We start from the raw sequence: 128,750 nt of genomic DNA, 5'->3' as shown, positions 1-128,750 counted from the left end.
AGAGAAGAGCAGAAAGAACAATTACAGAAAAAAAACTTAACACAGCAACTTGTCAAGTGGAGGCTTGCTGCCTCCACTTGATTTAGCAAATACTCTTAAATACCACTCATCAAATGATGACAGATTAGACACATATGCATATCAGATAAAACAAACCAAAACAACAGGGAGAAATCCCACACAGCACGTGTTCAAACTAGAACTACAGAGCGGTTGCTTAACATGTGAACCCATAACTGTGAAAGAAAAGGAGAGCACAAATGTTCAAAAGCTAAACAGTCTGTGGTGAACAGCTGCAGAGCGGTGCTGATGTGGTTCTTCTCACATCTGCACCTCATCTCTGCTGCTGCTCAGAACATTGCTGTGATGAGTCCTTCTGTGGCTTTATGAAGAATATGTGGCCTTTAAATTGGCTCCCCTGTGGCTCCTTTGATAGTAGAAGCCCGCTCTGTTCATAAGTCTTTTGACTCAGGCTCTGTCACCCACAATCCCACAGAGGAAAGTCTTTGTAGCTTTCTGCCGTAGCCCTGGTCATTTACAACCCGGACTGCCTCTGGAGGTACACTGACTGGACCACTAAGATGCAATCAACACTGATACAACATATATTTCAGCCTAGTCTCCAAAAAATGACTTTCCCATACAAAAAACTGCTTTGTCAATTACGTTTTGAGGGAGACATATCTTCCCCCGGATTATCTTTGTCTTACAACAAAACATTCCTAATTATAGTCCTCAGCAGTCCATGGAAGGACGAGGCCAAGGTGGACCGGGGGACCACTGAGAAACTAAAAGGCATTGATGACCCATTTCAATTTGTCTGTAACTTGAATAACATAACCAAGCATTTGAAGACAAACCATGGTGCTTTTACTTCCCCCAACCAAGTACTTTTGTTGCACTTTTGTTTTATTTTGTGACCATATCCCGGGAGGAAACAAGTTCCGCTCTCAACCAAATGAAGATGATTATGATGATGGTGATGATAGTACTTTATTGTCAGATCATGTTTGACAGCAGCTCCATTTGCTTAATCAACAAAAACAAAAATATTGAAGACAAGCAACAAGTGATTGAGAATGGGAACATCCTTCAGTAGGAGACAGGGTTGCATGTATTATCGTGGGAGGAGTCACTGGACAAAGTGCTGCTTGGCAGAGACAGTCCCCACAAAGATGATCAGTCGTTTGATCAAATTCAGAAGAAGGATGTATGAATAGAGACCTCTAATCCCTGTATGAATTACATCTGTTATATGGATGTTTCTCAAGCAAAAATATGCTTCATGAATATGTTTCATGCAGCCTCCCGTCACACAATGCCACGTGATTGGGTTAGGTTTAGGCAACAAAACTACCTGGTAATGTGAGAAAAAAAGATGATGGTTTGTGTTCAATAATAACAAAAATAATCAGACGTAAAAAGCTGCTGGCAACTCTGACAACCCCCAGAAAACTACAACACTGAGGGAACAGTGGCTCCTGCTCTGTGGAACATGGAAGCAGAAGATAATGATGCTACATGGCTCCAGGTCCAGTTAAAAAGGCTGGTTTAGTTTAGTGTGTAGTGGTTTTAGGTCATATCCTTTTGAAGGCTTTTGACTTGTTCTTGGAAGGACTGAAGAAAGAGAGAAACCTCAGTTCTCTATCTTTGTTTCACATTGATGGCAACCTTGAAGACAGTTGTTTTTGGCCGGCTGCTTCATCCCTCAGCACAGGCTCGGTGCTTTAGAGATGTCATAAAACCAAGAAACAGACTGACTCATTTAAACTTGTGCTCTCCATTTCCCCGACTGAAACGAGCTCTGACGAACAGAAGGGCAGCAGATGAAAACATAAAGTGTCTGGCCCGAGAGCAGGGAGACGTAGAGGTTATTTAGTACACATTGGTATCGACAGTAGGCCTACGGCCTAACGGCACACACCTCACACCGTAATGTGACCAGACACAGAGAAAGACATTGCACATAAACAGGAAAAAGCCTTTTCTTGTCATATAAAATGTTGCCGTTGTCTGACCCCGAACCATTGATGATAACTATACAAAAGGAAGAACATTTGTTTCCTTGTTTGACATATATTTTCTTCTTCTGTAGTATAAGAACATATTGTTAATATGAATCTAAATAAGACTAATAAACACTGTGCTATTACAATTCTTTCTATGATACACAAATACTGGCAAATGACTTCCACAACCTGAAGACAGACACATTTTAACATTGTAAAGTGCACGGAGGAGCGATGGATAAAAGAAGACACTAATATTTGTATATATATACTAATATTTTAAAGGTCAAAAGCAGTCAATATCCCATCACCACTGAAAGAATGCATTCTGCTCTATAGAACACATCTTCTGTGTATGAGAGTGCACATCTGTAAAAGCTTCAAATGAAGAATGATCTAAACTTGCTTTGCTGCTCCCATTTAGGCCCTCATCATGTTGTTATATTGTTTTAGTAATGCATATTCCTAAATATTATCAGAAATAATTTGAATTTGTCCAAACCAAAATACTTTCTGACTTCCCTAGCTGCCCCTTTCTGTGGCGCTGCCTTTGATTCCAAAGCAATGTCCTGGAACAGCTGGTCACTGAAGAAACAAAGCATTCCTTTAGGACTATTTTCAGTGGCGGATTAAGGGTTTTTTTTCTCTGGGGAATATTTGAGGCAGCAGGATGGTGCATGCCTGATTGAGTGAAAAATATGTGTATGTGTGTGTTCATAGTGACGAAGGAAAACGTCACTCGGTTGATGCAACAATGTAGCTTCTCAGAGGAAGCAGATATTTTAAGATTGATTCAGTGTTGGTTTTGGTCTTCTAATGGGATCTGGTGAGTAGGAAAAAGATCCTTTCTTTGTAATAGGTCTGCACACCACACTGTTGTGGCAAACGGAACCATAAAGTAGCATTGACTCTAATGCACAGTAGCTTCTACACAATGAGGGGAAACGAAGAGCAGCAAAGTTGTACAGAGTGCAGGGGCTTGTGTTAAGAAGCCGCAGCCATGTTAGATTAAGGCCACATTTTGTCTGTGTAGAGACAAAAACAGAAGACTTGAGGCGAGGCAGCGACTGGGAGATTTGTCCAATCCATATTTACTGCAACAACGGTCTTATCCTGGTTGAAAACAAGAGAATGCTAGAAAAGACAGTCTGCAGACAGACACAACAGTAACAGCAATAGACCAACTAGTGTGTGTGTGTGTGTGTGTGTGTGTGTGTGTGTGTGTGAGTGTGTGTGTGTGTGTGTGTGTGTGTGTGTGTGTGTGTGTGCGTGTGAGTCTAGCCAGTCTGGTATATCTTCAAATGAGATCAGTGCTTATTGACTGAACTCTCTTATCTCTAATCTGTGGGGTAAATTGCCTCGGTTGCTGCTTCTCTTCTCGCTCCCCTTTCTTCCTGCGCTACTGACTCCCCTCTTTACGATCCCATCAGACACAGCAGGCACAGATGCCATTTACTGGTGGGGGAGTTTGTGTGTGTGTGTGTGTGAGTGACTGTATGAGAGCGAGTGAGATTGGTGTGTAACCGCATGCTTGGGTGTATTAGGGAGAGTTGTGCTGCTCTTAGCGTATGTCTCCTCAGCATGTTTGAGTGTGTACACGTTGAGACCATTCATTTGCTCATATATCCGGCTGATATCAGCCTCATGTTAAAGATTCACTTCTGAGTTTTCTAAGTGTCCAATAACACATCAGAATTTCCTCCCGGTAAATTGACATTTTAAAAATGATCATGAAAGATTATAATTATTGATTTATTTTGACCTCGCTGTTCCTGTTTTTTTCAGTCACACTCAGCACATCAACATGACTGACATGTATGTTTGCTGTAGCAACACTGTACAGTAGTGACATTAATAAACTGATCTCTATTCACACTCTTATAAATGTGCCATCTGGATGCTACTTAGTATTTGCTCTTATTTGCAGTTAACAGTCAACTGGGCAAAAAATGTGTTGAGTAATGGAAATATTGTTTGAACTACAACAAAGATAACTCACACTGAGTCACACGTCACATCAACAGCTAGTTCACTAACGATAACGTGAATAAGTGACGGTGTCGATGTGATGCTGTTAATGCCACACTGTGGAGTTTCTGGCCGCTAGCGCTGCTACAGAGCAATGTTTCGATAAGCAGACTCCCGTTCTGTATCCCGTTTAATATATTTCACACCAACTCAGATGGACATAGCTTTCATTGGACAGCTGTGGGCCTGTTTACTGAACTTGCAACACAAGATCATTTCCTCTCGCGCTCATTTTGACCGGTTTTACTTTTCAAAATAACCATCATACTTGCGTTCCATGTAGAGGAATGCACAACTCGCTAACTTATCTGCAATTTGCGACTGACAACCATTTGTGAAACGAGCCACTTGCACTATTTGCGATCACAAGCAATCAGGGCTGGGAAATTATATTGTGAAATATGCCGAGGGCTGGCTATCGGTGAGGTATCGACTGAACACCCTGTACCAAGGAGCAAAAATACTTCTCCAGTCAAATGTAACCTGCATTCGATCTGAGCCGAGAAAAAACTACTATTGACAGTATTATCAGTCGGCATCAGTACTGACAGAGCTAACAGTTTAAATATGGGGAGCGGAGGGTGGTGCTACTTTTCCGTGACAATGCGGTCCTGCTACCACGGGTTGGGGGGGGGGGGCATCGCAACCTTTTCTGGCCCATGATCTCATTTATCAGTTCTTAAAATCCCTGTCATTACAGATTTATCCTCGTGTCATGTGGATTTCAGCGGCACAAGTTGTTCTATTCTACATCTAAGATTATATTGAAAACATGAAATTCATCCATCAAATTACAAAACAAATATCGTAATCTGTCTTCGTCATGCTGGATACTGAGCCAGGGCTGTGGAACCCTTCCCTAGCGGTTACATTACGGTTAGCTGGGGTTTTGATGCAGGTTGGAGGTTATTAGGTTGAGCAGACTTATCAAGCTGCTTCTCTACACCAGCCTGACAACCTCATTAAAACACACTCTACCTGGGAGGAGGGTCACCTTGAGAGTCAATCTCCCGGCAGAGAACGAGAGGAAAACTAGTCCAGACTGCAGCTGATACTAAAGACTTTTAACTACAACGACTGACCTGAGCATCTCTCCTCTGGCTTCACTGCTCTTTCTGTTGCTTCTTTCTCTTTTATTGGTCTTGAATTAGAGGTCTGGGTGACAACTCATCCCACTGAAAACTAATCAAATTGAGAGACCTTGTGTTTGCATTGAGGATCCTATATTTCCTTCTTTTACTTGACATCCAAAAAGATGGTCTGAGGCAGATTTCTTGTGGGTGAAGGGGAACATCACAGATTGTTGTCTGTCAGAGAGAAGATGCATGCCTGGAGACAGGCAGGAACTGATACGAAGCTGCGCTAGAGTTTCCCTTTCAACACTCAGAGTTCTCTGGTGAAACTCCTGCGTTAGATCGCTCTCCGTGCTAACAAAATCAACTAGTGTGCTCACCCGCCAGGTGACCTGCAAAAAAATAAATTAGCGGGTGGTATTTTGATCATATTTAATTTCCGGGTTCTGTTCTGGCTAAACCAAAGAACATGTTGGTTGGATCGCTGGTGTTGGATGATAAATATAGGCTATTAAATAAATAATTTGAAAATAAGCAAAAAATAACCATTTCAATTACATTTCCTCAATTATCTTAGTTTCAAATGTACAAAAAGGCCCAAAATGATCACTTTAAATGTGCAGCCTAAACCAGCCTATACCAGTTATTATCAGTTCGGGGCAAGGATCTCGATGGGTTGGGTCTGGGGGGGGGGGGGGGGGGGGGGGGGGGGGGGGGGGGGGGGGGGGGGGGGGGGGGAGTGGGTCCTGAACACCAGACACGTGCAAGTATCTGAGTAAACATGTCTTTTGTTTTCAGAGGTAATTGATGAGCTGGTCAACATGTGTGGGGAGACAACGCACAGCAATGGCACATTTGTTCAAATTTCATGTGTTGAATCGAATTGCTTTGAATATCTGTGATGGTCACTTAACTTATCTTTAGTGACAGCGCTGTCGGCTGACCATACCGGACAGTATAGAACATGGGTGTCAAACTCATCTCACTCTGGGCCACATCAGCATCACGGTCGCCCTCAAAGGGCCGGTTGTAACTGTAAGACTGTACAACTAACTTCTCCCTAACATATTGTTAAATAACTCTCTCTGCATTTGATTATTGTTTATTCAAGTGTACACATATTGTACATGCAGTTATATAAATGAAAAATTATATTTAAGCACAGTTCTGTTATTGTAACATAAATCATTTTAATTGAGGGTTCAGAAACCCACATGACTATCAAAGATCAAACTATTAAAGAAAATAACAAAGACAAATATCAAACACAAGTTCTGACATTAACTTTGTTCAAAGCTGTTTGTGTCACCTCTCTGCATCACTAATGTTCCTCCCTGTCGTCGTCCTGTGCATGCAGCTACATCCAAGAGCTGCTCACTGAGAGTCAGGTCTGATGAACATGGATAGATGATGTATCCGTGTTGTCTGTGCTTTCATCAACAGTTTATTACAAACACAAGTACCTGCTCGTCTCTTAGCTAGCTGTGTTGTTAGATTGCTGCTAGTTCATCAACTCGGTCTGCGATGGTGTTTCTTCACAAACTGACATTTGTAAAAGTCTGTATCTGGTCGGAGCTCTGCTCACATACCTTCAGCATGCACTGGGCTGTAGCTGTGTAAATATATTCTGCTGTGATTGCAGTCTGCCTTTTAATTCTTGGACAGTTTGATGTTTTTCTTGGAGGCTAAATTTAGCTCCGTGTTTGGTGTCAAAATGCCGACGTGAATAGTATCCTTCATCACCGACACGCCTCATAACACAGAAGACAGACACGTTTTTCTCCTTGAAGCACAAACATGTATTCGCTTTCACATCTTTCATTACATTTTCTTCCCTCTGCATCAATTTCTCTCTTCGTGGACATTTTGGGATTGTTTGTCGACCTTTTTCAATCGTTGGAAAACCTCTTTTCGGGCTGTTGCCTCTCCTGTCCACCTGTTGTGATCGTTTTAATGTCGGTACACAGACAACATGCTATCTCATCATTTCAACTTTCTATCTCATCATTTCGACCATGGGGATACTTTTATTATCAAGTCTAACCTTTGATTATTTTTCCAAAAATAAAAAAAATAAAACAATCTTTTTTTTATTTAAATTATTTTTTTGCTGGCGGATTCGCGGGCCACATAAAATGACGTGGCGGGCCGGATTCGGCCCGCGGGCCTTGAGTTTGACACATGTGGTATAGAAGAAGGGGTGCAAGGGTCTGGTCTGGTTCATGAGAGGTTTAGCCGGTTTCGCTAACATTCAGCCTGCTTTTTAGCGTCATAAGCACCATGCCTGCAAATGAAATGTGTCTGGTGCTAATTGACAGCTGATTCCTGTCGTAACGATTGATCATTCAGAGCCTCGTAGACAAGATTGAGAATGTGGGCCTCGACTTCCCACCTACCTACATCCAAGAGACAAACTGTGACAGAAACGTTTTGACGGACATATGTGTAAAGGTTATTGTAAGTCAACTTACTGAACTATCAAAAAGACAAATGTATTTGATCAATGTGATATAAACGTAACTGATCACAGCCACTGTTATTACAGCTTCCATGTCCACTGAAAGGTAATGCACTTCAGTTTGATCATCAGAATCGTGTCGATCAAACCAGAGCTTTATATATTGGGAGCAAAGTGTTAAAATTAAAAGGAAATATTGAACTTAACCTGCTAAACTATGCTGGCTAAATGCGACAAATGTAGCTTTGAGTTGGTATTAACATGTGTTTGCAAGTATTCAAACTAAATGCAAGAGGATCACACCCTCCCATCTGTTCACTAAGGGGTCAAACATACTTGTCAGTATGCCTCCATATGCATATTGAGCAACTGTGGGATTATTGCTTAGCGTGAGCAGGACGTGACCAGACATGAAACAGAAATAATGTGGTTTTCTCAGCCATTCAGCAGTAATGGGATACCTCCTGCCTCTGGCCCTATGCCAACGATCAATAGGCCCTATTTTTACACTGCGCCCTATTTTAGCAATGGCTGTCATAGCTCTTGCTTCACACCCTGCTAATACATCACTTCCTCCTGCATTCAGATTCAGTAATACATCACGCTCTTCCTCTCACCTTCTGGGTTTTATAATGCATCACTTCCTGGTAGCGATTTGTTGCCGTTTCACCCCCTTTGGGCTGAGCAGCTCTAAGTCCCATTAAGCCGGTCTGAAACTCAGCTCCGGTTAGATTGGAGCCGGTTCTCTGAGGGGGTGGAATGGCCGTATCATTTACTTAATAAATCCAATCTGAAATGTGTTGCTCAAACTGTAATTGCTGAACATTAGTGCTTTTAATGTATAAGGGGAAAATGACTAATTGAAACAATGAAGGTAGAGAAATTAAATGGGATTAAAACTAGCGCAGAAGGCCACCCTGAAACAGCTGAGGAAGAGAGTGAGACGGAGGAGACTAAAAGATTCCCATTTCTACTCTTTCCCTCCTTTGTCTACATTGAATGTTGTCTTTTTTGTTTACCACTGCACACATGGCAATACAAATACATTTAAGTCAACACAGAGTAAGAAAATCTTATTTTCCAAAATAAGTACATTACATCAATAAATGACAGTGTGTACAATAGGGAAGCAACTTCAGAGTGATTCTGGAGTTTCAGGGTCACATGTGTTTTTAGTTTTCCATGAAGAGGGTGAAGATGGTTATTAAGTCATTTCATTTGTTGCTGTTTTTGTGTCTGTTTTGCGGGGAAGGAAAGGGGACGTGCCGCTCTCTTTTCTAGTAGGGAGTGAAGCGACTGCACCCTCCTCTGTAAAGGCTAGCCTGCAACATCAAAGATGAAAAAGCTCCAATCAGTATTCAACGTAGAACCTTTGTATTATTAATATTAAAATGAACTTCTCTCTTTCCTCCAAAGAAACGCTCCTCCCTTTTTCCACTTTCAAATGTTGTGCAGAAGGTAGTTGTGGGAAGAATGGGATTGTGTGTATGTGCTTGTTGCATGTACGTGAGCGTGGATTTCTAAGCTAGTTTTTCATTTTGATTCTTGATAGCATTCAACCCAGCAGTGAACAAAGACAACAAAATGACCACAAGTAAGTGACTGAATCACTAACAGTTGCTGTCATCTGTGGCCAGAAAGTCTATTTGGCCAAACACAGCTGAGGTGAGACGAACATGAGACAACCGTCATTGCTCTTTAACAAGCTGTGAATCCACAACCACATAATAACAAAAGGTGATTGCTCCTTGACAGCCCTGGCTTGTCTTTTACTGTATACACCAGTTCAGCAAATAAAAAGGAATAAAAGTTAAGACATTTTATTCTAGATGTTCCGATCCAATATTTTCCATACGATACCGATCCCATACCTGAACTATCAGACGATACCGATCCAATACCAGACACATTAAAGACATGTTGCCCTTTAACTGGTGGGATTTTCCAGTGTAAAATATTGCCAAATTTCTGACATTTTGCTAGCTCTGGCTAACGTTACACTCTCCACTAGCACCTGCCTAATGGACACTGTACATGCCGTGTTTCACTCTCAACAGAGATGAGAAAGAAGTGAGACGGCTCACTCGTTAGCTGCTTCCATCATCCATTTCAGGCGCAAACATCTTTTTTTCCAGAGCTGATGATGAAAGTAGCTAACGAGTGAGCCATATCTGTTCTCTGTTCAGACCAACCTAATAGCAGACCAGAATGGATATATTACAATTACAATTACAACTTTCCACAATATTTGTGACTACCGGTATGCATGGTTGTCGGATGCAGATCGATGATGATTCTCATCTCAAGAAAAAGTGTTCTCCAACCAATAATTCTGCCTTCATCAGTCACATCATTACTACCTTACCTTGTTTGGGGCTTAAGTTCAGAATGTGAGGCATGAGAAAGTTTAAGATCAATGGAGTGTTATGTCTTTATTTTATTGAGAATTAGGAATAAACATTGGTAGTGAGGGGTTTGGATATGGGAGAGTGGGGGAAGCGGGAGGAGTAATTTGATGACAAGAGAGAAGAACGTGTCGAGTAATAAGGAGGAAAACAGAGGCCACTGTTTTATTTAAGTAAATGAAGAGGACAAAAATGTCGTAATTAATGAAGGCTTTTAGCTAGCAGCTGCACTAGGGAGGAATGGGGCAGTTTGGGGGACACATAGGGGAGGTGGTGGCGCTTTCGATCTCCGTCATCACAAGCACGTCAGCACTCAGCATCAACCCTCATCTCATCTGTCCAAGACGCTGCTCCGGCTGCAGCCCGTTCGCGACCAAGAACTTCAATTCTCCTTCTCCTACTTTTGCTCCTTTTGTGCTCTATCTTTCTCTCCTACTTTAATCTCCCACGGCACGTCGAAGCATTTACTAGATGGTCGTTAATCTTTGGAGGAAGTCCCTGCCCACACCCACGGAAGAAAACAAATGGTGCTCTCAGTTTCTCCCCCATCTTCTTTGGAAAGACTTTTTTTTCATCTTTGATGTTAGCTGCAAAGCTAGCTAAAAACAAACATTAACCATTCAACTCTCCCCCTTGCAAAATTTGAAGAGACTGTCAGTGGGGAGGAATCTGAATCCTCAGTCTCGATTGGATTTCAAGCAAGCAAGGAGCTTTCAGCCAATGAAATTGAATGGGGAGTTTGAGAATAAGGCAATGTCCCTTTTTCATTTACTGAAGTGGCAAAGATGCACATACAGCACTATAATGGGTCTCTCAGAGGGAAACAACTCACAGGAACAAGTCCAAGAGCACACATTGTGCAAAGATCTTTCCAGATTATTAACAAAGCCTGTCAGCAAATTATTTGATTGAGTTATTTATTTACTGTTAGTAATTCAGTTCATATGAATAGTTTTCACTTTTTTTTCTGGTGTGAAAAAGCAGTAAAATAAACATCCATGTGTGCAGGTGTGTCATACAGTGAGGTATCAGAGACACCAGAGTGAGGATGCTGTAGCTGTTCATCATGATAGCACACACATTAAGTCAGCAGCTAGGAAACAGGGAACAGACTCACCATAGTGCCCACACTGTATGTGGCTGCAGGACCAATCGCATGGTGATATGGGTCTGCTGTTGCATAGACTCTGCCATAACTATAGAGGAGAAAACAGGCACACACAGTGTTTACCGTGACAATTGAGTAGAAAAGCATAAGTCTGACAGCTTCTCCAAGATGTTCACCAGACAGATGACGCTAAACACAATCTTTGGATATATTGCAAACATCAGGGCCTGCATTGATCAAGAATGACAGTATCCCTCCAGGACAGCAGCTCTCAATCTTTTCCAGTCGCGAATAATCAGGTTGTGTCTCATAAAATGTCTGCGCTTCCTTAGCCCCACATGTATATACTGGCAAGTGATTTGATGCTTTTTGGTGTCTATGCATTTGGGTATGGGATCACTGTAAGCCCCACAGCTAAGCAAGTGGGCGCTTGTTCTGTGGAATGGGGAAATGAGTCTGGCTTAATGAAGGAGTGCTTGCGTGGGAGCAGTCCGTGGTACCGAAACCGAGCCGATGGGATCAGTAGACAGACAGATGGACAGAACACGTCACGCCGCGGTTTCTTAGCCTGCTTGTTGTAGTAAATAGAACTTTCAGCTATAATTATTTTTCCTCCCACAGACAGACAGAAGGGAGACAACAGGGAAGTGTGAGGAAAATCTAAATATATCACTGTTACAGGCGATGTGATGTAAAGAACCACCACCTGGCAGAAACCTCCAGGGTATCATTCCTAACTCAGATAATGACCTCGAATAGGTGAATCAGCCATGTCGAAAAGATATACAGTATGCTTAAAAGTTGTTTTCATCTGATCAGTAAAACAAACAGAATATCACTTTTCTTCATATTAGATTCAATGTTATAAGCAGCCTACAATTTCCAGAACAATACCAACATTTCGGTTCCCTCCTGTGGCTCAAAGGTTCACTGCGGACATACATCATAAATAAAAGACTGTGGAAGAAATTGTGCAATGTTATTTGGCGGCCCAAATAAAATCTCCAGATAAAATCTCCAGTGTTTGGGAACGGCTATGCTCGAGCACCTTGTGGGATTAGAGCTGTGGGCTCTTTTTGACCTCTGGTTCTCCCACTATCTTTGAACTGTGTGTGTGTGTGTGTGTTCACCTTCACACAGCAGACACCACACCAGCAGACTACTCATGACAGCATTATTAGAATTAGCCCCATAAATACCATTCATCCCTATGCTGTAATAGCATCCACCCCGTGTGATGTGTGTCAAATAGTTTGCGGTAATTCCATCTTTTTATAAAAGGAATATGCATCAGGGAAGCTTAACATTGAATTAAATAATAAAGGCTATAGATCCAAGCTGGTGTCGAGGATCATGCCTCCATGTGGTTATACAGTGCCAGAAACAGTTCTGGTGGAGTGATTACAATCCAAACATTATGAAATTAGTTCTAATGCTACATTTATTTAAACAAGCTCATTGATATTTTTAGAGATTCTATATTTTATTTCCATCTCTTCCCATAGTGTGGACGTATGTAGTCCTGTATTTATCTCCTCACAGTCAGTGTAGGTTAAGCTCGGCATCTCTGGAGGAACTTTCTGTATATGAGGCAGCAGTGGTGGGCCGTCAGGGCCTGCAAGGCCTTCTCTGCTGGCCTAAACAGAATCACAAAGCTATATATATATTTAAAAAATAATAATAATAATTTTATAATTTAATAATTTTTCTTAAATTATCTTATTTCCTCATTGCACAGCTCCTGTCTTCCTCATTTGCTCTGCTTCCAGTGCAGCTTGTTTTAAGTAGAGTTTTTATCCAATCAGATCTCACCTCTGTGTCTCTAGGTAGAACAGAGCCAGAGGCCTGCAGACTCTCACCTGCAGCCAGTGCAGATTCAAGTAAATGGGGACGATATTGTTGATTGTCATAGTGTTCAACCAACCAGATCTTTAGTTTGACATGTTGGGCGTATTCTTTGACGTGTCAGAGCTGCTAGCTGGCCTACAAGTACGTGATTGGTCAGTGGGCTAGCCTGACGTGTTGGGCGGTGACAATCCCAACATCTGCTGCCTCTCTCGAGCGGACATTTTCAGCCCTCAAACGCATTAAAAGGTATTGAAGAAATACAACTGGGGAGGCTCGACTGTCTTCACTGGCGTCCATGAATGGAGAAGGACTTCTTACTGGAACTAAAACGCACGGATGTACTGAACAACCGTGAGATTAAACTCTGTTAACAAAGAAAGGAGGATGCACTTTGTCTTTAAAAAGTGAACAGCAGCTCTGGTAAGTTAAATGCGTTTGTTTTTACATCTGCAGTAGCTTTAATGTGCTTGTTTATATATTATTATTTGTACAACTTGTTTTTATGTTGATTTTTGTTTGGTTTAATATGTGATAGGAACCATTGTTGCATCCAGTGTTGTTCTGGGGACATATTTAGCCGCTGCCAACTTGGCAACTTTCTCGCTAAATCTGCCAACTTTCCAAACCCTCATGGAGACTTTTTTTTGTCAAAAGCTACTAGTGACAAGTCTAGCGACTTGTTCTGGTGTTATTGGAGAATTGTGTGGTGTTTTGACGTTAAAGCACGTACGTTCTGCACTGTCGTGAACAAGCAACGGGAGCTGCCCCTCCGCTGCCCCAAAGCACTCACAGGCGCAGCAGTCCCAGCTGCAGTCAGAGCAGAGAGGAGATGCACTCTCGGCAGAAAGTGTATCTATAGGTGTTCGCTTAATTTTGACACGAAACAAATAATAACCGTAGCTGTGTTTCAGCTGCAGGACAGCAGTGAAGGCCCAGGTATAAAATGCACGGCCGCCACTGTGAGGCAGTAGATTCATTTTGACTTATTCCCCAAACATAAAACCATATGGATTCTTTGAACCAGTACAAATCAAAAGGGAATTTAATCAGTTGGGAAATACTCTGTTAATTGTTTCCTCCTTCCCCAACTCCAACCACCAGGCATAAAGCTTGTGCATGTTGGCTTTGATTGAATAGGTTTGATAATGGATAGGGAGTGCCAACCAACCACAATGAGTATGCATGAGACACATAAGGTATTGGGTCGTCGATTTTAACTGGGGTCCAGAGGAGAGATCTATAATCATTTCCTCCTCTCACTCATGCTAAGAACAGGCCTATGGGATGAAAAAGCAATCGATGTGTCCCTATAAATGTACGTTGTAAAGGTGAGAGTGTGTGATTGCAATGATTTGTTTTACCCGTTTCAATTTATGAGAAAAAGGGGACAAGTGTTTTATCTTCCAGATGATGGGGAGGGATCGCAATAAAAGTAACGTCAGCCAGAGAAGGAAAAAAGAGAGCGAAAGATAAGAAAGGAAATGAGCAGAGTGATAAGAGTAGTAGATGGCTGAAGGGAGGGAGAAATGAGATTATAAATAAAGAGAAACATGAGAAAAATCATCTTTCGTGGTGTGGAAACAGAGACGGACGGCATAGGGGGAGGAAAAGCAAATATAGGAATGTACAGAGAAAACATGTCTAGAAGCAGGAACCTAAACGAAAGAAGGAAATCATTTTTGAGAGAGATATAGCACATTTGGTGTCCCATACCTTCCCCCCTTCTATGCCATCTTCTTCTTCACCTCCTTCACCTCCTTCTCCCCTCTCTGTGTCCCCTGTATCTCTGTCTGTCTCCTGGGGCTTATATTCCAGTCTTTTCACCAGCACTGGCTTGGAACTAATCCCCTCCCTCAACGCTCCTCTCCTCTCTCATCCCCCCTTTCATCCCTCTTTCTCTGATGCCACCAGACCGCTTTATTTATATTCCTCTCTTCCTGTCTAGTTTGTTTATTCTCCTCGAAGAGTAAAGGGAAGCTAACGTAGGTCTGGAGGGCAAAGATAAGAGTGCACTGCTATGTGTGGGACTATGTGTTACAGAGGGAGACCTAAGGAAAGAATAGCAGTGGAGTGTACATGGGAGGAGGAAGGGAGGAAGGGAGGAAGTAGGGGTAGTGTCTAGTGCTGCATTAATGATTAATTAGCTGATTAATCGCTATCAGTGTTTGATCAGTCTCAGTCCAATCTAACAGATTTATGGAATCCCTCTTTCCTGTGAAAGGGTATATGACACATGTTCCTAAATAAACACAAATACATGTCCATGATTTCCATGATTACAGTGCTATTGCAGCATGACGTTTCATGGTATAGATACAAACAGTCAAATAGTACCGTTTTGTTACAGTGAACAGGTGAACCTCTACCGACGCAGAGTCTCCAGGCTGTGGCTGTTAAAGGCTTGTGTCAGTGAGAGCAGATGAAAGATGACGAGAGGAATTTGATGGTCAATCCTGATTGCATTTTGCCTCTTCTTACCTGGTCCAAGTGTAGCCATGGCAGCCTAATGTGTGTGTGTGTGTGTGTGTGTGTGTGTGTGTGTGTGTGTGTGTGTGTGTGTGTGTGTGTGTGTGTGTGTGTGTGTGTGTGTGTGTGTGTGTGTGTGTGTGTGTGTGTGTGCACTAGGGGTGTTCACAAAACGGTTCACAAAATCCACGGTTGGGTTGGGTACGATACAGTGGAGCCACGGTTCGGTACGTTTCGGTTCAGTAGAAAACTATAAATGCCAGAGAAATGTACTTGATTTTAAAATATATTTATTCATTACAACTAACATCATAAAGTTATTCTTTGACTTTGAACAATGATGGAACTATACCTGAGTGACCCATCTTCTGGGGTGTCTTCTTAGCAACACATAAGCATAAAAAACAAAAACTGCTCCTTCATGTTATGTAGTATTGTTACTTACAGCTTGCTTACATCTTGTATTGTTACTTACATCTTGTATTATTACTTACATCTTGTATTGTTACTTACATCTTGTATTGTTACTTACATCTTGTATTGTTACTTACATCTTGCTTACATCTTATATTGTTACTTACATCTTGCTTACATCTTATATTGTTACTTACATCTTGCTTACATCTTGTATTATTACTTACAGCTTGCTTACATCTTGTATTGTTACTTACATCTTGTATTGTTACTTACATCTTGTATTGTTACTTACAGCTTGTATTGTTACTTACATCTTGTATTGTTACTTACATCTTGTATTGTTACTTACATCTTGCTTACATCTTATATTGTTACTTACATCTTGTATTGTTACTTACATCTTGTATTGTTACTTACATCTTGTATTGTTACTTACATCTTGTATTGTTACTTACATCTTGTATTGTTACTTACATCGTGTATTGTTACTTACATCTTGTATTGTTACTTACATCTTGCTTACATCTTGTATTGTTACTTACATCTTGTATTGTTACTTACATCTTGTATTGTTACTTACATCTTGTATTGTTACTTACATCGTGTATTGTTACTTACATCTTGTATTGTTACTTACATCTTGTATTGTTACTTACATCTTGTATTGTTACTTACATATTGTATTGTTACTTACATCTTGTATTGTTACTTACATCTTGCTTACATCTTGTATTGTTACTTACATCTTGTATTGTTACTTACATCTTGTATTGTTACTTACATCTTGCTTACATCTTGTATTGTTACTTACATCTTGTACTGTTACTTACATCTTGTATTGTTACTTACATCGTGTATTGTTACTTACATCTTGTATTGTTACTTACATCTTGTATTGTTACTTACATCTTGTATTGTTACTTACATCTTATATTGTTACTTACATCTTGTATTGTTACTTACATCTTGTATTGTTACTTACATCTTGTATTGTTACTTACATCTTGCTTACATCTTATATTGTTACTTACATCTTATATTGTTACTTACATCTTGTATTGTTACTTACATCTTGTATTGTTACTTACATCTTATATTGTTACTTACATCTTGTATTGTTACTTACATCTTGTATTGTTACTTACATCTTATATTGTTACTTACATCTTGTATTGTTACTTACATCTTGTATTGCTACTTACATCTTATATTGTTACTTACATCTTGTATTGTTACTTACATCTTGTATTGTTACTTACATCTTGCTTACATCTTGTATTGTTACTTACATCTTGCTTACATCTTGTATTGTTACTTACATCTTATATTGTTACTTACATCTTATATTGTTACTTACATCTTATATTGTTACTTACATCTTGTATTGTTACTTACATCTTGTATTGTTACTTACATCTTGTATTGTTACTTACATCTTGTATTGTTACTTACATCTTATATTGTTACTTACATCTTGTATTGTTACTTACATCTTGTATTGTTACTTACATCTTGCTTACATCTTATATTGTTACTTACATCTTGTATTGTTACTTATATCTTGTATTGTTACTTACATCTTATATTGTTACTTACATCTTGTATTGTTACTTACATCTTGTATTGTTACTTACATCTTATATTGTTACTTACATCTTGTATTGTTACTTACATCTTGTATTGTTACTTACATCTTGTATTGTTACTTACATCTTGCTTACATCTTGTATTGTTACTTACATCTTGTATTGTTACTTACATCTTATATTGTTACTTACATCTTGTATTGTTACTTACATCTTGTATTGTTACTTACATCTTGCTTACATCTTGTATTGTTACTTACATCTTATATTGTTACTTACATCTTGTATTGTTACTTACATCTTGTATTGTTACTTACATCTTGTATTGTTACTTACATCTTATATTGTTACTTACATCTTGTATTGTTACTTACATCTTGTATTGTTACTTACATCTTGCTTACATCTTGTATTGTTACTTACATCTTATATTGTTACTTACATCTTGTATTGTTACTTACATCTTGTATTGTTACTTACATCTTGTATTGTTACTTACATCTTATATTGTTACTTACATCTTGTATTGTTACTTACATCTTGTATTGTTACTTACGTCTTGTATTGTTGCTTACATCTTGTATTGTTACTTACATCTTGTATTGTTGCTTACATCTTGTATTGTTACTTACATCTTATATTGTTACTTACATCTTATATTGTTACTTACATCTTGTATTGTTACTTACATCTTGTATTGTTACTTACATCTTGTATTGTTACTTACATCTTATATTGTTACTTACATCTTATATTGTTACTTACATCTTATATTGTTACTTACATCTTGTATTGTTACTTACATCTTGTATTGTTACTTACATCTTGTATTGTTACTTACATCTTGTATTGTTACTTACATCTTGTATTGTTACTTACATCTTATATTGTTACTTACATCTTGTATTGTTACTTACATCTTGTATTGTTACTTACATCTTGCTTACATCTTATATTGTTACTTACATCTTGTATTGTTACTTATATCTTGTATTGTTACTTACATCTTATATTGTTACTTACATCTTGTATTGTTACTTACATCTTGTATTGTTACTTACATCTTATATTGTTACTTACATCTTGTATTGTTACTTACATCTTGTATTGTTACTTACATCTTGCTTACATCTTGTATTGTTACTTACATCTTGTATTGTTACTTACATCTTATATTGTTACTTACATCTTGTATTGTTACTTACATCTTGTATTGTTACTTACATCTTGCTTACATCTTGTATTGTTACTTACATCTTATATTGTTACTTACATCTTATATTGTTACTTACATCTTGTATTGTTACTTACATCTTGTATTGTTACTTACATCTTGTATTGTTACTTACATCTTATATTGTTACTTACATCTTGTATTGTTACTTACATCTTGTATTGTTACTTACATCTTGTATTGTTGCTTACATCTTGTATTGTTACTTACATCTTGTATTGTTGCTTACATCTTGTATTGTTACTTACATCTTATATTGTTACTTACATCTTATATTGTTACTTACATCTTGTATTGTTACTTACATCTTGTATTGTTACTTACATCTTGTATTGTTACTTACATCTTGTATTGTTACTTACATCTTATATTGTTACTTACATCTTATATTGTTACTTATATCTTGTATTGTTACTTACATCTTATATTGTTACTTACATCTTGTATTGTTACTTACATCTTGTATTGTTACTTACATCTTGCTTACATCTTGTATTGTTACTTACATCTTATATTGTTACTTACATCTTATATTGTTACTTACATCTTGTATTGTTACTTACATCTTGTATTGTTACTTACATCTTGTATTGTTACTTACATCTTATATTGTTACTTACATCTTGTATTGTTACTTACATCTTGTATTGTTACTTACATCTTGCTTACATCTTGTATTGTTACTTACATCTTGTATTGTTGCTTACATCTTGTATTGTTACTTACATCTTATATTGTTACTTACATCTTATATTGTTACTTACATCTTGTATTGTTACTTACATCTTGTATTGTTACTTACATCTTGTATTGTTACTTACATCTTGCTTACAGCTTGTATTGTTACTTACATCTTGTATTGTTGCTTACATCTTGTATTGTTACTTACATCTTATATTGTTACTTACATCTTATATTGTTACTTACATCTTGTATTGTTACTTACATCTTGTATTGTTACTTACATCTTGTATTGTTACTTACATCTTGTATTGTTACTTACATCTTGTATTGTTACTTACATCTTGCTTACATCTTGTATTGTTACTTACATCTTATATTGTTACTTACATCTTATATTGTTACTTACATCTTATATTGTTACTTACATCTTGTATTGTTACTTACATCTTGTATTGTTACTTACATCTTGTATTGTTACTTACATCTTATATTGTTACTTACATCTTGTATTGTTACTTACATCTTGTATTGTTACTTACATCTTGCTTACATCTTATATTGTTACTTACATCTTGTATTGTTACTTATATCTTGTATTGTTACTTACATCTTATATTGTTACTTACATCTTGTATTGTTACTTACATCTTGTATTGTTACTTACATCTTATATTGTTACTTACATCTTGTATTGTTACTTACATCTTGTATTGTTACTTACATCTTGCTTACATCTTGTATTGTTACTTACATCTTATATTGTTACTTACATCTTATATTGTTACTTACATCTTGTATTGTTACTTACATCTTGTATTGTTACTTACATCTTGTATTGTTACTTACATCTTGTATTGTTACTTACATCTTATATTGTTACTTACATCTTATATTGTTACTTACATCTTGTATTGTTACTTACATCTTATATTGTTACTTACATCTTGTATTGTTACTTACATCTTGTATTGTTACTTACATCTTGCTTACATCTTGTATTGTTACTTACATCTTATATTGTTACTTACATCTTATATTGTTACTTACATCTTGTATTGTTACTTACATCTTGTATTGTTACTTACATCTTGTATTGTTACTTACATCTTATATTGTTACTTACATCTTGTATTGTTACTTACATCTTGTATTGTTACTTACATCTTGTATTGTTGCTTACATCTTGTATTGTTACTTACATCTTATATTGTTACTTACATCTTATATTGTTACTTACATCTTGTATTGTTACTTACATCTTGTATTGTTACTTACATCTTATATTGTTACTTACATCTTGTATTGTTACTTACATCTTGTATTGTTACTTACATCTTGTATTGTTACTTACATCTTGCTTACAGCTTGTATTGTTACTTACATCTTGTATTGTTGCTTACATCTTGTATTGTTACTTACATCTTATATTGTTACTTACATCTTATATTGTTACTTACATCTTGTATTGTTACTTACATCTTGTATTGTTACTTACATCTTGTATTGTTACTTACATATTGTATTGTTACTTACATCTTGTATTGTTACTTACATCTTATATTGTTACTTACATCTTGTATTGTTGCTTTCATCTTGCAAAAGAGATTTTTAATCTCAATGGGACTACCTGGTTAAATAAAGGCTTTTTTAAATTATTCAAACGTATTCGGTTCGTTATGCGTACCGAACTGTGAGCCTCGTACCGAACGGTTCAATACGAATACGCGTATTGTTACACCCCTAGTGTGCACCCTTTAGAGACTCAGTCCCCGGTCCCGTCTGTAAAAGGCCCCTCTTATCCCACAATGAATATAACTCCTCCACCACCCCCCAGCCTCTGCCCCATCTCCCCTCAACTCTGCCTCACCTCCACCTCAACGCCTGGGCTTCCCTTTAAATCTGGAGAGCTTAAAAAATAGAATGAGGAGGACACAGATCTGAGACGGGGGGGGGGGGATATACTGCAGCCACGGAGAGGGTGAATAACGATGAGAAAGAGGGAATGTGTGAAAGGAGAAAAAGAAAGGGAGTGAAATAAGTCTGGTGAAGAGAGAGACGTGCCCCCTCACCTGCTCCGCTCCTCTCTGCCTTGTTCATAATCCTCCCGAGTGCCCCGCTTGCTCCCTGCCTCTGATAAATCTTACATTATCGGAGGCCTACAGGCTCCTGCTGTGGCTGTTTCTTATCGGCCCTGACATGCTCAATCTCCCTAAGATTAGCTCCCCAAACACCGTCATGCACACACACACACCTACTGTTGACAGCAGTGGAAGCGGGTGCTCACAACACGCACACACACACACACACACACACACACGCACACACACACACACACACACACACACACATGTTTTTCTAAAAACACATCACTTTTGATCTGGAGGAATCACAGCAGCTGAGCAGCAGCTCTGGGCAGGTTCCAGGCTCGGAGTTTCAGGGACAGGCAGCTCCAAGGGGAAAGACAATTGAAAGATGGATTGGATCAAACTGCTCTCTCCTGCCTCACATAGACTGCTCCACAGCCCCGTGGCACCATGTTACATCCTCCTTAGTTCTGCTCATCATCTGTCCAGGTGAGCGTCTGTGGAGTTTGTCAGGCTGCATACAGTGTGAGAGCATCTACTCCTGTGGCCCGCATCACAAGACAACATGAATGGCCCGGTTTCCAGCATGACAAAGCTGGCTCACTGTTAACTGAGGTAGATCACCATGGTAACCTGTGCTGAGCAGGTCAAGTTCAGAGGACCAGATCAAAACTTGTCAACAGCTCGACTACTGACCAATCAGATCGCTAGACAAATTCCCTCATCATTGTGGATCCCAACATGAACAAAGTATTGAGTTTACAACAAAGAGCAACACATTTTCTATAGATCAGTAACATATGTCCATGTTGGGGTTAAAACAGGACTCCAGGAGGTCATATTTAATTGGTTAATCATGACTGGAGAATATTACATACAACAACACTCATTTCTAGCATTTCTGTTATACTATTTCTACAACTTCTTCTATTCTAAAGAACTTTTTGAACCGGAGGCATGAAGAATAAAGGATAATGCAAAGAACTCGTCCAACACAAGGAGTGGATCTGGTCTCAGCTGCGTCAAGGTTGAGAAGCAATAAAGTCGCCGCCTTGGTTCGGACTCTGTGTTGTTGTTTCATAAATATAAGCGCAGCTCAACCCGTTCTGAGATTATAACAGCATATATGTATATATAATTATGTAATACATTACTATTATAACATTTCTTTCAACTTTTTTAGGCCGGTATGATTATTTACAATGCAGTGCAGAGAGAGTAGCTTATCGTGACCCTCAGAAGGAAGACGGCTGCCAACATACCTGTCACTGTATGCAGCTGCAGCAGTACCAGCTGGCTGGGCATATCTGTAAGCTGCATACCCTCCCTGAGGAGAGACAGACGATGTCAGCACCACCTCAAACCAACATCCAGGTACAGTACAACTGAGTGAAGCTGATCACAGTGAAAGACTCCTTGGGTATAAATCAAAATACATATCAATAGATTTTGACTTACATATATTTCCGCTCCATAAAAGCCGTCCTGGTAGACCACACTGTTGATAGAAGATGTCACACATGAGACATTTATTTTAGCATTGAAGTAAACTGAGCTTGGTACGGCATTTTAGTTAAGGATCTCTAAAAGTTACTACAAGGAACTTTCATTTTGACAGTCCCTGTGGCAACAGCAGTAGTGTTTACGAGCACCTGACTCCTGTTAGAAAAGCTCTCATTGTTCAGCATCAGATTCTAACAATCTGCCCCGCTCAGTCCTGGTTCTGGTTCCCCCGTGCCTCCCTTCCCTCCAGCAACACAGCCTCGGCCTCCAGCAGCGTGGCGTCAGTGTTGGCTCCCAGCAGAGCAGTGAGGAGAAGCTCTGCTCCTGGAGGAGGAGGAGACGCTGCTGTCGGACGCTGAGCTCTCCTCCTTGTAGTCTGAGCTGAGGCAGTTTGTGGTGAACCTGCAGGATTATTTCTGATGTTGTGCTGTATCCGACACGGTGGCACCAAATGCAAGCATTAAGAATAACTATGTACAAAAAGACAATCTAATGGTGTCGCTCACACTGAGACTGGTTCATAACCAGTTAAAAGTTCCTTATTGAACTTGAACTAAAGACAAGTACAATATGAATGTTCTGACATGTTGGTGGAATTTCACATCTGCTAAAATGCAATGTGCAGGTAATTCAGTTGGGATCTAGGATCCCTGATGTAGTACGAACAAGGACATAGACAGCGGACACATGCATACTTCAATGGTCAGTGTACATCAGAGTCCTACACGTGTGCATGTTTTTATACAAGTACAACATCTGTGGGAAGAAGATGTGCGTGCTAAACATGGTGTTATTTCACCTCCTGCACAAGAATCAAGAGCTCTGTTTTCCTTTCCTCTTGTAATTGTGCTTCTTTTCCAGAGAGAGAGAGAAGTAGGTCATGGGGTAGAACAATGAAGAATTTATCTTCGCTGTTGGTTTGAATTATTCAGAAGTAAAGCTTCAGTTATTTCCAGTATGTTCTGAGATAGAGAGGAACTACCCAAAGCATTTGTAACTAAGCACAAAGCTAGCTCTTTTTTGGGGAAAGCTGTACTCTTCAGTATGCAAATGACTTCCCAGTTGGTAACAAATGTAGAAACAAGTGTCTCGATGCAGTGTGCAGACGAATGACCTCCGCTCGCGTCCCTTTTCCCCTGCTTCTTGAAACAGACATTGAGGAGTTATTTATGTTTCGTATACTCGCTACGCTTATCACTGCTTCACGTGATATTGTGAAGTGTAAAAGTCCCAGGAGGTCTATGCACCTCATGCACCCTGCAGAGGCCTTTCTGAACGAGCATAAACAGACATTGAATTTTGGGTGTTGTGCGATCCACTGGGACGTCTGGGTGGACAGGAGCAGTTACAGTGATGCAGAAACCATGCAGGTCTCATAACGATCATATACCAGGAACTAATAATTAGCTGTAACCAGACAAGCGCTACATGTCACTCACTTTGAAGCTACTTTACATCCAGCACAATGTATTTCCGTTCATTTTCGATGCTTTCCTTCTTTGTTTTCTCAATAAAACATTAAAAGTAGCTTAAACTGTTAAATTAAAGAAAATGAATTATTGTTCCCACCACACAGTATATGACTAATTCAGTAGTTCCATGTGGTCAAACGGCATCATTCATCCATTATTCTCCTCTCTGCCTGCCGCCTTCACGCTCTCTGTCTCCATCTGCATTTTCTCTTGTTCTCATTTTTTTCCTTTAAACCCAACACACTCTCTCAGACATCTATTCTCTCTCTCCCTCCCTCTCTCCCTCTCTCTCTCCCTCTCTCCATGTCTCCCCTTGACATACACCAGGTCTCTAGAACGGGCCTATTGAAGTGTGCAGGGCAGGTCATTGCAGTCCATTCACAGCCGAATAAAGAATGACACATTGGAAAAAAGAGAGACAAATTCGGCCATTCTGGAATCAAAGAGCAATTTTCCGCTCTATTAGAAGGCAGTCTTTTTGTTTTCCACTCACCATTCTTCTGCTACTGCATGTGTGTATGTGTGAGTATGTATTTATTTGTGTGTCAGTGTGTGAGCGCCCGTGCATGTTAGCGTCTGTGTTTGAGTAACTGGAGCTGTGAATTCCATTTGTGCAGTAGCATGTTTTTAGTCTTGGAGAAGTGTCATACAGTGTTTATTTGATTATGTGTGTTTGTTTCAGTTGAACGTGTGTGTGTGTGTGTGTGTGTGTGTGTGTGTGTGTGTGTGTGTGTGTGAGCAGGCACTCACGCTCCATAGGCAGGGATGGGTGGAGGAGGAGGTGCAGCACGGAATGTGTTGTAGACGGCGCGACCCCTCCCTCTCAAATGTGCCCCTCTGTAGGCCACAGCTGATCCTGTACTGGGGTAAGGAAACCCTGTGACTGAGAGAGAGAGACATCCAGACACAGAGAGAGAGAGAGAGAGAGAGAGAGAGAGAGAGAGAGAGAGAGAGCACAATAAGATACAGAGCGCAGTGGTGCTGTTGTGTCTGAAAGGCCCATCAAGGTCAGATTCACAAAAGATATTGCGCTAAAGATATTACAGCGCAAACATGCCCATACAGTTTTGCGGCTGACCGCAATTTTCTCTTCTCTTTCGCTGATTGTAATTATCTACTGAGACTCATTGACATAGAGAGGAGACAATTTTGCACCAAATGTCTGCATGTGACCTAATTTAAAGACATGCAAATGGCACAGGAGACACTGTTGTCGTGGCAGCACAGTGATGGTGCACTTCGCCCTCTGCGTGTGCTCTTAGACTTCCTTTTTTCTTATTTGTGCAGGTTCAGCGCCAGCAAACAAAACCAAGCGGATATACGGTAGTGCATTTCTATGGGGATGACTTTCAGCTACCTATTATTTGGAACAGTGTGGACACTAATAGCGCTCCATGGCACAGAAAAATAGATGTATCAGGTTTTGGGTACACACACAATACTTGTTAATACACTGGTTCCTAACCTGGGGGTCCTGACCCCCACTAAGGGTTGCCAGAGCTTCATAGGGGTCGTGAGGCCTCCTTGATTTTGATTGGTGTAAGATATACAGAATTTTACTGGTATATCAGCATTTTCATTTATTTCCGTGAAGAAACATGATTGAAATTGTTCTATTTAAAGTTTGGATTATTACTATTATTGAGATACAAACAGCATAAGGGCAGTGAAGACCTGAACACCACCTATCGTGAGCCTTCCCCCTCTGCTGAACAGCCTTGAGTCATAAAGCATGCAGCTAAAACAACCAACCAGCAAATAGAGCACCGGCCAGCATCAGGGAGGAGAAAACTGTGAATTTATCAAAAATGTATTGAATGAAATGATGGTTAAAATGAAATATAAATATATAAAACAAAGAATTATATTAAAAGCTCCATTCTGCAGACATTCAATTGACAATTTAGTTTAATTGTACACTTTATTAGTTCTGTACTGTTATTGTTATATGTATTAAATACAATAAGAAATATGATATGACTTAGCCAGGGGTCATGGCTTTACTCAATGATAGAAACGGGTCTTTTAAGATCACAGGTTCAGAACCACTGATTGGAGATACATTCATTGTCCTTTGAATCTGCTCATGGGATTTGTTGAGAAGAGAACATCACGAGATTGATCCAGAAAAAGAAAGCTTAATGCAAAATATCTGAAATAAGGGTGTGGACGATGTGGATTTAGAAGGTGCTGAGTCACTATGTTACACTAAAATGTATAAAAGAAAAGAAGTCTGCCCCTCACACTCGAATCTTTCTAAAGGGCAACACACTCTCGTGGCTTGACTGTAATCTCTGGAGTTCATATTAATATGAAACACATTCCTCCCTCTGTCTGTATGTGTCTGTCTTCTACGGTGCTCTGAAGCTACAATCCATCTAATAATCCATGGCTTTTAGTGGGTTACCAGTTCTTAAGGCTAAAGTTAAGGTTAAACCAGTAATGCAGGCTTTGATGAGTAAAATTGTCCCAGACCACATTTGGATTATTTCGCCTGGTGAAATCCTCTGTTTTGTAGAAGAAAAGTAATTATCGGCCAAATACATCGGCATGGATCTGCAGACTGATCCAGACTACGTAACTACACTAAACCTGATGTATGGGCTTCAGTTAGACCTTCACACAATCAAATGTCTTTGTCTGGAAAATTGCTGATTGCTGCACACATCAGTATTTGCTCACATTCCACTCTTGTGCTTTGCAGATTTTACTTTTTTTTTAATTATTTTTTTTACATTTGATGGTGAATTTTTGTTTAATAAATACAACAGCTCACAGGCCACTTTACATCAAACATATGGACATGGAACATGGAATAACAAAGTGAGACTTCCTATGCTGAGTCAGACAAAAGCAATGCGTTTTAATCCTGGTCTCGATTAAAAACGATCACATGTGCAACCAAAGCACATTCTAATATGTTCTTCTGACAGGACGGAGCAAAATATCAAAAAGGATGGAGGGGACAACAGGAGGTGTTTCTGTGAGGGAGAGCGGTGAGCTGGCAGAGACAGTCAAAGATGCACTGGGTCCTGCATGGAGGTTCAGCTCAGTGTTTGGCAGCAGGGACACAAACCAGATGGCCTGCATTGTTTAGAGAGGCAGATTCAGCCTCAGGCCATCCTTCATCACGCACACACACACACACACACACACACATACAAGGGTCACCCCTACAGGCACGGGGTGGCATGGTGAGGTGATGTGAGCTGGTTTAGCTGAAGCTGCCTGTTCAACCTTCAGTCAACAGGGGAGCAAGGCCTTCACACACATACACACACACACACACACACACACACACACACGCTAACACGTGCGTGCACACAGACCTTCATATGTACACACAGACAGCGTGGCCTGGCTGATCTCTATTATCCACAGTGGTCTGTGTACATGGGCAGTTCAACCTCCTCTAACATGGTAAAGATTAGCGCTCTGGATTCTGGGCGTACATGTCTTTAGTGTGCAGCAAAAGAAGAAAGACATGCAAATTAAAGTAATACGACACATGCGTGATTTAAAAAAAACGTTGAGGCGACAAGTCACCCCCCCATCCCCCTGAATATTTTGATCAGACACCAAATATAAAGTTTCAGCCTTTCTTTAGATACTAATCATTCTTATTATGTCTACTTATTGAGATAACCCAATTAGATTGTCTTTGAAATATGTGGCATTTCGAATTTGAAATGTGCTGAAGCACAAACACATTGTCTGCTTTACACTAAGTTTGACATTTAAAAAAAACTTTTTATAAAATAACCACACAAAGTTGTCTACGTTAGCAATATCAATAAAAACTAAAAGCCTGTGTGTGTTGTTTGCTACACTGCCATTGAAATACCTACACTCAATTATCATTCACCTGCACCCAGAATGCACCTGTGAGAACACCTGTAATCAATGAGATCACTTGAGAGCCTGAACAGTAAATAGGATTCAGGTCAGCTCTTTGGTGGGTAGTTTACAGTACAATACCGTAATATGTTCATGTCATCTTCAGTTAAAGTGTCTGACACAGGATATAAATATATGAGTATTGAGAATAAGCATATTTCATTTGTGATGGTTCTAATAGTGTTTTATAATCAACACATCAGTTTACAGTTGTTATATGAACGGATGTCTTTATTTAGTGTTTGTGTCTAAAGTTTGTTTTTGGAAGCGATGAACAACATTTTATATTTTGTGCATATGTTTTTGGTTTTTGTGTGTAGAGTTCTGACAAAGAGGGCCCTGGTTTCATAAATTGTATTCGCTCATGTTGAGTTGGAATAAAATGTATTTTATTTGAATTGAATTCACCCAATTATTATAGCGGGGGTGTGATTGTTTCCCTAAGTTATGTTTCTGACTCCAGAGTCTCACCCAATGATTCTTGATTGACTTTCCATGTTGTGCTAACAATGCTGCCTTCTTTATTAAAGCCTGCTCATTGTGAAGGTAGAGAATGTGGAAGAGAAAGGACAACAAGACATACAACTAAGGCCATGGACAGGCCAGTCAGTCTGTTTCAGTGTTTGTATACCTTTCTCAGTCTTGATCTAACTTTCATACCTGTTTATTACTCACGCACCAGTCTGAAGAACACTTCCTTACATTCCTCACATTTGCCACACTAAACACACATTCACATCTCCAGACAAAAGCTGTTACTCGTATGCTGCATCAGTTGTATAAATGATGCTGCAACTTTTACATTATGTATCACATAATTCAACACTCTCACACCACCGTTGATATTCTAACATGGACACAGATACATTGTTGACATCACTCCTGCCTTCCCATGCTGAGTCACATCTCATTTTTCTTTCCTCTTCAAGATGAATGTTCTGAAATAATACATGCTCCTGTATTACTCCTGGTGTTTAAAAGGGCGTTTTTTAAGTAGGTAGCTGTGGATGATTGTGATTTAATCCCCATGTGACGATACAGGCGAGAGCTGGTATCATGCTTTTAATCTGAATGTATTAACACAGCACAGATATTGATTACAATGTTATTTTAGAGAGCGAGGTGCAGATATGCAGGAAGAGAAGCAGAGAATGTAAAGTCTTCTGCATGGAGACATGAATTCCTTTCAAAATAAAATGGCCTGATATTAGTATTCCGTTGCAATTATGCAAAACGTAACTGCTCCTGTTCACAGTGAAGGTGTATAATCCATCACGGTGATGGATCACTAAATCAGAAGTCGTCAGAGTTGTTTTCTGTGCTGTTTGAAACTAGATTACGTGAATGAATGCCCACACTGGTTTTGTAAAAGAGATTAAACATTGGTTTCATGTGGTGCCTCTAACATGATCTGACCTTTGGGTTGGGATGGGTCAAAGAAACACAGCACTCTCACCCAGCAGAGTGCTGTGAAACAAGTCAATGTTGACTTATTTTAATTACGTCTGTAGCTTGAATCATGTGACACACGTACTTAACTTCAGCCAAAGCCTGAATACTTTTTAAGAGACAAGTAGTTTTGTTGCGATTTTGTTTAGTTTCAATTCACATGTTTCATGTGTTTGAAACTGCAAGCATAACCTGGGAAAACAGAGTTCCCTTCAAACAGAAGAATGCAGTTTAGCTGTAGAGGAACGTCATTTTGTAGGAGACCAAGTCCAACATTGAGATGATGTGCATATTTAAGAAGTTGTAAGTCATGGTGACATCATCCATTGGTTTGTGGACTAATGTATTGAAGCCTCGAGTTTGTCGATTTGGCCGTCGTCATCTTAGCTTTTTGCAGCCAGTGAACAGAAGTTACCATATTTGGAATGCCGAGGAGTGGCTCTGGTAGAGACCTGTCAATCACAGTAGCCCCGCCCTAAAGCATCCCCTGCTTTATGGTCTGTTTGACTCTAAATGGACCATAATGTACTAAATGAACATCATGCTGTATTGAAGAAGACTTGAAACTGGAGATTGAGACCATAAACTCATGTTTACAATGTTTACTGAGGGAATAAATCAAGAGAGAAGTAGAGTCATTTTCTCATAGACTTCTATACAACCAGAGGAGTCGCCCCCTGGTGGTCAGGAGAGAGAAGTTTTAAGACTTCTTTATTGGCTTCACTCTTCGGAACTGGAAGTTGCCGCCTGGTTTAAGGTCTAACTGGGTATTTAAGACTGTTGTTTACAATCTGCTAGCATTAGTTGTCTGCTAGAATACGTGACTGATACCTAGCTAGCTGCTATTGCACAGATAGATCATTTCTATTTAGAAAGACTCAAAAGTAGCAAAGCATCTTGCCCATAGACACTTACGTCTACGCAACAGACAATGTACAAGAGGAGAGTATAGAACCTTCTCCATTGATGACCTGTGGGCTGTGAGCTCAAACAGATGCCAGAGAGGCCCTGGATACGGATGACTACACCTACTGTCTGCAGCAGCAGAGAGAAACACACCATGCTCCACTGTAAGTGCTCAGGGACAGAAACACTCGCTCTCGCCCCTCCCCAATCCATCTGTCTCTCTCTCACTGTTGGGTGATGGAGATCCTCTGCCCTCTGCTGTGTCTGCCTCTTCCTACTCTAACTACCCAGACAGCATTAATATGCCACACAGTCAGCACACAGTCCATTGGTGATATATTCTGAGCAAAAGATCAATTTCCCCAAGTTGCCCCTACCTTCCCTCTCTTTCTTAATATCAGGCATCCATATATTCATTCCACTTTGTGTGTGTGTGTGTGTGTGTGTGTGTGTGTGTGTGTGTGTGTGTGTGTGTGTGTGCCAGCAGTTGGCTGCTTGTGTGTATATGCATATGATAGAGCATGAGGACACGTGTATGTGCATGTTGGTGGTGGTGTGACGTATATGAGTGTGATCTGATGATGAGCTATGGCTTGTGTGCGCTACAGCAGTGCTGTAATAACCCATGAATCAGGGCAGGGCCTCCACCTGACAGCCAGCAGGCCCATAAAACAAACAAACAACAACATCCACTGATACACACATGCATGAAATACTACCCGGGCCGCAAACACACATACATGCGTCTGACAAGACCTCTGTTAATGCAGCGTATGACAATTACTGGTGATGCGAGCTGGGGTCAGTTACGATTAGAACAAAAGCATGGTTATTCATTTGTGTTGTTTAAAAAAAGCGACTCTAATATATGTGATTTAGTAATATGTGATGTGTGCATGTGTGTTCTTAAGGGCGCCACAGTGTTTATTGCGTCACATCTCAATACCAGGACAGTGACACAACACACGGCTTTATCCTTGTGGGTCTCGCTAATGGGCTTCATATCAATCCTCTGAGAGATTGAGAGGTTGAGAGATATTAAAGTGAATTACATTCATTTTCAGTGAGTACATACACTAAAATCGGACAATGATGACATCAGCTGGAGTGGCAGAATGAGTGGCAATAAAAGTTGAGGAACTTCATAAATGGATGCAGAGCCTGTTGAGAAGCAGCCGTTACTGTCGATGAGGGAAGCGGAATTAATTGGAGATAAACCGTAGCTGAATTTCAGGAGCAGGGCCACACCTCCACGGGGCCACTTCCGGCCACACCCTACAAATACCCACGGCCACCATAGCTCAGCCTGCTACGCCTTTCGCACCAAACCGTAAGGCTGCTACACCTTCAGAAAAGAGTCAGGCTGCTACGTCGTTTGCACCAAAACGCAAGAACGCCCGCAGCACCGCAAAAACAACGAAGGAAAATAAACCCCTTACCTCGCCAGCATGGACCTGCTACTAACCGGGCCTCCCGATGACAACGAACCGTTTGCCTCCCCAGCCGCCACCCGCACAGCCCGGGGCCGCATTCCACCGAGGCAGGGCTTCCAGACGCCACCGATCGCCTCCGGGAGCGGCCCGGCGGCCCAACGCAGCCGAACCCGCCGACCGGCCACATCCATCGACCGGAATCCCTCCCTCTGGGCAATCCGCCAGTACGGGGACCCAGACCGACCGTCATCGTCCAGCGAACCAAGTCCCACACCGGCACGCCTCCGTGGCAGACGGCGATCCGCTGCCCCCGAACGCGGGCAACAGATGCGGAAGTCCCCCCCTTCCTCCTCCGCTCGCTCCGGACGCAGCGCTCGGGGACAAACCTCCGACAGCCCGGCTTCCGGCGACTCCATCATCCCAGCACGCCGCGCTCGAAGCCACCGGCACGGCGCTCGCGCCCTGACCGCATCTCCCAGCGGAACCGACCCGCCCAGGATCGCCGCTTGGACCGTAGCGCGCCTGTTAACGGAGCGCAGGAGAGGGGGATCCCCCACAAGCGCCGCGACAAGAAAGCGACACTGCTCCAACTCCTCGCAGCCGCCATGACACCTCGCCACGCAGCGACGGACTTTCCATCAACACACGGGCGCGCCGTAAGTGACGCAATCACGCACCACCAAGCCCCGCCCCGCCGGCCTCGACGTTCCAGGTTGCCAGGTTCACTGCGTCCCCCTCCACCACCACAAGGAAAGAGAGAAGAAAGGGAAAAGAGAGTCTACGCAACAAAGCACACCGTGCCAACTCCTCCAAACCTTCCCAAAGTCACGTCAGGCACCAGGTAAGTCCTGGCACCGGGTTGCCAGGTTCCCTCTCCTCCATCCCCCTCTTTGAGTCCGGGCACCGGGTTGCCATGTTCCCTTTCCTCTGTCCCCTAATGCCGCTTTCCTACTTCGCATACTCTTCCCACCGGGCAGATTCCTGGCACCGGGTTGCCAGGTCTTCATGCCCCTGTCCCCCTCTTTTAGTCCTGGCACCGGGCTGCCAGGCTCCCTCTCCCCCCTCCCCCTCCCCTATTCTGCTTTTCCTACTACGCATACTCTTCCCACTAGGCAGATTCCAGGCACCGGGTTGCCAGGTCTTCTTGCCTCTGTCCCCCCCTAAGTCCTGGCACCGGGTTGCCAGGTTCCCTCTCCTCTGTCCCCCTCCCCTATTCCGCTTTTCCTACTAGGCAGATTCCTGGCACCGGGCTGCCAGGTCTTCTTGCCTCTGTCCCCCCCTAAGTCCTGGCACCGGGTTGCCAGGTTCCCTCTCCTCTGTCCCCCTCCCCCATTCCGCTTTTCCACCATGCAGATACCAAGCAACAACGAAATGCAGCAACGCAGCCACGGAGTGCAATGACGCAGCCACTCAACGACTCAGCCATGCTACGCAACGCCGGAATGGAACGGAGCGCAGCAACGCCGGAACAGAATGCAGCAACGGCAGAACGCAGCAGCCACGCATTGCAACGACGGAACACAGCAACGCACCCCAGCAACGTAACGAGGCAGCAACGTAACGCAGCAATGCAACGACGCAGCAAGCAACAACGGGATGCAGCAACACAGTGCAACGGACCGCAGCAACGTAACAACACAGCAAGTAACGACTCAGCAATGCAGCAAGCAACAACGGATCACATCAAGCAACAACGGAACGACGCATGACGCAGCCACGCAACGCAGCAGGCAACGAGACGCAGCAAGCACGGAACGCAAAGCAACAACGGAACGCAGGACGCCAGTGCCCCCGCCGCCTACTTCAGAAAACACAGCAAGTGACCATAACCGGGACATCTGGCACCGGGATGCCAGTGCCCCGACCCCGCCCACTTCCAGCGACGAACTCACACAATTGGCCAACAACGATGTCGCTCCCTCTGCCGTCTTTTGGGGGGTTTTCACGATGGACGACATTGCCGGAGACCAGCCTCGAAGAAAGAGAAGAGAAGAGCGGTCCCCGTACTATATTTCAAATTCAACTCACACCTGAGCCCCTACGAACCCCTCATGCGCTAAATACAAACCAGGAAAACACAGCAAACCGCCCCCCACGAACCACTGTTCACCACAGAGACTGGCCGCATCACCGACCGATCCTGGTTCCTCTTGCACTTCAGGAAAATCCTAACCATCTCCGGGATCAATCCCGGCTCCTTCCCTCGCCACTCCTCCCGCGTAGGAGCCGCCACCACCGCAGCGAGCAGAGGAGTCCCAGACCACCATCAAAGCCTGGGCCGCTGGCCCTCCCATGCCTACCAACTCTACACCCGCCACAGCGCCACCGACATGCGCAACGGGCAGGCGGCACTGCTCCCGTAGGCAGGCTTTTGGGGGTCTGCAAGGCCCGGGAGCCGCAGTGGACCGTCAAACTAGCCTTTCCCCAAACCGCTTCGCTCAGGCTACCCTCCACCAACCATCCCTAAAACTCTCCAGCCGGCCAAATTGCAGAGGTGGGGCCCTAAGCTAGTGAATTGGAGATAAACCTTAGCTGAATTTCAGGAGCAGGGCCACACCTCCACGGGGCCACTTCCGGCCACACCCTACAAATACCCACGGCCACCATAGCTCAGCCTGCTACGCCTTTCGCACCCCACCCTCCCGCCCGCCCCTCTTTAAAACCACTCCCGGAAGGCCACCTGCCTCCACAGCCACTACTGTCCCACATGGACCGGGGGGGTCTGCAAGGCCCGGGAGCCGCAGTGGACCCTCAAACTAGCCTTTCCCTAAACCGCTTCGCTCAGGCTACCCTCCACCAACCATCCCTAAAACTCTCCAACCGGCCAAATCGCCGAGGTGGGGCCCTAAGCTAGTGAAAGGCATTTTTACAGGAATGGTTTTCCATAAAGATCACACTCATCCAGAGTCGAAGGGATTTCAAATGACACATGTGATTCATTCGGATGGGACGAGGCTCGAACATTCTGTAGTATTCAAGCAAAACTAAACAATATAAACTTTAACTGCACTGAGAATCTGCCGCTTTTATAGGATTTACATTCAAGCTGGGGCTGAACTGATCAATGGGGGCATCATCGGCCCTTTGTTTAAAACATACTGCTATCTCATTTGATAGATATTGATTACATATCCATCATAACATTTACAGAATTTCTCAATGCTACTGTGAACGTCTATGCCAGGGATGACAGAATCCATTCAAGTATCAATACCCGTATCAATCCGGTGTCATTTTCCAATACGTCAAACGGATCAGGCACTGCTTGCCGTCTGACGCCGGCTTTCAACAAACTCCAGTGTAAACACACCGGAATCACGACGCCTCGCTCAGAGCACCTGACGTAGTACAAACACAGAATCGGTCCAGAAGGAAGCTGCTTGTTTCACAAGCAAAAAGTAAACGTTGACATTTTGAGTCATTAGTCCTTTAACTCAATGTCAACCACGCTATTTTCCTAAACTTAAGTAAGCGGTTTTGTTACTTAAACCTAACTTCCTGTGAAGAAGGAAGTTTATTTTGAAAATACACTATGCATGTAACAAGCGTATATTGACATGGCACCCTGACAAGAAAACTGAGGCTGGATGGGTTGCTTGCTTTTAAAACACCAGTTTGAAAAGGCAGGGTCTATAGCTGACAGTGATCTCGGCTGGCCTTGGACCAGTGACGGTGTGCCAATATGACAAAGCTGAGAGTTGATCTGATGTCGCCCTTCCAACTTGCAAATTTTTCCGCATATGTTAAAAAGGCCCGAGCTGCTTGCCTTGTTACTTCCTTGCTTGCATTTTGCATTTTAATCTTATTTGTTGTGTTCTAGGGAGAGGTGCTCTGCCAAGCCCTGCACACACACACCACACACACACACACACACACACACACACACACACGCATTTGTCCTGCTTTGCATATACTCAGTCTAGGACACAGTCAATCAATCAGTATTACATTTTCCTCATTGTCCTTCATGCCCATGCAGTATATTTTACTGAGACACACACACACCGTTGCATACCGTGTGTGTGTGTGTGTGTGTGTGTGTGTGTGTGTGTGTGTGTGTGTGTGTGTAGATGTCTGGTTGTGTTGTGCTGGAACACTTATTTATCTGGCCTTTATTACAGGCCTTTATTAAAGCAGAACCCTTAGTAGAGATAGGCTTTTATTTCTGTTATCTTTCATTAATTAATTAATGAATTAATTAATTCATAGTAAGCCTTCTTGTTTTATGTAGTAAGAAAGTCACCAAGTCGTCAACACTGACGGTTAGTCCCTTCAGGCTACCCTCCAAAGCCACTCCCTCCAAAAAATCATGATAAACAACAAGCATGGCTGTTGTTGGTACTCACAGCTGTTCAGGTTGTAGCTTGTGTACGGGCAGAGTGGAATCAGGTAGACAAGTCGACACAGACTGAGGCATGAGAAAACATTTGACTTAAAGAGTAAACAGAAACAATAATCTTTCCCTAACCCCTGTCTGCAGTTACACAGCACTGTGCTGTGCAGTCCTACTGTCCCACATGTTCCACAGGGTAAATATACATCAATAGAAAAACAAAAATGCTGACGTAATCCAGGCGGAATTTACATTTTCAAACATGATGGATTTGGCATTATACATTTTTTCATATATAAATATAATTTCTAGGAGAAATTAACCTTCACAGCAGAAATCAGCTTACAGAGAAATCCGGTTATGGCAGGAAAGCGGAGAATGTGTTGGCATGCACTGTAGTAAACTGGTTACTGTGAAGATAGCGTCTACATGCAGCAGGTGTCACAATTCTAACACCGCTGTTAGGTTGGTAATCTTCAAAACATTCTTTGTTATCTTTGTTGAAATTCTCTTTACATCCCGACAGCAATCAATGAATGAAAGCAAATCAGAGCAGTGACAAAGTCCACCTGAGTGGCCGTTGGGGACGATGGATGGGACAAACAGGACTCTGACCAGTAGAGCGCTATGTGTGTCCTGTGTGAAACCAAAACTCAACATGCTGACTTACCATTTTTTAGTTATGTACATTTACTAGTACTTATCTTTACCAAAACTATGATCTTTTCCTCTGATTAACCTAACAGAGTACTTTTGTTGCCTAAACCTAAAGTTGTTGCGTCTCAATCAACAATAGGTTTGGCCCATCTCAAGCATTACAATGCTCGTGATAACCTCAGAGAACGCACAATTTATAGGCTGATAATCCAAATAGGTGATTTGATAGCTCCGCCTTTTAATTGAGCATCCATAGACTGTGTGTGTTGAAGTCTGAGAGTAGCCATGTGTATACGAGTGTCTGCTTGTTTTGGTGCATACCTGAGCATGAATGCAGCAGACACACTGTACATCTATGCTTACATTCTTGCATGAGAGTGTGTGAGCATGAGCGTGGATGCATGTGGGGGTCATCCGTCATTCTTCTGAATGGGATTTGCGCACAATAAACCTGTAGCCGAGCCCGGCAATGGAGATGGAGTGCACTGTCAGCTGGCCAGGATTTATGGAGGCCGATTCAGCTGATGGGTGCTGGGAAAGCCGTCTGATAAAGGGTGATTAATCGCCCTACATCCCCCTTTACATCCTGCTTCACTCCCTCCCCAAAATTAGATTAAATGCACTCATAATTATTCCAGAAGAAATCACAATCCCACGCACTTTCACTTACAGGTGGGAATCTTTCATTTTTTCATTTTTATTGAGAGAGAGAATGCAGGAAGGCATGCAGGGTGAAGGCGTGGATATTATCTGCACTGTGAATTTATGGGTGAGTGAATGCCAGTAGACCTGAGCCACACAAAATATTCATACAATGAGAAGAAAGTATGAACAAATAGAAAAATGTAGAGGGCAGACTCGATACAGGCATGGCTGATTTTCCTTATTTTCTGTCGTGTAGTTTTCCCGCTTTTCCATCCATCCCTCCCTCCTCCTGGGAGAAAGGGAGGCTGAGGCTAACTTTAAGATCACTCCATGTATTAGCATCCTATGAATTAGCAAGACAGACTGAGCATGTGTTCGTTACAATAAACCTGTTAACATTTGAGTCACTGTGAATGCCTCAAATATTACTTGATGAGAGACAAAAAGATGGGAGCCACATCTACATGTTTGATGAATGGTTAAGGTTTAGTGTAATAATGCAGACCCACTGAACACTGCACATGTTAGTGAGCTTCAGGACACATATTGAGCATGTCTGCATTGGTCTGGAGATGACAAATGAAAGTGTTCTTTTCTGAACTTGGAATATTGTTTAAGAAAAGACAATTTTGGAACCTCAATCAACAGGTCAACAAAAAGTTCAGTGATTTAGTTAAAAAGGCCTCTTGGTGATAAATCATTTGGGGAATTGTTGGTAGTTCTTAAACCATTTGAACACCTTTGGCATGAGCTCCTTTCATGCATCTTTTTATTTGCTGAAATGTTCTTTCCTCTTTACCCCTCTCTGGGCTCCTTTACAGGAATGCCTCAGCTGTGGCTCAGTGGTAGGTAGAGTTGGAACCCCGGCTCTTCTGGTCCATGACAATGCATTTGGTGTATGTATGAATGGTGAGATAGTTCTGATGGGCAGCTGGCACCTGGTAGCGCCTGTCATCAACGTATGAATGTGTGTAAAGGGGTGAATGATGGTACAAGTACAGTCCATTTACCATTTAAAACACATTTAGCTGGAAGTCAAAAACTGAATGTTTTGCTTTGTCATTTTTCCATAATTGTACCAGTGCATAGCATCAGCGCTGACAGTATGGACAAGTGCAAAACTCAACATAAAAGAAACGTTGAAACATGTTAGGTTTGGGCAACAAAACTACTTGGTTAGGTTTAGTAAAACAAACATGGTTTGGTTTATGATGAGTACAAAATGAAAACAAAACACAACAAAAATGCAACAAAAGAACTTGCTTCACACAGGACACAAACAGCAGTCTGCTGCGTGAAAGCCTGTTTTTTGCTTGACCCAGACACCAAACCGACCTCCTCATTTTGCACAATTTCTGTAAATATTGCCTTAGATATGAAGCATTTCTGCCCGATACAGGTTCAAATTAATCCATTAAAATCCATTTCTGTGAAGCCTTCCAAAGAAAGTACACCTGAGAAACTGAAAGTTTAGGTGAGTGACATAATGCCACATAAAGTATACAACTCAATGTGTCCCGGCTCAGGAAGTAGAGCGGGTCGTCCACTTATCAGAAGGCAGGGGCGGACTGGGGGAAAAAAGTGGCCCGGGAGTTACTGTCAGACCGGCCCACTCAATACACGGCGCGCTGCCCACTCAATAGTCTATATCTATTAGATATAGTTTATATCTCAAAGACCTCAGAGTTTCTTTTAATACTGGATTAAAGGAAGCTATAACTGCTTATTTTGCCAACCTAATCTCTTCTTCAAAGAGAAATCCCAAGATTCTGTTTGACACAATTAAGAGAATTGTTTCACGGTCTGTCTCCACTTTACCATGCTATTCTGTTGACGATTGCAACAAATTCCTTATCTATTTTATTGATAAGGTAACAGGTATTAGGTCTGGCATTCAGCCTGGGATCTGTTCATCTACTTGTAGCTCCTCGCAATCTCCTGCTGTTCTGGACTCTTTCCAGCCTATCAGCCTTCAAGACCTGATGGACTTAATTAACAAAACAAAGCCATCAACTTGCCCTCTGGATATAATTCCATCCTCTCTATTTAAGAACGTTCTGCTAACTATTGGCCCTGCAGTAACATCTATTGTCAATTCCTCATTGTCTACAGGAATTGTCCCTTCCTATTTCAAACATGCCACTATCCAGCCCTTATTAAAGAAAACTTAGATCCAGCTTTTCCCATGAACTACAGGCCCATATCAAAACTGCCTTTCTTGTCCAAAATGTTAGAGAAAGTGGTGGCCAAACAACTTACTGCTGCACTGGAGAGGCACAACATGTATGACAAGTTCCAGTCTGGGTTTCGTAAGCAACACTCTACTGAAACCGCTCTCCTGAGGGTTTTGTGTAAAAGTAAACCCATGTCCTAGACCTGCTCTTAAAATATGTTTTACGTTTTTATTTTAGTTTTTATTATTTTTTATTTTCTCTTTTAATTTTTTTATTTTCTCTGTGTAGATAATTTATTGACCCTTGGGTCACATTGTGTTTTTTATGCTTTTAAATGTCTGCTCTGTTAAGCACTTTGTGATACTACTGTCTGTGAAAAGCGCTATAGAAATTCATTCTTTCATTCAATACATGGCATGTATTTCGCCGGTCTACGGCGGCCATTCGCACCTCCGCCGGCCCCGCCCCGACCGGCGCCCGGCACGACCGCACGGCGCAGACCGCGGTTATGGAGAAAAGTTTTTAAAAGCACCGTAGTGTCCAGCCGTGCTATGGCGTCCTCGGATCGCGAGGAGTAGTATAATGTCAGTTTATACTGTTGAAACAGTTTTCACTGATTATTGACTTTCGGTATTAGAGTAAATTGAACGTGTTCTGTGAGGCATATAATATAGTCGGGGCCGGCGATGTCAGAGACCGGCCCAAACCCCGTCGGCCTACCGGGGATTCCCCCGGTATCCCCGATGGCCAGTCCGCCCCTGTCAGAAGGTGTACTGGTTTGATCCCAGTAAAACCCCAAATGACTCACACACCAATGTGACCAACGTTTGTCGCTCGTGAGTGATTTGAATGTTGACAAAACATTCTTCAAAAGTCCGTTCACAATGTATTCAGCTGTTTCACTGACTTTGTTTAGCACTTATAACCGACTTAGGCCTCGGACTCTTTGTGTCTTAATCAAACCTTCTGATAAGAAACAGGCTGCACTATCGAGTCATAATGAACTCACACGAGCGTTGACCATCACAGCCATGACTGGCTAACCTCTGTGACTTCCCCCGGCCAATGTTGTTAATATCGGCGGTGGCAAATATATATGATGCTAATTGATAATGTGTATATTGAAATTTAAAAATGATTTCATGCTCATGTCTCGTGGGACCGCTGGCTATGGCATTAAGGGTATTAAGGTGTCATTAACTGTACAAGTGAGTTTAGGTTTAGGAGGATAGAGAATGAATGTAATAATAAGTTAAACTTGTGCTAAACAGTAGTGGACAGATGGAGCAATTGTTGTTTTGTTTGCACCTTTGAAGACATGCCATATGAACACGTAAATATACACGTCCCTTCCCCACAAAGACACACACACACACACACACAGGATAGACCCAAAGGCAGCGGACCATGGAGAACTGTGATCGAGGGTTTGGAGGTGGTCTGAGGTGGCTGTTTGGTCGGATGGATGGAAGGATAGATGGTGGGATTGAGGTAGAAGCAGGGAAACGGGGAAGGATAAATAAAAGAGATGGATGGCCTCTCTCTGTCAGGGTGGTTATTTAGAGGAGAGCTGTAAAGCTGTCTGGGAACGAACAGATTTCAGACTAATGAGCAAAAAGTAGAGCGGTTAAGGGGAGCGGGCCGTCTCAGCACTTCTACCAAATGAAACCAAGCTGCCACTTCAAACTGCACACACATAACATGTAAATCTGTAATCTGTGCCTTTCACACAACACACGGCAGGAAGACAAAGTGATGGAAATAAAGATGAAAAAAAGAATACTCAGCAGTATAAATAAGGATTATACAGTTCAGTATTTGTTCTGAAATGCATTTTTCTTTTCACAACTGTGTGATTATTTACCTGCATAAAATTCAGGGCCATATACTGCTCCAACCACTGGATTCAGCTTCCAGCCTGCACAGGAGACACACACACACACACACACACACACGCACACACACACACACACACACACACACACACACACACACAGGGTGAATGTTAGTATTGCTGCATGAACTTGTTTCTACAGAATCACTACCCTATCATCTTTATTTTATCTCCTCTTTTGAAATACAAGCTATGACAATATTAGTCTTTACTGCTGCATGTGTCCATCCAACAAGGCATCACATTGTTTGTCTTCAACATGTTGCATCACATCGTTATATCATAAAATATTTCAGTATTGACTGTCGGGTGCACCAGTGTTCAGTCTGTTCGCATTATTCCACGGGTCCATATGTATTTGTATGACCATATTTCTAGTTCACTTCTCACCCTATTTATCTTTAACATTTTAACATGATATATAGATATTAATATCTTAATATGCAAATTCATGTGTGTGTGTGTGTGTGTGTGTGTGTGTGTGTGTGTGTGTGTGTGTGTGTGTGTGTGTGTGTGTGTGTGTGTGTGTGTGTGGAAGAGAGGTGTTGACATGTCTGGCCATTTAATTCCATCCCCTGTTCATCCATCCCCTCCCCCCTCTTTGCTGCTTCTGCTCTCTCCCTCCTCCACTCTTTCATTCCATCCACATGAATGACGCTCTGTGAGAGAGATGGAGGATAGAAACACACCCTAAAGGGCCCTTCTCTCGCTCTTTACCAATGGGCTCCTGGCTCTTTTTATTGGCTCTATTCCTTTAGACGCCCCCACCCCCACGCTTTAAATCCCCCCTCCATCTCCAATCATCCTCCTTCCTCCCTGCTGCCCTTTTCCTTTTATCCCTGCCGAGTAAGAACAGATTTCACTTTGCTATTTGCATGATATTTCAAACCGAATCGACTGCCTCTTTGGCAAATATTGATTCCATTAATCAAATGTGAACAGATCTTTTTGTATGAATCTGAATCTGCTGCCTGGCTTCCGTTTGTAGCTTTTGGTTTCCTCTCCCTTCACAGTCCAAGTTCAATGGGTAAAATTGGATCATAATGATACTCCTTCTACACAAGCATACGATCTGTTGCTCTGTAATGTAGCCAGGCCTGATACTGGCAGTGGAATGCGATGATGGGCAAGAAAACTGGAGAGTGGAGAAAACAGAAAGCACTAAGAGAAGAAGAATGAAATGAAAGCAGCTATCAGAAGATGTACAAAAGAACTGGGAAGGGATGGAAAAAAGGCTGAAATCTTACCGTTGGTATAGGGGTTTGCCACCTTTTTGTTGGTCATTACTCTGGCTGTGGCATTGTTGACCTGTCAGCAGACAGATAGAGGTTAGTGTGAGAGCAGATACACAAACACAGACACACACACACACACACACAGGAAAATAAACGTGCATACTGATAATGCACATCACGACACTCCATGCCATGCTGCTATTTCATCTTTTCAACAAGTGAGGCGAGATGCAATGAGTCAAAGATCTGATGTTGAAAAACATTCAACAACATCAGAGAAGATAATAAAATTCAAACAACATTTAAACACAAGAATGGGTGGGTACATTTTTCACTTTGTAAAAATACTATATTTCAGTTGAAGGTCTTAAAAAATGCTTGATGTCCAGTTTTGGAGGAGTTCTTGTAGTGTCAGTATGTCAGTAGCACAACCTGCATCCATGGTGTCTGCTCTGACACACACAGCTGGAAATCTCCTCCCTGTTTAGCAATGTGCTGCACACGAGTTTCCCAGTGAGCCAGATCTGGATGATCTGCAGGTGAGAAGATGTCTGGGCTTGAGGTGGAAGTCTGGCTACGTTTGGCTGAAATCTGACTTGGTCTTAAAGGTTTATGTGGAGCCACAAAATACTGCAACACTTTGCATTGTTATATGTTTTCCTTTTACCTCATTGTGAGTGCTGTGTTCCCTGGTTCTGGCTTATTAACAAGAGCTGGACATACAACTTGGTCACACTTTATTTTACAGGTTAGTTATTAATAATTTCACAATAAGAGCTCAATGTTACTTTTTTACCACACCTCCTTTGAATTACATGCAGCTCTGCATCTTAGAAATGATGTTAATCTGAATTCAACTAAATATAAATCTATAAATACATACAAATATGTTTGGAGGGAATGCTATGCCGTCCAGATTCAGATTATTCTTAATTTAATGAGGAATCAATATTAATCAACAAATTTGCCAAGTCTTGTTTTCCAACAATATTCCCTCTTGCAATATAATATCACTCAGACCACGACAAAGGCATCAATACATTTTTTAAGGCCCTGTATAGGCCTTAATTTAATGTTAAGGAAGATGGTGGTCTGTTTACTTTGTTAGCATATAACCAAACGATGATTTGTCATTAACCTAAATCAGAGTGCTTTTATTTGCTAACCCAAACCACATTCAGAACCCTGATCGCTAGTGTCAAAGTGCTGTGTTTTCTACACACACCATCCACCCCATCCTCACCAAACAATTCTTTATCGGGAAGCATCAATGTTAACAGGAAAACATAGTGGTAGTAATAAACGTCACGTCTAAGAGATGTGAATAGTTGTCAAGATCAATCTAGTAAAACATATTAATATCGGAAACATCCGTAAGATTCTTCTGATAGATGAACCCTGGTGAGTTCAAATGGAAACAGAATGGGCCGACAGATGGAAAGATGGGGGCGATTTCACTCCCCATGCCAGAGGATGGTGACATCAAAATTGAACGCTAGCTACTAAGGTTTGAGGGCTCACTGGCAGATCATTGATCTCCATCTGGAAAGGGTTTCTTTTCAATAAGTGGGTTTCTAACTCAGATGCAAACCGCTGTGACCCCATGCACATGCCGCAGACGCAAACACACATGACACAATCCATCGTGAGCAAAGTAGAATTCACCATTTGTATAAAAAGACGAGAACAAGGCAACACACTCACACAGCACTGAATAGGTCTGTCTTCCTCTTTGTCACACACACTTACGGATCAGGGCTCAGCATGCAGCGTTCAAGGTGCAGCAGGCAGGAGAGAGGAAAGGGATGGAGGGAGAGAGGGTATTGCAAGAAATTTCAGGCAGGCACAGAAAAGGAAGAAAGAGTCGGGGGAGGATTAAAAAAAGAAGAGGGGGGGACATAGGTAAGGAGAGACAGGAAAAGGAAGGCACCTCTATTTTGCGTCCCTCTACGATTGTACCATTTAGTTTCTCCCGTGCACGGTCAGCATCTGCACTCGTTTCAAATGTTACAAACCCAAAGCCCTGCAGTGGCCGGGAGGTGGGTTTGAAAGACAGAAGCGACAGAGGGAGGAAGTCCAGAAATAAAATAATGAAACAAACAGGGGAAGGAGGAGAGGAGAAAAAGACACAAAGCACAGATGAGAGCGCTGCCGGTCAGGAGGAGGTCTAGATCGAGAAGCAGAGGCCAGAGAGACTTCAGGCTGCTTAGACAAACATGAGTAGGAGAGAGGACAGATGGGGACACAGGACATCAAACCACATACAAGAGCTCTGATTATACTTAAATAACCACCTCGTCATTGTGTGTGTGTGTGTGTGTGTGTGTGTGTGTGTGTGTTTCTACTCTCCGTTCCATCTCGGACTCTGCTGCACATGTATTTACATAAACAACTGGACCTAATTCATTTAGCTGATGGAATGAAAGCCTCCACATACACAATGGAGTTTGGGATGTGCATATGTTTGTGTGAGTGTGTGTGTGTGTGTGTGTGTGAGAGTGTGTGTGTGTGTGTGTGTGTGTGTGTGTGTGTGTGTGTTTGCTGTGCTCTGCTGGTCTGCAGAGGCCCCTGTGGGAGAGCAGATAAGTGCCATACAATTACAATCTCCACGGCATCAGTCAGCCATGACTCTCTGAGCCCCGGGATGCAGCTCGCTCATGAGACCCTGTCTGCGTCCCAGACTGGGCCTGGAGATGCCGCTCAGTCAAACAGCCCATATGTGGTAAAACATGCCTCGGAAGCCTAAACCACAAAAGACTCATCTGTCTATGTCAATGAGGTATAGAGTGAGAGCTGAAGAATCATCTCTGCTCTCACTGATTGCTGCCTGTGTGTTAAATGTTCCATTCTACCCATCAGTGTTGTTGAACTTTATCAGGAACTTGCAAAGAGACATATTAGAGCCGTGAGCACGTGTTTAATCACACTTAGTCCTGTGGACACATAAAGCTAAAATGCTGTTCTCTTCCTTGTATAGCCTACTGACATGTTCATCATTTGTACAGTATAGAGTGCTACAGGGATGACGTATTTCTGCAGGCCAACCAGGAAGTTAGCACCACACTGGTTCCCTCCACAAACAGATAATGGGATTCTTCCATTGGATTATTGCAGAAAATAAGCTCAGTGGTAAACAAACGAACATGATACGTACACGTTCTGTTCAGCATGATAATCTTCACAAATAAACACCACTTTTAGTATTTTTGAATTGTGAATGCAATGATTAGAAGTAAAAAGCTATTTCATGTTGTATACCAAAATGTTAAAATCTCTTAACTAATGTTGACAACAGAAATTATTTCAGACATCGAACCAAAAACCCATTCAAAGAAACCACATTGACTTAGAGACGAGGCGACCGGAAGTGCATATGTTTTAGTAGTTTTGCGATGAGTCCTTCCAACAAAATAGCATTTTTGTCATTTTTTCATTGCCTCCTGGGAAATCCCGTTGCTCTCTCCTGATTCGCCACCACAGTGTTTAGAAGACAACTACTGTTAATTACAATTCAGCTTTTACTTGTTGCTCCAGCCATCGGCTCTAACAGTCACCATAACAATGTACTCACCAGGTTAACTGATGAGATGTCAGAACACAGCGACAGCAGTAACGAGTCAGAAGGTGTCAAGAAACACAAGCGGTAAGATGATCAGAGATGCGACAGAATGAGGTCGTAAAATACCTTAAAGGTTTGGCTTTAGGGACAAAAGGGACTTGGTTAGGAGGGAATGATCATGGTTTGTCTTGAGAGACAGTCCAGTGTTTGTAAGTACAGTAGTTATTTTATTTGGATCACAAATTGATCAATTTAAGAGGTGTATTGAAAGATTGCATGTATGCCAATAATGACAAAGACATTATAATAGGAAGAGTTGTTTTCAGTGTTGCAACTTGCTAAGATACACAAATCTTATTTGCAACCACAGTGCAAATTGTTGAGGAACACAAGCGACAGTTGTCGGCCATCACAGCTCCAGTATGGCCAGTGGGTGTTGTTGGTGGTGCTCAGCCTCGTAGATATGGGTTAGAAGGGGCCTACACCTATCGTAGGTCCAGAAGACCGATAGTATCATTCATCGTCACGCCCATGGTTGATCACCGATATGATCGCTGACCTCTTGTGGCCATAGTAATTATGTGAGGCTAATTATATTTTTTGTTACGGAAGTTACATATTACTGAACTAATACCACGTGCCTAAGTTCCATAACCAACATAGGCTAGTTATTTTAAAACAAACCATGATCTTTTCCCTGACTAACCAAGTGGTGTTGTGGCCTGAATTTAAGGTTGTTTGTTTCAATTCACAAGGTTAAGTTTCACCTTCTCTTTCACAATGTGGCAGGTGCAGTTCGGCCCTTCTGAGGCATTGGAATGGCAGCGATAACGTCTGATAACACGTATTCAATTGGCTGATACCAATAAAAAATAAATCATTGTCTCACTGGGACTGATTCTGGTCATGGAAGTGACTATGCTATTTCCTGCATAGAGGCATCCTTGTTCCAAACCCCCTTCACACCCCTGAAACTCTTTGTGGAACCAGTTGCCAGAGTTCTGGTGTAATGCTTTATCAATGTCATGATGTAACCTGGTCTAAATGTTCTCTCCTAGTCTCGCACTTACTCTCACTGCTGCTGGCCTGCTCTGAGTTACAGTGTGGAGGCACAGAATGAGCTCCAGCTAATATGCCTGGCAGACACACCTGTTGAACAAGCAGCCAGACCTTTCAGCTGACGTATCCTGGGCCAGTCGTTGCCCTGTAATTGCTGCACCAGATAATATGTGCGAAGAGCACGCGACGACTTGATCTCTTATGCATTTACAGGATTCACTGCCTTTCTCTGGGCATAAATAGCAGAGAGAGGGAGCAGATAAAACATATATTTAAAAGTGCGAAGTGGGGGAAAATTGAATCCCTTTGACATTTTGTTTCCATGAATAGATACGTTCGCTGCTTTAATGCGGCGAGTCGGCTTTCTTTTCTTTATCATGTGGTAATAATTAGTGTTGTTCTCTGTGTTACCCTTTAATGGGCATGCTAAATCACAAGTATCCTATGGAACTCGTGTTTATGTATAAAAATGTGTGCTGGGCAACGATTACAGTTTTTAATCGCGATTAATCGCATGATTTTTTTGCGATTAATCGCATTGTTTTGCGCAAAATTCAATAATGAATTAAAAACTAGTGTATTGCGCACTTTTATTTTAAGAGTACTGCTATATGAACAAAAGTGCAATAACATTTGGTTTGCAAACACAAAAACACATCAGGTGCTTGTTAACAGCAGTATTCCCTTTACACAGCAGCAGTTATAACACAGTTATGATTCTGATAATAGATATTCAGCCAGTGTTCACAACTTTATCTTCGTGTGTAAGATATGCAATTTGAAATATACACCTTGACAACTGCAAACCTATCTACGTTATGTTTTTATGTTTGTTAAATTCTCAATAGCGATAACTAAATTATGCTTATTATACATATTACAAACAAAACACAATCTCGAAAAAAATAATCTAAATGAATCATTTCTTTTTTGCTTTTTTTGGTATTTTGGTCAGACACATATGCAACGCTGATTACCGTAATATGTGTGGTATTTGTTATAAATGTGCGTTGGTACGTAGAGGGTGATAAGAAGCTGTACATGGAGATACTAACACGCGATAATATAATTGTCGGCGTTAATTAATTAATGCGTTAATGCAATAATAACGCGTTAACTTGCCCAGCACTAATAAAATTATATCAAAATAACCAATAATTACTGCATTACTTTTGTCTATCATAAATATATTGTTTGTCAATAAATGAAAAACACCAGCATATATAGATGGATCAAAAGGAAACATGGTGAAATTAGATTGCAGCAATAAGTAAAAAAGTTTGCTCAGCGATATCTGTAGCACCATGTAATCAAACAAGCTGCAACATACTTCTTTCTCAAATTTCTCCATGCAACATATGTTTAGAATAAACTCATTTCAAGCAGTTTAGGGTGACAGGGAAGTATCATAACTGACCATAATTTAGTCTATCATTGCTGGTATGACAGTGTCGTTTAGACCAAAGAAGCTCCTAATCATAAATATAACAAATGATACAACAAAAACAAAACATTAAATAATGAAAACAAGTGTGTGTATAAATGAAAGAGTAAATTAATAAATATAAAGCACAAATAAGGACAGTAGGACAAATAGTGTTACTTTTGTGAAATATAGTTTCAAATTCTAAAAGTCAAAGCTTCGTGACATGGCCAGAGGGAGAATCACTGTTGTAATATAAGACCGTTTCTGGTGATATAAATGAGCAATCCAGATATATAGATGTAAACTATCCTGGGAGAGGAATAGGTACAGTTTGTTCCTACTTCTTGGCATCGGTCCAGAAGCTAAACAGGTGAGACAGCCATGGGTTTGCAGACCGTGTGAATTCTACTGTCAGCGTCAAGAGAAGTGTGAGCGATTCATCGTATGTCACAATGCATGGCAGGCCGGTAAGGAGTAAAAGTTCCCTGCAGGCAAGTGTCACTGATTCGGGTTGGTAATTACTATTAGACAGAAGGAGAGAGAGCTGTGGAGACAGTGAGAGGAGCAGAGGACTGCAAGAGAAGAAGGGGACAGGGGACAAACATAGCTGGCTGGAGAACCCTATGTGTGTGAGTGTGTGCATGGATGTGTGGTTGCAGCACACTTACCTTGGAGCCTCGCTCGTTAAAAATAATCTCCACGTCTAAAATCTTGCCAAATTGCTGTGGACGACAGGGAGGGAGAAGGAGGGCAGGGGACGAGGAGAAAAGAAGGAAGAGGGAGGAAATAATTAGAACATGGCGAGCTGCGCTCTTCTCTCTTACTCTAGAATAAAAAACACGATGAAAGGTCAAGCAGTCAATGCTCCGAATTAACAAACTCCTCTTCACCCGACAATGAGATTAATAAAATATCCATTTACTCTTAATGCCGTTTAATACTGTGTTTGCTCTGTGGTGGTAATAAAGTGTGTGTGTGTGGGGTGGGGGGGGGGGGACTAGGGCTACGAGGTGTTAATGAACATTACGGTCGTGGATGCAGGCGCTATAGCAGTGCAACGCCTCGGTACACACCGCTGGTCTTAATGATGGCCATCATCTTGCTTTCCTCTCCCCTCTCTCGAAGAAACAGAGAGCAGAGCTGGAGTGTTTTTAGTGGAGGCAAAGGCCCTCTCAGTTCATACAGGAAATGGTTGATATTTGAGGGGGTGTGGGGGTGGAAGCCAAAGAATTAGCCCATCAAGGCTTATGATGAGCCATGCATTTGTTTATCTGCTCATGATGCAGACCACCATGGTAATTACCTGCCAACGCCCTCTCTCACCAGTCTAACCAGGCATTTGGTGGAGGTTATAATCTATTAATGCTCTTGATTGGCTCCATGCCTCATTTTAATTGGCTAATTACTGTAGAGTGTGACTTGGTGCTAGTGGCCACGCCTCCCAGCACATTGGTGTTGGTGGTGAATGCGTGTTTAAATAAGATGAGACCTGGTCTTATAGCTTTTAAAAATGGCAAACAGTCCAGCAGCTACTGTGAAGACACGTCTCTATTTTAGCCTCACTATTGGATCCAATGTACAGCAGAGATATGGGAAAACAAGCAAATAGCATTAGACTGGACAGTATAGCAGGCTGTTTATGGGCCTCCTATCACAGGCGGCTATAGGAGTGGAACCTTTAGTGGCGTCTGAGGCGCCACCCCCAAATGTTTTCTCTGCTTTAGGTTTTTAAAATACCTTTGTGTCACTTCCCCTCAGTCTCTGTGACTGGACCAGCAGATGAATGGAGCAGAAGTTCGACGAACCACGACCATGATGCTATTCCCTAAATACATCAAATGTAACTCTTTCTATTAATTTTTTTGTTTCTGTATCACTCTTAAATATTGCTATAATATTTGATTTGCTTGCGGTTTTCGATTTTTTTAGTTTTTCTTTTTTTTATTTCTGTATTATTACAATCAAGATTCTCTTTTTTGTTTGAAGAAAATCCCCAAAAGTATGTTTTATGCTAAGTTGGTCCTTTTTATTTTGGAGAGTTTTCTCCTCTCTGTTTCTAAAAGCAGCATGCACCGACACTGCTGCTTCTGCCTCGACAATAATACCCTCAAGAAAATGATGACGTCATTTCTAGTGTATTTGATTTCCAAATGAATTAATATAGCAACTATTTTTAGCTTCAGTATAAATAAAGATGATAAATAAATAAGCCCATCAGTAGAAGCTGAGTTTGAGCAGCTGGGATGAACTCATGGCTACGTTGAGCAGCACTAACCTTGCCAGGCAGTATGATAATGCTCAGCCGTGTGCTCCCCATAACTAGACCTTGAATAAAGTCGTTTATTTCAATAAATAAATAAACATGCAGCAGGCAGCAGAGCAAAGGCAAGGTCACAGCTCTAGCCCTGAAGATGTCCATCAGCAAAACACACATGTTGCATATACATATGTTACACCTTTACATTGCAGAACGATATACACCATCTATTTATGCATTTAAGCTGAATTAATGGACATGGTCTCCTTTCAACAATGTTTTAATATAAAATGTTAACCACGTGTTTACAACTGCAAACAAATCCCCAACAAATGCATTTCCCTCGAAAAATAATTGAGATTGTGGTTCAGTTGTATGACAACCACATTTTGTAGGACACAGAGTTTGATCAGAGTCAAAATATGTGCCCTGAAAAAAGAAAAAAAGGGATCAAAGATTGTTAAATGAATACAAGATTGAATGGATTTTGTCTTTGCCATGTTTTTCTGTTTCGTAGTTCAGGGCAGGACGGATCAGAGCTCGCTCTCTGTCCCGAGTCATTGAGCCCAACCACCTGTTTTCTTCCTGCTGCTCCCCCTCTCAGCAGAGGGCTGTGTGGTTACTGTCTCTGTGTGTGTGTGTGTGTGTGTGTGTGTGTGTGTGTCACAAGATAATGATGAATCAAGAAAAAGAGGTCAGAGTTGTAGTGTGAACAGCAAAAAATCCATTTGAAGAACTCACGGAGATGTTTTCTTTCATGTTTGTGAATGAGGGTGAATGAGTGACTGACCACACTACATATGTAGGCCTACTGCATGTTATGGCAAAGGCTGACACTTCACTGCCGCTATTGTCATTTTCTGTAACAATGGTTCATGTTTCATTCTAAAATGTCTCCTGCTGTAGCAGGTTTAGAGTGTCAGGTCATCAACAGCAGTAAGAGGAAGGTAACTTCTCATCGCCTCATGCTGGAGGCAGCACACTGGCTGATTAACCTTGTGCAACATGCTGATACACCACTTCACATGTCCAAAATAGTTTATAAATGATGATGCATTCTTGTAGAATAAACTGGGTAACTTTTGCTCCAACTCAACCAGCTACAATATCACAATTCATGTGATGTATTCATGCATCAGTGATACTGCTACAGAATGATACTCCCACCATGAATACAAATGGGGAAGACTCCATTTAATAAAAGAATCAGTCGCTTTGAAATGAACGTAAAGTCAACACAGAACTAAACTCAATAGAAAGTGAACATTTAGGATGTAATTCAGGTCTGTAGGTTTAAACTACATAATAAACCTAACAAAACAACCTTGTCTCCTGGACATTCTGGTGGTTTTTGGATATGTATGGCCAGCAATAACCTGTATTGGAGTAGATTGAGCTTGATTTGCTCAGTAAGCACTTTCTGTAAATGTAAATTTCTCCCCCATATGTTTTTTTTTAAATTTTATTTAATTTATTTATGTATTTTTGCCATCTTTCTCAAGTATATATGTGTTTATGCTGGGATGATATTTGGATGTTCATTTCCTGATTTGTTATGTTTTGCTTATTAAAAATCATAACATCTGGACTTCGCCTCTTTTTTAAAGGTTTGTATAAATATTTAACTGATTTTGAAAAAGATATATGAATTTAAATGTCTCCAGCGTGGCCATGTAGGAACATGTGTAGGTGCATCCATGTGTGTGAGGATTCATTCAATCAGTGGGTGTGTCCTTCGGATCAGATCATTAAGAATCGGAGCAAATGAAAGTGCTCCTCCACTCAGCCTAATGAGAGGGATGAAAGCGACCCTTAATTGTTGTCCACAATGGCTGCGTTATTTCATTAGAACTAATTACCCTGTCAGCCATGCCAGCAGTAAGGCAGGCCAACACACACACACACACACACACACACACACACACTGTGGTTAGCATAAATTCAATAGTCTTGATCAATGAGTGGATGAACAAGAAATAAGGAGGTGATATAGTGGTATGGAGTTTGTTCACTGTTTTTTTGTCTTCTATGGTGTGATCACACTAACGTGTGACTGTCTATAAAAAACAGGGCAAAGTTAAAGCAGGAAAGTTACTCTTGTCGTATTTCTAGCTCATTACTTTATAAATGTCTCTTTTCCACCGCATCACATGACTCTAAATGGTAAATGCTCTGTACTTGTATAGCGCTGTTCTAGTCTTCCCGACCACTCAAAGCGCTTTCACACTACTTGTCATCATTCACCCATTCACACACTGATAGACAGGGTCTAAGTTGCCACCAGGCTAACTCATTCAGGCACAGTTACAGGAGCAATTTTAGGGTGCCAGGTATCGAACCGCCGATCCTCTGATTGAAGGACGACCCTGCTCTCCACTTAGCCACGGTCGCCCCACAGACTCTACTCGACTCACTTTTGGTACCAGGTCCTTTTCTCTTTGCTGCGGCAGACAGTATCCCCTCAGTGTAGGCGCTACTCCCATCGATCACTGCAGCGACACCGCGGGGAACGGCCGGAACTGCACTTCATCGATTGTACAGTGTAGTACCACGTAATATACCGTGTACGGATAGTGTAAATTGTGTACATAGTGTATGGTGTAGTGTATGAGTGTACACAGTAGTGTATGTAGTGTATGGTGCAGTGTAGTGTAAGGCATAGTGTATGGTGTAGAAGTGCTGTAGCAGTAATGGATGCAGTGCACAGCATAGTGGCATGCAGTGTATGGCGTAGCATATGTCAATACAACGGATTGTATGATCTTACAAAAAGTTACTCCTCCTTTTATGCGTTTTCCTGCGAAAGCCAGCAACACTTGTCAATGTCCGCTCATTACATAACTACGGTCTTTTCAAAATAAACTTCCATCTTCACAGGGATCTTAGTAAGGATTAGGCAACAAAGTAGATTGCTGTGAAACCGCGGAAGTGCTTCGTGAATTAAGCAAGTTACAGGACAAACAATCACCATTTACTTCTCATTTCACAACGAACAACGGCCTCCTGAAAGACCCGTGTTTGTTTGAACTGCACACCATACACCACCTTCACTACGGTGTACAGTACATCAAGGATTTATTCTGTTTTGCTTGCTTTCTCTCTTCTTTTACTAACACACACACACACACACACACATATAGCGTGAAGCTAATGCAGATAACGCGATCTCTCTATTGTCTATCGCCATTTTGTAGTCTGGCGAGCGTGGTCACGCACAGACTCCATTTTTGAGTGTAGTTCCACGTGACGTAGCAACGTTTAGATTACATCACACGTTGTCTGAGCTGTTGTCTCGCCTCTCCCCCACCCACACACGCATGAATGCACACACACACACACACACACACACACACACACAGTAGTGTAGTGTAGGCAGCAGTGTGTGTACTGTACACGTAGTGTACATCATGTACTCAGTAGTGTATGTATGGCATAGTGTGGTGTACGTATCTTTCTACCAATCACTGTAGCTTTTCTACTATCTTCCTTCTCCTTCATCCATCTCTATTCCAGCAGTTGGTCTGTGAAGTCAGTTGTGTCCATTCGTTCAAATTAGAGCAGTTTTCCAGGGAAGGCAGAGAAGTGTAAATCAGCCTCAGCCAGCTGGAAACACAGTGTGGTGCCCTCACAGATGAAGGGTGCTTCTTTACTCACAGAACACTGGCTTGTTTAGAAAAGCCTGCAATGTCCTACTGTGATGTCTGTGTTTTCCAGAATGAAACCATTAGTGCTGAGAGCATCAAATAAACATATACGCCTAATAATGATAATGGTAAGGTGGTAACTGTCAGAAATCTGATTTATGTGTGTGTTGGCCGGCCACTAGTGATCAAGTGTGATCAAACCATGTTCACAAAGTCCTGATGAAGCAGATTAGCAGGCCCCCCCCCCCCCCCCCGAATGGATGGCAACAAAGCAGGTTTCAAACCTCTAAGTAAACATGGTTGTGTGTTTGTGTGTTTTACGAGGAAAGAATTCACCTCATGTGTTCGATCTCAAGAATACACACATTGGGCCTTGTGCGTTTTCTTGTCTAACTTGATCTGACTTTTTTTTCGGATGGTGGGCCCGTAAGAGTGAGCCTCGTCAGATTCACCAGTCACATGCTGTGCCTTGACTTCATGGTAAACAGGGCAATAACTTCTGTCACTGTCCCGCTCTAGTTCAAACACTAATTGCCTTAATCAACACAAACACACTGGCCCCACTGTGGGACACAACAATGGCGACGCTCACGCTCTCTAACGACCCACTCACTGCAAAATGGCTCCATTGCTATGCTGATATGTTGATGTAAATTAGCAGATTTTAGATTATAATTACACCTCGCCTCCTCGGCGGCAGAGTCGGTTAGAGTGGAGCCTTATGGAATAATTGGGGAGGCAAATGAGAGTGAAGACATGAACAGGAGACATTAAAGAGAATTCCCTTGCTGGGAACACTGGGCTACCTGTGCTGCTGGAAACCTCCAGAACAGGTGATTAGGCAAGAGTAGGTGTCATTAAAACTCCATTAGCACAAAAGCCAACCCCCGGTGCTCACCGCAAACACACACCAACACACACGCATATGCTCTACCTCAGCAGTGTGTCTGTGTGAGACACACTGAGTGCATGTCTATCTGTGCTGAGTATCTAATGACTCATTTAGGACCCCTACCTCTGGGAATGTGACAGTAAGGACCCTCTTGTGGTTGGCTCACTAAGTGCCTGCTTATTAATTAAACACAGCTGAGGCTCAGGGGAGGGCAGCAGTCCTGCATATCAGCTTGTCAAGTTTCACTCTGTGTGGGGCTAAATGAACAGGGCCCTTCTGTGAGTGCAGGCCAGCTGGATCTATGGGAAGACATTTTGGTCCCATGCATCAGAAAAGAAAATATCATTTGCGAAAGGCCAAAACAAACACCACAGACGCAGACACGTGGTCATACTGGGATTCTTCTCTTCTCGTTAAGGGAGAGAGCAATCCAAATAGCCCTGGCTGTGTAGGTAAGTGTGCAGTTATCTGAGGTGCAGTCCTAAATATCTTGAGAATGAGATAATTGAATCATTGAAGTGGTGCTGTGAGTGCCAATTATCATTCTGCCATTAAAACCCTCTTCACCAGCCTAGTAATTTCCCTCCAAATGTGTTGTTCTAATTATGAATTAAACTCAAATAAGCTTGGGTAGTGAACCCAGTTTTATTCCTTTCAGAGGCCGTACCCTGTTCGCCTTGTGTGCCTCCGTTGTTTCAGTCGTACGCTTTATTCCTGATTCCTGAGTTGGACTTGCAGCGGTGTTTGACGGAGTATCGCCGTGTATTATTGTGTAATTCACAGAGATAAACCTCCAGCTTGTGACTGCATCACCTTTGATTGAACCTCTTTATATGGCTTTGTTTAATGCGCCCGTATTGCTTTTCGATTACAGCTTTTGCAGAAATGACACAGAATTCCATTTGCCGTAATGCCCTAGCCATTGCCTTTGTTTGCATTGTGGCGGTAGTCTTGCAGAACCGTAATGGGAGATTGAGCCAGTTGTTCACAAGTACCATTTTAGGTGAATGGAGGACAGTGTCACTGGAGCCTAGATGGAATCTGGACTGCAATGGCAGTGTCCGGCCCGCGATCATTAATCCTTGAAACTGGACCATTAACAGGGAGAAAGGAGAGCAGGTTGTATGTGGCTGTGTGCATGTGATCTATTTAACATCCTGGCAGGAAACACCAAACTCAATGATCTAAACTGCTATACTGCTCTGCTGACGTCACAAAGCCGTTTGAGAAGTCACTTGTGAAGTCAGCATAAGATTCAAAATTTTTCTGGTGAGTTTTGAGCTTTCCACTGTTAGAGTAGTATTGTGCACATTAACTGAGTTGCCACGGTATGGGAGTAAGTCCAATGGAAAAACTTCTAAACGGCTCATTTATAGTTTTTTTGTCATTCATTAAAGATATATTTTTTTCTTTGCACATCACAGATGTTAATCAAGCCATCAACGTATTTCTCTGGTCTCGATATGGTGAACAACATGTGCATTTAATACCGTTCTCTGACCTCATACTTTCATGTTAATGTTTCGATCAGACTTCTAAGTGTTACAGAAATGTTTCAGGTCTGATCTAGTCGGACCGCCATTGTTACTTTATGTGGCTTCTTCAGACATGAGACTGAATTGGCAGCACATCTCTCTTTCGTTCAATCTTTTTATTTTCAGTTTACACAGGAGTGCGACATGCCACTCACAAACAGAACAGCATGTAACATACCTGCCAACCACACAAACAACAAATCCCGGACACAAAAAAACAACAAAAAACAACAACACCACAAAAAATGAATGAATAAATAAATAAAATAAGTAAATAAACATAGATCATCATCCTTCTACTAGATACCAATGAACATTGTGACCCTAGCTCCCTGGGCGTCCCCCGGAACCCGAAGTTACAAAAACCTCCCTCCTACACACGTCCACTTTTCGGCCCATACATTGTACATGCCAAATATTGTCCTCCACATGAGTTACATACAATATGGCGGCCAACCATACAAACAGTCACACACAGTGACAAACACAATATTGTGGACCTTCTTCCTTCAGAGTCACTTGGATTCCACGGTTGCAAAACCTCTTAGTATGATTTCGGCATGTTCCTCTCCAATAAAATCCATAACTGGGTTCTAAACAGAGAAGAACCCATCTATGTCTCCTTGGAGAACATGTGTGAGCCTTTCCAGTGGGAAAGCAGCACATCTGTAACACACTTTAGTCAGTAGAATGTTGCTGTTACTGATAGGAATGATGGTCATTTGTATTTCTTTGTCTGTGAATATCGGTTTCATGTACTTTGTTTTGGCTGTTTTGATAAAGCTTCATTCAATAAGAAATGGTAACTTGTTTTCCTGGCTCCAGTTCTCTGGAGGCCTACTGATTTGGATCTCCAGTCTTTGTGATCGAGCTCTTAACGGGGCTACATCTACCTGATGACGTCACTATTCAAATGGTGTTGTGCTGTTCAGTGACTGGGGACTGTCCGGGGAAAAAACTGTCAGACTTCTTCTCAAGAATACACACGCTTGAACACGAACACACACACACACACGCCTCACACCCAGAACTGGAGCTGTCACCCTGTATACACCTAATGAGGATAAACTCCCCTTTAACCTCACTGAGGAATCCCGTTAATCGTGTCTCCACTGATGGGGAGGTGGGTGGTGGTGTCGGAGGGTGGGGAAAACTCCAGCCTCCAATTATATGAAATGTTAGCGCTAGAGTTGTGTCAGTAAATCTATACTCAGTAATGTACCTGTGTGTGTTACTGTGTGCATGTAAACTTCATCACAGTAAACACTTTACCCGGCCAGTCTCTTAACAAGCTTGGGCTCTGTCTCTCTCACTCTCACTCACACACACACACACACACACACACCTTTGGGAATAGGGTGTCAGTGCTACAGTAGCATGGTACCATGCTGCCTTTATGATTAGGTTCTGGTTAAGTTTAGTCTGTTAACATGGCCATGGTTAAAAGAGACTGCTGGCATGGGAAGGAAAGCCAGTAGTGGTGTCCACTGCCACACACAGTATACCCAACCAAACATCAACATATAGAGGCTTCCATGCAACACGTTACTAGCTGTGTTTTCAGGAAAGTGTCAGGCTAATTTTCAAGGTCACAAAAAAAGAAGTAAGAATTAGACGCATTTCCATCGACTGCTCTGGTGAAGATAAACTCTGAGGTTTGGTCAGAAGTTAAATATGGTCGTAATCAACCAGTGAAGGAGAAGAAGAAGAATTCGAGTTTGTGAAACAAAACAAGTGGCCTTGGGCATCTATCTTACCGGGTATAATGGAAAGATGGAACGAGGTCTTCAGGAATTTGTTTTAATTGGGGAAATTTGAATTGTTCTTTCACGTCAGCTTTTGACCATGTTTCATGCTGCCCATAGACGAGGACAGGCATTTACGCTTATTAGGAATATCCGGGAAGATAGTTCATTATTTGATTAATTAATGAAAACATTGTACATTTCCTGCATAATGCTTTTACACTAAATATTTCCTTTGCACAGGTAAAGAGAGCTGGAGCATGGCTCGGCACCACTGCCCCGCTCTCCAAGGACCACTGCAGGACAGACACTGAAGATGAAACATTAATAAGCTCATCCTAATGTGGGTTAGGGGGCAAACAGAGGTAAAGGCGTGAATTATGGAGTGACTGTGGCTAAGTGGAGAGCAGGGTCATCCTTCAATCAGAGGATCGGCGGTTCGATCCCCGGCTCTGCTTGTCGCATGTCGATGTCCTTGAGCGAGACACTTAACCCCAAATGTGCTCCCGTAGCCTACGGCGTATGAATGTGATAGATTCTGAATTGTGAGTCGCTTTGGATGAAAGCTAAATGACTGTAATGTAATTACTTACAGTGCACAGATAAAGTCTTGCGAGGTTTGCACTACACTCAAAACCCAACATATTCTACTCAATGCAGAACGGTTTGTATGGCAAAGTTCCATTTAAAGTCTCGTGCACTGCTCAGTTGTGCTCTGACATCGCTGTTGCTGCTAAAGCTGCTCATAATATCACTTCACGAGCCCTCCCTCTGAGTTACCCTGATCTGTCCATACTCCCCATCCTCCTTGATGTTTAGGAAGTGATGCGTTCAGGGCCTCAACACCAAACACAAACTCTATAACAGATGCTTTGAAATCACCAGCAAGTATTCAACATCTCATGAGTTGGCTGACTGAAAAATGAAGAGGAGGGAGCTTTTTAAATGGGAGTGCCCCCGGTACCACATGATGTCGCATTCTGCCTCCAACGCAGCTTCTGAAGACAATCACCTGTCATTGTAGCCAGTGTGTCAACAGGTGCATTTCTATTGAGCCTAGTATTCCACTAATAATCACAATAATAACCCAATAGGAATAAAAATTCCTCATGTACCATCTGGCCAGATGTGAAGGAATAGAGTTGAGAAGGGGCTGTAAACCTTTGTTTACACATTCAATAGGAAAATATTAGCGCGTTATATAAGCTTTTGTTTTGCCAATCTTTTTTTCTGTGGAAGGAGTGAAAACATTCTTTCTGCGTGTGTTACATCATCACAATCAACAAAGTCGTGATCTTTCATATTTATTCATCACTCATTATTTGATCTAACTGCATAGCATGAAACAAACGCTCTCCTTTCGCAGACAAGAAGCCTCACAAAAACAAAATTGCCGTCCGACAAAAACGTCGGAGTTGATCAACCATAATCATGGCGATGACTTTAATATAAACTGCTTTAAAGACCGGTAGCTGAAAAGGTTGCTTGAAAACTCTTCAGAATCAATCGTGTTGAAGACATATTGTCCATACAACTGCAGCTAACGCACATAATACACATGAATGTATATTGATGCCTATATTTACTGGCAATTGACAAAAAATCATATTCAATCATGCATTTCCTTTGTTCTTGACTTTACATATACTCTTTATCATTGAACCTAGAAGGCCCTGCCAGTTCCAAATGCTATATTAGAGACAAGAAAGATAAACAGATATGCAATCTGCTCATATTTGTCTTTAACCTTCCTGTTATGATTTAATTCTTTTGCATTATTTTACAACAGTGCATTTCTTTACTTCTCCATTTGACAGCATTTGCTACTTTGTTCTTGAAAAGTACAGGAGCAGGAGTATGGTACAGTACTCTAAGGGTGTGTGTGTGTGTGTGGTGCAGTTGTCATCTCACCCCGAACATTTGTCGGAGGTCAGGGTCACGGAAACGGAAAGGGATGTTGGAGACGTGTAGCCTCTTGGGCTGCTGCTTCTCCGACGAATCGCTGGACTGCAGGTGGAGCTGCTGGGAGCCCTCCGTCTGTACGACCTCCTCTGCCTGCTGCAAGGAAACACACAGCGTGCCAAAGATTAGCTCCTATCATGGATACAAAAAGAGAGGGTCCAGGTGTGAGGCAAGGTTGTTCAGCTGGATGTCTCACGTTAAAACAATTGAGAAGAGATCCTATTAATAGAGGAACTGACAGAACAACTGAAATATTAAGGAAGTAGAGAAGTGTGGAAGGGTGAAGGACGAGTGTGAGGGGGTATCAAAGAGAGCTCTGGATCTTCCTGTGTAGAATTAGATGTCAGGTCATTTTATATTACTGAGATCTCCCCTCTCGCTCTCTGCTCTCATGACATGTGCTCTGGGACATTAAGGAAGCTGTCTGGAAGAGGAATAAGAAACAACATGAACCAACCTGTCATACGTTAACACCAGATCATACGTTATCATGGGCCTCGGAGAAGAAGAGCATGGGTGCAAAGCATAGAGGAAAAAAAGAGAGTAATGCAAAGTACTGGAATGTCGTGGGTCAAGAGGGAGCTGAGCTTGAAGGCAAAGCTCAAGATTTAACAGCGGATCTCCATTCCAGCCCTCTCTTATAGTCATGAACTTTGGGTAATGGCAGAAACAATGAGATGATTGCAGATACAAGCAGTATCCTTCACAGAGTGGCAGTAGAGATAGGGTGAGGAGCGCACACATCCGGAAAGAACTTAAGGTGGAACTGCAACTCTAGCAAGGAGCCCAGTAAGGTGGTCCAGGCATCTGATTGGGCTGCTTCCCTGTGGAGGTATTCTGAGCATGTCCACACCCCTGTGGAGACCCAGAACAGGCTGGAGGGATTACATATCCCATCTGGCCTGGGAGCGCTTTGGGATCCTCCATCAATAGCGGGGAGCTGTCTGCTTTAGGCCATCTGTGCTACATAACCTGTCCGCACCACAACCCATGAGTGGTGGCAAATGGATGGATAGAGGGAAGTGACATCATGTCATATTGCATTCTGGGTATTTCAGCGGTCAATCAACTATAGCTATACAATGCTATAGCTGGGAGCTGTACATTTGGAATAAGCCCCAGGACCAGCACTTGTAGTGATTTGGAGCGGTGGCCTTAGTAGGAACCGCAGGTCGTGAGATGTATTTGTTCCCCTTTTTTAATTTGTTTTACAGAGACAATCAGAAGACACAGCAGTCAATGCATCAAATATCCTAACTGTCAAATACAAGTTGAAATGAATCAGTAACAGTGGTAAAGTTGAGAAGTATTGGAATATTTCAAAGTGAAAGGGAAGTCACACTCATTGCCATGATGCAAAAATAAGAAACCTTTATCCCCTGAGAAAGGGAAACCCTGGAGAAGAATCACAGGCATCGTTAGCCTGGTTTGAGATCGACTTATCCTCTTCATACAGGATTGTAAGCTTGGACAGGTCAGCTCTCATGTCAGCTTTGCTCTGTGAAATGATTTTATTATTCATTACGCTGACTTCAGTAACCCAGTTCCCTTGTAGCCTTTACCATCTAAATACTTTGGTGGTTTGTTTTTTCTAATGGGAAGCCCATGTATCAGTGCATCCCATAGGGCAGAACCCAGCCATGGGCAAAGCAGTGGCCTCTGTGGAAGAGGAGGACCTCCCACTACTACTTCCACTGAAACAAAAGACTGAGCACACTAAGGCTATCAATGGTTTTATGTGTTGAATCTAGTGCTTTAACTCTTAAGGCAGGCAGGAGATACGCTCGTTAGAGCAGCAATCAGCAATACTGGACTCCAATCTGGTGTTTGGCTCTTCTTGTTCTCTTCTTGCTCGTCATGGTGGAAGAAATATGTCATTATTAGTTTGAGCATTTGTCAAGAACTTATTGTGAAGTTTTGAAATTCAAATCTTTATTATCATCAAGAAAATAGTGTCTTCAATTTAAATCGCATGACTCATCACTTACATCACTGTGCTGAGGTTATTAAATAGAATTTCATGATAAAGCGTAGTTTTTTAAAATTCATTTTTATATGTATACTGTGTGTATATACCACCAAAATTCAACATTTTGCCAACATTTCTAACTTCAATATTGGCAAGGTCACATGGTGATTTGTCTTATTGATTGGTTGCCAAATGCCAAGAAGGCGGGTCCCATTTAACATGAGCCTGTTAGAGGCAGTCACCATAGAGGGGAGAGAGAGGAGGGAGGAAGGAAGAAAAGACAAAGCCAAGGAGGTTCATGTCCTTCGTACAGAGAGTGATGGACAATGAATGAATGATGAACTCTCATCCCTGACGTATTGTGGTTTAGCCTGGTTTTAACCGAAATGAACTGACATGAATGCAGAGCTGTGAGCAGTCAGGGTTGTCGACGGGCTCTCGACACGCAGCCCGGGTAAGATGACACTGCAGGTGATGACTAGCTGTGTCTCAATTTGCATACTTCTGTACCTACTCTTGAACCCGTGCATAAGTGCATACACAGCGACAAGTATGGCAAAATGCAGTGCACCGAGTACCCAGATGGTGTACTCATTACGGTCAGAACATTGAGCGTGGACGGCTGGACACTTATCACCCTTCAACGATCGCCATCTTGGCTAAATTGCAGAAAAGGAGGTTTCATCAGCGGTTGCTGTTGCTCCTGTGAACACCTCCCGATACAAACTAAGTAATATTCTGTTGTCGGACAGAAGGCATCAGATCATTTGGTTGATTTCAGTCTGTAATGATTTGTAACTATAACGCTGCAGCTATCCAGCTAGCTATTTCATGTTCGATTCCACACTACCCTGTTGAAATTCATGCACTAATCAAGTAATCACTAGCGTTCAGTCTACTACAGGCAAAGTATCCGAGTTAAGAACTTCCCGCTGAAAAGCCAGTAGATATGCAGGACAGGGGATGTCCTTTATTCTGAACCATCATCTGAAGCTTCCTGCTGGTCATAACGTATGCCTCCATCAATTCATCACACTGTTAATGTGTGTATGTGCTGTAATCCTTCAGGTGAGTCTAGTCTGGTCTCTCTCTCTCTGTTTGTGTTGGCACATTGAATAGTTTGCATGGGTGGCTTCCCTCTTTTGTTAGTTTGTCTGGCCTGGCCTGGCCAGTTATTTTAGTTTGTATGAAGTTTAGTGTCACATTTATATAGAATACATTTTCTTACTGCTACCTCTTGACTCTGTGTATTATGTTATTGAAACTTTCTGTAAGTCGGTTTAAAATATGGTTCAAACTGTGCTTGTGTGTTGTTTGCAATGAGGAGCAAAAAAAGGAGTGAGAGCAGAAAGAGTTGACGTACATAATGAATCAGACCAACACGGGGATGGAGGGATGGAAAGAATGAAAAAGAGAGATGAAGATGGAACGATGATGTCAGCTAAACCTGCCCGATCAATGAGAGAGAAGTGCTGAAGGTAGCAGCAGAGAGAGAGGGAGAGAGGGAGAGAACAGTAAGGGAGGAAGGGTTCAGAGATGCATGCAGGCTAAGTGCTGATTGAAGAGAGAACCGTTAAAATGGAGAGACAGGCAAGTGAGGATAATGGCATGGCATTACATCACACACACACACACACAAAGCTGCATAGGCAAAGAACGCTCTAGTGAATGGGATGCAGTAATCATGTGTGTGAGAAAGTGAGAGACGCACAGAGAGTCGTTTCAGTCCTCGGCCAACGGACACACACACACACACACACACACACACAGCCATGGCTGTGGGCTCGGGTGTTGCAGGTCAGATGAATGGTGTGCACACAAGTGTAATTATCCCGTCAGTCCTCCTGCACCTCCACCTCTTCACTTCAACACCCACTGAACCTCTGTGCCACAAAACACACGGAGGCACAACTATTTTCAATTGATTTCCTTATTTGACTTTGACTGGTAGATTTGTAGATGGACAATCATCAATGTCTACAGGAGGTCCTTCCTGCCATGCCCCTGTACAACCAGTCCCTTCTTAGTCTTCTAAGTCAGGACAGGGAGGTCGGGTGGAGCCTCACACTTCACCCCTAACAGACTAAAGGCGAATACAGACGTTCTCACTCTGAACTCATACACCCTTTATCCTCTTTGAATTATATGATCCATAACAGCACTGCAACTTTACAGTATACATGCCCCCAGCCCGTCTCAGCCTATCTTCTCTGTGACATTCAAACTCTATTGAACCCTCATAGTGAACCTGATGTCTGTGTATTGTTTTGTAAAAGGTATATTTTTGTTCTGCATTGTCACTAGCAATTGATACTTAATTGATTCATCTGAACTTAAAACCACATCACCACAAAACAATGAGAACAGTATGACAACGTTAAACTTCACAGTGATCTCTTGTATACAGTAGTGCAGTGAACAGGTGGTCCCCTGAAGAGCTGTGAAGTGGGAGGAGTGGTTTTGGAAGGATATTGTTCCCTTATTGACTACTCTAATAATACTATTTCTTATTTGATGGCCATCGTTTGAAATATAACAATAAGTTCTAAATTCTATAATACCCATGAGACATTCAGGGGCACCAATCCGAACTGTGAAAAATTGGACTTTAACCTCTGCAACCACAAGGTGTATTTGAATAACGTTAGTGTTATAATAAAGGGAACACTTGTGAGATGTGTTCAGATGTGTAAATACCAGTGTATATGTTACTGGTTCAGAGTAAATGAAGATGGGACACAGCTCAAATTGAAAAGTTTCAGGTTCGCCTCAAAAAAAAAAGAAGCACTTACAGGAATTATTTTAAATGATGCAGCTGCAGGTCTAAACCTCTCCCAAACCACAATATGTGAACAGTCTGTCTGCAAAGTTTGACTTTGTTAAAGTGGCACCATCTGTGCCATTTGAATTTTATCATGTAATATATGTCACTTGTATATCACTAATGGTGTTCAATACATCCAAATACAGCAGCTTTAGCTTGATTTTGAAAGCCAGAATCCTCTCTGAGTCCTCTCTCTGGCTCTCTCTGCTTACTGGAGTTTTTCTCGATGTCAGCCTCCTGTAGGCTGACATCGCAGGGCTCTACCTCAGCAACCCATTGGTTGATTTCAGTGATTGAAACCTCATTCGAAGCGTTAGAGCCAATATAATTTAGCTATACTGACCAAAATGAGATTGACAGCACTGTTAGCCAATCAGAATCAGCAGGGCGCCGTCCTGTGAAACATGCTTGGTTGTGACGCAAGGCAATTCTCAGACTTCCTGCTTCGACTCACAGCAGCGTAGAAACACCCGGAATGATTTTAGTGTAACACAGGACGTAGATCTAATTTATTTCTGTCTTTACCGGGAAAATAGACATATCGATGAAAAACAGCAACGGTAAGAGACATTTTACAACTATCGTTTGAAGCGATTTCTGTTGTTGGTGTTCTTTGGCTCATATCTCGCTCAAAATACCACAGCGGTAGAGCCAGAAATGTGGCGAGTGGGTTGACTAGGTGGCGCTATATGGATTTGATATTTGGTAATTAATTGAGTTGTTTGAGTTGTGTTTGGAGCATGTACAAAAGGCTTACATGTTCTTGTAGCCCAGGTTCTGCTGTTTGATGTGCAACATCATATTAGTTTGTGATAAGTGCATTTTTTACGACGGTGTATGCTAAACTTTCTCTACAGCCCCCAAAAAAGGGGGCGCTCGGACTTAAAACTGCAGTATGTATGCCTAATGTAGATGATGTTATTTGAGTGATAGGAGCAGCTAGAGTGTTAGCATAGCATAGCCCTGATCAATCCGAACGCCATACAGAAAACAAGCATTTAAAAAGCCGTTTGCTGTTTGGAGGACTGAACTGACAAAGCATGAATTCAGACTTTTTACAAATCAGTATCATGATGTAGTTATTTCAGCATTCTTTTGATCCGTTTATTGCAATCAAATCACAGCAAAATCTGTTTATTTTGGCATCATACCACCGGAGTAAACCAGCTATATTCAGCTAATGTGTGACTTAATAGATACAGGGACAACAGCTCGGTGAAACGCCTCTGGAAGATGTTATGGACCCAGAAACGAAGGCGATAAAAACTTCCACAACAGGTAAAGCAGTGATAGCGGTTATTTCTGCCGGGTTTTGACGGTGGAAAGAAACATTGTTGGCATACAAGATGCTCTGAACAGTCTGTTGGTACCTACATGGAGGTAAGGCTGCTCATCCTCTCCGGTAACACGGTGGAGAAAATCCCTTTGCGTTTGGTGTGAACACAGCATTACACAGTATGTGAAATAACCCTGTTCAGAGTAGCCAATGCATCACAAATCCCTACATGAAGTAAGTTTCTCTTGTTGATCCTTGTTCCACTGGAATTTCCCATTCAGCGTGTGTGTTAACACATGAAGCTGTAGTCTTTCGTTAAGCTTAGCATGGTATGGAATGGAACGGCTTTAAGGCGGTAAGCCTTCTTCTGCCACATTCAAAGAGCTCAAATCCGTCTCTGCACTTCTTTCTTCCTCTGTGGTCGCCATGCCTCCACCATCCATGGTGTGTGAGCAGTCAGGCAGGAAGGAGAAATAATTACATGAACATTATCATACACAAGCAGCCTGAGCTTCCTCCGCTGTCACCACGGAGACAGTACTGAGCTGTAGAGTCCGCGTGTGTGTCCGTGTGTGTGAGGGGGGGAAGCTGTAGAACTAATCTCCCCAAACAAGCCTCCCTCATGGCAGCTCCACAGAATCACACACAAGCAGCCCAAAACGCCTCAAACTCCTCCACCTGATTATACACCCACTTAGATCTCCCAAATGTGTCATTGCTGTGTTTTTTGAGTGAACATGTGTGCATATCTGTGTGTGTGTGTGTGACTTGCTGAGCTCAGCAGTGCCCCTTTCCCAGCCTATAATTGAAGCTATCAGATGGGAGTGCTGCCAGACGGGTAGATTACACACGGTTAGGCTGCTACAGAGCGCTCTCGCACCAGGGATTAGACCAAGACACACACACACACACACACACACACGCAGAAACACACAAGCACTTGAAAGGAGACAAGAAAGTAAACTTGGCTCCATCTTTAACCCTGGTCTCTGTTGGAAGGTGGTCTCTGTGGACCCTGGAGACCGAATCAGCAACAGAAACAGATCAAATGTCTGTCAACGCCAGACCAAAACCTCTCCCAGCATCCACGAGGTCAAAGGTCATCGCCATGAGTCAGTGGACGGCTGGAGAAAGATCAGGGAGCACCTTCATATCCGAGACTGAGACAGGGGTAACCATTTTGCCAAATATACGACGACCTGTTCGTACATGCCTGAAGATTCATCCTGATACATCCCTGGTGACAATTGAGATATATCTCCATGACAAGTGATCACATCCATCCGCTGAGGAAGGCCATGAGATGCACAATCACCACTTCTAGTGTGAAGATAACTATTTCATCACTGGATATGTAATACAATCACTTTTCTTTCATTTAAGTTTACAAAATCAGATTTCACAATATGATATATTTAACCAGCTGCAACTGGTATCTTCATAGGAACATTTTCATTGAGCAAAAAGCATATTGTTATAACTAAACAAATAAGGTACAAACATCCAACTACAATATTTGAATACATGTACTTTGTTTCCATCTCTGACGAAAACACAATTGAAATGAAGTTCTGTACCACAGAGGTGAGAAGAGACGCTGATGGTTAATATTAGTCTTTTCGTTAAAAAAACAACACAGCATGAACCTGATATATTGCTCTGACAGCATATTTTATGACAGTAAATGTAGTAAGTGACTTTTAGGCCACAGTCAACGTGCATTCGTAGAGTGTCTGTATCCTTTATCCTGCAGTAACTATGTCTCTTGACAGTAACAGTTACAGCCTGTGACAAACTCTCCACAGCGACTGTAAAACACTCCCAGTAATGCTGACTGTACCGATCCTCCTCCTCTCACTGGACTCCCCCACTCTGCCATCACTGTCTGTACGCTCCCATATCTTCCCAGCGTGCTCCATTCTTATTGGCCCTGACAGCTTGAAGGCTCCTCAACTAGAAACAAGTGGTGGTGCAGTTAACTATGGACATCCTTAGCATTGCCTGCGTGCAGTTCTGTGCTTAAATGCAGCTTCAAATTGAGCTCATTTGTCAGTGTCTGTCCTGCTGCATCTGAGAATGTGCATATATACGTGTGAATGTATACGTCATGGATGCAGTTGGACACTTGCTTGATCTTAAAATAAAAATCTCTTCTCTCCTCATTGTTGGAATGCTGTTTAGCATTCCAACTATTGTTCTTCGACTCTTTATTGTTGGAATGCTGTTAAGCATTCCAACTATTGTTATCCTGTTTCTTTATTCAACTTTTATTTCTTCCGTCGCACCTCTTCTTCTCCTTCATTTTTTAAGCTACAGAAACCGTTCAACTATTAAAATCTTCAGCTCTTTCACCAGAGGGGTGCTATGACTTTTCATATTTCTAACCTTTAAACTTTTGAATTATTAAGCTTTTTATTTTCAATGGGATCTCTATGGAGAATATTTTCAAATGGCTTCAGGCAGACAGGTGTTTGCGATTGAGCCAATTAGTGATGTTGATAAACACACAGACTCACAGACACACGCGCACATACACTCCTCTCCCTCTCTGTGTGTCTCTCTCATACAGTCATTCAGGTCTTAGGGATCTTTAGAGGTCTTTCCCCCGCCTCTCCACCCCCCCCCCCCACACAGACACACACACCATTTTAAAATAAAAGCCGCACACACATGATTTGTTGCAGCTGTTACGTGTTGCAGCTCGGCCAATCAGATATGAGGATTCTGATAAGTTTCCTGATTCGAGTGACATTTACACACACCGCGACACAAGAGGGAGAGGCGAGGAAAGACATGGCAGAGCAGGACAACAGTCATGTAAGCTGTAAAAGATAAAACATCGGACAATCTCCAAATGAGAAAGTTTGCCAGAGATATCAGAGCCTCTCTCTCGCTCTCTCTCTGCCTCTCTCTCTCTCACTATTTCTCTCTCTCTCTCTCTCTCTGTGTCTGTGTCTCTCTCTCATACAGTCATTCAGGACTTAGAGACTTTTAGAGGACCCCCCCCCCCACACACACACACCCCATTTCAAAATAAAAGCCCCAAAGAGTGAATTCTAATTGAAATGCTTGTGATGAAGCCAGGCATTTAATAACCTCTGTTTATGTGTGTCAGACATTATGATTATGTCTCCTCTCCCCCTCACCCAGCACCACCCTTTCAAAATAAAAGCCCCATGGATTAACTGTATTTAAACAAGCTCAAAATTAGGATTTTTTGTTAAAAAAATGAATGATCTTACTAATACTGCGACAACTACTACTGCTGCTGCTGCTAATATAGTATTACTACTACTGCTACTACTACGATAACTTTTGCTGTTGCTACTATTACTACTACTGCTACCATCAATATTATTACCACCACTACTGCTATTACTACCACTACTACTATTACTTATACGACAACTGCTACTACTACTACTGCTATTCATGCTACTAAAAGTAGTAATACGACTACAGCTATTAGTACGACTGCTACTAGTACTACTACTACTGCTACATCTTCTACTGCCATTACTATTACTACTACTACTACTACTGTGATATTAAATACTATGACCAATACTACAGCTATTACTATGACTACTGATACTACATATTCTACTACTAATTACTAATACTTCTACAACTAATAATACTTCTACTACAACTTCTACTACTACTACTACAAATATCACTACTACTACTACTAGTACTTATTCTAATGCTACTAATACTTCTACGAATAATACTTCTACTACAACTTATACGACTACAAATATCACCACTGATGAATTTTTTTAAGCCACAGAAACTGTTCAAATATCAAAATGTTCAGCTCTTTCAGGAGAGGTGTGATATGACTTTTCATATTTGTAATCTTTAAACTCCTTGAATTATTAAGCTTTTTGCAATTTGTTTTTGAATTGGATATCTATTTTCAGCAATGTTTTTGCGATTAATTTCAGTTTTCAGCATTCCAACGCATTTTCAGCAGGAAATGCTTTTTCTAGTTCAACTTCTATTTCTTCCGTCGCACCTCTTCTTCTCCTTAATTTTTTAAGCTACATAAACCATTCAACTATCAAAATGTTCAGCTCTTTCACCAGAGGGGTGCTATGACTTTTCATATTTCTAACCTTTAAACTTTTTGAATTATTAAGCTTTTTATTTTCAATGGGATCTCTATGGAGAATATTTTCAAATGGCTTCAGGCACACAGGTGTTCGCGATTGAGCCAATTAGTGATGTTGATAAACACACAGACTCACGCGCACATACACCTCTCCCTCTCTGTGTCTCTCATACAGTCATTCAGGTCTTAGGGATCTTTAGAGGTCTTTCCCCCCCACACACACACACACAAACACGCCATTTTAAAATAAAAGCCCCACAGAATGAATTCTAACTTAAATGCTTGTGATGAGCCTGTCATTTAATAACCGGTTTGTGTTTATCTAACATTATGATTCTGTCTCCTCTCCCCTTCTCCCCCACACCCCATTTCAAAATAAAAGCCCCAGAGAGTGAATTCTAACTGAACTGCTTGTGATGAAGCCTGTCATTTAATAACCTCTGTTTATGTGTGTCAAACATTATGATTATGTCTCCTCTCCCCCTCCCTCCCCCACCCAGCTCCACCCTTTCAAAATAAAAGCCCCATGGATTAACTGTATGGAAACATTAAGCTCAAAATTAGGCTTTTTTGTTGAAATAATTAATGTTCTTACTAATACTGCGACAACTACTACTGCTGCTAATATTTCTAGTATTACTACTACTACTACTGCTGCTGCTACTACTTCTACTACAACTTTTGCTGTTGCTACTATTACTCGTGCTATTACTGCTACCATCAATATTATTACTACCACTACTGCTATTACTACCACTACTGCTATTACTACCACTACGACTATTACTTATACTACAACTGCTACTACTGCTATTCATGCTACTACCAGTACTAATACTACTACAGCTATTAGTATGACTGCTACTAGTACTACTACTACTGCTACTTCAAATACTGCCATTACTTTTACTACTACTACTACTACTGTTATATTAAATACTATGACCACTACTACAGCTATTACTACTACTACTGATACTAGGCTACTACTTCTTCTAAATACTAATACTTCTTCTAAATACGAATACTTCTACTACTAATGATACTTCTACTACGACTTCTACTACTACTATTACAAATATCACTACTGCTACTACTTATTCTAATGCTACTAATACTTCTACTACTAATAATACTTCTACTTCAACTTCTACTATTACTACAAATATCACTACTTCTGAAATTAGTTTAAGCTACAGAAATTGTTCAAATATCAAAATGTTCAGCTCTTTCAGGAGAGGGGTGCTTTGACTTTTCATATTTGTAATCTTTAAACTTTTTGAATTAAGCTTTTTGCAATTTTCTTTTGAATGGGATCTCTATGGAGAAAATCTTCAAATCCTGTTATACTTCAACTGTCAAAGCCTTCTTCTTCCTCATACTTTCAGCTACAGACACCATAGTTAGACATTTCAACCAGAAGGTTTTTCAGCAGTGCAGTTTAAATGCTTTCGGGCTTCAACATTTTTCAGACAGATAGTCTCCCATTTCTTAATTTTCAGCAAATTTTTCACAATAAATTTCAGCTTTCAGCATTCCAACGCATTTTCAGCAGGAAATGCTTTTTCTAGTTTTCTTTCTTGTTTGATGCATTTTCAATCTAGGTTTCATGTTGTGTGAACTGTGGTGTCAAAGGAACTTCACAAAGATTGTCCTAGAGTCAAGCAGAGAGGTTCCAATCTCGGTTGCCTGCATGCTTCCCAGTGTGCCACCCAGAACTACAGACAACTCTGTCTCAGCTAACTATCTCCAAACCTTCAAAGGAGAAAAGCACACAGGGGATTGGTGGCTAAATTATACATAAGTTCAATCACAAGATAGCGGTGTGAATGTTAGATGTCCTTGTTCTTTATGCCTTCCCTCCAGTGGACCCAGCATTATGGCTTGGGTCTCCAGCAGCATGGTGGCGGTGTTGCCTCCCAGCTGTGAACAATGGAGCAGTGAGGAGAAGCTCTGCTCCTGGCCGGAGGAGGAGACCCTGCTGACCAGCGCTGAGCTCTCCTCCTCCAGCTTGAAGGTGGTGGGCTGCTCGCTGCTGGAGGCCCTGCTGGAATCTGAGCTGAAAGACTTTCTGGTGAACCTGCATGACTACATCTGATTTTGTGTGAAATCTGACCCAGTGGCCACGATGATCAAGAATAATAGTATAGAAATACAAGTCGAATTGACTCCAGTCTAATGTACTTGTTTACTAACATTAACTTTAGGGATGGAGGTTACGTGACAAATGTTGACTTTTCTTTATACAGTGAAGGCGCGGCGGTCTCCTGGTGAATGACCCATTTTGGAATACCTACAAATTATTTATGTATGAAAATACAGGGAAAATGATCACGTCTTTCCACATGGCTAATACAGACAATAAAGAAGAACTGTAGAATCACCGTTACTGTGTTGGCTGTGAGGGCGGGGGTGTTGCTGTCGTTTCCCGGCTGTTCGCTCTGCGTGTGTGTCGCCGCGTACAATGTCAGGGCGTGCTCGGCCACCGTGCTTGGTCCTGTGTAATCTGCAGGCGGGTGGGCGTGGGATGTAGTGTACTCAGCTGGGATGCCATTCTGTGGTGGAGGAGGGTACTGGGCCGGTGGGAAGGGTTGGGCCATGGCTTCAGGGGGAGCTGAGGCCTCTTGGTTACCCTGCATGGATAGAGATAGATGGATAGACAGGACAGACAGAAGGGACAAAGCAAACCAACTGGTTAATAAGGTCCGACTGGTTTAGTTGTCTGAGCCGTGGTGTAGCTTGTCAAATAGATCTATTGTGTAAATATATAATGTAGACTGACCATTGCAGAATGTGGATTTCTGTATGCTGGTTGACAGGCAGACAGTGAGGCTAATGCTTCTCACAATTTGATCTCAGTCTCAAACAGCTGCTAACTATCATGAGACAAAAAGCTGAACTTTCTTCAAACAACATTATGCATTTAGTTACATTTGGTGAAGTGATGTAACGGGTGAGGTAAGCACCCAGAAGCAGTACGACGGACACGTGGAAGAGTTGGAACGGAACTTTATTATAGGCAGAACACACAACAGGTAAACCAGTCTTGGATCTGCACACGTGTAAAAATCCACTCGGTGGAAAGTCAGGGGAGAAGGCAAACAGAAACCAGAGGAGGCAGGATCTCGTGTTCGGGGACAGAAGGGTGAGTGGTTTACCGGGGAAGAGGCAAGGCGGAGAAGTCCAAACAGGCAGGGTCGGCAACGGGAAACCTGTCGGAGGGTAAACGCGGGAAAGTCTGGCATAATGCGGAGACCGATCTGGCAGTGAGTGTGCGTGAGACTGGGGTCTAAATAGTAGGCGCAGCAGAGTGAGCAGGTGAGAGTGATGAGCTGATGAGGTGGGTGTGACTAACAGCTGCACTGAATGAGCTGATGAGGCGAGTGAGAGATAGATTGACAGGAGAGAAGGGGCAGAGCTGTGACAGGTGATGCATGAAGTGAGACATGTTTTTTCCTTTTTTTTCAAATATTCTCAAAATATCTTGAACCATTCTTTTCCCATGAACAACTCAGTGGAACACCACCAGACGGTCTGACAGTGTTTACCGTTCTCTCAATTGTTGCATCAGGCCCCTCTGTATGATGGCAGGATCTTTGCCGCAAATGTGAAGCTGTGACAGGACAGGACTCAAGGGGGCTCAGTTCATCCTTGTATCTCATTGAGTTAGAATAACAGCCGTGGTATGGTCACAAAATCCTGACAGTGACGAGAATGGGAGATAACACCATCAAACTACCTGTCTGTCCGTCAATAAACACCAAAAGAAATAATCAGATCAAATGAGAATACAACATGTGGTATTGTGAGTGTCCTTTGTACGGGACATGAGAAGAATGTTGGCTTCATTTGAAGAACAGAAGTCTGTTTGATCACAACATAAACCACCTCACCCACATGGAAACTTCTCTGTGGAAAGATGTCCACACAAAAACTAACAGCACAGGGACGGACAAACACACAGACCTCAGGAAAGCAATGCATCCCTTACAGAGATGAGAAAGATCAATTAACTGATTGAAATCCATGTTTTTAATCGAAGTTGACATTCTCCCTCTCATCTCTGCTTTCCCTACATTTAGTCCTCACTTGATTCCTCCTCTCTTCCCCGTTAAGGTATGATGCTCTTTCACCGCGGTCCAGTCAGATAATCATTTTGATGATGAATTCATCTGACATATTAGCACCCTGCTTTTCTTCCGCACTGCTCAACATCTTTTTGGAAAGCGGCTTAAAATTTTGAAAAATCAATCACAGCAACGTTTTGAGGTGGGCAGAGAGTCTGACCTTAGCTGTTTCCAATCGCGGTATTGAAGTTGGCTATCCTTATGCATGGAGATTGATGGTGGTGAGTTTGCCGATGCCTCAGCGACTGTAGCCATGTCGTTGCTGGCAGATAGTCATCGTCGACTCCCCAGGCAGAGAAGCGTTATGCTCAATTTAGGGTTTACTGAGGCTCACTTCACATACAAATGAAGAAAAATATAAATCTACAGCAGCAAACGAGTCAAGTCATCAATAATGAAGCAGGACTTTGTTGTGCTTGTTAGATCTGGATGCGAGTAATGCTTTTTTAAACACTGTGATGTCCTAACAGCTGATATGAACACTCTACTTACCCAGTACAAATACACACATATTTACACATGACAGCTCCTTTCAAGCTTTAGTCGCAATTTCAGCCTTTTATTTTGTATTAAATGCCCTTCATCTCAGCTCAGGTTGTGCAAACTGGTATGATCTTTTAAATCACCTTTTACAAACCACTTGCTTTTCAGGTGGCAATATTTGAAGGTTTATCTTCCGAGTTTCGCTCTACTCTTCTCCGGTCTTCTACTTCATATCCCCTTGGTCTTGTTTTCACAGTTTCATTTATATCTGATTACACTAATTTCACCAAATTCATTTCATTACTGACATCAGTGGCACCTGCAAAGCCTTCTCTGCTGGCCTAAACAGAATCACAAAGTTATAGCTATTTTATAATTTTATCATTGTTCTTAAATACACCATATGTATTGTAGTTTATAAAAATATTTTTCCCATTATCTTATTTTCTCATTGCACAGCTCCTGTCTTCCTCAGTTGCTCTGCTTCCAGTGCAGCTTGTTTTAAGTAGAGCTTTTATCCAATCAGATCTCACCTCTGTGTCTCTAGGTAAGAACAGAGGCCCGAGGTCCTCTAGAGCAGCGGTTCCCAAAGTGTGGTGCTGGCACCCCTGGGGGTGTGCGAGCTGCCTCCAGGGGGTGCGCGAGAGGAAAAATGTAATCGTGGTCTAATGGTGTAATAATTGATATTAAATATAATTTTAAAAACTTTAAGTGGGATTTTTCACAAAAACATGAATTATAAAAATTCCCTTTGTAACATTTTAATTAAAAAATGTACAATTTAAAAAATAAATGCACTTCTGCTCCTGCCGCCAGACTGTCTTTTACGTACACACACGTACACGTAGCCTAGCTTGTGCAGCTAATGTCAGCTCCGTCCTCCACTCTGCCCACATTCACCCAGTATGTCAAATGCTACACCAGAGACAATAAAACACTGGACCTTCTTTATGCCAACACCAAGGAGGCATACATATCATCACCTCTCCCTCCCCTGGGCAGATCTGACCACAACCTGGTGCACCTCCTGCCTGTGTACACAACTCTTGCACAGAAGCAGCCAGCTGTGACCCGCACAGTTAGACGACGGACCGATGGAGCCGAGGAGGCTCTGAAGGACTGTTTTGAGACAACTGTGTGGGAGGTATTCAGTGATGCCCATGGGGAAGACATCGACGGTCTCACCGACTGCACCACGGACGATATTAACTTCTGTGTTGAGAACACCGTACCCACCAGGACTGTACGGTGTTTCGCAAATGGCAAACCCTGGATCTCTCCGGAGATGAAGGCCCTCCTCAAGGAGAAGAAGAGGGTTTTTAGATCTGGCAACAAAGAGGAGCTGAGGACTGTGCAGAGGGAGCTGAGGATGAAGATCAGGGAGGGGAAAGATGTCTACAGGATGAAGATGGAGGACCAGCTGCAGCAGAATAACACCGGCGGGGTCGGGAAGGGCCTCAAGGCGATTTCTGGGTTCAAGGGGCCCAACCAACAGCCTGAGGGGGACCAAAAGTGGGTGAATGAGCTGAACTTATTTTTTAACAGATTTGACCAGCCATCCACCCCTCCCCCCACCCAGACCTCCCTGCTGCTGCAACCCCCATCATCTGCATCCCCTGTGGATTATAACCCCCCCTCCCCCTCCACCTCCCCCCTTCCCACAGCACTCGGCTCCCCTCCACACCTCTCATACTCAGCACTCTACGACCAGCAACCCACCCCCACTCCAACACACAGCACCCCACCCCCCACCCCCCGTGCATGGATCCTGGACTACCTCACCAACCGTCCACAGTATGTGCGGATACGGGAGTATGAGTCAGATCGGGTGTCCTGCAGCACAGGGGCCCCACAGGGAACCGTTCTAGCTCCATTCCTCTGCTCCATTTACACCTCGGACTTCAAACATAACTCTGCAAACTGCCACCTGCAAAAGTTCTCTGACGACTCTGCAATCGTCGGCCTCATCTCCGATGATGACAGAGAATACAGGGAACTAAACCAGGACTTTTTAGGATGGTGCCAGCGGAACCGCCTCCACATCAACTCCAGCAAGACCAAGGAGCTGGTGGTGGACTTCCGCCGGGGCAAACGCCCTCCTCCGACACCGGTGAGCATCCAGGGACTGGACATTGAGGTCGTGAAGTCGTATAAGTACCTGGGTGTTCACTTGAACAATAAACTGGACTGGACTGACCACGCTCACGCTCTTTATAAAAAAGGACAGAGCAGACTCTTTCTGCTGAGGAGACTGAGGTCTTTTGGGGTGCAGGGAGCACTCCTGAAGACCTTCTTCAACTCCGTGGTGGCATCAGCCATCTTCTATGGAGTGGTCTTCTGGAGCAGCAGCATCGCGGCAGCTGACAGGAGACTGGACAAACTGGTGAGGAAGGCCAGCAGCGTGCTGGGGTGTCCACTGGATACTGTGGAGGTGGTGGGAAACAGGAGGATGATGGCGAAGCTCTCATCCCTGATGAGCCACGCCTCCCACCCCGTGCAGGACACTCTGGCAGCTCTGCACAGCTCCTTCAGTCACCGGCTGATTCACCCCCGGTGTCTGAGGGAGAGGTACCGCAAGTCCTTTCTCCCCGCTGCTGTCAGGCTGCACAACAAACTGCTCTCGGTGGACCACTAACACGCTGAACACGAACACTTTGAACACGAACACTTTGAACATGAACACTTTGAACACTTCTGATCACTTTAATTCATTCACCTGGTGCAATATCTAATCCGTGCAATATCCAATACGTTTAAGTATTTATCTTATATTTTTATTCCGTCTGTATATTCTGTATATACTGGTATATTTAATATTCTTCTTTACTGTCTTATTTTATTACTATTTTACTGTTTACTGTTTAGTTTATTATATTACTTGATTTTTATCTTTTATTTAATTTACTTGTGAGCAATGCTGCTGTAATCCTGTAATTTCCCCACTGAGGGACCAATAAAGGATTATCTTATCTTATCTTATCTAACAGTTAACTTCATTCATTCAGCAATGTTCATGCAAATATGCTAAATTGGCTGAAATCTGGGAAACTGTCAGGTGGGACATCTGAAGCTATCAGTCATAAAAGAGGAGAAGGACAGAGAGAGAGAGAGAGAGAGGAGTCAGAGGAAGATGAGACGGAGGAGACCGAAAAGGAGGAAGGGATAGCACAGACAAATCGGGAGCACATCGGCCCATCGCGGAGTCATGGTGAAAAAAGAGGAAACAAGAATGAGCATCAGACTGGGAAAAAATAGGAAATATGATGAAAAGTATCTGTGTCTGGGCTTCACTTGGATTGGTAATGCAGATTGCCCAAAGCCACAGTGCGTGGTGTGCAGTGAGGTTCTGGCTAACAGTCTGAAGCTCTTATTTACGTCGCCACCTGAACACCAAGCATGCCAGTGCAAGTCAAAAGCCCCTTACATTGTTTGCGGGCTTCATATCTGGTCAGTTACAGAATAGCAAGAAAGGGGCTACCGCACACAATCGCCGAAGACGTGTGCTTGCCAGCTGCCAGAGAGATGGTGGAATGTATGATTGGAGAGAGTAACTTTATTGTAATTCGATTCAGATTAATGTAACCGCTATGTGTGGTTAATTGTAAATGAAATGTGATGCAATCTGCCTCTGAGCCTGTGCGTGTGTGCTCGCATCCGTATTGCTTTTTAAAAGTGACGCCTTGTGTCACTGAAAGTGATTGAAACTTTGTTGCAGTGTTTCAGGGCGTTTTCACACCTTCAGTTCATTTGCTTTGTTCCGATTCAGGGATTAATATGATACAATGTTGCAGTTTCCTCTTTGGCTCAGCATTAACGTGCACCGTGATTGGTCAGTGGGCCAGCGTGACTGTTCAGCGTGACGCTGAAGCAGCTAGCAGAACATAGTAGTAGTAGTAACAGTTCAAGTTGAAAGATATCTAAGAAGTTATGATATTGACATGACATTTTTAGTGGTTTCCTTTTTTTTAACGTAGCTGTGTTTTTTTAACACTCAATGGCTGAAGGTGGAGAAACGGATTTCTTAAGAAGGACATTTCCAGAAAGACTGGACATCGTAAGAAAGGGTCGGCCAACCCCACAGCTAGCAGCCCTGACCCAGCCAGGAAAAGGATTTCTACGAACGGTATTTCTTTCTACGGTGCTTTTGAAAACTTTTGCTGAGACCCGAGTGGATCTCCAACTCGACTCACACGTTCACAGGAGGACCTCTGGCTGGAACTGAACCGCACCGATGTTCTGTTCAACCGCGTCATTGAACGGAGCATGGACTTTGTCTTTAAGTGAAGGCAGCTTTGGTAAGTGAAGTGCTTTTGTGTTTTTACATCTGCAGTAGCGTTACTACTGTGTTCATTTGTCTGTGGTGTCGTTTTTATGGTACGGTTAATATTGTTCCCTCTGATATGAATAATATTTGAATGGCTCGTGCTTTTCAGTGTGCGGCGGAATACGTGTTAAAACAAGTATATACTGCTTTCCTTGTCTCCTTTTTCAAATCAAACGAACAGATATGGCCTTGCTAAGTCATGGTGTAAATGACTGGAAGCGCTTTTCTGATGATAAAAAAAATGGTTGGAAAATGAAATATTGCAGCTAAGTTTGATGAAGTCTACAGGATAAGTGTCAGAGAGCAACAAATGCATGTTTAGTCATGTTCAGTTCGGTTCAGGATTCAAATGTGTCACCTAAAAAAATATGCAAAACAAATGTTGGAACCAATTAAGGAAAATATGCGATGTTGGGTGAGTGCTCTGTGTACATCGTATTATTCACACACATTTTATATAGCGCTTTTTGGTAGAACAGGTGCTATACATACATGTATGTTGTTTTTATTTCTCAGCATTCAAAAAACTGCAGCTTCCATGAATTCATTCCAGTGCAGCAGTTTCTGAATTATACATCATCGCCATCTCTCTTATCCGTGGCATCCACACAACCGCTCTTCTATCTTTCCAGCTCTGTAGCTTTAATCGCTGCTGTCTGAAAAACGCCTCCATTGTTCAGCCTGTTGTGTCCCATCTCATGGTGTTTGGCAAAGCCAGCTAACAGCAGAAATACTAAGTCAACAATGATATTGTTTTTTTTTTAAATGCCATCCTTATCTCGACAAATGGAGCGAACCACATTTCATGCTGGTATGTTGTAGAGGTTTTCTGACTTTTGGAACTGAATTCAGAAGGTCCGTGTTTACAGCGGCTCTCTATTTTACTGGTCTAGCCCTGATTTCTCTTATTGTTAATCTCAGAGTCCATGCAGGGTGGAGCTGTGGCCCGGGGCGAGTCTTGGTTCACCAAAACAAGGAGCCTCATCGATAAGCCTCCCTGCCTTGCAGCATCGATAAAGACCTGAGCTGATAGATGGCCCCCACCTGGTCAATACACAAACTGGAGACAAGCACACACACTAACACACACCTACCACCAGCGAGCCATGAACACAGACAGTCAAGTTAAATAATGGCAGCTGGGTGTGTGGAGTGGGAGCTGCAGGGAAAGTGCTTTACCTGGAGCTTTTGTTTTAATATGCCTAAATCATGAGCTGATGTGTGATACATCTCCCTGTATGTGAGCACGCACACACACACACACACACACAGCCATGCTCACACGCTAAGCTGGAGACGGCTTTGCCCTGCTGGGGTTTAAGACAGAAAAGAGTGAGGAGGAATAGAGGCTGAGGGAAAAAGAGAGTTAGAGAGAGCCAGAGGCAGAGTGAGAGAGAGAGAGAGAGTGTTAAAGTCAGTGAACTTCCATCATCCATCAAAGTGACTGAAGCGCTGACACACTGAGACATCCCCAGATCCTTGTCGACAAATTGCACTGGTAAATGATTTCTCCTATCAGCTAAATCATACTATCCATCCCTCTCTCCCTCCATCCTTCCATCTATCTCTCTGCATCATCCACCTGCCTCTCTCGCTCTCTCTCTCTCTCTCTCTTTCAATCCTCCATCTATTCCTTATTGAGTTTATTCCCCTTTGGCTCAGTGGAGCACAATGCTTGATGTCTGATGGACTCCAACTCTATATGTACATTAGGTACATGTATGATGCTCTCTCTCTTTCTTTCTCTCTCTCAATTCAATTTTGCTTTATTGGCATGAAAGTTTAGAAACAGTTAATTAATTCTCTCTCTCTCTCTGACACACACACACACACACACACACACACACACACGCAAGCATGGTGGGATGGCATTACTTACCAGTCAAGTCAAGCCACCATTGATGGACATAGAATTTGAAAAATATATGGTTATTGAAATGTTAACTCTTCTGATATCAAAGCATATACAGCATATACAAAACCGATCACTGAAGAAGAGTCAGCTCATACATCCATGATTCAAACTCATAAATTGCATAAAGTGTAATTCAGGCTACTCATACACTCCATAGCTATACCTACAATAGGTAATGCACAATAATTCATATATTACCCACGTAATCAGTTGGTGTGCAATCCACATAATCGTGAGCCAGGACAGTTGTACGTAGTACAACGAGCAAACACTCTGCGTAGGCAGGAGGTCGTGGTGGATGGGTTGGGTCAAAACACCCAGGAGACCAGAAGAGCTGACCAATTTAGTTTTTGTAACCAAAACCACATAGTTTTCCTAAACCTGAAGTGTTTTTCATGCATAAACACTTCAGGGGCTTGCACAGGCACACTGACTGCTTGTGCTGCTGAACATTTGTAGGAAAACGCACAACAAATAACAAAACAACTGTTTGTAAGATGTCACAGGAAGTTAGGTTTTGGAAACAAAACCACTTAGTTCGGGTTAGGAAAAGAGCGAGGTTGACGTTAACTTGACTGACTAGCAACTCATGTGACTCACAGGACTAACTATACTAACGAGTCACCTGACAAAATAGAAGCTATGTGCAGCAGTGGTTGCTTGAAGAATATGTCAATATCTCTGTAAGTCGACTTAGAAGAACCCTAACTGTACAACGGCATCTTTCCATTCTTTATCCGCCCTACACAGCTCTGACTTAGTGCTGGGCGGTATAACCAAAAATGTGTATCACGGGATTTTGTAAGATTATGGCGCTTTCACAGTATATCACCGTATTTTTCTTTTTCGCATTAACGCATTAATTAATTAACGCCGAAAACTAACACAAGAACCGACCGGCCAGCGAGCGGTGAACAGCTGTTTGTGTGGCGTGTCTTCCGTCACTTCTTGATTCCTTCACTTCCTGTTTCGTTCACCTACATTCCCCGGGTCCTAAGTCCCTCCATGTACAGCTTGTTATCACCCTCTATGTACCAACGTACATTTATAACAAATACCACACATATTACACGGTAATCAGCGTTGCATATGTGTCTGACCAAAATACCCCAAAAAGCATCCGAGGACCTTAATCGCATACACTCTTGGTATTCCAACACGTTTCCTGCTGAGGTGATGTAAATTGCTAGTGTTGCCACCAGAGGCAATAACAGCGGCTCGACAATCTTCACAATATATCGTCTTTTTTAAAACCAAAAAACCTCCAACCAGCAGACACAGCTCCTCTCTTGGGCACAAATGGTATCGGTGCATCTCCGGTCTCTCTTTGTTCCTCCTGCATCGCTCTGTTCTGTTCTTTAATGTAGTGAAGGAGCTTCTTCTAGCTGTGAGCAGACTGTTGGGCTAGTGAGCTGTACCCAGCATGCAGTTCGGCGGTGTAATTTTGTAAATGTACAATTATTAGTGTTACTAATTGTTTATGTGTCAGAAACTGTTGTGTCGTGGTGTTTTACTGTTAAAGAGCGTTAGTTGTGGGTTGTTAATTGTTGTTATAAAGTTATGACCATGACTAGGGGTCCCTCTCAATACATATAAGACAACTAGCTCCGACAGTAACGCACCTAGTAGTGAACATTATATTTTACTGCCTGTTGAAGAGCGATAGCAGTTATTTCGGCTGTGCACCGGTGTGTGAAAAATTCATATCATACGAGAAATTAAAACTGCCCAGCACTACTCTGACTGTTACAATTTTTACTCCAATCATGGAATGACTTGAGTTGCATCTTGTTGAAGGTGCATCTGCATGGTTTGCTTGACTGCACCAAACATGAGGAACGGGTTCTTGCAGTTCAAAGAAATCTGCATTTCTGACAAAGGCAGAACACCTCCAACAAGATAATTCAGTGTCGTATGATAAAAGGCAGGAGGCAGGGAATTTTATGGGAAAAGCGGTCTTAATGAATACAATTAAAAACACGGTGTACGCCAATGGTGCGAGACAGAAACCTCCAAACTGCAGTAACATAGATTCATCTTATAATGCTCCATCAGGCACTTTTAACGGCGGTGTCTCCATATTCAGTATCTGATATATGACTCAGATAGAAGGAAAGACATTTTGGATGGTACGACCTGTGATACTTTAAACAGGGCAGAAGAAGCCAACATGTTGAGGGGAACAAAAGGCTAATTTACAGGAGGATGTGAATGTGAGTCAATGTGAGAGAGGATTACAGAGGGTAATTAAAAAGTTCTCTCTCTCTCTCTCTCACACACACATATGCTTGCACAGCAGGAGTGTGTCTAATATTGATTCCCTTCTCTTCAACTATTTTCCAAAGTAGCCTGGGGCTTCTCTCCACCCCTACTAACCATTACCCAAGCTTTCTGCTGGGCAGACGTGCTTCAGAACCCCCTCCGCCTGCACCCCTGGAGCTACACCGTCCTGTGTATATCTGTGTATGTGTGCAGGGTGTGATACATTGTGATGATCTTAGAGTAAGAGGTGGAGTTGGCAGAGATGTGATACAGAATGCACTGGAGTCAAAATGAAGCCGAGAACTCACTTCAGTTGAAGACACACCGTTACTATCACAAATACCACAGACTATTCTGCATTTGTGTGTGTGTGTGTGGGGGGGGTGATACAGCCGGTGTGACACTGGCTGGGTCCTCTACACTCCCATCACCACAGCTTTATTGTTCCAGGTTGACAGAGACAACTAATGAAGATTGGGGCCGAGAGCCACTGAGGCCGATCAGCCAGGGACATTCAAACACACTCAAACACACACACACACACACACACACACACTCAGACACACACACACACACACACACACACACACACACAAACACACACACACACACAGATTTTAAGCCATATCACTACCAGAAACAACGTCTTGTCATACAACATCATACATAGACAGAAAATAAAGACACACAAACATCCACCTACAAACCCTCAGCATCAAAGGCTCCGGGTCTCTTTGGTTGAATGTATAAGAAAGCACATACATTCTCAGGCAGACTGCAGTCTTTTGGCTTATGCAGCTTTTTTGGCCAGACCGTGTAAACATGCCAGAAACCTGCTGCTTTAGGGGGTGATTAATATTGATGTGCACTGCAGACATCAGACAAGAAAGAGGACAGAGGGAAAGAAGTAGATGGAGGGAGAGAAAGAAAGATGGGAGGAAAGGAGAGGGAGCACTCTCCCAGAATACTGCAGAGATGTTGTCAGTAAACAAATGTAACATTGTGGGATGAGCTGGATTTCACTTTCATTAGGTTTAACATGTTGTCTCACCTAAAGTGCAGAAGTTGGAAGGAAGTGAGCCTGCTTATTTCCTTTAGCATGAGACACTTTTTTTATAGAGTCTCTAATTTAAGTCCAACAACTCTTGTTAATCCGTACATCACTGCACGTGGTTCAGTCAGTGTGGTCCACCTCTGACATAATGGATATGATGGACTTTGATTGATTTGGTATCATATGTTTAGGAAAAGACAGGTTAATGCAGGTGCAAATACACACACAACTCATTGCTGTCAGGATGTGATGGGACTAGCATCACATCTGTGGTCACTACACTGATCTGATCTCAGCCAGGTATAAATGCCTGCTGTACAGCATCACATAACTGTCCAAATGCTGTTCCCCTGGTTTTACACATTGACAAGAATGTATTGCTTGGGAAACAAAATAATATACAAACTCAGCAACTTTAGTATAAAAATATCCCTATCGACGATGACACTCCATGTCAGTGTAGCCCCACCAAGTGGGAGGCTGTTCAGTGCGGTGTGAGTTGGACACCCAGGTCACACTCGATACAACAGTCTCATATCAGCCTTCTATAAAGCCTAAAAGCACAATTGTTGGTGGATAACGTTGTGAAATGAGGTTTAGGTAACAACACTTGGATATGGTTAGAAAAAAGCAGGCTGGTGACCAGCATGAGGAGGAGGTGCCAGGCTGTTGTTGCTGTGTATGGTTCTTCCACACGCTACTGAGGCTCCTGTTTGTTCAATTAATAAATTGTTAAATTGCGAATAAGTCTTGTTTCTTCAGACTTCAATCATCCAATCAACCAAACACCACCAAACAAGAGTCAGTGGCAGAATAAGCTGTTTGGCATTGGCAGAGAAGATTTGGCACATTTTTCATGGGCGCAACCCACATACTCAGCTCTGCTGCTCATCCCACAAATGCATGTTCCTGACAAATGTGGCACCGTTTATAAGGGAAATAAACAGGCTTTCCAACGGTATAACATTTATTGCCAAGAAGCATTGTTACAACAGAGAAATAATCTACCAAACACAAATTTCCTTACTTGTTGTGCTATGTTTATATACTACTTCACTCGTTCAAAACGTCGACATTCAACATGTCTCTGATTTTCAGACGAGTACAGTGCCAACGTCTTTTCCTTGTGACTGGGTTTTTTATTCTACTGCTTTGCAGGCGGCCGTGGCTCAGAGGTGAAGTAGGTAGTCCTCTAATCAGAAGATCGGTAGTTAATGTCCGACTCCATGTCCAAGGGTCCTTGGGCAAGATACTGGAGCCCAAATTGCTCCCGAAGGCTGTGGATGAGTGTTTTGTAGATATGGAATGTGTGGCTCTCCGTCATTTGCTTTTGAAATCTTGATTTAAGATCATCTCACTGACTTTTCTTTAGCATTCATCCAAATCCCTCGGTGACATCATCATCAACCAAAATGGGCTCATTTGTCATCATGTGACCTACAGTATAAGTATGAACAGTTGGTCATATGTGTTATTGTACAGAGTTATAATGTGACCACAGTTATGACGAAAACTGATGTTTTCTGTCCAACCATAGAAATTGTTTATTGGCCTCATCTGCTCAGACGGCAGCAGCCATTGAGTTCGCCAGAGCTGCAGCCTCCCTCTCTCTCCTTGTCTTCTTGTGTCTACATTGGACACACAGGAGGCTGCAGAAGTCTGAGAGTACTATAAGAGTTTCACCTCAGAGGTGACAGGGCTTTCCATTTTCCTACTTCTTACCGCTGCTGAAGCTTTATCTGCTCACAGTCAAACATGTCCTTGAGCATCACAAAGTGCAGAAAGCAGGAGATTAGTGTGCTTTTGATTTGCCTTCTACAATATGTATGCTCCAGTTAGCCAAGGACACAGACTCAGTGTGTGGACTGAAACATATGTAGCAATAGGAACACGTGTTTCAGCAGAAAACAATTCAATTAATGCTTAATAACAATTTGTAAAACAGTGCAGTGAGGACTGGACTTCAGGGGCCTGGTGATCTAAATGTTAACTAACAAGACCACCAACAAAACAAACAGAAAACGATACAGGTGAAACTCAGCTCCCTTTCACTTTATTTTCTGCTTTGTCTCATTCATTGTCTTTTCCTTGACAATGGCCTTTTAATAATGTGTATTGAGGAGTGCTGTCCGTTCTCCCATCAGCCTGACTAGTATTTCACTCGGGCACCACTAGATAGGCACCCGGATTTCACAAGACTGGGTCCGTCCCAAGAGAGGACCGTTGCACCAACACCGCTATCTATAAGTCTGACGACCACAATAAATCGGCCTCGAAAGAGCAGCCGGAGGAAAAGTTCCAGTTACCTGTGCACACACACACACACACACACACACCACTCATCTATTACCAAGCTAAGCACGCCTCACTGGTCATATAATCATTAGATAACATTACATTGAACATATACTGTCATAATATATTGTGCAGCGTGGAATAGCCTCCATCTGTTCGCAGCATAATACAGTCATGAAGTTAAACCCTCCCCTGCTAAATATACGCTAATTCTCGATTTGCTTTAATTACGGGGGAAAGTGCACGCTGCCGCAGAGCAGAGAAGAAACAGGGAAGACGCAGCAGCACAGGTCGCTAAGGAGGAAACAAACACAATATGTATTATTCCAGTGTGACTAACTAAATATTAGCCAACACACACGCACCGCTTTAACTCCGCATCATCATCATCATGATCATCATCATCAACATGAGAGCGGACACGGCTCAGCCAACCCGCTGACTTCACCCCGAGAGTACTTTCCTACTATGAATGCCAGTGTGTGTGACAGTGACCCAGTCCCTGTGAGTGAGTTATGCATGAGTGTGAGACGCGCTCACACACACACACACACACACACCACTGACAGAGAAGCAACGGAATCTAATTTAACACTCGGCTGAGCAGAGATTGGCCGACACTCCCAGTCCCTCACCGGCCAAGCAGGGACACTCTACGACCCAACTCCTCTGTGTGTGTGTGTGTGTGTGTGTGTGCGTACGAGGATAGCTGTAGAACAAGAAAGCCAGCAAGTGAGGGAATGAGAAAGAGGGAGTGAGTGAGAGAGAGAAATCATGTTCATGGAGGAGTAGAGCAGGGCGGCTGGTGGAGAGCAGGGACTCCTTAGAATTCAGAGTGTGTCGCAGGTCCGCTGGCTGCCAGCTCCCTCTAGGCCTGCTACATGATATCCACTAACCCCCGTAACAATGGCAAACATATGTAAATCGGCCTGTGTCCCCGATTCAATCAGACCCCGGCACGAAGCCACCAACACCGGCGGCACACCCGACGGAAGAAGACACGTTCAGACTCATACAAATGAAGGGGTAATGCTTGAGTGTGTGTGACTATATTCATACAGGCCCACTCTCTATAAACGTCTGTAGTACAGTGTCTTACAATATTTTTTGAAGTATTTGAAAAATCAAGTAATATGATTGGCAGGTAGTGTCATTTTAAAAACATCCAGGATGAAAGTGTCATGTTCTAAAGCCATTTGCTTTGTACATTATTCCCCCGACAGCATAGTGGTGTAAAGGAATCAAAGGAAGATTTCTTTGGATCATTCTTATGAAGACATATTGCACAGCAGGCTGCTAGCAGAGGCAGATGCTAGGAGTGCCAGTAAACGAACAGCTGGGAGAGAAAGAGCCTTTAATATAAAATATTGTACAACTTAGTGATGCTGCATGTTTGAGCCACAGTATGAAATCCAGACGTAGTATCCGTGACATCAACCACAGGTTTCTGAAGAGCCGCTGTGAAGCTCAACGGGGCTCCGGCCGTTGCCGTCTTGGCAGTGCCGGTCTGCCTCCCAGTTAATCCAAAAATGGCGACCTGAGACAGCACCCACCTGTCACTCAAAACTGCCACGCCCTTAATTATGCCTACCTTTCAGCCTTCATATCATTTAAACGGGTGAGATCCCCGTATCTTAGCTGTAAAGCCCAGAACAGTTTTTTCTCTCACATTTGTAAATACTTTCAGCATCATCGTTGAATAGTTACCCAGAAGACCTCAGGAAGGCCCAGCTAGCAGACATGAAGAAACATATGCATTCATCACTTATGTAACGACTTGTCCAAGTCTGGGACGATGTTACGCGCATGTCGAAGAACAAGGAGTCAATGATATAGCAGATAAACAACTTGTTACAATAGACAGCTTTCACACAGACACACTCACACTGCACGTCTCTGATCTGCTTACGAGGAGGCGGTGGGAATCAGCGAGGCTCTAAGTGTATCGTGATCAGAGATAACGGCAGCTGGATAACTGTTCGCAATCTACAGCTTCCCTTCGGGACTCGAGCAGATATCATCAGCCCTCATGAGCCACCGCTCTCATCTCCGTAATGACTGCCTCGTTCTGTGTGGATCTGTGTGCGTGTGCTCAGGTAAATTGAAATGCTACTGTTATTTGTTTGCATTTGGATTCTATTTTTTTCTCTGTCTGTGCTTTAATAAGTGAAGCAGCCTCAGGGGTATCAGACCACAGGATAGCATCAGCTGAGCTGCCACACGTGCATACATACTGTATTGACTGTCAGCCACGGCCACTGAAAAGCATTAGGCTAAATGACTCGAACCTGGCTGTGGAGAGAGGCTGTGGCCGGCTCAAATGAGAATCAGATGAGAGGGCCTTGGACAGGGGGCTGTATCGATGGGGAACAATGGAGGCAATGCTGATACGGTTGAATAAGAGAGCGAGGGGAGAAATCGAGCCCTCTGAATTGCAAACGTTCAATCGAAGGTGGATAAGGACAAGGAGTAGCTAATCTGTGTTTTCATCTGGAAAGAATGAGTGAGATAAACTGTGCCGCTGGGATCTCTCACACACCACGTTCCCGTAAATGAAAATGATATTTTGGTGCTAAGTGCGTTTCTAACCATGATTGTTTGACTGATCGTGTTTCTTGAACTGTCAGGCTTTTGGTGTTTGTGATTTAGTCACCTGTTCCCATAAAGTGGGACCTTATGAAACTGCTGCTCCCAGCCGGAGGCCCTCTGCAACTAGCTGGGAACATTTCTCCCCGGGCTCTTGGTGCTCAGAGAGAGAGTCTCCCTTTAAACTAAATCATATCACATTTGTGAAAGGCTGTGTAGTTATTTCTTTGTGTTTGTGTAAAAACACATTTGTGTTGCGGTTCCACTGCAGCGGCCCACACACTCGCATTTATTCCATATATATCATTTATTTCCCACCTGTATAGATTTGGACTGTAACCTATACTTTACGTGAGCTCATGCATAAAATATCAGTGTAATATTTTCATGACCTTATAGTAACAGCAAGCGCTTCTTCTCTGTGTCATACACATCGAATACGATCAAAACAGCTGATTCCAGGCTGACTGGGGAACTGAAAATGTGCAGAATTACTGTAAAGCACGTCAGCTACCATAATCACTGCTCCTCCTGGTGGTTAGATGAAGCATCGCAACTAGTTTACACGTATGGCGTTGAGAAGCATTACGAGGCCACGACATCATCGAGGGAGATTTAATTCTAGACAAGCACCCAGCGGAGATCAGCCAAGGATCTGCCTGGGCCTTGTCACAGACCTCATTATTATTATTGGGAATGATAGATAAAACAACATAAATAAGTTCTGGAAATTCTAAATTCCATAAATAAGTTCTCTCCAGAGGTCTTAGCGAAATGAAAAAGTTATTTTGTCACATGTGCTTCTAGTCCAAGAGGATTTGAGGTTGAAGCTGGCCTATAGACCTCTTTAGTAGCCCTGTCCTTTAATGGAGAGAGAAGCCCTGCTAAATGTTTGATGATTTAAGACTGTTTCATTGTAAAAGGAACCGGAGCAGAGTGATAACAACACTACATTATTCATACGGGCCCTCTATCACTGCACGCCTTCTGTGTGAGGCAGAGGAAGAGACAGGACAGAGAGACAGGACAGAGAGACAGGACAGAGAGACAGGACAGAGAGACAGGACAGAGAGACAGGACAGAGAGAGAGTGGGAGAGACAGAGCTTGGGGGGGGGCAGGGAGACTGACAGGGACAGCATTCCACTTCGACTTACAAATGAACAATCGATGCAGGAATCAAAACACATCAATATCACACACCCAAACTAAACTCCTGAAGCACAGATGATCAAAGCACCTGGGTGTGATCTGGAGGACTGTTCGATCATTTGGTTAATAAATATGGAAAAAGTAAACTTCTAATTCTCATACTGTCACCCCAATATGCATCAAGGAGTAAATGAAGGACTTGTGAGTGACTGTACTGCAGTCGCCTGCTGGCAGAGCTTTGTTCCACTTACATTCTGCTTCATCTTATCATCAAATGTTTGTGTTCGAGATGTTAGTCGAGATCTGTGTGTACCTGACCCCAGTGTCCTGAGAAGAGGCCCAATAAAGGGATGTGATTGAAAAACACGTGCACGAATAACCCCATGGGTGTGTGCAGGCTCTTTAGCTGAGGCAAGAAAATGAGTTCAGCTAATGCAGCGGTTCCCAAACTTTTTAGGCCACGCACCCCCTTCTACATCCCGACCGGCTTCACGCACCCCCAACCCCCCCCCCCCCCCCCCCTCACACACACACACCTTAAAAAAAAAAAAGCAACAGAGCCGCATAAAAATCGGACGAATGAGAGAACAGTTTGCTCGCGCGTGGCGTTTGTTTTCGTGCCTTCGAAAAGGTAACGGACGTAACGTTACGAAGGTAACGGACGATTGGCCAGACTGGCCACATCTGTAGGCTCGTCTACTTGCAGAGAGTAAAACTCACTCTTCTTCACGCGACCGACCAATGTAGCCAGGATGTCTTAGGACAAAGCATCGATGCGCGCGACAGTGTTGTTGGACACCGGGATCACGTCCAACTTTTTCGCTTCTCTCTCCAATCATACATTCCACCATCTCTTTAACATTTTTCCCTCTCCACCACCGCCTCTCCTCCCTATTACGCGGTCAGAATACTACCACAACACGCCGCCTGTCTCCGGCAGAAATGCGCTCATCCACGCACGGGAACAACACCGAGTTGTAATATATACCTCCATAACACCCCGCCACTCTCGGCTCATACCTCCCCAGCAACGAGGCACATCACCCGGTCACAATACCTCCAGAATGTCCCCCGGGTGAAATCCGGGACTTGGTTTTATGGTTCCGAGTGGCGGGCGCTCACCCGTTGGCGCTGGGACGCGAGGTCTCCAGCCGCCCCCGCCGTGAGGCACCCGATCGTCAGGTCTTCGGCCCTCGGAACAGGCAATAACTTGTGGGTGGCGGGGCAGAGGCGAGGCAGATCACAGAAACATAATAAAGACTAGAGTATGGCAAAGATATGTTGATGAGAAGCGTATTTGTACGTCAAACACAAACGTAATCAGGGAGAAAATACGTTCGTGGTAAAACGTAATTGAGAATGCATTTTAGTTTTGGGGGAACGTAATTTTTAGGAGACAGGACTGCACCGCCATTACATTTTTCCTCTCGCGCACCCCCTAGAGGCAGCTCGCGCACCCCCAGGGGTGCGCGCACCCCACTTTGGGAATCCCTGAGCTAATGTGTTGACAATCACAAATAACGTCCAACAGTGTCAATCTATAAAATGGAGAATTGTTTTTCTACCACTACAATCATAATGATTTGATGACAATGGGATTTCAATAACCACACTGAGTCAATACCTAAATAGCCATTACCAGCTCAGTGATCTGATAGCTTGGCAGCTAACAGGAGGCTCGGCCCTTTGCACCTGAATGGAGCAGAGGCAAAGGATACCCTCGCTCCCCGATGAGACTTCTATAATTGGATGTACTGGCCCGCATCTCTGTTCCACCCTGTGGTTCCCACCAATCCATGTGCTTGATCAATGGGCCTGCCCCGCTGGGTGCTGCTGGATATGCTAATCAATTAACAATCTTGGCGCAAAGAGAGAGGGGATAGGCATGCAAATGAGGGGATCCAAGTCGAACTGCCACATGGGAACCTGAGACCTGATCAATTTATCAATGGCCAAATTCAGTTTCATTCTTTACTGAAGGCCATGTTGATTGGGCTGGGCTGGGTTGGATTATATTGATTTTAGTTGAGAGCAAGCATAAGAGAGGAAATCATACCTGTACCAAACATAAACCGGGGTTTGCAACAAAAAACGATCTGCGTCCACACGGCCTTTCAGCATTATTTGCAAAATGATTTCCGTCCATACTATCGTCTGAAGACGAATATCACGTGACTCTTCACGTGCACCGGGCATGCGGGTGGGTGCCGGTGTAAACATGAAGTAGATTGGTTGCTTAGTTACAGAAAAATACGACAGAGTATTATTGTAGTCTTTAATTATGAAAGCTAGAGCTTGATACTAAATGTTTTTATTTTTATCTTTCAAAAATAGTTAAAATGCTGCAGGTATTGCTCTCTCTCGCTCTCTCTCTCTTACACACACACACACACACACACACACACACACACACACACACACACACACACACATCACATTTAAAATGAACACTTACAAATCAAAGTCTACGAGATTACGGGTCATACATGTGGTCAACACGTCTCTCACTCGTAGCTGCTGCTGGATGAAGTCTGTCCTACTGGAGAGCATTTACTGCTTTGTTCCTTTACAGTTTCTGTGTGCGTCACAAAACTTGTGCATCTAAATAATTTCTTCATTATTTACTTACATTTTATAAATTATGTTATGAATCATCTACAACTCCTTAATAATTGGTTTGTAATATATATATATATATATATAATACTTCATTTACAAATGGGGAATCCATCATTTATAAAGTATGAAAACACAATCATGAAACACATAATAGACGAGCTTATTAATCAAGAATGAAACATTTATAACTGTTGTTATGAATTGCATACTGAGTGTTAATGTAGGAACAATGCTTTATAAAGGATGAATTAAGTGTTTACTCATACATAACTAATGCTTCATAGCGTGTAGTTATTATAAAGTGTATAAAGTGTATTACAAAGCAACTATGGTAAAAATACAATTATATAAAGATTGTGGTCGCAGCAAAAAAAAAAGCTTCAGCACAAAGCAACGATCTGACCGACTTACTTTCTGCTTCACTATACAAATAGGGCACACCCACACACCCTCACACACATACAGCACACGGTAAAACACTTACAGGGGCACACACACACACACACACACACACAGACACACACACACACAGACATAGTGCAAAAGGTCTCTTACTGCATCACAGAATAGATGACAGGTACCTGGCTCAGTAAATAAAAATACAATTTCCCAAAGTCCTGCAACCCCCCGCACTCCCCTTCCCCACCATACACCCTCACACACACACACACACTCACACTTCACCCCTTCATCTACCCATTGCTCAATTCCTCCAGAATGGCCCTATAGTTTCCTGTAATAAAGGGGGAGTGAGATGCCTATTTCATCTCCATGCCATTCCCTAGTCCGCTCCCCAAAGCCAGCCTGTCACACACACAGTGTTTTATTACACACACCAGAGAACGGGTGGAGAGTGAAGGGAGGAAGACGGGAAATGAAAGAACAGAAGCCACGAAAGTCAAGGACCTTCCTCTGAAGAACGCTCTGCAATAACTTTGTTTTGTGATATATTTATGTTGAAACATAGGATCAAATCAATGAGTTTCCTCCCGGCTATTTTCCCTGATTTATCAAAAAAAAATTGTGTTCTTTCCTTGTCGTTATCAGAACCTGTGTCTGGCACTGCGCAGTGTGTATGAGGCCTATGTGTCTCAAAGTTTGTTTCCACCCGGACAACAACACATTCACGTGATGTGAAAGAGAGCTTGTCTGGCTGCAGAGCATAACTACACGGAGCATTTGGGCCACAGAGAGCAGTGAATGAATGAATGAAAACTGAATGAAAACCGAATTATTCTGTACTCCTCAGAAAAGTGTGCTGCTGCAGTGTACTTGTTGTTTTGTTATTTTCATTCTTCCAAATGCATTGGAGGATCCCTTTGGGGAAGCTCCCTGGGCCGTATGCACAGTTTCACCTCACATGACTCTGGTTCCCTAGAATAAAGATAAGAAGCACTCAAATGTTTGCTATCACCATGAGTATTTGTGCACTTGCTCACTTGTTTAAAGCCCCCATGTGTAGGGTTGGGAACAATGTGACTGTGGATGATTTAAAATGATTCAGATGGTCATATTTGTGATTGCTGAAAAACTGATACAAAGAAAATGAAACAGCTGCACACATATTGTATATGCAGTACTCTCTGCCAGTATCTTCTATCTTCTGCCACTGGAAGGAAGCAGTAAGTAGCCCTGCTCCTCACTAGCACATTAACTTTTATTTTCTTTTACATTCATGTCAAACTCTACTCAGCAAGCACACAGCATGATACAGCAGAATGCGGCATTAGATTACATGTTGAGCATGTTGAGCATGTTTGTTGACGCTGATTTGAAATATAGAAATATCGTTCTCATTCTTCTGATTTCTCTGCTTTTACTGCTAGTGAATTCAATTTGATAAAACTTTTTTGTCATTTTGTTGGGTCTACCTCCGAAGGACCACTTGAGAAGTCAAGCACCTCTGAAAACCCCCTCCGGGAAACCTTGAACCACCTGGTGGGGATTCCCTAAAAAGCCCCTTCAGCCCAGATCACAATTCCAGCACGCAGCTCGCTGCTTGTCTGCAGCATAGTACGCAATATCTCATCCTGCAAATACGTTTCTGTTGCACTGAGGGCCGTAGGTCAAGTGTGTGCACCCAGACGCATTCTGTATGGAACCGAAAAACAAACCACCCAGCCATATTTGCCCACTTCAGCTCTTTCCATCCCCGTTCGTATGCTTTTCGTCACCCTTTAAAAATCCCCAAATATTTCATTGGCGCTTTAACACCTGGGGACCTATTTTTGGCCTCCCTCCATCTCTCTTCCTGTCTGTCTGCTCCCCCATCCGTCGTCCACTTGTTCTTGTGCTCCACTGCTGCCATGTCCCTGTCTGCCTGCCCTGACTAATGGGTACAGAGTGCCCCAAAGTGCCCTGGAGTGCCCTTTTGCATTCCACCCATGGATATTCCCATCACACACACACACACACCGAAATCCTAAAATGCTTGTCTACTCAGGAATTCGTCTGGGTGAAGGTGGCTTCCCACCTGCTGAATGTCTTGCATAATGTGTTTTGAATAATGCAAATGCTTGAGTCGGCAGACGTCGGGTACAGCATGTTTCTCTCTCCAAAAAGAGGAGCATTTCAGGGTCACATGCTTAAGTGGCTAAGTGTACTATTGATGTAGAAGAAGAATGTGGGGTGGAAGTCTCTGATGAGTGTAGACATACTGTACATTCCAGCTAATCTTAAATTACTTTTAATGGCATGAGCATTAATAAAGGGTGACTTTGGTATTTTTGAACCTGGACCATGTTTTTGTGTCTAAGGGTACAACACTATTTGAAATAGATCCAGTATTTAGGGAGCATGGTGCAGCCGGCAGCTGCTAAACGTGCTGTAATGTAATCGCTCAGGGCAACTCCTCACCGTCAATGTACGGCCACTAACAGGGCTTGTTGTTGCCACTGACAGACTCAGAGTCTCCGATGAGTGTCTTTACATTTTGGACCAACCATATGCTTTGCTTTAGCTTCAGGATGAAATGAATGAATTGACTGAAAAGGCAAAATACTGTCATTACCCTTGATCACACACTGGACAAATTCTACTTTGTTCTTCCAAAGCAGCTCACAGTTCAAGTATTAGAGCACAAATATAGTTTTTTTTCTGAGATGAATTATTTTTTAAATCACAGTAAATATGCTATTTCGGTTTACTCCAGATCTCAGTTTTCCAGTGACATATACATGAAACCTAGTGAAACAGAAACTGTTCTTCAAACCCACACTTTGTGGTTGACCCCCATGTCAACATTTGTTTGGCCAATTATCATTCATATTCATAGGAAGGGTAACTCCCATGGCCCCAAACCACAGCCGCATATTCAGAACTGGACAAACACAATGGTGAAACAAATTGGTACATACAACCAAAACTTTGAATTGATTTAACTCCTGCAGTGCTCTGCCCTGTCTTGCTTTACAAACACTGCTCTCCAGTTAAACTGACGGTGGACATTTGTTTCCTGTGACAGTATGTGGCCCAGAATGCAGAGGGAGAAAAACACTGGCAAGATTTTTAATTTTCTGACAGTAAAGTGTCCGTGTACTCTACTACGAATAGTAACAGCATGAGGCAGCAGTGCCAGTAGAATAAGGCTGGCCTTTGTAAAGTGTTTTTTTTCTTAACTGATCTTCTCCAGTCCAGCCGGCCTTATCTGCATGCTCCTCCCCCCCTCAGAGCGGAGATTAGTCCCTAAGCGCCACTTGAAATCTCTCCTCCATCCTCATGGTCTTTGTGATTTCTAGAGAGTGTTATCACACTGAGGGGTGAACAAGACCAGAGGCAGGGTTTCTATTTGCACTCCCCCAAACTCAGTCGTTTCTTATCTGAAGACTTGAAGAAGAGGGGGGGGGGGGTGACTCCTGCTCGTGTCTGCTCGGTCTGAGAGACTGGAAACGAAGGAGGAAAGGAGGGGAAAATAGAGAGGCAGACAGTACTAAAGCGAATTTCAGACATGGACCTTGTTACAGGAATATGATGCCCATTTAACGTTAGTCTGATGTTAAATAAATCCTACCAGAACGGCCCTGTAATGCTCCAAATGTCGTTCCATTTACTTAAAGACTGAGGGATTAAAGCTGGTGAGAGTAATGTGTTTTAGAAACAATTTATTAAATCGGTTGAAATTACATTTGCATCTCAACAGCAATCAATAAATCTAATGCTCAGAAAAAAAGTAATTGTGAGGTGTACAAAGCAATCCTATTTGCTCAGGTTAAACTCAGTGCCTCAAATCTAACTGGACGCCCTTCACACTGCACCAGGACAATGACCCAACTGCCAAAAATAATTTTTCAAGACCAAAGACAGAAATTACAACCATGTATTAAATATGACTTCAATTCACAGTTCATTTGAAATGTGGGGTCTACAACACCCACTGTTGATGTGAAGTGAAGCTGAGAGTCTGCACTTCAAACTTGGTGTACAGATCCAACATAACAAAAACAATGTGTGACTGTCTCAATACTTGTGGAGCTGACTGTCTGTACATGCTGACAGAGAGAAAGACACAGACAGACGCATGCTCACACGATACTGTAGCATAACACACTCCGTCAGTGCCCAGAGAGGGTAGAAGGTCAGACTTTAATTGAGTGTGCAGCCTTTGTGTGTGTATGCGTGTGTGTGTGTGTGTGTGTGTTAGGGAGTGGGAGGGTGGCTGCCGATCACTACAGGGCTAATAGGACTCCAGGCACATGAGTGCTGACATGGGCAGGAAGCGGCTGGAGAGAAGGCTTTTCATTTTCACTCTCACTAATATCACACACTCGTCTCTCTGTATATATTGTACAGCATACTCATATATGCATGAGTTTGTGTGTGTGTGTGTGTGTGTGTGTGTGCGTGTGCTCGTGGGGGTAAGGGAAAAGTCTCTATCTCTTCAAATCACAGCTTTCTAATGAGACCGTCCCCCCTCCTCTCTTTTTTCATCCATCTCTCCGCTTTTTCTTCCCTCACCAGCTCATGATTCATCATGTCAGATGTTAATATCCCTAAAGGTCATACGGAGTCATAAAAGAGGAAATATGCTCTGTTAAACTTTTTTCGCAGCGTTTTGTCCCCCCCCCTAGCCTTATCACATTGGTGTGGTGGTGGTGGGTGGGGGGGGGGGGGGGTGTGGTGACCCGGGCTACTGTTACCACAGCGATCTTTAGAGGATGATTGATAACAACAATAACAGGAGCTGGCGTTTGGCGCAGCTTTCAAAAGGAAGTGATGCATATTTGCTCCATCGCATATACACACACACACACACACACACACACACACACACACACACACATGGGCTAGTGTGAATGAGGGGATGGATGGAGAAACAAAATGAAAAAGCAGAGAAAAGAAGAATAGTTCATCTTCCAATAAGTGCGTGACTGTCCTTCCTGCACTGTGAGATATACAAACGTGGAAACAAAGGTAGTTTTGAGCCGTGCTTCGAAAACAGAGCTTGGTCTACACAACAAGACATGAAAATAATGATGATGCTATTTGGTCAGCGGATGCTGGGATAAAGGGTCACAACACAGACTGAACGGAGGGAAGCCTGTGAGCAGGTGCAGGTCAACAGGTCAAGTGGGGCTGCTGCATTCACACGTGGAACACTTGTAACACGGCACTCAGTGCTCGGCTCACTCTGACAAAATCACCAAACTCAAGGCTTCAAAACAGCAGTCCACAAACCAATGGGTGACATCAACATGACTACATCCACTTCTACAGTCTGTGGCTCTGACTCCTAGTCACTCTGAAGGTGGGCATTGTTGTTGCTGGTTACTCTTCACTTCCCTTTAGGCTGCATTCACACTGATTCAGGCGTTGCAGCGAACATGCCAGTTCTCCCATTCCTTTAAATGTGGGCCATGCTGGGGTAGCCAATCAACAAAAGAAGTTCAGTGTCCTGCAGTGGCTTGGTGTTAACGGGCCCTCCCACACCGCTGCACCAGCCTGCACTCATTTACACTATTTGGTTTTGTATGAATGCAGAGCCTGTCTGAGCGTGAGATGAAAATAATAATAACTTTTCAAAAACAGCAGTTGACGAATTGGGAAGATCGATATGAATTCAACCTGGAGTATATCTGTAAAACAAATGTGTTCGTTGCACTCCCCACCTCCCTTGTAGATTCAGGGAAATGAGGGCTGTCGCTAAACGACGTATATTGGGGCAAGCTGTGTACGCTGCGCACAGCTCTCTCAATAAACACGTTGTTCTTGCCTCTGAGTCCAACCGGATTTCATCCAACATCAAACACGTGAAGAGCCGATAAGTTCGGCTCATTTACTTCATGCAGCAAAGACATGCAGAATCATATTACATGCAACGGGTTATGGCTCTTAAATATGAAGAGAGGGGGGGGGGGTTTGCTTGCTGAATTTGCATGGATGTCCTATCGCCCTTTCATTCCCTATTCCATTTGATCATATATCTATAAGTCCTCCGCTGCACACTGACATGGACTGTGAGGACAGGCTGAGGATGAAGGAGTGAACATGACCATCATGAATAAGAGATTAAATAAAAGCGCAAGTCTGTGAAGCCACTGTGGCACCCGGAGCAAATGAAAGGCACTTTTAATAAAAGCACATTAAGACGTACTTCACAGGGAAAACAGAAGCAAGACAGAGCATAACGTGACACAAAGACGTATCACGGAAAACTACAGTTTACTCTGCTTCTTATCAGAAGACATGAGAGCGGGAGTTTTCGTATTCCTCTTGAGTGTGTGTGAGAGTTTACATCGGCTGGAAGCAGACACACGCACACACAGACACACACACACACGGGCTAATTAGAACTAATTTGACCACTTGTTTCTGAGGTGCTGCATGAGCGAGAAGCGGAGGAGAGGAAATGAACGCAGACACAAATCATCTGTAGTAAATACAGTGACAGCGCAATCCCCATCTCGCGCTACCCCTCACACTTAAACACACACACATGCTTTTTCCCACAAGTGATCGTATTGCTTTTAATTGCATCTAAATCGTACAAATTCAGGCAGTATTGTTTTGACAGCTCTGACATTTATTCCAATTACAAGAACTGTGTTAGGGTTACACTACAGTTAGGGTTAGGTAAGGGTTATCTTAAGGTTTAGGTAAGGGTTAGGGTTACGGTTAGGTTTATGTTAAGGGTTAGGGTGGTAGTGGTTAGTGTTAGGGTTAGGTTTATGTTAAGGTTTAGGTTTAGGGTGGTAGCGGTTAGGGTTAGGGTAAGTCTCCAGGAAATGAATGTAAGTCAATGTTATTTCCTCAAGGGTTATGTAAACACAACCGTGAGCATTTGTCCCCATAAGGAAGGTGACTGTGCAAACACATTAATGTGCCCACAAGACTGGTAAAACATGCCCCCCCCCCACACCCCCACACACACAGACTAATGAGTGAGTGAATGAGGTGTTGGTGAGGGAAGTGTTGATCATACAGTTATAAACATGAGGTGTAAAGGAAAGAAGGATAAAACAACAAAACATTCTCATAATGTGCTAGTAAAACAGGTTAAACATAAAATTACAAATATTAATGTGATCACAACCAGGAGAAAATGACAGAAGAGTCCCTCGTTCCAGACGCAGAAGATGACATGCTCAGTATTCCTCCTCCTCCTGCATTACTTCTTCTTCTCCATAAATCTTAACGGGCTTCGCTGGGCCCTGCCACTAGGATGTACAGTACAGTAGGTGTGTCTGCGTGGTGGAGGGCTCCCCTCCACTGCTAAGCAGAGATAAATCACTTCATCAGCATGTATGAGTGCAAATGAGGGAGTGAGTGCAGGGAGGATGGGGGGCAGGGGGACAATCAATTATTCAGCAGTGAACACGTTTCACTTATTACTGAACTAAATCTCTCAACATCCACACGACCTCTTGTCCAATTCATCATCCTCCATCTGAGGGGCCCTTCCTCAGACTCTCACTTTAGTTGGCTCTACTGGCACAACTCATGATTACTATTATGAAAGACAAAGAATAACTAAAACATTTAAAAATAAAGTCAATCAAATATTAGTTAATAGAATAAAATATGTCCACACACACCTAATTTATTCTTGATGTACATTTCTCAGTAGAAGTGTGCGCTGCAGAGGGAAACATTATCTCAGTGATTGATTTTTGAGTAGATTTATGGATCATCAGAAAAAGAAACAAAAATATCCAAAGGACAACATGTTGAAGTCAGAACACTTATTTCCAACATTGTCCCGAGACATTAAAACACAACAAGACACGTACAAAACTAAACACAAAACAATCCTGAAATTTTCTCCACAGTTTAAGACAAATACAAAATAATCATACATCACAAAACATAAAATACCAATTTCATTGCAAAATTCAGTGTAAATCTGTTAATCTCAAAGAGAAGTTCTTCTTGTTGAAGCAACATGGCGGCAACAACAACAACAAAAAGGACTTTTTCACTTGGCACTCTACATGATCACACACTGGCCTGGTATTATAGATATGCTGAGTGTGGACCATCGTTATCTTACATACATGTTGGGGAGCCTGCCCATTGATCACATTGTATATAAGATGCAGCTTCAGTTGAGCTGAACTGGCAGCTTTTGCTCTCATCACTGCCAGCATGAGTTAGAGGGGATGCATCTAATAAATACAGAGGAACATTATTTTGCATCATGTGCAGTTTCTTCCTAAATTTAGACATCTACCAAGATGAAGATGTAAATTCAGAACAATATATTCTTGATTGATTAATTGACGCATTTTATGAATCAAAATAAGTGTTGCTTTTGGCCGATATGGAAAAAGGCAGAAAGATTCAAATCCACAGCTAATGAAACAGAAGGGTAAGTGATGCCCCCCCCCCCCCCAGGGGCAGCAGTGTGAATGGAGAGGGGGATGTGCACCAGCTGTTTTGATGCTCTTTCAAAACCAGTGACCAAAAAAGTATTTTCACTCCCATCCATCATCTTCAAAATGAGATCCATCACATTGAGAAGGCAATACACAGTCAGCAAGGAATGAACTTGTTGCTTTTTCACTGCATGAGAAATGTTTTTGAAAGCTTTGGGTCTGCAGTATACATGTGATTCAGAGGGTCATGCTGAGCTTGATTAGTGGGGGCATCTCTGTCCCCCTGACCTGCTGCGATGGCTCTTGGATGAATCAGAGCACCACATGATACAATGGCCTTGTATAAAATAAATAAACACAGTTTATACAGTTACGTATGCATTGCTATAAGAAAAAACAAGAACACAGTATTATGACAAGCCCCAGTGAACACAAGTGAAGCACGCACACACCTACACACACACACACACACATTCACTCACACACACCATTGTAACATGTCTTGTCACACGACAAAATAGAGACTTGACATTGGATAACATACATTTCCCAGCAATCATCATTGCATATTGTATACAACAAAAAACCCAAACAAAACAAAAGGTAGTCAATTATTGAAGAGTTGTTTTCAACGTTTATGTAGAATAGGTATATGATTCAGCTATAAATTGTGACTGACTATTCTAACAAAATAGAAACAAACAGTGAAACCCTGATGAGTTTGCCTGTTGAGTGTAAGTGTAAATGAAATGGTATTTCCTTCAAGTAGGCATTAGGCCACCTTTAACGTGTACTAATGTACACCTAATGATTGTTTATCACACCTATTGTGGGATATACAGACGGGCTTGTTCTCTCTATTGGCAAACACATGCTCCAACTGTCCTCACTGTACCAATCAATCTATGCTCCAACTGTCCTCACTGTACCAATCAATCTATGCTCCAACTGTCCTCACTGTACCAATCAATCTATGCTCCAACTGTCCTCACTGTACCAATCAATCTATGCTCCAACTGTCCTCACTGTACCAATCAATCTATGCTCCAACTGTCCTCACTGTACCAATCAATCTATGCTCCAACTGTCCTCACTGTACCAATCAATCTATGATCCAACTGTCCTCACTGTACCAATCAATCTATGCTCCAACTGTACTCACTGTACCAATCAAACACATGCTCAAACTGTCCTCACTGTACCAATCAATCACATGCTCCAACTGTCCTCACTGTACCAATCAATCTATGCTCCAACTGTCCTCACTGTACCAATCAATCTATGCTCCAACTGTCCTCACTGTACCAATCAATCTATGCTCCAACTGTCCTCACTGTACCAATCAATCTATGCTCCAACTGTCCTCACTGTACCAATCAATCTATGCTCCAACTGTACTCACTGTACCAATCAAACACATGCTCCAACTGTCCTCACTGTACCAATCAATCTATGCTCCAACTGTCCTCACTGTACCAATCAATCTATGCTCCAACTGTCCTCACTGTACCAATCAATATATGCTCCAACTGTCCTCACTGTACCAATCAATCTATGCTCCAACTGTCCTCACTGTACCAATCAATCTATGCTCCAACTGTCCTCACTGTACCAATCAATATATGCTCCAACTGTCCTCACTGTACCAATCAATCTATGCTGCAACTGTCCTCACTGTACCAATCAATCTATGATCCAACTGTACTCACTGTACCAATCAATTTATGATCCAACTGTCCTCACTGTACCAATCAATCACATGCTCCAACTGTCCTCACTGTACCAATCAATCTATGATCCAACTGTCCTCACTGTACCAATCAATCTATGATCCAACTGTCCTCACTGTACCAATCAATCACATGCTCCAACTGTCCTCACTGTACCAATCAAACACATGCTCCAACTGTCCTCACTGTACCAATCAAACACATGCTCCAACTGTCCTCACTGTACCAATCAATCTATGATCCAACTGTCCTCACTGTACCAATCAATCTATGCTCCAACTGTACTCACTGTACCAATCAATCACATGCTCCAACTGTTCTCACTGTACCAATCAATCACATGCTCCAACTGTCCTCACTGTACCAATCAATCTATGCTCCAACTGTCCTCACTGTACCAATCAATCTATGATCCAACTGTCCTCACTGTACCAATCAATCTATGCTCCAACTGTACTCACTGTACCAATCAATCACATGCTCCAACTGTTCTCACTGTACCAATCAATCACATGCTCCAACTGTCCTCACTGTACCAATCAATCTATGATCCAACTGTCCTCACTGTACCAATCAATCTATGCTCCAACTGTACTCACTGTACCAATCAATCACATGCTCCAACTGTCCTCACTGTACCAATCAATCTATGATCCAACTGTCCTCACTGTACCAATCAATCACATGCTCCAACTGTCCTCACTGTACCAATCAATCTATGCTCCAACTGTACTCACTGTACCAATCAATCACATGCTCCAACTGTCCTCACTGTACCAATCAATCTATGCTCCAACTGTACTCACTGTACCAATCAATCACATGCTCCAACTGTCCTCACTGTACCAATCAATCTATGATCCAACTGTCCTCACTGTACCAATCAATCACATGCTCCAACTGTCCTCACTGTACCAATCAATCTATGCTCCAACTGTCCTCACTGTACCAATCAATCTATGCTCCAACTGTCCTCACTGTACCAATCAATCTATGATCCAACTGTCCTCACTGTACCAATCAATCTATGCTCCAACTGTACTCACTGTACCAATCAATCACATGCTCCAACTGTCCTCACTGTACCAATCAATCTATGATCCAACTGTCCTCACTGTACCAATCAATCACATGCTCAAACTGTCCTCACTGTACCAATCAATCTATGATCCAACTGTCCTCACTGTACCAATCAATCTATGATCCAACTGTCCTCACTGTACCAATCAATCACATGCTCAAACTGTCCTCACTGTACCAATCAATCACATGCTCCAACTGTCCTCACTGTACCAATCAATCTATGATCCAACTGTCCTCACTGTACCAATCAATCTATGCTCCAACTGTACTCACTGTACCAATCAATCACATGCTCCAACTGTCCTCACTGTACCAATCAATCTATGATCCAACTGTCCTCACTGTACCAATCAATCACATGCTCCAACTGTCCTCACTGTACCAATCAATCTATGCTCCAACTGTACTCACTGTACCAATCAATCACATGCTCCAACTGTCCTCACTGTACCAATCAATCTATGCTCCAACTGTACTCACTGTACCAATCAATCACATGCTCCAACTGTCCTCACTGTACCAATCAATCTATGATCCAACTGTCCTCACTGTACCAATCAATCACATGCTCCAACTGTCCTCACTGTACCAATCAATCTATGCTCCAACTGTCCTCACTGTACCAATCAATCTATGCTCCAACTGTCCTCACTGTACCAATCAATCTATGATCCAACTGTCCTCACTGTACCAATCAATCTATGCTCCAACTGTACTCACTGTACCAATCAATCACATGCTCCAACTGTCCTCACTGTACCAATCAATCTATGATCCAACTGTCCTCACTGTACCAATCAATCTATGATCCAACTGTCCTCACTGTACCAATCAATCACATGCTCAAACTGTCCTCACTGTACCAATCAATCACATGCTCCAACTGTCCTCACTGTACAAATCAAACACATGCTCCAACTGTACTCACTGTACAAATCAAACACATGCTCCAACTGTCCTCACTGTACCAAGCAAACACATGCTCCAACTGTCCTCACTGTACCAATCAATCTATGATCCAACTGTCCTCACTGTACCAATCAATCTATGATCCAACTGTCCTCACTGTACCAATCAAGCTATGATCCAACTGTCACTGAGCACTGTCAGCTGTTCGGACAGACACAGCTTGGAGTCATTGTGTTTGGTAGAAATATTACTCTGATCAACTCTCTGCAGCTTCAGAGGAATTGTTGAGTTTTATGATCTGCTCCTCTCAGGTCAAAGGTCAGGCACCGGTACTGCAAACATCTGCTAGTAAGTAGTACATAACTATATAGAGTACACTAACTGTGCTATACACGCAGACAGTGAGTGGTAAGAGGAAGGGTGAGAGAGAGACGCCTCCGAAACACCAGTACCACCCATCTCTCTCTGTTCCCTTACTGTGGCACTCGATACACACACACACACACACACACACACACACACACACACACACACACACACACACACACACACACCCACACACACACGACCTGGTCTCCTAAAAATGACGCTCTCAGACAACGAAGCTGCATCGTCAGTTGTGTTATAAAGGAAACATACTTTCTCCCGGATAACTTTTGTTTTTGACATATCACAAATCTGTTTCTGTGAGAGTGTGTGGAAGTCTGCGTCGGGAGGAGGAGTCAAACAAACACAGAACTAACATTCATTTATTTTTACTGAAATAACGTGACTAACATACTTATTGTAAGCCAACCAATGATGTGTTACTGAACATATCTAAATTGTTTTTCTCCATTGAAATATCAAAGTAGTTTTGTTTAAATTTTAAACAAAATGATGCTTCCCTTGAAATGTAATTTAGGATGCAGTTCAGTTGTATGGTAATGTAGTTTTGTAGGAGACATGACATGGTTACACACACACACACACACACACATTACTACAAATGCTCTTAAGCAGCAGTTTTCTAGCTTCAGTGGTTTGAATGACAAACTCTCGCATAATATTACAATACTTGTATTGTGCATTGCACTTATACAGTGTAATATATAAGCTTGTTTAAGTCATCCTCGTGCAGCTGGCAATAATCAAGTGTAAAATGTGTTTTGACACATTTCATGCTTTGTTAAATTGAAAGTATTTACTGGATTATTATTGAAAATGTCACTTAACAATCTGAAAAGATAAAAAAAAATACATGAAAAGTAATAACGCAGAACTGATGTAGGATTCTATTTTTTCTCCACTTGCCTGTTATCTTTGAATCATGAGTGTCTATTAAACTATTTTTTATCGACACGTATCTCTTACAAACTAGCATGTGTGAAATTCATGTTTTCACATGCTTATATGTGAATTCACCACCCATGCACAGACAGTCCCCATAATGTACTTGGGTGAGTATTGAGCTGCTCCAGAACAGTTACTGTAAACTGAGATCAAGTTGGATAAAGTCTCGTGGCATAAATACAATCGTAACACACTAATATCATAAGTTACTGTGCGGATATTTTATTTCATTATAGTGACATTAGACCTTATATATTATACCTTATATATTCAAAATCACGGGATATTATAGGAATGTTAAAAAAATAAAATTATAATAAAAAAGTATGCTTAATAATTAAGAATGTCATCTTTAAGCTTTTTATTGTCAATGCATATAGCAGGGGTCACTAATAGGTGGACCACAGTCCGGATCCGGACCCAGACACCACTGTATCCGGACCCTGGACCTAAAACTGAGATAATTGAGAATTTTTAAATTTTGACGGAGCGCTTCTATTTTAAGCGGTGCAGCTTTTCCAGCCTTTACGGCACTCGTTCAGCGGACCAGGAAACACACCAACAAATTACATGAATCACATCACGTGATGCAGCTCAGCCAATCAAATATCTGTATTCCACCAAGTTTCCCGACTAAGGTGAGACGTACACACACGAGGGAGAGACGAGGAAAGAGAACGAAGAGCAGAAGAATTACGTGAGTCAGAAGTTATTTCACATGAAGTTCTCCAAACAAAGAAGTGTTCAGAGAGACCGGAGTCTTTAACCACGACTGGACAGACTCTTACATGTTAATTCTTCCCACAGACAGTTTAAAACCAGTATGTCTCACATGTTCAGAGGCCGTGGTGATTATTAAAAGCGTTGATGTGAAGCGACACTACGAGACAAAGCACAACTCTTTTTAGGAAATGTACCCTCTCACATCTGAAATGAAGACAGATAATAAACAATCTATGAGCCCAATATGATCACAATCAGAACACATGTGATGTTAACAGAGAGGAGCAGAGCAACAGGTGCTTTAATAACCACCGATAAAGTCCCTGCTCACTCATTTCTCTTGTTACAAGATGAGAATAATATAATATTGTGGTATTTTTGGGTGACATCACTTCACACCTGAGTGAACTGAATCTAAAGAGGACAACTCAGTGAAATTCATTTCTCTAAAATTAAGATGCACATTTTTCAAAAGCTTTCCTTTATGTAATCTTTAATGCATCCATTATTTTACTTGAAGTGTTGATTTGTCAGTTGTTGACTACATGCAGACGTTAATACAACTGTTGGCTACTTCAATATATATGGGACTAAATCATAGTGCAAGTTAGATATTAATGTAATGATCCGGACCTTTAATGAGGAAATGGTGAGTTTGAGTTGAATCCCCTGGCATATAGCACCTCATTTCATTTGCTGCTCTATATCAGCATTTAAGTTTGAGCTGCTTTCTGTCAGCAGCTGGAGGTCAGTATGAGTTGGTCTGGAGGCTGATGGAGGTCAGTATGAGTTGGTCTGGAGGCTGATGGAGGAGGTCAGTATGAGTTGGTCTGGAGGCTGATGGAGGTCAGTATGAGTTGGTCTGGAGGCTGATGGAGGAGGTCAGTATGAATTGGTCTGGAGGCTGATGGAGGTCAGTATGAGTTGGTCTGGAGGCTGATGGAGGTCAGTATGAGTTGGTCTGGAGGCTGATGGAGGAGGTCAGTATGAGTTGGTCTGGAGGCTGATGGAGGTCAGTATGAGTTGGTCTGGAGGCTGATGGAGGTCAGTATGAGTTGGTCTGGAGGCTGATGGAGGTCAGTATGAGTTGGTCTGGAGGCTGATGGAGGTCAGTATGAGTTGGTCTGGAGGCTGATGGAGGTCAGTATGAGTTGGTCTGGAGGCTGATGGAGGTCAGTATGAGTTGGTCTGGAGGCTGATGGAGGTCAGTATGAGTTGGTCTGGAGGCTGATGGAGGTCTGTGGTGATGTTGCAGATGAACTTCTGTTTGATTGTGACGAGGTTGACGGCATCATTAGCTGCTGCTACACAGCTCATTCGTTTTATTTAGCTCCACCTTTTCATTCCTGTTACTGCCGGCTCTTACACACCTCCACCCCTCCCCTCCAGTGAATCCCGTGATGACAACTGGTTTCTTACCAAATATTACCTTTGAATCACCTCAGTTTCACTCTGGACATCTCTTTCTATCCATTCCCAATGAAGCACACACAGGTAAAGAAGCACAGCCCAACAAGCCGGCTCACACACTGTGTCCTGAGTCAGCCACAGGCACAATTTGGCCAGAGTGAACTTGGCTGTGTGTTCAAAATGCCATTCTCAAACAGCCTATTGGCTGGGTGACTGTCGAACCTCCAGTGTGTCATGACCATGCCTACTCTTCAGTCAACATCAGCTTCTTTCGTATGAAAGGCTGTAAAATCCATTAAAGCCAATTGGAATACGTTTTTTCTTTTTCTTTTTAGAAAAGAAAATGCTTCTGTTGCAATGATGCAACAGACTCACTTCACAGAAGAACAGAACACAGACACTTCTAGTGGTGTAAGTGTACGTTTGCTTTCCTAAAAGTAAAAGTCGAGGCGCTTTAGTGAGCAAACAACAGCAGACAAAGACACACACACACACACACACACACACACCTTCACTTATTTACACTCTCCTCCTCCCATTCAACCTGTGTGAAACTACTCTAATGGGTACACTGACTGGCTTCAATAGGCGCTGGAGAAAGAGGAGGCCAGGTCTACACCATGAGAACCATTGTGTTCAGAAAGAATCAATCAGCGCTTTCCAGTGTAATTCGATTCATTCACAAAAGGCCGGGAAGCAATTTTAAAATGGAAATGCTACTCGACTTCAAGTGGAGGAGCGAGGATTGAAGCTATTCATTTGAGGCTGCTGTGTGTTACGGTATCTCTCTCTCGGTGATTACACATACTCCTCTTTGAACTGAGCCTGATGAGGCACCAGCAGCCATGTTGTGGATGTGTGTGTGTGTGTGTGTGTGTGTGTGTGTGTGTGTGTGTGTGTGTGTTTGCTTGCTCCTACTACACGATATCGTTTGAAAAGAAATTCCAGTTATATACCTTTGGCGCAAGGGAAATTTTTTCACAAATTCCAATTCCTTGACTAGTGCTGGTTTAGGCTTGGAGCTTCACAGTAAAAGGAGCTGTCCCAGTTCCGACATCAGTTTAAAGGTGCTCACAGTGAACTTCAGAACATATCTATTGCCTCCGCATGGCTGTCAACATGGAGACGGCTGAGCTGGGGGCTAGCAGCTAATAGGGCTAGCAGTGCTAACAGTGCAAACATGCACTCATGTCAACTACAACTGGCTATTAGCAGATTTGATTTAATTCATATCTCAAAATCAGTTGAATTGAAGCAGAATATTTCGTTGGATAAAAACGTGTATTTTGTTGATGATTCCATCTATTTTCCTGAATCAATTTTGTCTTTTGGACTTTACAACGCTTTGGAGTATTGAGAATGTTTGGATCACACGAGTTGGAAACAATCCACAGATGCATTCTGGGTAGGGCAGGGCCATGCTTCAAACTCGTGTGAGCTGCAGGTAACGAGGTGCAATTAGAGCGGGATGGAGCTGGAGATAAGGCGATCCTCTCTGCCCTCCATCCAACATCCTCCCGCTCGTGCTCTCAGCTTGCTAGCTCTCCGCTCACATGCTCTGCTCCACAGCCACACAAGACTTCATACAAAGGTGTTCACAGGCTGTTAAATATGATATTATGACCAATAAAATCCTACCGATTATTGCTGTTCGCCATATAAAAAACGTATTGGTTTAAACATTTCACTGCATCATACTAGACAGCCTCAGGGGAAATTCAAAACACACCAACAGAAGATGTGATATTGTAATGAAAAAATGTTTTCAGCACACTAATTATTCATTAATAATCATGTGCATATGTGCCATATTACAATTAGAGACTGGGATAAAGAGAGTGAAAGAGGATACAGGATACTGTTAAGAAAGTGTCATAATGTACAGAACATGTTTTATATACAGTATATGTAGAGGAATTGCTGGACAAACACATTAGAAAAGAACATTTCCTCCTGACATCAGTACACAGAGGTATTACGGTATGTTGTTCTATTGGTCTCACACTCACACATGAAAGCTCCCTGACTCCAACAGCCTTCTCATCCCACATATATTCATCTCGGTGCCAACACACATGCCAGCCAAGCCTCTGCTACGGCACACCCCACGACACACACACACACACACACAAACACACACACACACACACACACACACCTACACACACTCACACACACACACACTCACACACACACAAACATCATCTCAGTGGCGAGTGGTCCACTGTCCGGGATCAAGCCAAGGTCAGCTGTGTGATTAGCGCTTTGCGCCGGAGGCTAGCACTGGCAGGCAGTTTTCCCTTAATGAAGCCATCACGCATGGAGAGAGCAGGAGAAATACTGTCAGCCCAACTGGACCTGCCTGATTTACAGCTGCAGCAGTCCACACATCCGCCATGCTGAGGGAATATATGGAGACGTGGCTAGAAGAATAGTTAAACTGTCAGCGAGTTCTTTACCAGCTTCTAGTTCATTGTTTGACACTTTCTCCTTATACTCATACTTATTGATTTTTCTCTGAATGTGAATTGTGCACAATAACCGTGAGGTAAACACTTCAAACTGGCCGTCAAATAGTCTGGGTGCCAAAAGTAAAAGGAATCTAAAATGATATTGTATTCAGTAACTATAATTCTTTGTATTCTGCACCATTAGATATCCCCACCATCACCGTATGTACACTTCCCTCAGGCCAACCGCTGCAACAGTGCGCAGCAGGCCCAAATCATTGTGATATGGAATATACCTAATGCACAAGGCAGATGTGATTTAATGCAGCATAATAGACAAAGCAGAGCTGGAGGAGGCTGAGGCTGGAGGGAGAGATGGGCAAACCTGTATCATCAGTGCGGAGCAGATGAGAGCAGGAAGCAGATCCCTAGTAGTCACATAGAGACGTGTTGTTGGCTGAAGCAAAGCTAGCAAACATGTTGACATCAGCAGTCAGTTAGCTTCATTTCATGACACAACAGAATATTCATATCATTACACTCTTATAAAGGTTACAGGTTCAAAATGAATACTCATGTCGTTTTTTTCTTTGTTTTTATTCATTTCCTCCATGAGGAAAATGAAACAGGAGGTTTAAAGACGTAAAGTTGTCTCGGGTCTTCTTCTGGGCCATAGCTACTTTTAAAGTCATGCATTCGGCTAATTCTAGGAATGTGTTTCTTTTTATTCATATTTTTTTTACATCATGAGCGGGCGTTCAAGTTTTACACAAATAGCTCGTGGTATTTTTTGAAAGCTAAATATTTAAGAATAAATATCTAAAGTTATTTTGAGGAGTGGTGTCAGACACAAATATTTATTATATGTAAAACAACTACATTTAGTCGATCATATCATGAAGGAAAATAAACTAAAAATATAATATAGCCATCTAATAAATTGGGTAAATCACATGCCCTCAAAAATCACAGACTTATGCAGCTGATAAAAACGTTCTTAGTGTATTAGTGTTGCATAGAGGGACATTGAGCATTCAACCTCAGTATTATTAAAAATGTACTGAGATGCTCAGAGTAACTGACGAAGTACAAAGAGCGAGAAAGTAGACGGGAGATTGAGGTGGATGTATTGGTCAAACAGAGACAAAGACGTTCACCAGGAGATGACAGTTCAAGTCCCGTGTGGCTTATTTCACTTTACTTTTGTCATAACGTACAGACTTAGCTAAAGCCACATATGTAAGTTACGTAATATGTGTGTTTATTTTAATCCAAACCACAACCTTTACCTAACCAAGTGCTTTTATTGTGTAAATAAACCTAAAAACTTAGTAAACCCACATCGGAAGTTTATTATGAAAAGACACTCTATGTATAAAACAAAAGTTTATTTTGAAAAGACACTGTATGTATATGACGAGTGGTAACTGTATGTTTCCTTTAAACATAGAAGTTTATTTTGAAAAGACACTAGAGAGGAAAATCATAGTTTAAACCTAGGGCCAATGACCAAGCGATGTTTTTTGACGAGTTTGGAGTGAGAATGTCTTTGCACTTAAATGGTCCTTTTAATTCACAGATATTGCTTTCACATATATTCATTCCATTGCCGGGTTCTCATGTGTGAATACGAAGACTCTGAACAGCAGAGTATTCTGCTCTGATGCCTCTGAGGGACAAATGCTGGAGCTGCCAGTGAATAATGAACCAACTGCTAAGAATCTATGCCAGCACAGAGCCGGTCACTATGGTCACTGCATCCCTCAACATCCCAGCCTGATCCTCTGGTCTCTGACATTCACAGATTGGAGTCACATGGCTTCAGGAGAAGTGCACTTATTTTCTCTCAACGTACTCAGCCGAGAGTGAGAGTTTTATTCATGTGTACTTGTGCATTTTCTTTGACTTTTTTAACAAAGAAAACAACAACATCAAAGTCATGCTGCTTCTAAAATGTACTTCTAATTTACAATAACTAACTATAATCAGGAAATAACAATGGTAATTAAAGAAGGATTCAATATTATTTCATAAAACATTATTTCAATATTTCAAATTAATTGTGTCTTTATAAATATAAAATAATAATAATAAAAAGAAAAACACACTTTCTGGGAAGCCACAATAAAACACCATGAGGTTTCCAGGTTACTGACACTTAATAATTTCATGTCTTCGTTAACATATTCTCATGGGCAATAATTGATTTTTTTGCTGAATTTTCATACATTTATTATTTAATTGCAACATAACTACAACCTCTTAACTCACTCAGCAAAAAGCAGCTGTTTACTTCACATCACTGTGGGTGTGATAGCTTTGTGCTATCAGTGCGTGCTACAGTGTGGCCTGGCCTCTGTTCACATCTGGCCTGGTCTGCTGCTCTGTTTTCTGATATGGAAACCAGGAGGCCATTGCTCTCATAATTCTCTGTAATGAAACACCACCACAGTGGTAGTCGCAGTAAAAGCACTGACCTGACACACACACACACACACACACACACACACACACAGACATGTAACATGGAGCGGATACTTCAGGTGGAGAGAAAGAGTGTGGAGAAATGGTTTCATAAAAAAGACCACGGGGGTTGAATTCTTCGATTAAAATGGGAGCCAATGAGATAATGAATAAAAGTAGATCATGTTGGAGCAGGCAGCGCTGCTTCTGTCCTTTAATGCAGCTTATACAGCCAGTGGGGAGACAAAAAGACTGGACCAAAGATGGCTTAAATCACACACTCACACACACCCGAGGGTGTGAGTGAGAGAAAGGCCAGGGCCGAGTCGGAGGAATTAATTGAGGTAGTTTGTTTCACAGCGGGGAGTCTATTAAATGCCATGTCACCACTGGGCCATGGGGAGTAACACACTAACACTGGGAAGGAGGGAGGAGGGGGTATGTAGTAAAGTCCGATGTCAGTACGAGCCATTCCTCTAACATCAGCACTCACATCTCACCTCATCCATCTCCTCTCCTTCTCTCTCCCTTGCTCCTCTTCTTTTCCTCGCACCTCAATTTCTTGCTGGCCGACAGTATCTCCACCATTCTTCTCCGTTTTCCTCCCTGACACTACCTTTACCTCCTTTTCTTCCTTTATTATATGTATCCATCTCTCTCCCTTTCCCACGGCATTTTACCGTGTTTACAATATGTTCTTTTTCTATTCTTTTAAAATATTTCACTCACTCCTTCATGGTGTGATATTTCCATCACCCCCGTTTTTCCTTTCTCCCAATATTTGAACGTCCTTCCTGTGTATGTCTTTCCTTCCATCCCATCTGTCCTTTTCTCATTCTGCCTCTGTCTCTTACTCCTTCACTCACTTCCTTCTCTCCCATCTTATGGATCAGAGCTTCCCAAATGTTTCAGACCATGTACAACTATGTTCCAACCAAATTTACCAAGTAATTCCCACTGCAGATACCAACACTGTAACGATGAAAGAGCCACCTGGCCTCGGCTGTTCCTATGGTGCTGTGACGGTGAATCCCAGATTGATCGATTGATTGATTGTATCCTCTTAATGTCTTTTAATTTTCTTCTTTCTAGGAGTGCCGCCGCTCGGTGTCTGAACTGCCGACTCCTCTTCAGTGTTTAAAGAGCCATCTGACTCTAAACTCTCAGGGCCAGCGTGCCTCTTATTCCACTTATTCTTCTGCTTTAACAACAACTGAGGAGTCTGAATCGACTATGTTTAGCCAACGCTAACATTATCAGTTCATGCTATCAGACGTCACATCCACCCAAAGTTCTACTTCATTGAAATGTGATTTGTTTTTGTAATAAATAACTGCTGTCTGTAATAAAGCAAAATGAAATGACATTGGGCCAGTTGGAGTGCAATCGTTTGGTCTTTTATACCACTAGTATGTGTAGGAATCACTGTTATCGACTAATAACACAAAGTGTCACAGTTACTTGTAACATATATTATAGATATTTTATAGATTATAGGTGGACACCCCTGTCCACATACTTCAATGCACCTTGGTCTGGAGCCCTTTAGTTCCAATGAAAAGGAAATCTAAATGCTCACGCATACAGTGATATTTTAGAAAATACCGTGCTTCCAACTTTGTGTCAACAGTTATGTGTTTGTCCCCAAACTATTTTAAAATGACGATCTGACTGACTAACTGGAAATGATGAGCAATCACTTCCCAAGAAATATGCCTCCAATCGGCCACATGGTGGCGCTGTAATAAAGGCCCCAAACGTAATTCTAGGAAGGCCACGCCCCTCACACCGTACCCCTGACTGACATGACATGATGACTACTAAATTGTATGTGAATCATTAATGCACCAAGCAAATACAGAACTGCAAAAAGCTCATTGAAATCTCACTGCGTTTGGAAGATATTTGATATGATGTTTGAAGGGCGTGGCTCAGCAACTCAATAGAACTAACTCCTCAACATTTGGTTCATTCATCATGAAACATGCAGGAAACATACTCCATCAGTGCCTAAAGCCTTAGCTGAACATTTCATTCAAATCGAACACTAGGGGGTGCTACGAATGAAAGAAAATAAAATGACGCAGCAGAACAAAAGTCTGTCCGTAAATCTGAATTTTTTGGTCCAATCATTAAAAAACTCACAGAATAATAATGGTTAATAAATGGTTTTGAAAATACTATTTTGAAATCAATAGGGGGCACTACCAGGTCCAAACATGTGCATGGATCTGGTGTAAATTTGGCCATAAATCAATGATACTTTGTCAAAACATTACCAAACTTGGTAAACATTTTTAATAAAGCTGTTGAAACATGACCCCATTATGTGCAATTATTGAAATGCTGGATCCGTTGAAATGATGAAACAAGTGTATGAACGGTCTCAGTCCTTCGGATATAATAAAACCAGCTGAAGGGACTTTGTAAAACCTGAAACCAGTTCAGTACAGAAGGGCTTGAACCTGGAATGGCTGCTTGTGGCTATATTTTTAATTAGTATTATGATACTATATTATAATAATTGTTGGGCTCTGATAAATGGCTTCAACATGTGCTGTGGACAAAGACAATCAGGCCTTCGCTTTTTCAAGCAAAGGTCTCATCCTGACTTGTAGTTTGAGGAGAGCAAAGGGATTTCACACTCAGGTGTGAATTCCCCCCCCCCAAATAACCATGGTAACCGCGGCAATCTCATTGGCCGAGAGCCAAGAGACCCCAGGACCCCTGTGGTTCGACCTCTGTTCTATAAAACTATCTGCTGCCCCCACTTCTAGGCTTTTCCAACTCTCCCTCCGGGGTTAACAGGAGGCACGCAACGCTCTCTTCGCTCGGACACCCCCCCCCGTCCAGGCCACAGAAGAACCAACTTTCCCCGCCAGCGCAACGCTGGCCACGAGGAAACAACAGCCCTTCTACCCTACTCAAACCCTGACAAGCCGTTTCGCTGGATGAAACAGCCCGCGATAACGAATCTGCTTCAGCGATCAGTTCAGCGCTTTTTGCTCCTTTTTCTTTTGGTGCACACATTCCGGCGAAGGAAAGACGACAACGCCTCCCTCCTTCACCGACGATTCCCGGTAAGACGCACGGACCACGGCGTCAGCCGAAGTTAGATCACCCTCCCTGCCGCGAGGACAGATCACGTCTGCGTTTGCTCCAGAGCGAGCTGCGCCACGACAGACCGAAACAGCGCCAGCTCAACGCCGCGCTGAGAAGCACCCCCCCCCCCCCTTCCTCTCGAAGAAAAGGACAACTTTGCTCACGAACCCTTCAACGTTGCAACGAAGCATCTACAAGTAAGATTCTTGGCATTTGGGCATAGCTTAGCTTAAATTAACGTAAGTTTAATTCAGGCCATTCATTTATATGTTGATATTCCCGTGTTTTTGTGTGTTTAAATTACTGTCGCGTGATATTGAGGTATTATGCAATCATTACGGAGCAGAGAAGCTCCGCTGTATGTGTGTATCAACTATGACTGTTCGCTTGGGATTTATTTGATTTCTTTTCATTCATTGTCTTCCACTCCGGGTGGAAGTTCTCTTTTCATTAACTCGACTCGGTGAGTGAGCTGAGGTGCGTGGTTTATCACGGCATAAGTTACCGGCAGTTCCAAGACGACAGCGGTATATTTATGCATGATAGAACCCGCAATCAGGCTCCCTACCACATCGCACGCCGAAGCGTGAGTCACTTCGAGTTCTCGCTCCTTTTTCTCTTTCCTCATCTCACGTAACACGCACACACAGCTCCTGGGGAACCTCGTTCAAGCGAGCGCCTCACACACGTGCTGCATCGGCACACGTGAATTACTTACAGCAGCCTAACTGCCATTTTGTCCGAGTTACTCGACTCCGCCATCTTTGTAGTTTTTAGCTGTAGTTCTTACGGCCCCTCCCCTTTGGCCCGCGTCACTCGACGCCGCCATCTTTGTAGTCTTTAGCGTAGCTGTAAGACTCCTTCCTGTTCACCCACAGACACACACACACACACACACATACACACACAGACATACACCCTCATCCATTTTATTCATTCTTTAGTTTAGGCATATAAAATCGTATGATAACGTTTGTTGGTTGCACTATTAACTGATTTGATCATTTATTATTTTGATTCAATAAACTCTGTTATACTTTAAGGAGCAGTCGTCTGTGATTACTTGTGCATATGTATTTGATAAGACTGTATGTAGTAGCCTGTGCTCGAACTTAAAACCCTTCACTGTCACTGAATGTATAGTCATACGCAGACTATTGACATTATGAGTGACTACTAATTATGAGACTTAGTTTTATCGTTTGGTTATTGGTCCCTGTTCGCAGGGTGGTGCCCCGTTTATATTAATAATCATTAATAATTGTTACATACATCAATAATTCTATTGATGTCAAGAATTCAGTTTCTTAAATGCTGATAACCCAAACACGCTCCTTTAGATCCCAACATAATGGTGCCCCGTGTGAGGGTCCGTTATTCCAGTTTTGTTACAGTATATATGCACATTAATCCATAATTATTTTTGAATAATTAAGTTTCCAAAAAAATATTTTTTTTTCGAAAAATTCTTTTTTTTCCTTCTTTTGAATGATCCAAATTCCTGAAACTTATTTCCCAAAATAGGTAGGCTTTGATCTTCAAAATCTTGTCTTATTGTAATTAAATTTTTGATTTTAAATCCAGATTTTTAATCTTAATCTTTAATTCCCTTCTCGAAATTTTATTTCGTTTCCAGGTTTAATTATTCGTTTCATTTCTTAAACTAACAGCCAGCTGTGTAGTAGATTTGATCGTTATTTGTAATACCTTACTTGCTTTCTTAAATCCCTCCAAAGAAGTTACACACAGCTGTCACAGGCCCAAAGTGCTAAACCACATTAGCATTTTCGCACCTCTGGCTGAAAAGCAGTAGTGATACCTCAGAGCAGCAACAGTAGAAACGTAAGTCACAGAACTAGACATTTCACTGTGCGCCTGCATGAACCGTAACACTAACAGTAATTAACATCTAACAGTAGAAATCCTAAGTTACAGAACTAGACATTTCACTGAGAACCGTAAACACTAACAGTTTCCGTTCTAACACTAGGGAATTAACAACTACTGGGAGTCGTGCTCATTAGAGAGAATGAGTGACGAGAAATCCCCCATTCCTGGAGCTGTAGCTCCAGAAGACACCGCCTTACGAGATGCGGTGGCTGATGTCCTCGGACTCACAGCAAAGGAAAGAGAGTACTTTGCAAAATACACTGCTGTCCTATGCGACGAGCAATTAGAGCAGCTGGTGGCTTATGTAAATAACCCAGCAGGTAACAGAGAGCGCCTGATTCAGGACGTAATCGGCGAAATACTGCTCATCTACCATCAGAAAATGCAGCTGCAAGCTGCCCGAACCCGGGCACAGAGCGACGAGCAGCAACGCGAGATCTGGACACTCCGAACAGAGGTTCAGGAGTTGTCACGTGACTGTAGAGCCCTACAGTCAGAAAATAGTAGCCTGCGCAGTGACCTCAGAGAGGTCAACCTAGAACTCTCTAAAGCATCAGAGAGTGATGACAAACTGAAAGCGCTTCAAGGTGTTCCAGCAACCCCGGTAGGTACTGCTACCCCCTACCGAGCCTTTCAGCCCAGTCATTTCTTGGTCTCGGCTCCCTCATTCCCCGAGACCCGAACCACCTTGCATTTCTTGAAGGCGACATCCCCAACCAGGAGGAGAGAGGACCAACACCAGGTCCTAGACGGCCCAGGTGGCTTCAAAACCACCTCAGGCGACCGCAATCCTCCACGCAGTTCACGCGCGCGACAAGGACTGACCCCATCCCCCTCAGGGAGGGAGGATGATAGTCATTACCACCATCGCGAGTATGGAGACTCAGACGACTCGGACAGCTCAGGCCCCATCAACCTTGGAGGCCTGCGTACTCGACAGATCGAGTCTCTGGCGAAAGCCGTAGAGCGCTTCAATCCCGATAATCACGACTCGAGCATCGATGACTACCTAAGGGAGATCGATCGCTGCCTCCTCGACCTATCACGCCCCTCATCGCGCGAAAAGCTAAAGCTAGTGTGGAAAACCACTGCGCGAAGCGTCCACGCTTTCATTGAAACGCTCCAGCCGAGCATCCGCGACTGCTACTCATCCCTTTGTCACGCCCTTAGGGAGGAGTACTCCCTGTACACCGACCCAGCTTCTGCCACCCTCGGCGCCTTTGCCATTTCCCAGGAAAGGCTAGAGTCTCCGAGAGACTACTTCAGCCGCTTGAGATCTGCGTACTTCCAAGGACGTAACGCCCCAGGTCTAGAAGAAGACCATGCCTTCAAGTCGCTATTCTTGCACAATCTCCACGACAACGTGAGATACGCTGTTACTATGCACTGCAGAACGAGTAACCTCACCATGCCAGAGATTAGGAAGTACGCGCAACTTGCAGGGAAGACACGCGGACGGCCGACAAATCGGTACGAAGACACCGCCATAGTCTTAGGCATCCAACAGTCGAGCGACTCCGACCTAGCGTCGGAAGACGACGAGAGGACTTGGCCTAGCGAGCCCTGGTCACCCCCGAGGAACAAACAACCCTGGTGGTCGAAAGACCAACGGAACCAGGGGGGTGAAAGACGCCCTCAAGGGCAATATCAGGTAACGCTGACTCGCAGCCCACCTGACTAAGCCAAGTGACCTTTCCCCCTGCTGCCAAGTCGACATGGTAGGGGGGGGGAAGAGAACTCAGCACACTTCCGGAAACGACCACTCCCATTTCGCACCTCGTTCTTCAACCTTCTTGGGCGACCTTGTTCGCAAAGGCAATGCCCGTTATGTATAAATCTATACATATTCTTCAGTCCTACTGGGGGGTCATAACACTCTTGCTCTACCCGACTCCGGGTCAGAAACGAGCCTCATGTGTTCCCCCACCTTTTCGCATACACCTCTAGGGTGCCACAACCTTAGAGGCCCTTCGAGCACCCTTTCGAGTAGCTCGTAAGATCTTTCGTCAACTAAGCCTTCTTCTCCTGCTCTGTCAGCAGGATCCACCTCCAGCTTGTTCCACGAAGCCACCGCCTTCTTTCAGCCGAGTCATCGGCCGGTTCTGTCAAGTCGCCAGTGCCGTAGGTAACTGAACTTGACCTGTGCGCCGGACCTGTCTCCATCTCTAATTAGGAGGGTGGGGGAAGGGAGATATCACCAGCCCGCCATGACACACTCCAGAGTGAAACTGTTCGCGACATTTCCCTGGGTGCTGACGGTAACGTGGGGATATCCGCCCTCGCCACTTGAACAGCGCGAGGGGGGTGGGATCTCTGACAACAGAAACTTAGAGAGATGCACTTCACAGGAAGTACACTCTAATCTCGCCAGTGCCGAAACCAACCGGCAGAATGGCAGCTTACTATTGACTACTAACGTTTAACTGCATGCTTCAACTCACCCTGTAGACATGCACTAACCGCTAACACATCCAACTTCAACCAGAACAGTTGCATGACCTGACAAACCATTGTGACTGTAAACTGATGCTCCACTCTCATAGAGAACCCTTTGCATGCTTTATGGACTCTACCAGAAGTAACCAAAGAGGACATAACCTCTGCCGTAGCAGTCAGATTTAATCCAGGACCTCATCCGAGAAGGCTCAGCTGTCAACAGCTGGAGCAGCGAGTGACCAGCCTAGCTAGTCACACTAGCCGTGCTAACGAAATCTGTAAATCTGCTACCACTACTGTTATGCAACCCTCACAGGTACCTCTGGCCTATAGTCTTGGCAACGCAACTCCAATATCGATAGATTCCAAAACTTAGACACAGGACTCGCTCTAAATCTACCGATTAGAGAGAGGTAGACGCACATATCATGTACTAATAGATCCAGAAGCGACAGACTAACTGGATTCCCTCCTATTCATAACACCACGTAGCCAACCTACGACTGCTCCGCCGACGGACTCCAGTCCTGTCTAGGAGTTGAACCAGTAACCACTGTTTGCCCCTCACCTGCTTCTTGTCTTTCTATTCTTTCCTTCTCTCTCTTTGTGTTTTGTTTATTTGGGTTGTTACTTTCTTTGACACTGTGCCACAATGCTAGAATATCACAACATCATAATAGCGATTGAATTATTTGGGAATAATGTTTTGCTCACCTATGATTTGAATTGTGTATGATAGTAGATGTAGGTAGAAGTAGTTAAAGTCATCTGCCCAGATGCCACCTTAGTCATCTGCCCAGATGCCAATGAACTCTGAACTTGAACACCATGAACTTGACCACTATGAACCTTGAACTCTATGAACAATGAACACTGCCTGTTTTAACCACTGCTTTTGGTCTCAGGAACACTTGGACTGTCTCACCTCTTCAGGTTTCCCCACCACATGGATGCACACGCCAGCCCTTGGTTTGCTCTAAAGACCGAAGCCAACACCTCGCTCTTCAGAACAAAGGGGGGATGTTGGGCTCTGACCATGTGGCTTAAACATGTGCTGTGGACAAAGACAATCAGGCCTTCGCTTTTTCAAGCAAAGGTCTCATCCTGACTTGTAGTTTGAGGAGAGCAAAGGGATTTCACACTCAGGTGTGAATTCCCCCCCCCCCCAAATAACCATGGTAACCGCGGCAATCTCATTGGCCGAGAGCCAAGAGACCCCAGGACCCCTGTGGTTCGACCTCTGTTCTATAAAACTATCTGCTGCCCCCACTTCTATGCTTTTCCCCTTCGACCTCGGTTGAGTTAGGAAGCACACAACCGCTCTCTTCGCCCGGACCCCCCCCCCCCCCCGTCCAGGCCACAGAGAATCCAGCTTTTTCCCGTCGACCTCCGTCGAACAGGGAGCACACCACGCTCTCTTCGCTCGGACACCCCCCCGTCCAGGCCACAGAAGAACCAACTTTCCCCGCCAGCGCAACGCTGGCCACGAGGAAACAACGGCCCTCAAACCCTCAAACCCTGTCAGGTCACGAGCCGTTTTGCTGGACGAAACGACAGTGTTCCACTTTGAGTACGGCTCCACCAGCCCGCGAGACGAACCCGCATCAGCGATCCGTTCTCCGCTTTTCTTTTTATTTTGTGCACAAACCGGCACAGAGGAGCCCGACGAAGCCTCGCTCCTCTCCTGACCGATGATTACCGGGAGACCTACGGACCACGTCGTCTCAGCCGAAGTAAAACTGTCCTCCCTGCAGCGAGGATAGTCCACGTCTGCGTTTGCTCCAGCCACGCCACGACGGACCGAAACAGCGCCAGCTCACCGCCGCGCGACACACAGCGCCCGCTGCAAAGCCGCGCCGACCCGCAAGCTCCCCCCCTGTCCCCCTTGCCGACGAGGAAAACGGACAGCTTTGCCACAAACACTTCCACGTTGCAACGAAGCATCTACAAGTAAGGTTCTTGGCATTTGGGCATAGCTTAGCTTAAATTAACTTAAGTTTAATTCAGGCCATTCATGTATATGTTGATATTCCCGTGTTTTTGTGTGTTTAAGACTGTCGCGTGATATTGAGGTATTACGCAATCATTACGGAGCAGAGAAGCTCCGCTGTATGTGTGTATCAACTATGACTGTTTGCTTGGGATTTATTTGATTTATTTTCATTCATTGTCTTCCACTCCGGGTGGAAGTTCTCTTTTCATTAACTCGACTCGGTGAGTGAGCTGAGGTGCGTGGCTTATCACGGCATAAGTTACCGGCAGTTCCAAGACGACAGCGGTATATTTATGCATGATAGAGCCAGCAATCAGGCTCCCTACCACATCGCACGCCGAAGCGTGATTCACTTCGAGTTCTCGCTCCTTTTTTCTCTTTCCTCCTTTCACGAAACACACACACACACACAGCTCCTAATTCTACCCCTGGGGAACCTCGTTCAAACGAGCGCCTCACATCACGTGCTGCCCAGGCAAACGTGAATTACGTACAGCAGCCCCATTCTGCCATTTTGTCCGGGTCCCTCGACTCCGCCATCTTTGTAGTTTTTAGCTGTAGTTCTTAAGGCCCCTCCCCTTTGGCCCGCGTCACTCGACGCCGCCATCTTTGTAGTCTTTAGCGTAGCTGTAAGACTCCTTCCTGTTCACCCACAGACACACACACACACACACACACATACACACACACAGACATACACCCTCATCCATTTTATTCATTCTTTAGTTTAGGCATATAAAATCGTATGATAACGTTTGTTGGTTGCACTATTAACTGATTTGATCATTTATTATTTTGATTCAATAAACTCTGTTATACTTTAAGGAGCAGTCGTCTGTGATTACTTGTGCATATGTATTTGATAAGACTGTATGTAGTAGCCTGTGCTCGAACTTAAAACCCTTCACTGTCACTGAATGTATAGTCATACGCAGACTATTGACATTATGAGTGACTACTAATTATGAGACTTAGTTTTATCGTTTGGTTATTGGTCCCTGTTCGCAGGGTGGTGCCCCGTTTATATTAATAATCATTAATAATTGTTACATACATCAATAATTCTATTGATGTCAAGAATTCAGTTTCTTAAATGCTGATAACCCAAACACGCTCCTTTAGATCCCAACATAATGTTACAGCTCAAATTATTATATGCATTTTATGAATGTGTTTTACTGTGTGGATATCAGACCCAATACAAATGAAATGTCTGAAACATAATTTGCAATAGATTCTACACACAGCAGTCCAGAGGCACCCATTGGAAATGGTGCAGATAACATTACCCAGAGCGATATGTTATCCTGTAGACCTAATACTCCATGGTTTATGTTTAGTAATGCACGAGTGGGAGGCAATGAGGAATATCTGGACAGATGCCCAGCACCTGTCTGGAGACTTACCCACAATCCCTCTCTCTCTCCCTCTCTGGCTGGAAATATTGACTGGCAAGCACTCTGCCCAATCAAATTAATTTTCTGCAAGACATGCCAAAGGTGACGCCTGAGAAAATGGAGGTTACATGGAGAGGAGACGGAGGGAGGGAGGAGTTGGTAGTAATGGAGATTGTGAAAGGGGGCGTGAGGAAAGCTCACAGCTGAATGTGAGGAGGATGGAGAAGAGAGAGATCTAGAGACAAAGAGAATGGATGCAGAGAAAGATGGAAGGTAGAAAGAAAAAAACATTGATGGAGACATGATGAACTGTATTTCCCCATGATTTCATCACGACAGGGAGGAACATTAGTGATGCAGCGAGGTGACACAAACAGCTTTGAACAAAGTTATTGTAATAACTTGTGTTTGATATTTGTCTTTATTTTCTTTAATAGTTTGATCTTTGATAGAGTCATGTGGGTTTCTTAACCCTCAATTAAAATGATTTATGTTATAATAACAGAAATGTCAGAAATGTACAATATTTGTAGACTTGAATAAACAATAATCAAATGCAGAGAGAGTTATTTAACAATATGTTAGGGAGAAGTTAGTTATACAGTCTTACAGTTACAACCGGCCCTTTGAGGGCGACCGTGATGCTGATGTGGCCCAGAGTGGAAATGAGTTTGACACCCATGCACTACATGTATTATAATATATAAACATATTTTCCCATTATCTTATTTCCTCATTGCACAGCTACTGTCTTCCTCAGTTGCTCTGCTTCCAGTGCAGCTTGTTTTAAGTAGAGCTTTTATCCAATCAGATCTCACCTCTGTGTTTCTAGGTAGAACAGAGCCAGAGGCCTGCAGACTCACAAGTGCATCCATGTGCAGTTTAAGTGAATGGGGACGATATTGTTGATTGTCATAGTGTTCAACCAATCAGATCTTTAGTTTGACATGTTGGGCGTATTCTTTGACGTGTCAGAGCTGCTAGCTGGCCTACAAGTACGTCAGCATTAGCACGCAGCTCAGTGTCCAGGTGCAGCTCTGCAGTGAGGTGCAGCGTGTGCTGTGATTGGTCAGTGGGCGAGCACGTGACTATCATGAAACGAAACTTAAAGTAGCCATCAGAGGCTTAGTCGGAGTAGTAGGAGTTCTAATTGAAAGATATGGAAGAAATTATGACATTTTTTGCATTTTGCTTGATGTAGATTTTTTATTTTTTTACCTAACTTTGTTTTTTTAACACTCAATGGCTGAAGGAGGAGAAACGGATTTGTGAGTTGGGATTTAACCGTGGGATTAAACTCTTTGTCAACAAACAGCATTTGATAAATCAACTGCGTTTGTTTTTTTACATCTAATATCTGAATGGCCCTCGAGTGTGTAGCAGAATGCGTGTTGCTGCAGGTCTGCTGGGTTGATTTGTTGCTGTGTTGCTGTGTTGTCATATGAATACATGTGACTGTGAGTTTGTTGTTGTCATTGTGTTAATTATATAGATTTGGACTATGTGCACTGTCCGTTAATTACGAAGCATCCCATCATGCGCAGAGTTATTGTTTGTTAAGCTAGTTTAGCGTAGCCTCCCAGAAGTGCGGGGCCTCAGCTGCTTTTTGTTTTGGGTTTTTTTGTTCCGGGTTCAGAGGTCACAGCCCGTTGTCTCCTATGTGAGCGCAGTCCACACAAAAACATTACATTTCACACAATTTATGCTTCTGCATTTTCCAAATGCACTAGTATTATTCAAACGTATTGTTCGGTTCGTAAGCCTCGTACCGAACGGTTTAATACGAATACGTGTGTTGTTACACCCCTAGAAACAAATAACCGTAGCTGTGGCTCATAATGAGGTTATTAGGTGTGTTTCAGCTGCAGGACAGCAGTGAAGGCCGAGGTATACAATGCATGGCCCACCACTGAACAAATTATACTATTATACAAACCGCAACACACACACACACCATGTCAGCAACAAGTGTATGTTCGACAAATTAAAAGCATGGCTATTGATATTTAAAGCAAACCAATACAATGCACAAGCAGGGGTTATAGAGTTGAGTGACTTTCAGCAGACTTTTTTTTCACGACTACTTCTGGCATGGAAAGAAGATGTTGAACACAACACATGAAGGTACATGAAGGAAAATCACAATTGCACATGAATGTCATTCAACGGTCTGGATGTGCAGTGGTCCAAATGATCCCAACAGTGCTGTTCCTGTGTGTGACTTAGTGTGTTTGAGCGTACGTGTACTTGTTGGTCTACAGTGAATCAAGGAAAATGAAAGTTACAGCAGCAGCTCATGAACTTTTTATCCTCAACAACACGTCAGGCAAGGAAATCCTGCCAGGAAACCAGTGTAACTCGCAGCTTTGTGTGTGGACTTGCTTTCTCATTCATGTTTTGGATTGCTCTCCAACGAGACAGAGCAAGAGGTTAAAAGAAACAAAAACAGACATGAAGTGGTCCACACAAAACCCAAAGCTTTAACTTTGAGTAACCTCTAGAAAAGTGTGGCTACATTACAGGTTTTACAGACGATGATTGAGCGGAAACAAGAACTCGATAAGTCAACTGACAGAAAATTAATTGGCTACTATTTTATATTCCATTCGTCCTTCAAGTCATTTTTCAAGCTAAAACGTTGAACATGATCAAGTCCCAGCTTCTCAAATTGGAGCATTTTCTTTTGTCTTATGTCATGAACTGAATATTTTTGGGTTAGGGACAAAATATGCAACATGTCACCTTGGACACCGGGGAACTGTGACAGGCAATGGCACTTTTATTTGCCAATTCTGGACAAAATTATTATTAGATTTAACAAGAAAATAAGCGTTTACTTGCTGGTCGTTAGTTTCATCGAACTATGGGTCATCACTGCCGAATGCTTTAATGGACCAAATGATCACAAATGCATGTTGTGTGGACGAGCATCGTTCTCATCCAT

General features: G+C 42.7%; 1 protein-coding gene across 1 annotated transcript; it reads right to left on the bottom strand.

The window, feature by feature from the left end:
• Positions 1-8,845: 8,845 nt before the first annotated feature.
• rbfox3a (RNA binding fox-1 homolog 3a) lies at positions 8,846-73,878 on the bottom strand (the record flags this gene model as incomplete). Its single annotated transcript, XM_079293750.1, has 11 exons — positions 73,648-73,878; positions 61,027-61,173; positions 49,711-49,764; positions 44,929-45,021; positions 43,011-43,071; positions 41,734-41,787; positions 25,126-25,258; positions 22,859-22,898; positions 22,663-22,727; positions 11,091-11,169; positions 8,846-8,890 (listed from the first exon to the last, which is right to left on the bottom strand). The coding sequence occupies exons 1-11, from the start codon at positions 73,861-73,863 to the stop codon at positions 8,846-8,848; spliced, it is 987 nt and encodes a 328-aa protein (XP_079149876.1). The 5' UTR covers positions 73,864-73,878.
• Positions 73,879-128,750: the final 54,872 nt, after the last annotated feature.

The sequence above is a fragment of the Melanostigma gelatinosum genome, assembly GCF_949748355.1.
Source record: "Melanostigma gelatinosum genome assembly, chromosome: 21".
Lineage (NCBI taxonomy): Eukaryota > Metazoa > Chordata > Actinopteri > Perciformes > Zoarcidae > Melanostigma > Melanostigma gelatinosum.
This window is presented reverse-complemented; position numbering and strand designations above follow the sequence as displayed.